General features: G+C 44.8%; 2 protein-coding genes across 2 annotated transcripts; one reads left to right on the forward strand and one right to left on the reverse strand.

The window, feature by feature from the left end:
* Nucleotides 1–43,950: 43,950 nt before the first annotated feature.
* On the reverse strand, nucleotides 43,951–79,040 carry POLR1B (RNA polymerase I subunit B). Its single transcript, XM_073672527.1, has 15 exons — nucleotides 78,765–79,040; nucleotides 75,306–75,473; nucleotides 72,059–72,205; nucleotides 69,692–69,824; nucleotides 67,487–67,623; nucleotides 66,482–66,705; nucleotides 65,091–65,262; nucleotides 61,512–61,683; nucleotides 61,138–61,419; nucleotides 59,081–59,214; nucleotides 56,456–56,623; nucleotides 55,142–55,298; nucleotides 54,848–55,044; nucleotides 49,004–49,257; nucleotides 43,951–46,374 (listed from the first exon to the last, which is right to left on the reverse strand). The coding sequence occupies exons 1-15, from the start codon at nucleotides 78,939–78,941 to the stop codon at nucleotides 45,492–45,494; spliced, it is 3,405 nt and encodes a 1,134-aa protein (XP_073528628.1). The 5' UTR covers nucleotides 78,942–79,040; the 3' UTR covers nucleotides 43,951–45,491.
* Nucleotides 79,041–79,108: 68 nt separating this feature from the next.
* On the forward strand, nucleotides 79,109–105,165 carry NANP (N-acetylneuraminic acid phosphatase). The gene is made up of 3 exons (XM_073672528.1): nucleotides 79,109–79,299; nucleotides 90,933–91,037; nucleotides 102,351–105,165. The coding sequence occupies exons 1-3, from the start codon at nucleotides 79,147–79,149 to the stop codon at nucleotides 102,984–102,986; spliced, it is 894 nt and encodes a 297-aa protein (XP_073528629.1). The 5' UTR covers nucleotides 79,109–79,146; the 3' UTR covers nucleotides 102,987–105,165.
* Nucleotides 105,166–121,896: the final 16,731 nt, after the last annotated feature.

The raw sequence follows: 121,896 nt of genomic DNA on the forward strand, positions 1-121,896 counted from the left end.
CCTGTGCTGCCAGTTCAACTCTACCAATTTTAATGGTTACCTCTTTAAATCCGATCTGTGGCACGGGCTGACCATTGCTGGCGATGATACTCAAATCGTCGTCAGGGTAGCGGGTAATATCCGAGTCATTCCAGTACTGCTTGAAGAGCACGTACGGGATGGTGGTGACCTGTGATCCGGTGTCCAGTAGGGCACTCATAGGAATGCCATCCAGTACCCCAGGCAAGACTGGACGTCCGCCCACATATTTGTCGCGCCAGTTCGATGGGCCTGATGATCTTTTTCCTAGGGGTTGGCCCTCTACCCTAGGTTGTGCCCGTTTAAAGGACAGTACCTTGCCATATGTCCGGGTTGATTGCAGCGGCGGCAGATGGGTTGTCCGTCCTCGTTGTATCGGTCGCTGGGTCTTCCTCTGGCCGGTGGGGTCCTCCTTGGTCGACGCCACGGGATGTCCTCTGGTCCGGATGCCAGCTGGATCTTCCCTGGAGTGGAAACCTGTAAAGACTGCACAGTTCGGGTTAGCGCAGCAACGCTTTTAGCTAGCTCTTGGACCTGATGGTGCAGGTCTGGAGCCGAGTCATTGTTCAAAGCCTGCGCATCAGCTCCCACAGGCCTTGCCGACAAGGGCGCCGCCTCCTGGTGGTAAGTGGTAGTGGGGCGTCTGTGGGTCACAACGCCACCTGGTGCCGGTTCTCGGAGCACCCGGATGGCTCTGTCCTTGAACTGTGCAAATCCCAGATGAGGGTCCTGTAAGGCCATTGCCCGCAACTGGGTTCGGTGGGCATTGCAATATAAACCCTCTATAAATTGTTCAGTTAACAGCCTGTCCTCGTCTCCCACGCCGTCAGGGTCGGTCTGCTTAATGGCCCTCAGGGCCTCTTGTAGGTTCAGGGCATAGTCCCTTATACTCTCATGTGCCCGCTGTTTGCACCCGTAGAATCTAAGCTTGATCTCGGCTGAGGTGCGGGTATCAAAGGTGTCCCTCAGCCGGGTTAGTATCCCTGCGACAGTCCTCCCCCCAGGTGGCCAGGACTTTACCTCCCTTTGGGCTGCCCCGGTTAATTGGGCCACCAGGATGCTCACTTTTTGCTCTTCTGTGAGGGGGTACACCTGGAAGAGGCTATCCAGTTTTTCTCTAAAGTCCTGCAGGGTATGTGACTCCCCTGAGTACTGGGGTAGCCAGGCTGCCCCCGGGATATAGGGCATGGTGAAAGGCATGACCGCCACAGCGGTGGCGCTGGCGGGGGTTGGAGCGGTGAAGCTCTCCTCCGTATCCGACATCCTTCTCCCCCCTAGTGGACCGTGGCCTACCTTGCGATGATCCTCTTCCGTAGGCCGCGGCTCCGCAGTGGATCGTCAGGGTTGAGGACCTTCCGTCGCGCTCCTGTGACGTCGGCGTCTGCTGGGCTCCTTCCAGGACCTTACGCAACGTCCGGACGTGAGGCGGGGCTTCAGTTCTCGCGCGCTTTCGGAGTCCACGCCCCTCTTCTTCCCGCGCGGCGTCTTCAAGATGGCGGCCAACGGCGGGAAAACTCCACGGATGGCGGGAAGAAGGCTGAAGATGGCGCCGGATGGCGGGAAAACCTCACGGATGGCGGGAAGAAGGCTGAAGATGGCGCCGGATGGCGGGAATCTTCACGGATGGCGGGAAGAAGGCTGAAGATGGCGCCGGATGGCGGGAAAACTTCACGGATGGTAAGTTTTAAAAGTCTCTTTTTCAGGCACGCAGTACCCGGTGGTTGCGGGCACGAGATCCTGCCGACTACGCCAAAAGTTGACGCGCCCCTGGGCATGCTGCTTCGCGCGGCATCGCGCGCACGGGGGAGCTTACCCGGATCCGGATCAGATGGGGGTAGTAGTCTCGTGGCGGTGACCCGGTCCGTGCCCAGGGAGTCAAACTGAGTGGCTGGCAGTCTTGGTAGTTGTTGTTTCTGTGTCGGCTACGCCACCCGTTGATTTGCGGTCACAAGGCCGCCGCTGCAGAACAGTCCGCTGAGGCCGGTAGTATGGGTGCAGCGATGGTGGTATAACCCCCAACGGGAGGGGTATGGCCTCAGGGCAGCTAACGTGGATGATGGGGGTAGCAGGAACCACTCGGAGACGGTACGGTGTAGTTCAGGGTCTTTACTGGTGACAAAGATAGACCCTCCCGGAGTACTGGCTAGCGATTGGGGCCTGGTCAGTCCTTGAGCAGATGGGATCTCCCCTGGCCAGGCGGAGTTGTCGGCCTCCCAAACTAACTGTACTCTTCTGGCTACCTTGCTAGAGGCGGGTATAAGTAGCCCACGTCCCTGAGTGTACCGTGTGATGCTCACCTGTATGGCCGGTGACTCGGGGCCTTCTAGTAGCTTCCGCTCCACGACGGCGGTGCTGGTCCCATGCGTGTGACCGTGCCTTCGGGTTTCTTGGCCAGAGGACCTGGAATCCCCTGCCTGACGGATTCTGCTGCTGGGTAGGAGTTAGTCCCCACAGCCTCGGACTCCGGGTCCGGTAAGAAATCTTCTCAGTCAGGGCGAGCTCTGCAGCTGCCAGCCCCTGACTCCTTGTAGCACTGCTCCCACAGAGCTCCTGTTGTTTCTTCCTATGCTGCTTCTCTTCTCTACTTCTTCTCTACTCACTAACCCTGCCTCAGCCCTAGGTTTATATAGGGGAAGTTCTTCCCCTCCCAGGACTGGGCAGGAGGTGTGGCATGCATAGGATCCCTGACCAAGAGACCTCCCACCTGCTCTCAGACGTAATATCTCTATCACTGTGGCAACCAGACCCCTGGGGTGTCACAATAACACCCCCCCCATCCTGGCCCCCAGTTGTCATCCATCCTGCCCCATGTGTCATCCATACTGTCCCTGCCTACTGGGCCCGGTGAGAAGAGGAGGGGCCCAGGCCAATCCAGGCCCCACCTTCTTGCCTCTGCTCACCCTGTCCCATACGCCAGTAAGGGCAGTAATGCCCTGATGGTGGCCCTTTTTTAAGGATATACCAATTACAATAAATTTTCACAAGCCCCTTTTGATCTATGATACAAAAAAAGACATTTTTTAAAAAATGAGATAAAAAAGGGGGTGATACACCAAGGTTACTTACCGGTAGCCGGTTTTTCCTGAACCCATGACAGCACACCTTGAGAGAGAGATCCGCCCCATCAAGGACAGGAAACCGACTGAAATAAAAGGGCGGTACCTCTCCCTCGCTTCAGTTGTTTACAGAGCATTGAGAGGACCTCCCAAAAAGTAGGAAGTAGTTTAGAAAAACTCCAGCACCTTCTCCGAATCCATCACAAGAGATGTAAAGTTAAAACGTCCATTTTATTAGTTCCATTAAAAAAGCGCCATATGTAAGGCAGACCTTACGCGTTTCGAACCAAACAAGAGTCCTTAATCATAGGTTACATTGCTATAGATAAAAGACATATATATATATATATATATATATATATATATATACATATGGACTGAAAACAAAAGAGAAAATAGGGTGGAGACAACAAAGAACAGGAAGTTCATTAGTGAATGAAAATCCTCCTGAGGATAATTGCTCAGTAATATGCATAAATTAAATTTATGTGCATGGTATGCTGGCAAATTAAGTACATCATTAGAGAAAAGTATCAAAAAATGTACATTAAATCATTGCGAAAATTGAGACCATTGGGGATGCGAGAGTTAAGTTTAAGAATCCATGAGGCTTCTCTGGCTAGGAGAAGCTTGCCTCTATCTCCTCCACATATTTGTCTTTGCACCTTGTCTATTCCAATAACCTTAAGTGTGGAAAGATCACCACAGTGAAAATCTGCAAAATGTTTGCTGAGCCCTGACATGGAGGACTCCCTGCAGTAGGATTCGGAGTCCTCCAGTAACATGCTCTGCGATGAGTCTTTTGAGCATGCGGCTAGTGCAACCCACATAAAAATTTTTGCAAGATGTGCACAGAGCTTGATAAATGATATATGTACTACAGCAATTAATAAAGTGCTTAATATTATATATTTTGCCTGCACTGTCAGTAAATGTCTGGGTCTTAAACATAAATTTGCAAATATTACACTTGGTGCCTCCACATTTATAGGATCCATTAATATGAAGCCATGTGTCAGACTTTGGGCTTTTGGTAGACAGAAAACTTGGAGATAATAAGTTTCCTATATTGGGGGATTTTTTAGCAACAAAATTAATTCCTTCCTTAAGGATGCTCTGAAGTGCGTTGTCCTGATGTAATATACAAGCATATTTCCGAATTAAATCTGTAATAGCCTGATAGTCTGTACTATAAACTGTGGAGAAAGTAACTGTTAGAACTCTCCTGTTTGCTGGTCACATGACCATTTTTGCCTATTTAATCCGGCTCCGCCCTCCTGGCCTTGCTGGACTTCATTGTATTTACTACTCTTGAGCTAGCTTGGTGCTCTGTTGCCGTTCTCTGTTAGTTTTGCTAGGTCTTCTGACCTCTATGCTTTTTGTTGTGTGTTTGTCTTTGACTGCTACTATTTCTGCTAGGAGGTGTCCAACTTATCCCAGTCCCTAGTTCTTGTAGGGATCCCTCCCTCACTTCTATAGGTCTTCGTACAGACTAGCCGAGGACTTAGCGGGTCTGATCGCAGGATCAGGTTCCCCGTTACATCGTAGGGATCTAGTTTAGTTCTATTGTAGGGACAGATCTCCTGTCTTTCCTTAGTCCCTGTAGCAGATCATAACAGTAAGTCCAGCCCTAAAAGAAAAAAAAAAAAAAAAATTTTCTCTAAGGAAAGACCTCCAGTTTTCCATCATGGTCTCGGTTCAAGATTTGGCTCAACGCTTGCAGGGACTCTCTCTGGAGGTGGCCAAGCTCCAACAACACGTGAGTAGCTGTTCTGGAGCACATTTTGTGGAACCAAAGGTACGTCTGCCTGATTTATTTTTTGGCGAACAACAAGATTTTTTTTCTTTTAAAAATGCTTGTTTATTGTATTTTTGTTTGAGACCCGGATCCTCTGGTGATGAATCACAGCGCATAGGGTTCATAATGTCACTTTTGCGCAAAGATCCTCAGGGATGGGCCTTCTCTCTCCAACCTAGTGATCCGTGCTCTAGATCAGTGGATAGTTTTTTTTCTGCTTTGGGTTTGTTGTACGATGATCCTGATCGTGTCTCATCTGCTGAGTCTGAATTGAGACGTTTGAGGCAGGGATCAGGTAATGTGGAAAAATATTGTTCTCACTTCCGTCAGTGGTCTGCCCAGGTGGGGTGGAACGATTCAGCTTTGAAAAGCTTGTTTCTTGCAGGGCTAGGTGAAAGGGTTAAGGATTTACTGATTGCTTATCCCACACCTGGAAACTTGCAGGAGGCAATGCAATTAGCTATACTGGTGGACAGGAGACTGCGTGCAAGGGTTAATGAGAGCAAATCCTCTGCTATGTCAGCTCCGAGTCCTGAGAGGGTCTGTGCTGACAATGGAGAGCCGATGGAGATTGGGGCGATGGCACCCCGCTCTCAGGAAAAAGACCACAGGCTTTCTGAAGGCTTGTGTTTCTATTGCGGAAATTCTGGTCATTTTATTAAGAACTGTGTGCTTCGTATGAACAAAGAAAAAAAAAAGGTCAGTCATGCACGTATTGCCTGTTTAAATTCTAAGGGAGTATTCCTATCTGCTACTACCGCTGCTCAGGATGAATTAATTGAATTTCGGGTATTTGTGGATTGTGGTTCTACTCTGAATGTGATTGATGGGGGATTCTTGGAAAAACTTAGATTAGAACCTAAAACTTTGTCATCCCCTATTGCTGTGGTTTCTGTTGATGGCTCTCCCTTGAAGAGTGTTACTCATAAGGTCTGTGAATTTCCCCTCACTATTAATGGTATTCATCAAGAGAATTTGGATTTGGTGGTATTGGATAATTTGCCTTCTCAAGTAATATTGGGGTTACCCTGGTTAAAATTGCACAATCCTGTACTGGATTGGTCTACCAATGAAATTAAGTCCTGGAGCCCTAAGTGTTATGACAAGTGTTGTAACGGACGTATTGCTGCGGTGGAAAAAGGGGAATTACCTGTACCTATTCAGGATTTTTGGAGAGTTTTTTCTGAGGAGGAGTCACAAATTTTGCCTCCCCATAGAGACTATGATTGTACCATTGAATTTGTCCCTGGAGCAACTCTTCCTAAAAGTCGTTTATTTAATCTTACTATTCCTGAGAGAAAGGCTTTGGAGGAATACATACAGACAAGCTTGGCCGCCGGTCACATTAGGCCTTCCAAGTCTCCTGTGGCTGTTGGATTTTTTTTTGTAAAAAAAAAAGATGGCGGTTTACGTCCTTGTCTGGACTTTCGTGAGATTAATAAAATTACTGTACGCAATCCTTACCCACTGCCATTGATTCCTGATTTATTTAACCAGTTAGTGGGGGCCAAGTGGTTCTCTAAAATTGATCTCCGGGGGGCATACAATTTGTTGCGCATGAAGGAGGGTGATGAATGGAAGACTGCTTTTAACACTCCTGTGGGTCATTTTGAGAATCTGGTGATGCCTTTTCGTCTTACCAATGCTCCAGCATTTTTTCAGAATCTTATTAATGACATCCTTAGACCTTTAATCGGCAAAAATGTGGTTGTGTATTTGGATGACATTCTGATTTATTCGCCTGATCTGGAGTCTCATTGGCGGAGCGTACGTGAGGTATTACAGTTATTAATGGACAATTCGCTTTTTGCTAAGCTGAAGAAATGTGAGTTCGCTGTACAGAGAATTAGTTTTTTGGGCTACATTATCTCCAGTGAAGGTTTTGAGATGGACCCGGTTAAAGTTCAAGCTGTGCAGGAATGTCCTAGGCCTATTGGTTTGAAATCGATACAGAGGTTTTTGGGTTTCGCCAATTATTACAGAAAATTCATAAAAAATGTTTCTATTATTGTCAAACCGCTGACCGATCTCACCAGGAAAGGTGCTAATGCGGTTCAGTGGACTTCTGAGGCCATTGAAGCTTTTGTGTTTCTAAAGGAGAGGTTCACCTCTGCTCCCATCCTTATGCAGCCTGATGTGACTAAGCCGTTTTTGGTTGAGGTTGATGCTTCTTCGGTGGGGGTCGGTGCGGTGTTGTCTCAGGAAAACAAGGATGGAGTACATCCCTGTGCCTTTTTTTAAAAATTTTTTTCTGAGACTGAACTTAATTACGATATTGGTAATCGGGAATTGCTGGCGATTAAACTCGCATTTGAACACTGGTGTCACCTCTTGGAAGGTGCTGAATTTCCCATTCAGGTTTTCACTGATCATAAAAATCTGATCTATCTTGATGCTGCCAAGCGCTTGAATGCCAGTCAGGCTAGGTGGGCACTTTTTTTCTCGCGGTTTAATTTTTCCGTTACTTACATCCCGGGTACCAAGAATGTTAAAGCGGATGCTTTGTCTCGCAGCTTTTCTCCCATGGTCGGTGTTGAGGAGGAAGAGGAGAGCATTTTACAAGAAGGTGTTGTGATTGCTGCTTTGGACTCCGTTTTGGAGGATGAGATTCTTAAAGCTCAGGAGAATGCCCCATCTAACACTCCCCATGGGAGGTTGTTTGTGCCTAGGACCTTTAGGAGAGATTTGTTTGTTGAGTGTCATGAGTCTCGGTTGGCAGGTCATCCAGGAATTTCTGAGACCAAGAGACTTGTGGGTCGCAGTTTTTGGTGGCCTGGATGGCAGAAGGAAGTCATTAAGTGGGTGCGCCAATGTACTGTGTGTGCTAGATCCAAGTCTTCGCATGCTCCTGCTGCGGGGTTGCTTTGCCCTCTGGAGGTTTCTAGTGCATCTTGGACACATCTGGCTATGGACTTTATTACTGATCTTCCCCCCTCTGAAGGTTTCACGGTCATCTGGGTGGTCGTGGACCGTTTTAGCAAGATGTGTCACTTGGTTCCCTTCATCAAACTGCCTTGCGCTAAGACACTCGCTAAGGCCTTTGTCAAGGAAATTGTCAGACTACATGGTGTTCCTACTGACATTGTTTCTGATAGGGGACCTCAGTTCGTGGCTCGTTTTTGGCGTGCCTTTTGTGACAGGTTGGGAGTTCATTTGTCGTTTTCATCCGGATATCATCCTGAGTCTAATGGCCAGACAGAAAGGAAGAACCAGGATGTTGAGCAGTTCTTGCGTTGTTTTGTGGCAGACAATCAAGAGGGGTGGTCTGAGTTTCTGCCACTTGCTGAATTTGCTCTTAACAACCATACATCCTCTTCTGCTGGGTGTTCGCCTTTTTTTTGTTGTTCTGGGAGACATCCGTCTTTTGGGTCATTCTCCAAATTGGTTTCGGCTGTGCCTGAGGAGGAGAGTTTTTCCGGTGATTTGGAGAGAGTTTGGACGGATGTGCGTGGTAATCTTCAGGAGGCTAACAAAAAATCTAAGAGGTACTTTGATAGGAAACGGCAAGAGGTTTTGTTTGCTGTTGGTGACATGGTTTGGTTGTCCTCTAAGAATCTGTGATTGAGGATTCCTTCTAAAAAATTGAGTCCCAAGTTCGTAGGGCCCTTTAAGGTGCTTCAGATAGTTAACCAATCTGCTGTTAGGTTGGAGGTTCCTACGTCCTGGAAGATTAACCTGGTGTTTCATGTTTCTCTGTTGAAAAAAGCTGATGTGTCGGATGGTGATGCCTCTGCCACTGTTCCCCCGGTGGTGGAGGACGGGGAATATGAAATTTCCCGCATCCTAAATTCTAGACGGTATAGAGGGAGTTTGCAGTTTCTCGTCGCTTGGAAGGGTTTCGGACCTGAGGATAACTCATGGGTGAGGGCGGATGATGTTTCTGCTTCCAGACTTGTCAGAGCTTTTCACAGGAGGTTTCCTGGTAAGCCTGGGCCTAGGGGATCCGGAGGATCCTCTTAGAAGAGGGGGTACTGTTAGAACTCTCCTGTTAGTTTTTTTTTAGTTTGCTGGTCACATGACCATTTTTGCCTATTTAATCCGGCTCCGCCCTCCTGGCCTTGCTGGACTTCATTGTATTTACTACTCTTGAGCTAGCTTGGTGCTCTGTTGCCGTTCTCTGTTAGTTTTGCTAGGTCTTCTGACCTCTATGCTTTTTGTTGTGTGTTTGTCTTTGACTGCTACTATTTCTGCTAGGAGGTGTCCAACTTATCCCAGTCCCTAGTTCTTGTAGGGATCCCTCCCTCACTTCTATAGGTCTTCGTACAGACTAGCCGAGGACTTTAGCGGGTCTGATCGCAGGATCAGGTTCCCCGTTACATCATAGGGATCTAGTTTAGTTCTATTGTAGGGACAGATCTCCTGTCTTTCCTTAGTCCCTGTAGCAGATCATAACAGTAAGTTGTTGTTTATTTCTCTTACATACTGTGTTATTCTCCAGTAAAGATGTCTGTGTTTTGTGAAAGGCTATATTACACGCTCTGCAAATATGTGCGTTTGAATAATGTCTATGTTTAAACCTGCGCTTCAGTATGTCACATTCATGAATATAGCTCTCATCCATAGAGCATAGACGTCTGGCTTTAATGTGTTCACCTAGTGGTAAGTTTTTAATAGTATGTGCTGGATGACAGCTGTTTGCCATCAACGTCGCATTGCCACTGGTTGGTTTTCTGTACAGACATGTGTGGATGCAGTTATTGCTGCTGTCTCCAGTTAAATATACATCCAAAAAGGCGGTCTCATTTTGACAGATGTTAATGGTAAATTGTAAATTAAATGTATTGTCATTTAAAAACTGTAGAAACGTGGATAGCATGTAAAGTGCCTCATCATCAGGGGTATGCCAGATCATGATGACATCATCTATGTATCTGGCATACCACCTGATGTAAGGCAAAAAAGGATTCTAGAAATTTCCTCCAGACTCAGTTATAAATTTTTGTCGTTATTGGTTTCCTACTACCCAGCAAGGTAGAGACTAACCCTGGTGAAAACCCCTTATTACTTAGTAGTGACCTCTCAAATTCCACGCCGAAAGATGGAAACCTCTGGCTTGGGCGTGGAATACTGGTCCCTGAATGAGAAGGTCCGGCCTCTCTGGTAGAACCCAGGAATCTGAAATCGACATTAGTCGAAGCAGGGAGAACCAAGGCCTCTTGGGCCAAAAAGGGGCTATAAGAATTATCCTTGCGCCATCCTCCCGAATCTTCCTCACCACTGCTGGAACCAATACTAACGGGGGAAAGGCATAGGCCTTCCTGAACTTCCAAGGAATCTGGAGGGCATCTACAGCATAGGGATTTTCTGCTAGGTTTAAGGAACAGAATCTGTCTACTTTCCTGTTTGCTCTTGTGGCGAACAGATCTATGTCTGGCTGTCCCCATAACTGGACAAGCTGTTGGAAGACCCCCGGGTTTAAGCTCCATTCCCCCTGTCTTAGGGTGTGGCGGCTGAGAAAATCTGCCCTTACGTTTTCCACCCCCCTTATGTGAAGGGCACTGAGGGATGGGAGGTGTCGCTCTGCCAGATGAAGGATTCTGTCTGCCACAGCCATCAGGGAGCGTGACCTTGTTCCTCCCTGGTGATTTACATAGGCTACTGCTGTCCGGTTGTCAGACCTGACCTGGACGTGGTGACCCTGCATGTGGGAAAAGAAGCCTATCAGGGATTTCTCCACTGCCCAAAGTTCTTTTAAGTTTGAAGATGCCCCCATCTCGTGGTATGTCCAGTGACCCTGTACTGAGAGCTCTGCTAGATGACCCCCCCATCCGGAGCTGCTCGCATCAGTCGTAATCACCCGATCTACTGGTTTGGACCACTGCACGCCTGAGGTCAGATTTCCCCTGTCTGTCCACCATGAAAGGGAATCTACAGCTTCTGGGGAGAGAGAAAACTGGCTTTCTAAACGCCCATTGAAGGACCTCTGCGCTGACAGGACCTCCCACTGAAGAAGTCTCATATGCCCCTGAGCCCATTTGACTGCTGGGAGACAGGCCGTCATAGAGCCCAGGAGGGACATTGCCTCTCTTAGGGATATCACTGGAGACCGCACAGCTTTCAAGACTAGATTGATAATTTTGCGGACCTTGTCTTCTGGGAGGAAGCAGGCTTGGAGACGAGAATCCAGGATTAGACCTAGGAAGATCTGAGTCCTTGAGGGGGTTGGTTTTGACTTTTGGAAATTTACCAACCACCCTAGCTGTTGTAACACCGCCGTGACTTCTAGAAGATGACTGGAGCATTGGACTTCTGATTTCCCTATTACCAAAAAGTCGTCTAAATAGGGAATGATCACTACGCTCTTGATTCATAGAAAGGCTGTTACTTCCGCTATTAATTTCGTGAATATTCTCGGGGCTATGGAGAGGCCGAAGGGTAGGGCAGTAAACTGAAAATGTCTCAGCTCTTTCTGAATGAACAGGGCTACTCTGAGATACTTCTGGTAGTCTGGATGAATTGGGACGTGATAATATGCATCCTTCAAGTCTATTACTGCCATAAAGCAATTGTGGTGCAAGAGCTTCACTGCCAAGTTCACTGACTCCATCTTGAAGGTCTGGTTTTCTATCAACTGGTTTAGACACCTGAGGTTGATAATGGTCCTTAAGGACCCGTTGTTTTTTTATATCATGAACAGAGGGGAATAGAATCCCTTCCCCCTTTGTGGTATCGGAACTTTGAGAAGGACCCGTTTCTCTACTAGCCCTAATATTTCTGACTCCAGGGCTATTTGTTCTTCCTGGACCTTCCTTTTGGGGGTAATCATAAAGGTCCTTCGAGGAATCTGGCTGAACCGTATTTTCAGGCCACCACTCACAATATTCAGAATCCAGGGGTTTGATGTAATGGCTTTCCAAGCAGGAAGAAAGTGGGAAAGCCTCCCCCCTACCTCCGGCCTGGCGTCATTGGGAAGACTTTTTTGTATTTGAGGATGGTCCTCCAAACATATAGCCTGACTCCCTCTTGAATTTGGACTCCCATCTTCTCCTGTCTCCCGAAGGTCGACCCTGATTAAATTTTCTCCTCCAAAAACTAAACCTTTTTGAGTCCCCTGAAAATCCTGGGAACCTTTTGTTCCTATCGCCAGCTTTTTCTCAGGCGATAGGAACAAAGAGGTACCTTCTTTTAGAGAAGGAGGGTAAGGCCCCTGATCTCTCTGTTTTCTTCCACTCTCGGTCAATGAGGCCCTGAATTTTAGTGTTTACTGGGAAGGAGCGTCTCTTTTTTTCTCCAAGGTCTGCAAACATAACGTCTTCCCAGGATTTGGATGCTTTCTCCTCCCCCAGACCCATGGTTGATCTGACTGCTCTAACCAGTCTGTCTGTACTCTCAATGGGGAAGCAGGGTCTACCGTTATCCGATGAGGAAGAGGATGATGAATCACTCAGCCATAGATCCTCGGACTGGGAGGAATCAGAGTTGGAGGAGACATCTCTATGGGATTTTTTCTTCCCTCTAAACAACTCTTTCAAGGATCCCTGAACCTCTGCATGGACTATGGATTTCAAATTAGTTGAGAAATCCAGAGAATTTTCTGCTATAGTTTTAGCAATGCAGTTCGGGCAAAGCGGCTTTTGCCAGTCTATGGGAAGGGAAGTTGAGCATAGGGCACAAATCCTGTGCTTTTGCTTGGCGCTACTCTTCCTAGGCTCCTACAAAAGGAAGCACATAAGAGACTTCCCATTACTAAAAGGTGACATTCACGAAGATCACTCACCCCTAAAGTCACAAACAGGTACCGGATTCGGAGGCTGTAGCGGAACCGATGATTCCTTTCTGGATGGTCCAGAGGTGTTTGACACCTTGCTCCTGCGGCTGCCACTGCGATTGCTCGGGTGGCTGTCCTTGTAAGAGGCGTCCGTCTGTAGCTGAGGGGGGGGGGGTTAGCTGCTGATCTTGGCTATCCTGGTCAGCCATGTTTCAGAAGCGTTCCACGCTCCCAGGATAACCCCCCCTAATATAGGGCCATCCAGAACCTCCTCCGATTCAAGGGCCCTCCCCCCCTTCCCAGGCCGGGGCTCCAAACAGAAAAAAAACGGCCTGGAGCGCTTCACAGTGCGCCACCATCCTGGATCGGGCGCCGCCCCCTGACGTCACCCGGCACGCCTTTTCCCAGGCGTGTCATACCCGGAAGTTGCCGCTCCGGAGCGCGGTCGACAGGAGCGGCAGGGGGAGGGCGGCGCGGCTCTCTATGGGAGGCCAGAGCCTGCCTCACCGCGTGCACCCGCTCGGACGCAGGACCCCAGGGGAGCTGCGGACGGCGCTTCTGGAGGCTGGAACCCGGTGCACAGGCCAGTGCCCGCTCTTACACACCGGAACAGACCCAGGTAAGTGACGCGCCCCCTGGGCCTGTGCTGCTGCTGCTGTGCAGGGGGAATACCCGGAGCCGGATCGCTGGGGGTTGTAGTTCTCCGTGGCGGTGACCCGGTCCGTGCCCAGGGTGGTCAAACCAGTGGCAGTCTAAATGTTGTAATAAGTGTCCGACTACCGTGGATTGCGGTCAGTGGGGACCGCCGCTGCGCTGCCGACCGCTGAGGCTGATGTTGGTTGCGCAGCCGAGTATCGGATAACTCCCCACGGGAGAAGTATTGCCTCAGGGCAGCTAATGTGGAAGATGATGGGAGTGATGGTGTGAGGGTCCCAGTGCTAATGGTGCTGGAGCGGCAAGGAATCACAGAGACGTGAGGTGCAGTTCAGGGTCTTTACTGATGGTACAAGGCGGACCCTCCCGGGAGTACTGGCTAGTAAAGGGGGCCTGGTCAGTCTGCGAGCAAGCAGGAGTTCCCCTGGCCAGGTGGAGTTGTAGGCCTCCCCGTTAATCTGCACTCTTCCTGGCTACCTTGCTGTCAGCGTTTACAAGTAGCCCACGTCCCTGAGTATACCGTGTGGTGCTCACCCGTATGGCTGGTGACTTGGGGCCTTCTGTTAGCCTCCGCTCCTGGATGGCGGCGCTGGTCCCTTCTCTGTGACTGAGCCTCCGGGCTTCTATGGCCAGAGGACCTGGAATCCCCTGCCGGCTGGTTTCTGCTGCACAATCCCCACAGCCTCGGACTCCTGTGTCCAGTTTTAGTGTACTCAGCCAGGGCGAGCTATATCTCTGCTCAAAGCCCCTGGCCTTCTGCCTCTGCTCCTCCAGAGCTCCTGTTCTTGCTTTCCCTCTCCAGGCTCTGACTCTGTCTGCAGCTTCACTCTCTAATCCCGCCCCAGACCCAGTTTATAAGGGCAGATTCCTCCCCTCCCAGGTCTGGGTGGGCCGTGTTGCATGTTTAGGGCTCCTGACCAGAGAAACCTCCCACTTGCTCTCAGACATAATATCTCTATTACTGTGGCAACCAGACCCCTGGGGTGTCACATTCCCCCCTAGTAAATTTTAGTACTCCGGGACTAAACACATTTTTTAAAGAAACATAAATACAGGGTATAACAATAATACAAAAACATATTCACAAGAAACTTTAGTCTGTAGAGGTCACGGCGTTTTCGTGACCGGGTGTCCATATCACCCAAGGTGAAGTTTATGAAACAAAGGGGGTGTCCATGTCACCCAACAAGGCGAAGTCTTGGCACAGAATAGGGGACCTGTCCAAAGCAAACCCCTTGCGTTGTCCTTGGGCGTGGCTGCAAGGGTAGACTAACTACTTTGGGCCGCAAGGAGGCCACGCCAGACAGGTTTTCTCTTCCGCGGCCGTCTTCACAAGAGGCACCAAGGTGCAACTATCTACAAAACTGTTCCGGTTATCCAGTGTCCATAACCTGTTAGTCCAAATAAATCTGCCGGGTAACTGAGAAACATAATTAGTATCAGGCAACAAACATAAACCATAAACAATTTTCAATAAACAGTCAACTTTACAGTGCATTGGTTTAGATTCTCCAGCGAGCGGGCATCTGACCTCTAGTGACTCTAGTGGACCTACGGAGCTCACTAACTGGTTCTGCACTACAGGGTGTAGGAGGTGTTATGGGCAAGCTGGGCAGCTTTCTGCGCACTCTTTGGCTCACTAGGGGCACAGCAGGCTCACTACTAGCAGAGGGTTGATCTTCCTGTACTGCTGGTGTGGACTCTTCTGCCTCTTGGGCCGGCTGCTCTTCCAGCTCTACCGGTTCCTCTGTAGGCACTTGCGGGGCTGGCTGGAGAAAGGTGAGGACGGGTACCACGACAGCGCCGTTTACTTGTGTCCAAGACCGGGGGAAGTCTCCGAGTACGGTACTGATCATTTCTTCCCTTTCCTCTGCGGGTTGAGGGTTTTCTTGATCTTCTTCAGAGCTTTGCAGCTGCTCGGGACACTTCTTCAGGTGGTCTCTGGAGACAATGGCTGTGGTTTCTCCTCCATCCTTACTGATTACGCAGATTTTTGGGTTCTCATGGCTTGATGGCAGTACGGTGTACGGGTCCTTCTCCCACTGGTCGTCCAACTTGTGGAGCCGTCTCTTCCTCTTCAAGACCTGCTCTCCAGGTACCAGGGGAACAGCCGGAGCATACTGGTTATAAGCCTTCTCTTGCCTTTCTCTAGCTTGAGACAGACTTCGCTCGACGCTCTCCTGTACTTTCCGATACTGCTGCTTCCGTTCTGTATCCCAGTCTGCCTCTGGCGAGGTGTCCTCAGGCGTCAGGACTCCCATATCCAGGTCAATAGGCAGCTTACCAGGTCTTGCTCTCATTAGGTAAGCCGGGGTACAGTTGGTGGAACCTACAGGGATGTGGTTATACAGGTCCACCAGATCGGGCAGTTTCTCAGGCCACAGACTGCGTTCTTCCAGGGGCAATGTTTTTAGCAGATCTATCACCACCTGGTTCATCTTCTCGCAGAGTCCATTGGTTTGAGGGTGATAGGGCGTTGTTCTTATCTTCTTGCAGCCATACAGGTTGCAGAACTCCTGGAAGACCTCCGCTTCAAAGGCTGGTCCTTGGTCTGTCAGCACTTGGTCCGGGTACCCGTGTGGACGGCAGAAGTGCTGCTGGAAGGCTCTAGCTGCTGTTTGAGCCGTTAAGTCCTTGACTGGGACCACCACCAGGAACCGGGAGTAATGATCTACGATTGTGAGGGCGTAGACATACCCAGATCTGCTCGGAGCCAGTTTCACATGGTCCAGGGCTACCAGTTCCATTGGCTGTCTGGTGATGATGGGCTGCAGGGGAGTCTTCTGGCTGGCACGGTCTTTTCTTCTCAGGAGGCACGGGCCACAGTCTCTGCACCACCTCTCGATGGCTCCTCTCATGCCTACCCAGTAGAACCGTTCACGCAACAAGAACTCCAGCTTCTTCCATCCGAAGTGTCCTGCTCCGTTGTGGTATGCCTCCAGAACCATAGCCGCGTCTCGTCTTGGGACCACTACCTGCCAGGTCAACTCATGTGTTCGAGAGTTAACCATTCTCCGGCACAGCTTCTCCCTGTAGAGGAACAGCTTACTTTTCTCCTTCCACAGTTGCTTGGTCTCCTCCGGAGCATCTGGGTCAAGACGGGCATCGGCCTGGGTCAGCATTTCCTTCACCAAATGGACTGCGGGATCACTGTCTTGCGTCTCCGCCCAGTTGTAGTGGGGCAAGGGATTGAACGTCACGGAGCGCCTGTCCTTCACACGGTGGGAATACAGGGTAATCCCATGACGGTGGAACGCAGGGAGCTCAACTTCTTCCAGATCTTCTGGATCTTCCCCTACGTCCGGTAAGTTCGGCATTCTAGACAGGGCATCCGCGTTGGCATTTGAGCGTCCTGCCCGGTATTTGATGGTGAATTCAAAGTTGGACAGGCGGGCCATCCATCTCTGTTCCAGGGCACCGAGCCTTGCAGTGTCCAGGTGTGTCAACGGGTTGTTATCCGTGTACACGGTGAATTTGGAGGAGGCAATGTAATGCTTGAAACGTTCGGTCACTGCCCACACTACTGCCAGGAACTCCAGCTTGAATGAGCTATAATTCTCAGGGTTCCTCTCCGTGGGCCGTAGCTTTCGGCTGGCGTAGCGATTACCCGTTCTTTCCCTTGCTGGATCTGGGACAGTACGGCTCCTAGCCCGATGTTGCTTGCGTCCGTGTGGAGGATAAAGGGCTGGCTGTAGTCTGGATATGCCAGGATTTCATCCCCCGTGAGGGCCATCTTCAGCTGGCAAAAGGACTCCTCTTCCAGCTTTTCCCACCTGAAGGGCGGCTTCTGGTTTTTGGCTTTCCGAGATTGACCTATCAGGAGGTCCTGCATAGGGGCTGCCATTTTGGTGAAACCGGGAATGAATCTTCGGTAGTAGCCTACCAACCCGAGGAACTGCCGCACTTCCTTTATGCTGGAGGGTCTTGGCCAGTCCTTAATTACGGTGATCTTATCAGGGTCGGGAGCCACTCCGTCAGCACTCACCACGTGTCCCAGGTACTGCACCTTTGGTTTCAGGAGGTGACACTTGGAGGGTTTCACCTTTAGGCCGTAGTTTGTCAGAGCTTCGAACACTTCTGCCAGGTGTTTCAGGTGGTCCTCGTAGGTCTTGGAATAGACGATGATTTCGTCCAGGTATAACAGGACCGTCTCGAAGTTCCGGTGTCCCAGACAGCATTCCATCAAACGTTGGAAGGTTCCTGGTGCGTTGCAGAGCCCGAACGGCATGCAGTTAAATTCACTGAGACCCATCGGGGTGGTGAATGCGGTCTTCTCCCGGTCCACCTCTGCTACAGAAACCTGCCAGTACCCGCTAGTGAGATCCAAAGTAGAGAAGAAGTTAGCAGATTTTAATGCAGCTAAGGACTCTTCTATCCTTGGTAACAGGTACGCATCTTTGTGTGTGATACGGTTGACCTTCCTGTAGTCTACACACATTCTCATGGTGTTGTCTTTCTTTTTCACTAAGACTAGTAGAGCTGCCCAGGGGCTACAGCTGTCCCTGATTACCCCAGCCTCCTTCATGTCTCTAAGCATCCCCTTGGCGTGTTGATAGTGTGCAGGGGGTACGGGTCGGTATCTCTCCTTTATGGGAGGATGGTCTCCCGTGGGGATGTGGTGTTCTACCCCCTTTACTCGCCCGAAGTCTAACGGGTGTTTACTAAACACTCTCTCGTACTCTCGAACCACCCGATAGACTCCCTGTTTCTGGTGTGAGGGAGTAGAGTCAGTACCCAAGTGCAGTTGCTGACACCAGTCCTCCATTGGTTTCTTAGAGCCGTTACCTTCCTCTGGTTGAGATGGAGGCAAGGGTTCCACGGCCTGTACAGAATTCTGGTTTATGGTGAACAATTTGGCTAGCGTGGCATACAGGGGCAGGTATACTTCTCTCTCCCCGATATTTATGATGCGAACGGGCACCCTCCCATGGCATACATCGACCACCCCCCGTGCTGTCAAAATGGTGGGCCTACTGTCTGAGTAGACGGGTTCTACCATTGCTTGGTAGTCTCTACCTCTTAGACCAATAGCTGCCCGGCCCCAAATCATCATCTCACTTTTTGGGGGCATGGCAATAGGGAACGGGTCACACATTCTCACGCTACCTATCTCACCACCAGATAGTTCCACCTGTTGCCGCTTCATCAGTGCCCGGATCTCTTTTTGGAGCACACGCTGCTGGCCGGAACTGGCGTTCTTGGCAACCTGCTGTAAAATGAGAATCACTTCTGCAAGACAATTTTCAATCACATTAGTTCCCAAGGTTATTCTAGGGTGACTCTCATGATGGTCTATGTCCACTATTATCAGTCCTTGTGCCGCCAGTTCGACTTTACCGATCTTAATGGTCACCTCTTTGAATCCCACCTGCGGCACGGGCTGACCATTGCTGGCGATGATACTCAGGTCGTCATCTGGGTAGCGGGTTATGTCCGAGTCATTCCAGTACTGCTTGAAGAGCATGTACGGGATGGTGGTGACCTGTGACCCGGTGTCTAGTAGGGCCCTCATAGGAATGCCATCCAGTACCACAGGCAAGATTGGACGTCCCCCTACGTATTTATCACGCCAGTTTGATGGGCCTGATGGTCTTATGCCTGGGTGTTGGCCCTCTACCCCAGGTTGTGCCCGTTTAAATGACAGTCCCTTGCCACATGTCCGGGTTGATTGCGGCGGCGGCAGATGGGTCGTCCGTCCTCGTTGTATCTGTCACTGGGTCTTCCTCTGGCCGGTGGGGTCCTCCTCAGTCGGCGCCACGGGACGTCCTCCGGTCCGGATGCCAGCTGGATCTTTCCTGGAGAAGAGACCTGTAAAGACTGCACAGTTCTGGTTAGCGCGGCAACGCTCTTAGTCAGCTCTTGGACCTGATGGTGCAGGTCTGTAGCCGGGTCACTGTTTAAAGCCTGCGCATCAGCTCCCACAGGCCCTGCAGACAAGGGCGCCGTCTCCTGGTGGTAAGTGATAGCAGGGCGCCTGTGGGTCACAGCGCCACCTGGTGCCGGTTCTCGGAGCACCCGGATGGCTCTGTCCTTGAACTGTGCAAAGTCCAGGTCAGGGTCCTGTAAGGCCATTGCCCGCAACTGGGTTCGATGGGCATTGCACAGTAGACCCTCAATAAATTGTTCAGTCAACAGTTTATCTTCATTTCCCACGCTGTCAGGGTCTGCCTGCTTAATGGCTCTCAGGGCCTCTTGTAGGTTTAGAGCATAGTCTCTTATACTCTCATGTGCCCGTTGTTTGCACCCATAAAATCTTAGTTTTATTTCGGCTGAGGTGCGGGTGTCAAATGTGTCTTTCAGCCGGGTTAGTATGTCTCTGACAGTCCTCTTCCTCCCAGGTGGCCAGGACTTTACCTCCCTTTGCGCTGCCCCGATTAATTGGGCCACCAGGAAGCTCACTTTTTGCTCTTCTGTGAGGGGGTACACCTGGAAGAGGCTATCCAGTCTTTCTCTAAAGTCATTTAGGGTATGTGACTCCCCTGAGTACTGGGGTAGCCAGGCTGCCCCCGGGATATAGGGCATGGTGAAGGGCATGACCGCAGCAGCGGTTGCGCTGGCGGTGGCTGTGGCAGTGGAGCTCCCCTCGGTATCCGGCATCCTCCTCCCCCCTAGTGGACCGTGGCCTACCTTGCGATGCTCTTCTTCCGTAGGCCGCGGCTCCGCAGTTGATCGTCGGGGTTGAGGACCTGGCGTCGCGCTCCGATGACGTCAGCGTCGCTCTTCCTCCCTTCCAGGACCTTGCGCAGCGTCACTGTGTGGGGCCGAGCTTCGGATCCCACGCGCTTTCGGCGTCCACGCCCCTCTTCTTCCTGCTTGGCGTCCCGAAGATGGCGTCCGATGGCGGGAAGCAGCTGCGGATGGCGGGAAGAAGGCTGAAGACGGCGGGAAACAGTCCAAGATGGCGTTTAATGGCGGGAAACGGCTCCGGACGGCGGGAAACTTCACCACAGGTAAGTTCAAAAGTCTTTTTCAGGCACGCAGTACCCGATGGTTGCGGGCACGAAATCCTGCCGACTACGCCAAAGTTGACGCGCCCCCTGGGCCTGTGCTGCTGCTGCTGTGCAGGGGGAATACCCGGAGCCGGATCGCTGGGGGTTGTAGTTCTCCGTGGCGGTGACCCGGTCCGTGCCCAGGGTGGTCAAACCAGTGGCAGTCTAAATGTTGTAATAAGTGTCCGACTACGCCACCCGTGGATTGCGGTCAGTGGGGACCGCCGCTGCGCTGCCGACCGCTGAGGCTGATGTTGGTTGCGCAGCCGAGTATGGGATAACTCCCCACGGGAGAAGTATTGCCTCAGGGCAGCTAATGTGGAAGATGATGGGAGTGATGGTGTGAGGGTCCCAGTGCTAATGGTGCTGGAGCGGCAAGGAATCACAGAGACGTGAGGTGCAGTTCAGGGTCTTTACTGATGGTACAAGGCGGACCCTCCCGGGAGTACTGGCTAGTAAAGGGGGCCTGGTCAGTCTGCGAGCAAGCAGGAGTTCCCCTGGCCAGGTGGAGTTGTAGGCCTCCCCGTTAATCTGCACTCTTCCTGGCTACCTTGCTGTCAGCGTTTACAAGTAGCCCACGTCCCTGAGTATACCGTGTGGTGCTCACCCGTATGGCTGGTGACTTGGGGCCTTCTGTTAGCCTCCGCTCCTGGATGGCGGCGCTGGTCCCTTCTCTGTGACTGAGCCTCCGGGCTTCTATGGCCAGAGGACCTGGAATCCCCTGCCGGCTGGTTTCTGCTGCGGGGTGTAGATCAATCCCCACAGCCTCGGACTCCTGTGTCCGGTTTTAGTGTACTCAGCCAGGGCGAGCTATATCTCTGCTCAAAGCCCCTGGCCTTCTGCCTCTGCTCCTCCAGAGCTCCTGTTCTTGCTTTCCCTCTCCAGGCTCTGACTCTGTCTGCAGCTTCACTCTCTAATCCCGCCCCAGACCCAGTTTATAAGGGCAGATTCCTCCCCTCCCAGGTCTGCGTGGGCCGTGTTGCATGTTTAGGGCTCCTGACCAGAGAAACCTCCCACTTGCTCTCAGACATAATATCTCTATTACTGTGGCAACCAGACCCCTGGGGTGTCAAATAAGTCTTCTTTTTCCAGACAGGTTCCCATCAAGGACAGGAAACCAGCTGAAGCGAGGGAGAGTTACCGCCCTTTTATTTCAGACGGTTTCCTGTTCTTGATGGGGCGGATCCCTCTCTCAAGGTTTGCTGTCATAGGTGAGGGGTAAAAAGTGCTGCTGAGTGAGACAGACAGGCAGTCAGAAGAATAAGGGCTATGCGTTTCAGCATCAGACAGACGTCTTCCTCAAGCCAGGCATGACATGGGGTAAAGCCACACATAAATCTCAGCATACCCACAAGAGAAACTGACATGTTGAGGATTTCAAAAATGCAACCCAGGTCAGTTTACGCAGCATTAATAAAAGAAAACACAGTGGTCATGAGTTTTCTAAAAAATCTCATCCACTTTGCTGGAACTGTAAAACACTGCTTTTTGTACAGTGATAAATACGCAGTGTCAAAAACTCATCATGGGAACTTAACCTAAAGGTTATCCATTTTTAATAGGACTCACGGATCAAACTCACCTAGTCAAGTTTATGGATCCTTCAAAAACTGAGACAACACTCTGATACCATCCATGTGCTGTCCATTTTTCACTCACTTTTTTATAGGAGAAGCCTGAGAAAACTCAGTTGTTGTTTTTTTTGCACACAAGAAAAAAAATTATGAAACTGATGGTAAAAAAACCTGATGATAAACAGTCAGGTTTTCACATATGCAAAAAAAATAAAAAATAAAACATGGAGGTCTGAATGAGGTTTAACACTTTGAGGTGCAAATAACCTGCAAAAGTAAGAGACACTGGGTATAAATCGGCTAAACGTATAACTATACATCATAATTTGGTTCGATTTATTGCCGGTCAGCTCATTCTCATGAGTAGCAAGCTTATTGTGGAGGATTTGACAGGTGTACATAGTCAAAAATGAACAATTTGTGTAAGTACATTATAAATACATGTTATTAAGCGTATGTACTGGTACTTAAGAAACTTCGGACTAATAATGCGGTCATACACCACAATAGGTACAAGGATCATATAAGGAAAAAGGTGCAACAAGACCAAGTAGCAGGATATTAATAAAATAATTATAATATGATCTAATAAAGATTTATTCTTTTATTAATATCCTGCTACTTGGTCTTATTGCACCTTTTTCCTTATATGATCCAGGTGTATATTGAGTAGACTACAAACATCACGTGCCGGTTCTCAGGGATCACAATTTGATTGTGTAATGGAAATACTGCACTAATCTAACACAGATGAGAGGTGACATAAGCTAGGACACCTAATGCCGAGCTAATATCAGGGGATAAGTTAGCAGCAGGGTAAATAACACAATAAAAGCAACCGAGCAACATTTATAATGTAAATGATATGGACGGACACTAGATTTGCATCAAAATGGCAAGATTTCTTTCCTACATCTGATCTTAAAGGGTTATTGCTCAAGATTATAAACTGTTTGGCTGTGTGCCCACGATGCAGAAATGTTCTGGATTTTTTCCTGAGCGTTTCTGCATCTCCCCTGGCAGAAAAAAACGCATGTGGATTGTACATGTGGATTGTACATGCGGATTGTACATGCGTTTTTCCTGCCAGGGACATGCGGATGTGAAGCGTTCTTCACATGTATTTCCGCATGCGGGTTGACAAGAGCTTTCCAGGCGATTTTAGCATCACTTGGAAAGTGCTTGACAACTTGGTCACACTATATAAATCCATGCAACCGGCATGGATTTATATAGTGTGACCCCAAAGAATGTTAAAAAATAAAAAAATAAAATCTATACTTGCCTTCCGATGGCCCCCGCAGTCTTGCTTCGCTCCGTCCTGGCTTGCCGGCAACTTGCGGTACACTGAAGGACCTGCTGTCACATGACTATGACATCAGCGCAGGTCCTTCAGTCCACCGCGATCTGCCGGCAAGTGAAGACAAGGAGACCGGGGTCCATCAGAAGGTAAATATAATATTTATTTTTATTTTATTCTTTTTTTTACAGGTACTATGGTATGCTGCGTTTTTTCCCGCAATGATAATCCGCAGCGGAAGTTTCCACAGCATGTGCACAGCACATGCGGATTATCATTGGGGAACATGGCAGGCCTTCTACCATGCGTTTTTTAAGCGTTTCTGCAGCGTTTTTGCCACTGCGGAAACGCTTAAAAAATGCATTGTGGGCACACAGCCTTAAACTCCTTGTAAAATCCTTTTTAGGGAGCAGACAGACGGCCGTAGTACTCCTGCAAGGATCACATTACAATCCTCAGACTGGCCGTGTGCTCTCCTGACCTGAGCGTGACAGCATGTGTTTTTATGCAGCTGTCATGCTCAGGTCAGGAGAGCCGACATCCAGTCCGAGGATTGCGATGCGATCCTTGTGCGAGTATTATGGCCCTCTGTTTGCGCTCCTAAAGGGGTTGTCCACTACTCAGACAACCCCGTTTGAATCCCTAGGTTTCCCACCCAGTAAAAAAAATAACACTTATACTCCCCTCCAGTGTCAGCACTGGCTCTCCCGGGGATTGCGTGAAATTATGTCATGCGATCCCTGTGGCTAATCATGGCTGGCTTCATTCGCACTTCCTTTGGACAAATGAAGACATCCGAAGGAAGTGAGAGAGCGGCCGCAGCTCTCATTTCCTCCAGATGTCAATTATATTTGTAGAAGAGAGTGAAGAAAGCTGATTGGGCCGCAAGGAGAGCCGGAGGTGAGTATAAGGGCTCTAGCTCACTCGAGATGAGATTCTCTCATGCAAGAGAATTGGATCAATTATGTTAATGAAACTCCGATCAAACTCTGATCAGAGTTTGATCAGAATGTCAACTTAGTGTGATCTGATTCTCTCAGATGAGCGAATCATAGCACAGGTGATTTCTCCATCTTCTCAATTGTGAGAGTATGCAGAAATCGGACTGCACTCAGATGTCATCCGAGTGTAGTCTGATGATTTCCATGTACCCATAGATTTGAATAGGTGAGGGGCATCTGATTTGCACTGCAAATGCAGATTCGGCATGAGAAAAAAAAACGCTGATCTGAACTGCCCCATTGTGTAACCTTGATCTGAGTGCTATCCCATAAAACATCAGATAGCGCTAGTCCGATGTATACACTTGCATGTGTGAACCCTGAGTGTTATTATTTTACTGGAGGGAAACGTAGAGATTCCGAAGACGATGTCCGAATAGTGGACAACCCCTTTAAAAAGGTATGTGGACACAGAGTTTATTTCGGGCGGATTCCAAACACAAACGCAAAGTAGAAAAATGTAATGAATAGATATACTAATAAATATTCCCAAGGACGAACCTTCACAACCTAAAAATCGCACGGTAAATTAAAGACGCCAAATCTAAGACAGAGGTATCAATGTCATGCAAGGACAAACAGGCAAATACTGTCCCAAAGAAACAAGATACAAAACCATGAAAATGAATAAATATCAGGAGTATTTTAAATATTTTTATACTGCATAGGGTAAGGGCAAAAAGTGACAGACTGAACCTACCCTCTGCTGCCCCAGGTGTTAGAGTATAGGCTATAGCAGTGACATCATGACTGTAGTGCACATAACCACTTGATATCACTAGGCTAAGCAGTGTGATATCAAGGATAGCTGGTTCAAGACCGTTGAGCCCAGTGATTGATTGCAGTGGTCAGGTAAAAGAATGTGCCAGCTATTTTGGAATCGCTGCTGTGCTTAGTGATTGGCTGCAGTGGTCACGTGCAATGTAGTCCCGATATCACACAGTAGGTAAGTAATGTACGGTTTATTTTTGCCCCTGACAAGACTATGCAATATAAAAATTAATTATTGTCAATGCCTTTTACATGGTTATTTCCATCTTGGGAAGTGATCAGCTATCACTGAACAGGTGATAATTTGCGGAATACTTGGAGCCTGATTCAGAGAATGGGGATCTGGAACGCCCTTTTGGAATGAACTGGTGGCACTCTCTTTATTGCCTTCGAGAATACTCGTGATAACCCAGAGCTGTGGACTGGTGATAATTTAGAATTGGGAATAATCATTTAATACAATACAATGTAAAAAAAAAAAAAAAAGTCCAAAATTGGGTTTAAACAGTGAAACACGAACACAGCTGCATCATAGTGAAACCCAAATCACAGGACCACCACCTCAGAGAATGAACTCATCGCCATCAGAATCAGGTAAATTACTGACAGTGCGACGTACTCCGTGACTGAGATCACACAATCAAGGTTCCTCATGCGGGTGACGTCGCCAGGATGGGAACAGGTTGCGGTGGCACGGTTCTCAGACATGTGCGCCAGTGACAGGACGTCGCAGAAGCTCCGGAGGTGTCAGATCGGATATTCACGGTCGGGTTGGCGACCAGGAAGGACGTGCGATACGGGCTGTTACCTCTGACAGGGACATAAGGTACCGGGCACGGATAGAGGGAAACACAGTAGTCAGACGGGAACCAGCAGACGCCAGAGCAGCATCGCAAAAGTGGATAGAGAGTGATGGGGAAACGGGCAGCGAGTTGTGATAGGAACAGAGTATTGCCAAAGCTTTGAAAGACTGCCCCTCGCACAGTATAATGACAATCTAGTTCCCCTTCCCTCCAGCAGATAATTTTAAACTACCAGCCCCTGAATTCTAGTGTATTCTGATAATTTATTTTGTTATGTGACTTCCTGCTTATTTTACTGTCAAACAATGTAAATAAATTGTTACCATATAACACGTTTTACAATTAATAATAGTTGTTAAAGAAAAGAAATATACTGTTGTTCCACCTGTGCCTCCACTGTTGCATTCTGGTACCTGCTTATACTCCTAAATTCCTAATTCATGAAAAGGTGCACATCTCTTCATGAATCTGGAGCATCTGATGAGTGGTGTGCGCCACACCAGAAATTTCACTCTAGTGTGGTACTGGAGGGAGATTTCTGGCATAGGGAACGTCACAGCTCATCTTAAATTAGACAGGCTGTGGTGTTGAGGCCCCCTCCTGCTCGAGCTTTGCCCATTTCGTGAGAAACTGGCAAGAAGACGTCAAAAGCAGCAAAACGCAGCTCCAAGTTGTACCTAGTTTTAGCAACTTTTCAAAGCTTTTATGCCAGAATTCCATTGTGAAAGCTTTGTTGAATTGGGCCCTACAGTGGTGGCCAAAAGTATTGGCACCCCTGCAATTCTGTCAGATAATACTCAGTTTCTTCCTGAAAATGATTGCAATCACAAATTCTTTGGTATTATTATCTTCATTTAATTTGCTTGCAAGGAAAAAACACAAAAGAGAATGAAGCCAAAATCAAATCATTGATCATTTCACACAAAACTCCAAAAATGGGCCAGACAAAAGTATTGGCACCCTCAGCCTAATACTTGGTTGCACAACCTTTAGCCAAAATAACTGCGAACAACCGCTTCCGGTAACCATCAATGAGTTTCTTACAATGCTCTGCTGGAATTGTAGACCATTCTTCTTTGGCAAACTGCTCCAGGTCCCTGATATTTGAAGGGTGCCTTCTCCAAACTGCCATTTTGAGATCTCTCCACAGGTGTTCTATGGGATTCAGGTCTGGACTCATTGCTGGCCACCTTAGAAGTCTCCAGTGCTTTCTCTCAAACCATTTTATAGTGCTTTTGGAAGTGTGTTTTGGGTCATTGTCCTGCTGGAAGACCCATGACCTCTGAGGGAGACCCAGCTTTCTCACACTGGGCCCTACATTATGCTGCAAAATTTGTTGGTAGTCTTCAGACTTCATAATGCCATGCACACGGCCAAGCAGTCCAGTGCCAGAGGCAGCAAAGCAACCCCAAAACATCAGGGAACCTCCACCATGTTTGACTGTAGGGACCATGTTCTTTTCTTTGAATGCCTCTTTTTTTTCCTGTACACTATGTTGATGCTTTTTGCCAAAAAGCTCTACTTTTGTCTCATCTGACCAGAGAACATTCTTCCAAAATGTTTTAGGCTTTCTCAGGTAAGTTTTGGCAAACTCCAGCCTGGCTTTTTTATGTCTCGGGGTAAGAAGTGGGGTCTTCCTGGGTATCCTACCATACAGTCCCTTTTCATTCAGACGCCGACGGATAGTACGGGTTGACACTGTTGTACCCTCGGACTACAGGGCAGCTTGAACTTGTTTGGATGTTAGTCGAGGTTCTTTATCCACCATCCGCACAATCTTGCCTTGAAATCTCTCGTCAATTTTTCTTTTCCGTCCACATCGAGGGAGGTTAGCCACAGTGCCATGGGCTTTAAACTTCTTGATGACACTGCGCACGGAAGACACAGGAACATTCAGGGCTTTGGAGATGGACTTGTAGCCTTGAGATTGCTCATGCTTCCTCACAATTTGGTTTCTCAAGTCCTCAGACAGTTCTTTGGTCTTCTTTCTTTTCTCCATGCTCAATGTGGTACACTCAAGGACACAGGACAGAGGTTGAGTCAACTTTAATCCATGTTAACTGGCTGCAAGTGTGATTTAGTTATTGTCAACACCTGTTAGGTGCCACAGGTAAGTTACAGGTGCTGTTAATTACATCAATTAGAGAAGCATCACATGATTTTTCAAACAGTGCCAATACTTTTGTCTATCCCTTTTTTAGGTTTGGTGTGGAATTGTATCCAATTTGGCTTTAGGACAATTCTTTTTGTGTTTTTTCATTGAAGACAAATTAAATGAAGAGAATAATACCAAAGAATTTGTGATTGCAATCATTTTCAGGAAGAAACTGAGTATTATCTGACAGAATTGCAGGGGTGCCAATACTTTTGGCCACCACTGTATGTGTTTTTAGCCTTAGATGGGATGAAACAAGGACATGATGTACTAACATTTTGTACTGTATTTCCTACAGCAGCTCTCTCATCAAGATGGACACTGTGGATATCTGGATGGCAGTATTTTATTTTTCTGAATAATTCAGTGCACCCATGAATAAGAGAAGGCAAATTTTCATTTTATTGTAGATCAACGCACAGACAGAGAAGGGGCTTGGCTTTGCTATTGAATTGAGCGAGTTAGGCAACCATCTAGCCAGCCCCCTTCACACAGTGCTGGCCACAGAATGCCTGGGTTAAAATAAAGTGAAAGTGTAGCTGCATCACATATACTGCGTAGGCCTTCATATGGAGCAAAACTGAGATCTACTTTGCTGCATTGCATACGTGGAAAGCCCTTACCCTATAGATCATCATGGCCTTTACAACAAGCATAAAGCAATGTTTATTTTACTGTATCATTAATGCTAACTACTCTGTATAATCTTATCTTCACTGCAACCACCTTATATAAATACTACAGCTTACAGACAGGAAGCCTTTATTGTTGCTGGAGGTTGGGAACATGTCCAGCACTTGTGTTCTTTATCAGTACTGCTGTGCCCTTTAGGAAAATTATTGGTCAGATGTAAAACAGCTTTTCGGAACTGTACAGAAATGGTCGTGTTAATAGACGACTTGGAACAATTCCAGAAGCTATTCCTGTCAAGATAAAGATTATTATGAAACCTCTGAAGGACATTGATGCCGTAAGGACGAAGGTGCTCTGAAGTAAAATGAGTTACTGCATAGTACTCTAAAAGGCAAATCACCTATTTACGTCGGGTCGTTATCAGTCTGATAGAAGGTGAATACAACACAAAACCTTAGGTCGGTTTTAAACATCCGTTATTTTTGTGGGTAGATCAAGAACACATTGAAATGAATGTTCATTTTCACGTGTCCTTTTTTTGCAAATGGTTTGTCCACAAAAAAACCCTCAAAATTGATACATGTCCTGGTTTGATCCGTGATGTAGATGAAACTCGTCAATGCAAGTCAATGGTCCCTTGGAGAAAGGAGAAGAAAAAATGCTTGAGTGCTTAGTACTCAAATTGAGCAGGTAGGACACTGGAACGGGCTCGACTTGAGTAATGAGTATAATGGAAGTCAATGGGAAACTTGAGCATTTTCCCGGAAGACCCTAACAGGCGGGCTGGAGGGGCAGGAAAATCACTGAAGTGGATGGAAACAGCCCTCAAATGGAATGGGAACAGCATGGGGAAGACGCCTGGACACATCTCTGACTCCCAGGTTGCTGCTGGGAACAATATTGTCAGAGTATTTTACGGACTGACAATACAACATACAAAACCGAAGATTATATTGATTTTACAGGAAAAATGTTGTTAGGAAACATTCTTTCCTGTATAATAACTTGTATATAAGGCAAAATTAAAAAGAGAAAAAAATCCTGCCTCCTCCTCTCCTTATTAACCGGGCCATCTCTCACCATATTTCCCTGTCGCCTATGACTACAGTAGATGACATAGTAGAAGGGGAAATAAAACTACACCCACCAGTAAATGTAATTTTAGCATTTCACTACCTTATCTGGGGATGCGGGGCAGCAGTGGTATACAAGTACTACAATAACAATTAAACACTGCCTATATGCCTGCTCTAATTTAGCTCTCCCTCCTAATTCAACTCTCCTGAACTGCTTCCAGAGGAGAGTGTGCCGAGCATAGCATCTTATCTAAGACCCGATGACGCAATGCGGCCGGCCAATCACAATAATCTCAGTAGTCAACATGGCTACGGCATTATCGTGTACTGCTGGCAATCCTCGCATGTTTATTGGCTGTCTAACACCCGCAAAACATGTCGGGCTTGGACTTCAGCATGGGGCTCGAGCACCCACTTCCAGATCTTCTTTCCCTTTTAAGTAAGTTGCTGATAGGGACCAAAGATTTCCTTTGGCTACGGCGATTATCGCCTATGCTTCTGTCATGAGGCTTTTGGACCTTGTGCCGTTTTGTCTGTTCATGTATGCTACAGCTGTTCTATTATCTGACAGTATTTTTACGTGGTGACCCCTTATTCTGGGCAGAACTTCCAATAGAACTAGCCTGATGAGTGCTAGCTCCATCATGTTTGATGATGTTTTTATATCTGGAGGCTATCGACCTTGGAGAATTTTGCCTTCTGTATGAGCCCCCCAACGAAAAGAGCTGGCATCAGTGGTGAGAATGATGGGGTTCAGAATTTCCAATGAGACCCCCCCCCACACTACCCCGAGAGAGGTTTTCCCTGGAGAGCCACCACTTTAGGGATTCCAGAGTTCTTTTTGAAATAGTCATTTTTCTGCCCAGGTTTCCCTTCATTTTTTTTCGATCTCTTCCAGGATTTCCCACTGAAGATTCCGGCAGTGGGTTCGTGCCCAAGTTACTACTGGAATACAAGAAGTTAAGGTTCCTAGTATTGACATGGCCTTCCCTAGGGAGATGACCGCGTTGCTAAATTATTTTGGATACAGATCTGCCTACTTTCCTTATTTTTCTGTCTGAGAGAAAGGAGGTTTGTCTCTTGGAGTCTAACAATATCCCCAGGAATGTTTGCTCTTGTTCTGGGGCTGCTTTTAACTTTTTTGAGCTTATCAAAGATACCAGGGAATCTAGAGTCTTTTTGACTTGGTCTACTGTCCTTCTGTAATTTGTTTTTGCTACTATTAAAAAATCATCCAATTATGGGATGAATAGAATGTTTTTTTTCCTGACTTGAGCTGACATTTCTGCCACCACTTTTGTGAATACTCTTGGGGCCATTGAGAGGCCAAAGGTGAGGGCCTGGAATTGTAGGTGGAAAGTTTACTGCCACTCAGACATTTTTCGTGGCTTCGGAATGTTGGTACATGATAATACATGTCCTGTAGGTCCAGAATAGCCATAACTCGTAAAAAGAAGTTTTACCGCCGACCCTATTGTGTTCATTTTGAAGTGTTTTGTTTTTAAAGGTTGATTTAGATTTTTTAGATTCTCTTTAGGAAAAGGGGGTTGTAAGTCCCTTTCATCTGCTCCCCTCTGGAACTAGGGCTAACAGTCCCTTTTTTATTAGTGAGATGATTTCTCGTTCTAGGGCTCATTGACCTAACTTCGTGGACTGATCCTTTATGAGAACAAACCTTTCTTGGGGTGGTGGTGGGGCAGCAAAATTCTAGCTTTAACCACTCGCTTATGCTACATACATAGTAACATAGTTTTTAAGGTTGAAGTAAGACTATGTCTATCTAGTTCAACCCATAGCCTAACATGTTGATCCAGAGGAAGGCAAAAAAAAACCCATGTGGCAAACACTAAGCTCCACATTGCGGAAAAAAATTCCTTCCTGACTCCATACGACAATCAGACTAGTTCCCTGGATCAACGTCCTATCAAGGAATCTAGTATATATAACCTGTAATATTATACTTTTCAAGAAAGGCATCCATGCCCTTAAATTTTAGTAGTGAATCACTCATTACAACATCATGCGGCAGAGAGTTCCATAGTCTCACTGCTCTTACAGTAAAGAATCCCCGTCTGTGATTATGATTAAACCTTCTTTCCTCCAGACGTAGAAGATGCCCCCTTGTCCCCGTCTCAGGCCTCAGAGTAAAAAGATCAGTAGACAGGTCTTTGTACTGTCCCCTCATATACTTGTACATAGTAATAAGATCACCCCTAAGCCTTCATTTTTCCAAAGTAAATAACCCCAAGTGTAATAACCTGTCTTGGTAATGCAGACCCCCCAGTCTTCTAATAACCTTGGTCGCTCTTCTCTGCACCCTCTCTAGTTCAGCTATGTCTTTCTTATTCACTGAAGACCAGAACTGTACACAGTATTCTAAGTGTGGTCGCACCAGTGACTTGTATAGAGGTAAAATTATGTTCTCCTCATGAGCATCTATGCCTCTTTTAATGGATCCCATTATTTTATTTGCCTTTGCAGCAGCTGCCTGACACTAGCCACCAAACGTAAGCTTGTCGGCCGCCAATACACCCAGGTCTTTTTCAGTCACAGTTTTGGCCAGTGTTTTAGAATTAAGCATATAATTATACAATTTATTTCCTCTACCCAAGTGCATTACCTTACATTTATCCCCATTAAAGCTCATTTGCCATTTATTAGCCCAAGCTTCTAGTTTACATAGATCCTCCTGTAATATAAAATTGTCCTCCTCTGTATTGATGACCCTGCAGAGTTCAGTGTCATTTACAAATATTGAAATACTACTCTGTATGCACCCTACAAGGTCATTAATCCTTTCGCAACCTTGGGTTTTACTTTTCAACGCCATTACTAGTTTTACAATATCATGTATGGGAAAACGGGAAAAAAATTCCAAGTGCAATACCACAGTTTTTTTTTTTTTTTTTACCACGTTCACTGAATGCTAAAACTGACCTGCTATTCTTATTCTACAGGTCATTACAAGTTCATAGACACCAAACATGTATAGGTTCTTTTATATTTAAGCGGTGAAAAAAAATTCCAAAATTTGGTAAAAAAAATAAATTAATAGCGCCATTTTCCGAGACCTGTAGCGTCTCCATTTTTCGTGATCTGGGGCTGGATGAGGGCTTATTTTTTGCGCGCCGGGCTGACGTTTTTATTGATAACATTTTGGTGTAGATACGATGTTTTGATCGCCCGTTATTGCATTTTATTGCAATTTTGTGGCGACCAAAAACTTAATTCTGGCATTTAGAATTTTTTTCTTGTTACGCCGTTTACCGATCGGATTAATTCTTTTTTTATATTGATAGATCGGGCGATTCTGAACGCGGCGATACCAAATATGTGTATGTGGGGTTTATTTTTTATTTTGAATGGGGCAAAAGGGGGGTGATTTAAACTTTTATATTTTTTTAATTTTTTTTATTTTTTTAAAAACTTTTTTTTTTCACTTACTGCATGCTTCAATAGTCTCCATAGGAGACTAAAAGCTGCAGTTGTCTGATCGGCTCTGCTACATACAGGGGACCAGCAGATCCCCTGCATATAGCAGAATTGGTCCTGTGCTATGAGCGCCGACCACTAGGTGGCGCTCACAGCAACCAGATCATGACAACCACAGGCGTCTGCTGCAGACCCTGGGTTGTCATGCACGCCCATCGGCGACCCGCGATCACGTGACGGGGTCGCCGGTGGGCGGGGCTTAGGACGCGCTTCCAGGAAGCGCGCGTTAAATGCCGCTGTCGGAGATTGACAGCGGCATTTAACAGGTTAACAGCCGTGGGTGGATCACGATTCCACCCGCGGCTGTTGTGGGCACATGTCAGCTGTAAGAATCAGCTGACATGTGCTCCGTTCAGTGAGGGCTCAGCGCAGCAGCCCTCACTGAACGGGCAGTACGCAAATGTGCGTACTAATACGCCATGGGCTCTAAAGGGGTTAATAAATATGTTAAAAAGAAGGGGGCCCAATACTGACCCCTGTGGTACCCCACTGTTAACTGAGACCCAGTCTGAGTGTTTTCCATTAATAACCACCCTTTGATTCCTATCACTGAGCCAGTTCTTAACCCACATACATATATTTTCACCTATCCCCATTGTTCTCATTTTATGTATCAACCTTTTGTGTGGAACCGTATCAAAAGCTTTTGAAAAGTCCATATACACAACATCCACTGCATTTCCTTGGTCCAGTCCGGAACTTGCCTCCTCATAAAAGCTGATCAGATTAGTTTGACAGGAACGGTCCCTCGTAAACCCATGTTGATATTGGGTCATGGGGTTATTCTTCTTCAGATACTCTATCATAGCATCTCTTAGGAAACCCTCCAGGATTTTACCCACAGTAGAGGTTAAGATTACCGGCCTATAATTTCCAAGTTCGGTTTTTGTCCCCTTTTTGAATATTGGCACCACATTTGCTATACGCCAGTCGTGTGGTACAGACCCTGTTATTATGGAATCTTTAAAGATTAAAAATAATGGTCTATGACGTTACTTAATTCCTGCAGTACTCGCGGGTGTATCCCATCCGGGCCCGGGGTTTTCTCAACTTTAATGATTTTTAAATGCCGCCGTACTTCCTGCTGGGTTAAGCAAGTGACATTTAATGGAGAATTTTTGTTATCACTAATCATGTTTTCTGTCATGCGATTTCTTGTGTAAATACGGTTGAAAAAAAATCATTTAGCATATTAGCTTTTTCCTCATCCTCATCCACCATTTCACCCAGACTATTTTTAAGGGGGCCAACACTGTAATTTTTTTTTTTTTTTTTTTACTATTTATGTAGTTAATTAATATTTTGGGATTATTTTTACTTTCTCTGGCAATGATTCTCTCTGTCTCAATCTTTGCTGACTTGATTTGGTTTTTACAGAATTTATTTAATTTTCTGCATTCATTTAATGCCTCATCACTACCTACTTGCTTTAGTTCTCTAAATGCTTTCTTTTTGTCATTTATTGCGCCCCTCACAGCTTTATTTAGCCATAGTGGTTTCCTCCCATTTCTAGCATGTTTATTCCCATAGGGTATATATTGTGCACAGGTCCTATTCAGGATGCTAATAAATGTCTCCCATTTGCTTTGTGTAGTTTTATGTCTCAGGATATCGTTCCAGTTTATTGCACTAAGATCATCTCTCAACCGTTGGAAATTTGCCTTCCTGAAGTTTAGTGTCCTTGTAACCCCTCTACTACACATCTTATTAAAGGATAAATGAAAACTTATTATTTCGTGAACACTATTACCCAAGTGACCCCCAACTTGTATATTTGATATGCGGCCTGGCCTATTGGTTAATATTAGGTCTAGCAGTGCCCCCCTTCTTGCTGGGTCCTAAACCAGTTGTGAAAGGTAATTGTCTCTCAAAGTTGTCAAAAACCTATTACCTTTACTGGAACTAAAGGTTTCTGCTCCCCACTGTATTTCAGGGAAGTTGAAGTCCCCCATAATAATGACTTCTCCTTGAGTCACTGCTTCATCTATTTTCTTTATGAGGATATTCTCCGCTGCTTCCATTATTTTTGGAGACTTATATCAAACCCCTATCAGTAATTTATTATTTTTTCCTCCTCCCCTTATCTCCACCCAGCGGGACTCTACATTTTCATTAGATTCACATATATTCTCACGCAAGATGGGTTTTAAGGATGATTTTACATATAAAACACCCCCCTCTCACTTGTTTGTACGGTCATTTCTGAACAGACTATAGCCCTGTAAATTAACTGCCCGGTCATGGCTCTCGACCAGCCATGTCTCAGATATCCCCACCATGTCATAATTATTTTCCAACAAAATAAATTCTAATTCCTCCATCTTGTTGGTGAGGCTTCTGGCATTAGTGTACATGCATTTTATGTATCTCTCTGTACCTCTATTCCTTCTTACTATATTGACTCTTCTAACCCCACCCCCAATTTCTTTATTTGTGCCCAGGTCACTATCTTCTCCATCTTCCCCACCTATAAAATGAATACCCTCACCCCCCCAATCCCTAGTTTAAACACTCCTCCAACCATCTAGCCATTTTCTCCCCCAGCACAGCTGCACCCTCCCCATTGAGTTGCAGCCCGTCCCTAATGTAGAATCTGTAGCCAACGGAGGAGTCGGCCAGTTCTCCAGGAACCCAAACCCCTCCTTCCTACACCAGTTCCTGAGCCACTTATTTATCTCCCTAATCTCCCGTTGCCTCTCTGGCATGGCACGTGGTACAGGTAGTATTTCAGAGAATATCACCTTGGATGTCCTTGCTTTAAGCTTTCAGCCTAATTCCCTGAAATTATCTTTAAGAACCTTCCACCTACCTCTAACTTTGTCATTTGTGCCAATGTGCACCATGACCGCTGGGTCCTCACCAGCCCCTCCCAGTAATCTGTCAACCCGATCATCGATGTGCCGAACTCGAGCACCAGGTAGGCAGCACACTGTGCGACGATCCCTGTCTTTGTGACAGATTGCCCTATCTGGTCCCCTAATAATTGAGTCTCCCACTACCAGCACCTGCCTGGCCTGCCCTGCTCTCCTATTTCCCCCCTTATTGGAGCTGACACTCCTCCGGCTTGCAGAGGACATGCCTTGCTGCAGCAGTGCTAGCCCTGTACCGACACCCCCTCATCTGCCAACTTTGCAAACTTATTGGGGCGTGCCAGATCAGGACTAGCCTCCCTTGCACTCTTCCCTTTACCCCCCCTTCTAACTATCACCCAGCTAGCTGCCTCACTGCCCTGCAGCTCCCTACTACCACCCTCCCCCACATATACCCCAGTGAGCAGCAGCTCAGTGAGCAGCAGCCTCCTTTCCATATTGTCAATGGATCTCAGTGCTGCCAGCTGCTCATTTAGATCCAGTACCTGGGCTTCCAAACGCACAACGTGCACACATCTCGCACAGCAGTAAGCAACCTTGACCGGCTGTTCAAGGAATGCATACATGTGGCAAGATGTACACTGGATAGCATTGTCAATAATGGAGCTCATTTCCTAATGGGGATTGCCCTAGACAGAAATGTTAAGTAAAAAGAAATGTAAAGAATTAATAAAATACAGACAGCAATTCAGTCCAAATTCCTCCCTTCCAAACTCCCTGAATCCAAGTCACTGAAAAACAAGTCACACACTTACTTCCGTTTGCACTTACACCCTGGTCACACTCGCTAAGGAAGAAGATTTAAAGAGGTTTTTTTTTCCCTTTTAGCAGCAATCCACCCTACAGCTCAATGCATTACCAAAGGACTGGACATGACCGGTTCCCTTTGCTGTCTAAGATCCACTGACTCAAAGATATTTTTTTCTCAAGCAGGAAGAAATTCTTTTAGTTTTCCACTTCTTTGGGTCCTGGCATTATTGCCTCCTGGATCTTTTGGGGAACCCTGACAAAAAAAAACCAATCCCCTGAAAAGTTCTTTCCTCTATTCCTGAACCCCGTCCACTTTTGATCCTGGAGATGTGACTTGTCTGTTCTTCCTAAATGGATGAAAGGGTGTTTTGAACTTCAGCATGTTTGCTAGTGGAAGCCCCATTTTTGAGTCCGATGCCGAATCCACATGTTTGCTAGTGGAAGCCCCATTTTTGAGTCCGATGCCGAATCCAAAATCTTGTCTGAGGTTGAGCAAAAGAGAAATTCACCTTTGCAAGGGATGCCACAAAGTCTGGATTTAGAATGAAAGTCCCCTGTCCAGTTTTCACCAAAGAGCCCTTTACGTTGAATTTGAGAAAAAGCACTTGAGTGCAGTGTCTAACCACATGAGCAGATGCATCTGCCAACAAATTGGCTGCATTCAGAATAGTTGGGAGCCTTCTAGTAGTCGATCTCTTGGACACGTGTTCCTAATCTGAGTCATGTTGGTTAACCTACACGCTAAAAGACCTTGCTGTGCATGTGGCCGCTATATTGGGCTTGAAGGCTGCTGCCCCCAGTTCTCAAGCTTTTTTCAGAAAGCTTTCCGCTTTCTTGTCCAACAAGTCTTACGGGACACTTTAGAAACCACGTCTATTTTTTTACACATAGTCAAGGACTTTTGCCTCAAAAGGATATTTCCTTTTAATTTCCCTTGGGAAATTTTTGTGGACGGGAAACCATGTGTTTGCGAATTTCTAATCCACCAAACATTACGTCCTACATAGACTTTGGTTATTTTATGTCTTCTGTTCTCATTGTTGCCCTGACTGCCTTCACCTGCTTATCTGTATCTTCGTTGGGAAAACATGGCTGAACGCTGCAATCATCAGAGGAGGATGAGGATTCATCCTAATAGAACCCTCCTAGTTCTCCATCTTCTACCTCATCTTCTGAGCTAGAGTTTAATGTGACATCTTTCCTCCCTGATGAGGTGTTGGGGTCTTCTTTCCCTCTGAACTCCTTTAATGATTTTTTATTTTCAGTTTTGATTATAGACTTTATTCTTTCCATCAAGGAGCTTCTTAAGCTAGGGTTTTCTCAATACATGACTGACAATGTTTTGCTGTATGTAGACAATAGTTTACATAATCTTTATACTTCGTTTTGACCTGTGCTTTCCTAGGTCTGTCCTATAATACAGATATTAGGTTAGACATACCAAGGTTTTCTGGACTCAACCAACCAGAAGCAGGAAACTACAAAAGCTGGTGGGGCCGTGTCCTCAGTAGGTTCTCCAGGCTGGAGAATCCATCCTACAATGTTCCTCCGGTTAGAATGACCCTGCTGTGAGGAGTCATTTTTATACAGACTCAGGGGAAGCTCATTTCTGGGCTGGCTCAACACCTCCCAGGAAATGTCAGAGACACCCAGAAGTGATCTCTGCATTTTCTGTCTGAGTCAATCATGACATGCGGGAAGCACAGCCCCAAGCCAGGCCATGCTTCTGTGTCACCCTGGCCTGGATGCCACAAATATAATAAAGCTGTGTCTGAAAGCAAGGGGAGGTTTTCTGGTCAGGGGAACATTAGCATGCAATACCTCCTGTCTCAGGCCAGTAGGGGGAGCAGGCTGCCCCTATAAAAGCTGGAACTGGGGGCAGGGTTAGAGAGAACTGGACGACCTGTCTCTGGATTGAGAGGTGTCCCAGAGCAGTGAGGGACAGTTGTATTGCACCCTAAGAGGACGTGTGGCAGTAGGAGAGCCACCAGCCAGGGACGAGAGGTGAAGTACGCCTGTCCTGGCAGATAAAGAACCAAATTTACCAGACTTTGGCATCTGAGGCTGTGAGGATTCCACGTCCTACAGCAGATAACCAGTCCGCAGGGGACTGTATGTTCCTTGGCCTAAGAAGCCCAGAGGTTCCGCCACACCAGAAGGGACCAGCAGAGCTGTACCAGGCCGGGAGTAGAAAGAAACCCACGTTGCAAACCATACGGGCGAGAGGACACGGTGAGCTCGGGACCGTGGGCTGTTACCCTACCAGGAGGAGATAGCCAGAAGGAACGCAGAGAGCACGGTAGGCCTACACCCTCACCCTGACCAGGGCCAATTTCCCAATTGCTCTCAGACATCCAGGTCCCCTACTAGCCAGGACTGTTTGTGGGTCAGTTCACCTGTTCTAGTAAAAACCCTGGACTGCAACCTGTTGTCTGTGTGCTCCTTGCTCCTCCAGCACTAACGGTACTGGGACACCCTACACCATCACCCCCATCTTCCATTATACTGCCCTGGGGCCGTACTCTTCCCGTTGGGAGTCACACCATCCCAGCTGCATACATCATCAGCCCCAGCGGTCTACCTGGCAGCGGCGGTCCAGACTGACCGCAATCCACGGGTGGCGTAGTCGGACACACCAACAGCGCGTCGCAGACTACCACTGGTCTGACCACCCTGAGCCACGGAACCGGGTAGCCACTACTACCCCCATCCTTCCCCTATTGCCCGGATCAGAGTGCCCCACGGCCCAGGGGGCGAGTCACTTCCCCTTCCTGAACTGCACCATACCAGCCTATGCTCCCCCTGCTAGAAGTGACGTACGCCGCCATGTGGTGGAGCTACTGTGCCCTGTCCGGCCGTGCCTCCAAATCCTTCTGCAGTCCGGTGTCTCAGGCAGCCGCCCCCAGGTAAGACTTCTCTCCGGCAGCGCTGGGGAACTGTAGGTCTCCCTCAAGGACAGAAAACCACTGACAAGGAACCCCTTTTAAAGCTGTAGGTTTTCTATCCTTGGGAGTAGATCCTCTCTAGAGTGCTGTTGTGGGGGGAAAGAGAAAAAAAATGTAATGGAAACCGCTTCTGGAAATGCCCTTTTTTGGAGGGAAATTAAAGGTGGTTTTTATTTCCTGTAATGTATTTTTGTAGACTTCTAACAGAACAGTGCTTAGAAGCATTTTCCAGCAGATGTTTCAAATAAGCGATACACACTTTTTCTCTAAACCTAAAGCAGAAGAAAAACAATCAAAAGACTGAACACATGACCAGCAAGCCGTTGTAAAATAGAAATTAATCAGAGACATCTTTCAAGTGTTTATTGTGGCAACTTCTCACTCCAAAAGACTCACCAGAAAACTCCGTGTGCGCACACACTTACTGTGATAGGTGATTTTTCTGGCCAATGAACGACCGACCGCCTGTGAATAAAGGCCAACAAAACAAATATCCATTCATTCAACTCCCTTTTATACAAATCTTAAAAGGCAGTCTTCATGTTGGAGGTTTTTATGGCCATCTCTTTTTCTGTGTCCGACGCTCCTTGGCACACTGTCTCTTGCCCTTGGAATAGAAATACTTAATCGCTCCTAAGCAGAGTCCTGTCAAAAATGTTCTATGCTAGCAGCATGCTCATCCTTTATACTGCAAGCCACGCAGCTTCACATACATAGCCACTCTCAACAAATTCTATATTTACTAATGAATGCCTGGCATCTGCTGCTTCAGAATCTGCCGGGGACGTGACACCCGTCTTCAGGAGATTCCGATCACCATATTACACAATGGCACCCTCACAAAAACCTCTGAACTATGCATGTGCACATTCTATGACTTGTACTATAATACGGGCATTCCTTTTCAAGTTATTTATTAGAACGGTGCGTAATTAGGCTGCAATTGTATGGCTTCACTATTCAATCGTTTTATGACCTGTGCCATTCTTGCCAAAAACTATAGTGGATCCCATCAGACGAGAGGAATTAATATTTTTCAATGTGACACTCAAGACTAAGAATTCTTCATGTGCCCGAAATCATATAGAGTTTAGATGTAGTGGAATGTTATGGAGTTTTGTAACTAAAAGCTTTTTCAACATTTTTTTTGACAGGTGTCATTCGTAGAAACAAGGCAAGTGTTAAGGGAGTACTCCGTGAACATTCTTGATTACACTTGCCCCTGTGACTAGTTTTTAGTGTTTTTTCATTTGTGCTTAATTCTTTTGATTTGCACCTTTTCTAAAGTCTATTTTATGTGTGTTCACCTGTTTGTTTGTTTTTTTAAGTCAGTCATTGTATGCGGCGATTGGGTTTTTTGGCTGATTCATCAATTGTGACTTTATAAAAAGTTTCTAATTTTTTTTTTTGTACAAATTTACTTCATTCTGCCCTCGGAGTGACGTTATATATGCCTGGAAATGTTTGCATACATTTTGCGATATTTTAACATGTGACTTTTTGAGCTAAAAAGTTGCAAAAAAAAGATAAAAAGGCAAAATTTAAGAGCAGTTCTGATTTTGTGCAAAAGTCATGCAGCACGTGCTCCATTTTGAAGAATTTGATGTTAAACCACTAACAAGCATCACAAGGCAAAAATAAAAAAAAAGACTGGGGAAACAAAAAAACCCACAAATGAAAAATTGGGGACTGCCTAAATAGCTGCCATGTTTCCTACAAACGCCTGCTCTTATAATGCCATATGTATGGAGATATTTTCCACCACAAACATAGCATTTAGAGGAGATTAGTTCTGTACACGCAGAAATGACAGAGCACGATATGGCAGCACAAAGAATATGTACAACCTCTGTGGGCTACTATACAAGCTATGGACAAGACCTTACACAAATATCTGGAAAATTCTAATTTCTTTAATTTACACAATTCAGCTTTGATAATGACATTGAAAACTTTATATAAATGACCCTTTAAAAGTACTAAAAACGTGTCCATTTTCAACAAGCCCTTTGCCCCTGACAATATGCAGATCACAAGGTGTTCTGCTGCTGGCATCCACAATCAGCTACAATCTGCTGGGCAACCTGGCAGCGCCAGCATGGGAGAAATAAAGAATTACACAGCGTTTACATGAAATCAATGGCCAGAGTCATTCACAACAGCCAATAACTTACAGTTATATGAAAAAGTTTGGGCACCCCTATTAAACTTAAGCTTAATGTTTTTATAAAAAAAATTGGTGTTTTTGCAACAGCTATTTCAGTTTGATATATGTAATAACTGTTGGACACAGTAATGTTTCTGCCTTGAAATGAGGTTTATTGTACTAACAGAAAATGTGCAATCTGCATTCAAACAAAATTTGACAGGTGCAAAAGTATGGGCACCCTTATTTTCTTGTTTTAAATACTCCTACCTACTTTTTACTGACTTACTAAAGCACTTTTTTGGGTTTTGCAACCTCATTGAGCTTTGAACTTCATAGCCAGGTGTATGCAATCATGAGAAAAGCTACTTAAAGTGGCCACTTGCAAGTTGTTCTCCTGTTTGAATCTCCTCTGAAGAGTGGCATCATGGGCTCCTCAAAACAACTGTCAAATGATCTGAAAACAAAGATTATTCAACATAGTTGTTCAGGGGAAGGATACAAAAAGCTGTCTCAGAGATTTAACCTGTCAGTTTCCACTGTGAGGAACATAGTAAGGAAATGGAAGAACACAGGGACAGTTCTTGTTAAGGCCAGAAGTAGCAGGCCAAGAAAAACATCAGAAAGGCAGAGAAGAAGAATGGTGAGGTCAGTCAAGGACAATCCTCAGACCACCTCCATAGAGCTGCAGCATCAACTTGCTGCAGATGGTGTCACTGTGCATCGGTCAACTATACAACGCACTTTGCACAAGGAGAAGCTGTATGGGAGAGTGATGCGAAAGAAGCCGTTTCTGCAAGCACGCCACAAATAGAGTCGGCTGAGGTATGCAAAAGCACATTTGGAGAAGCCAATTTCTTTTTGGAAGAAGGTCCTGTGGACTGATGAAACCAAGATTGAGTTGTTTGGTCATACAAAAAGGCGTTATGCATGGCGGCAAAAAAACACAGCATTCCAAGAAAAACACTTGCTACCCACAGTAAAATTTGGTGGAGGTTCCATCATGCTTTGGGGCTGTGTGGCCAATGCCGGCACCGGGAATCTTGTTAAAGTTGAGGGACGCATGGATTCCACTCAGTATCAGCAGATTCTTGACAATAATATTCAAGAATCAGTGACAAAGTTGAAGTTACACAGGGGATGGATCTTTCAGCAAGACAATGATCCAAAACCCCGCTCTAAATCTACTCAGGCATTCATGCAGAGGAACAATTACAATGTTCTGGAATGGCCATCCCAGTCCCCAGACCTGAATATCATTGAACATCTGTGGGATCATTTGAAGATGGCTGTCCATGCTCGGCGACCATCAAACTTAACTGAACTGGAATTGTTTTGTAAAGAGGAATGGTCAAAAATACCTTTATCCAGGATCCAGGAACTCATTAAAAGCTACAGGAAGTGACTAGAGGCTGTTATTTTTTGCAAAAGGAGGATCTACTAAATATTAATGTCACTTTTCTGGTGAGGTGCCCATACTTATGCACCTGACAAATTTTGTTTGAATGCAGATTGCACATTTTCTGTTAGTACAATAAACCTCATTTCAAGGCGGAAACATTACTGTGACCAACAGTTATTACATATATCAAACTGAAATAGCTGTTGCAAAAACACCAATTTTTATAAAACATTAAGCTTAAGATTAATAGGGGTGCCCAAACTTTTTCATATAACTATGTTAAACAATATGTCACTATTCTATGGTCAGTATTACTTACACCTATGTGCAAGATCTTTAGAGAAATCCTCTGTGGCCACACTCCAGAATATAGGAACATCCTCCGATAACTCTGAAAGCCCCTCCAAGGCAACTGAAAATGGATTCTTTAAATCAGACCTCACTAGTACAGATTCTATGAGGTTGGGGTTAAGTTTGGGTACCTGAACCGAACTTTGGACGAACCAGAACATCCACGGGTCCGCTCATCCCGACTCACTAGGTCTATATAAAGTATATATTTGCCTAGTCCGTGTGAACAAAATGTGACCTCTGTAAAATAACCATAATAATCATATGGCAGTTCAGTTATTGGCACAGCTTCGTTTGTTTTTGGTCTAATTCTTGCTGATATTTGCATTGGCTGTATGTAAACCTTTCGTCTTTAGAGATAAAGCACCATTTAGGGCACTGTACATACAATGTCTTATAGACCCCGACGTACCCAATTTGTTTTGAAGCAGAAGTAGTTCAGAAAGACGCTAGTAGTATTTTTCTCCTGAAGCATCCTTTTGGCATCTTGTCGACTCTGCCGCCAGGATCTTTTTATTTGAATTTTAGATATAAAATATCTACAATTTCCAAGCAGAAGACGCCTAAAGAATGGAGGGGTAACGTGTTTTAGATGCTTTTCAGCTTTCAAAGCCTTAAATGCTAAAAAAAAAGTTAAAACAGGTGGAACATATACACAGCGCTTTCCAGGCAGAATCCACCAGTAAAGAGGTCGTGTGCACATATCCTTAGGCGCCAACCGATTCATCAAGACAGGCAATGTTCTCGCCTGTGTTAAGGAGGTGGCGTGTTGCATACAGAATCTCCCGATTCATTAAGAGATCAGATGGCATTTGGGATATAGCATAACAAATTGCCAAGGTAAGTGATGATACACAATAGGTAAAAGGTTGGGAGACAGGTTTTGGAAGGATTGTGCATGTTTGTCCTTCAGCTCTGATGCAGAATCTATGATGGCTGCTTTGCATTACAGTCTGCCAAAAGTGCAAGAATGAAGAGGAAACCAGTTTTAGAGAGAGGGAGCTGTAAAACAGGCAAAAGTCCCCCCGATTTTCTGATGTTCTCCATAACAGATTATATGCCTGGAAGCAATAAACTAACAGTATAGCAACGTCACCTGGGATTGCACAATGCATTAATATCCAGTAACACCAGTATGCAGTGTTAAGGAATTGTTCATGATTGAGTTTTATGCTGGGAAACTATAGTACATCAGTGCGTCCCCCTGATCCTTATTAAATTTCCCTGTGCTGCTTATGTAAAAATTGTACGAGGAGCACCCTGCATCCATAGAAATGAAGATGGTGGAGGTCTCTTCCCTGACTCTAAGCAAGTGCAGATATAGATTTTGATGCCTAGAACAAGTGGAGAAGAGGTCAGAGTCAAGGCACAGTCGTTAAGTCATCATATGGAGTAAATCATGTAACACCATCATCATTTTTAAGGCCTGAGTGCGACGCGTCCAATTTTTACACAGGTAGCAGTGTGTCTAGAAGTAAAGGGATTGGGAATTAACAGTTTTATAGCATAAAACACAATCATCTATAGCATATTAAAAGTTTTACTAGAAAGTGGACGAATCCTTTAAAAAAAAAAAAAATTGAGAACAGATAAAAGTACTGATGAAGGAGCCGAGATACAAGAAAATAAAAATTAATGTTTATCCAGACACTGCTTGGTTTCTCATGGTGTCACTTACAGAAATGCTCATACTATAGAAAGCAGGTGGTCTCTACACCACTGGTAGGTACAATCTGCAGATATGTATACATGTCATTTTCCATACTTCTGTTCTACTCATGAAGGGTGGTGTCAGATTATTCAGCCACTTTCTGACAATCAGATGATCCAGGAGATTTCCCATGCCAGGCATATTTGGCTGGACGGGACAGCGACGATGCATTCATGGAGAATAAGGAAGCAAACGTTTCCATGTAGAAGTTATTCACAGGATTTTCCTGCCCCAGAGGAGCTCAGGTACCAGCTATGGTATAAGGCACTTGCAGAAACCATCTTTCCATCAGCGCACAGACAGTTTAACATTGATGTTCATTGCTGCCAACTCCGCCACAAAGTACCGAAATACATATGGCACAGAAATGACGTCAATTGTATCCGTCCGGTCACAGACCAAGCAATAGTGTTTCCTGTTTCGCATTGTGGACCAGGATGGAGGAGGCTTCTCCAGGATAGGCGACAGGAGGCTGCCGCAGGTCACACACACATGGGCCTCTGATCTATCAGAACAGTTAAAAAGCCTGTCGTGAAGAAGGAAGGAGGTTCCATGTGCCAGCAGGGCATCACGTTCCATCTCTCCAAAACGAATACCTCCTTGTACGTTCCTGCCGCCCACAGGCTGGTTGGTCACTCGGTCACGAGAGCCTGTTGTCCTAACTTGGAACTTGTCAGAAACCATGTGACGCAGACGCTGGTAGTAGACCACACCGATAAAAATGTCCGCCTCAAGCTCAAGCCCGCTAATGCCGCTGAACAATTTCTCTGTGCCATAGTAGTTATAGCCAGCAGCCTTCAACATTTCACCGAAATATTCCAAAGCAGAGTTCTCCTCAGAGAATGTGAATGGAGTGGCATCGTGGCACAAACCGTGCAGTGCTGCCGATTTACCGGCCATGCTCTCAATCAGCATCCCAATTGTCATTCTGGAAGGGAAACCATGCGGGTTAAATAAAATGTCCGGAACCATCCCGCTTTCTGTGAATGGCATATCCTCTGCTGGCCACAGTCTGCTGAGGATGCCTTTCTGGCCATGTCGACTAGCAAATTTATCACCTATGGTGGGGTTACGTGGGATCCTCATAGTGATGCACACGGATTGGAACTTTCCAATACCCAGGTCATTGCTGCAGGCCTTAATGTTGTCAATAATACAGCTCTCCTTACTCCTGAAAAAGACAAGACATGCAAGTGAAGAAAAGTCCCTGAAAACAGTCACACAGTTCACTCTTGTGCCATCAGTAAAGATATGTTTATGCATGGCGTACAATCAGGCTATGTCCACACGTTGCTTTTTTTCTGCAGTCAGAACCTGATCTCTTGGCAGTAAAAAAGCTGCAGACAGAAAGCAGGTTTTGCGGCGTTTTTCTAGATCCCAATGTTCAGCTTTACTTCTACCATACATGAACAATGCAAGGTGTTGGGCCACAAATGCAAGACATATGAAAACATTAAACATTTTTGGTAAAAAAGGGCAATTTGATCAAATTATTTAGTAGAAAAAGTTTTTTCATGTGAAAAAATAGTGACTATTCTGAACAAAAAAGTTCATGGGGGGAAGGGGTGGGGGCACATTGGCAGTACACATTGGTAGACACTGTTTACTATCACACATTGGTCGGCCCTTGGGTTGGTCAAGCACTGTTCAATTTCACACATCGCTTACTTTAACACATCACTAATTTAATTACAGTATTTTTCGGACTATAAAGACCCACTTTTTTTTCCTCCAAAATTTTGAAGGAAAGTGGGGGTGCGTCTTATAGTTCAAATGCATATAGTCCAAATACTGTTGCTGTGGATAGTGGGTGATGTGGGGGGGAGCAGGGCACAGGAGGCAGGAGCCGCCTGTGGCAGCCAACACTGTGCCCACTGTTAAAGAAAATGAATATTCACTGTTCTACGCCCATGGGCATGTGGAGCACTGAATATTCATGCTCATTAATAGCACGCACAATGCCAGCCCAGCCGCCGGCTCCTGCAGCTGCTCGGCGGTCCTGTGTGCCCGCTACTAAAGAGCATGAATATTCACTACTCCCCACTCCTATGGGTTGTAGTGAATATTTATGCTCTTTAATATCGGGCACACGCGATTGTGGAGCCGCTGCAGGAGCCGGCGGCTGCGGCTAGTGTGCACCCGCTATTAAGGAGAGTGAACAGTCACTACTTCCCAACGCTCAAAGTCCTGGCGTGGAGAGCAGTTACTATTCCGGCAGCTCATCTCCACGTGTGAGGGCGCATGGCATTGACGTCATGCCATGGCTCACACTGTGAGATCAGGGCTGTCAGCAGAACAGGAAGCAGCGCTGGAGCAGAGGGAAGGAAGGTGAGTAGAATGCTTTATTTTTTCGTGTGCTGCGTGATGGGGGTGGCATGCATACCAGGACGAGGGGTGCCATGCATACCAGGACGAGGGATGAAGGGTGCCATGCATACCAGGACGAAGGATGAAGGGTGTCATGCATACCAGGACGAAGGATGAAGGGTGTCATGCATACCAGGACGAGGGATGAAGGGTGTCATGCATACCAGGACGAGGGATGAAGGGTGCCATGCATACCAGGACGAGGGATGAATGGTGCCATGCATACCAGGATGGGGGGGAATGGGGTGCCATGCATACCAGGATGGGGATGATGGGTGCCATGCATACAACAGGAAGGGGGATATTAGTACAGAATTGAGGGACATTAGCCCTATAAATGGTGTCAGCAGCAGACTCCCTCCCCAACAACAGTGCATTATGACCACATTTTTTGCTTCAGGTTTTTTTTCTATTTTCCTCCTCTAAAACCTAAGTGCATCTTATGGTCCAGTGCGTCTTATAGTTCGAAAAATATGGTAAACCAGACTAATACTAACATCCATGCTCAAGTGAGGACACCAAGAGATTTTGATTTAAACTTGGGAAAAATCACAAAAATAAATAGGTTTCACATCCTTCTGTACCTGTTTTCTTGCATTAAAAACGCTGCAAAAACCGATGCCAAAGTTTTTTGCACTTAATCGTTGCTTTATATAGGTGAAAGAAGTGACATGCTGCAGTTTTCAATAAAGAAGCAGTTTTCCAAATCAGTCAGGAGAAAAAAAAATAAGCATGTGCATGAGATTTCTGAGATTGCAGCAATAACGCAACATGTGAACATAGCCTTAGGGTCTGTTTACACAATGCAGTTTTGTTGCGTTTTTTCTGCGCAGATTTGTCACAAAACCTGAAGGATTTCCTACTTCCAGAAAAGTGAATGAGAATCCTGAAGTCTCATGCACAAGAAGCAATATTTTCTCCTTGCACATTTGCAGCAGGTTAAATCTGCAGCATCTCAATTCTTTCAGCGTTTTTGCTGCAGATTTCACCCAAACTAATGAATGGGGAAAAATGCATCAAAAATACATTCAAAAACGTTCCAAAAACGCACCTTTTTATGCTGCGTTTTCCTTGCCAATATATCAGTATTTGTAGCAAATTTTTCTGCTGCAATACTGAACAAGTTCACATACCCAAAGCGCATTGATTGTGTATGATTTTTTTTTTGCACCTTTTGCATTCATTCTAATAGGTGAAAAATAACTGCAAAAAAAGCTGGAAGAGTAGACATTCTGCGTCTTGGCCAAAACACACCAGGCTCAAAATACCCACAGAAAAAAAACAGTGTGCGCACGAAAATTGAGAAATCTCTTGATTACACTGGTATTTTACGCACCAAATACGCTATGCAAAAAACATAGCAAAAATCCAGGTGTGAAGATAGCCTAATTCAAAGAAACATGTCCGTGTGATGTAAAGCTTGCACGACTCACTTGTAAAACACCACAAAGTTCTCTCCAGTGTTTTGGTTCAGATAACCATAGTATGGGTCTCCATGCTGCAGGACAGCGCCTACCGGTGGCAGACCATCATCATCAAGTTTCCCCTTTATTCGTTCATCGTCAGGTTTGATTCCAAACACAAAACTGTCTTCTTGATCTTTTATTTTTTTAGCCAGGTCGATGATATCAGTTTTGTAAACGCTTCCGTGAGCGAATCCTCTCTCCCACGATGACTTGTTCAAAATCTGCAAAAGCAAGTCGTTTATATGAGATGGAGAATAAGAAGCCAATCAGGTACCCATCTAGCTACTTATTGGTTGCCATATAGTATTGCACTACGGGTGCTGTTTGTCTTTAAATGCAATCTGTCAGCAGCTTTTTTGTAATGTAATCTGAGAGCAGCTTGATGTAGGGGCAGAGGGCCTGATTTAAGGGATGTGTCTCTTATTGGGCTGTGTTTTGCTGTTTCAATACAATCACTGCTTTATCAGCAAGAGATTATCATTACAGAACAACTTGGCACATGCAGGGTAGTCTAACCATTGCAATGATTAGCAGCTCTCCGTCACTATATTACTGCTTCATCCATTAAACGAAGTCAGACTTGGGCAAAGTGTGGCCAGCGGGCAACAGGCGGCCTTTTGGCTGTTCCTGTGCGGCTTGCAGAGAGGACAACCAAAGACCTAAAAACAGTGGCATCAACTGTGTGGGGGGGCTTTGTGGGGGACATCATACTGTGTGGAGGGCTTTGTAGAGGACATCATACTGTGTGGAGGGACATCATACTGTGTGGAGGGCTTTGTAGAGGACATCATACTGTGTGGAGGGACATCATACTGTGTGGAGTGCTTTGTGGGGGACATCATACTGTGTGGAGGGCTTTGTAGAGGACATCATACTTTGTGGAGGGACATCATACTGTGTGGAGGGCTTTTTGGAGGGACATCATACTGTGTGGAGGGCTTTGTGGAGGGACATCATACTGTGTGGAGTGCTTTGTGGGGGACATCATACTGTGTGGAGGGCTTTGTAGAGGACATCATACTTTGTGGAGGGACATCATACTGTGTGGAGGGCTTTTTGGAGGGACATCATACAGTGTGGAGGGCTTTGTGGAGGACATCATACTTTGTGGAGGGACATCATACTGTGTGGAGGGCTTTGTGGAGGGACATCATACTGTGTGGAGGGCTTTGTGGAGGACATCATACTGTGTGGAGGGACATCATACTGTGTGGAGGGACATCATACTGTGTGGAGGGACATCATACTGTGTGGAGGGCTTTGTGGAGGGACATCATACTGTGTGGAGGGCTTTGTGGGGGACATCATACTGTGTGGAGGGCTTTGTGGAGGACATCATACTTTGTGGAGGGACATCATACTGTGTGGAGGGCTTTGTGGAGGGACATCATACTGTGTGGAGGGCTTTGTGGAGGGACATCATACTGTGTGGAGGGCTTTGTGGAGGACATCATACTGTGTGGAGGGACATCATACTGTGTGGAGGGACATCATACTGTGTGGAGGGCTTTGTGGAGGACATCATACTGTGTGGAGGGCTTTGTGGGGGACATCGTACTGTGTATGTGACTATGGAGTCATCACATTGTGTTGGGAGCTGTTAATCAGGGTATAACAGGAACAGTATGATTAACTGTTTTTTTTTTGTAACTTTATAAAAAGCAGTAAATCACATGGTTTTGATTAGCTGCTACTGATAAGAATACAGTTTATAATAAGTCCCATCGTAACATGTACTAGAAATGGCAGGAAGTCAACATACTAAATTCTGGTCAACATGACGAGTTAAAAAGAAGCATAAAATAATAACAATGAGCTGAATTAAGTACAGCCCATTGGTTTAACCGTCCACAACTGCCACAATGTTTCATGGCAAAATTAATTTCCCAAACCTGTACTAAGTGATACATTGCTGGAATCAAAGTCTCAGTCCCTACATCATGTTGATTTTTAAAATTCGCTTTAATATTAGGAAAAATATAGGGTGCAATATTTGTACAAACATAGGAAGGGTGTAGAAATAAAAAGAAGCTTCATCCAAATCTATTAACACTACAAGTAGAGTATACAGTGGGTATGGAGAGTATGCAGACCGCTTTAAATTTTTCACTGTTTCATTGCAGCCATTTGGTAAATTCTAAAAAGTTCATTTTTTTCTCATTAAAGTACACTCTGCACCTCATCTTGACTGAAAAAAACAGAAATGTAGAAATTTTTGCAAATGTATTAAAAAGGAAAAACGGAAATATCACATGGTCATAAGTATTCAGACCCTTTGCTCAGATACTCATATTTAAGTCAGATGCAGTCCATTTCCTTGTGATCCTCCTTGAGATGGTTCTACTCCTTCATTGGAGTCCAGCTGTGTTTAATTAAACTTATAGGACTTGATTTGGAAAGGCACACACCTGTCTATATGAGACCTCACAGCTCACAGTGCATGTCAGACCAAATGAGAATCATGAACTCAAAGGAACTGCCCAAGGAGCTCAGAGACAGAAGTGTGGCAAGGCACAGATCTGGCCAATGTTACAAAAGAATTTCTCCATTACTCAAGGTTCCTAAGAGCACAGTGGCCTCCATAATCCTTAAATAGAAGAAGTTTGGGACCACCAGAAGTCTTCCTAGACCTGGCCGTCAAGCCAAACTGAGCAATCATGGGAGAAGAGCCTTGGTGAGACCGGTAAAGAAGAACCCCAAGATCAGTGTGGCTGAGCTCCAGAGATGCAGTAGGGAGATAGTTGACTTGTGGAACTTTCTCCTATCACTGCAGCCCTCCTCCAGTCTTGCCTTAATGGCAGAGTGGCCTGACGGAAGCCTCTCCTCAGTGCAAGCCATATGAAAGCCCGCATAGCGTTTGCTCAAAAACACATGAAGGACTCCCAGACTATGAGAAATAAGATTCTCTGGTCTGATGAGACAAAGATAGAACTTTTTGGTGATAATTCTGCCCAGTACAATACCAACAGTGAAACATGGTGGCAGCATCATGCTATGGGGTTGTTTTTCAGCTGCAGGGACAGGACGACTGGTTGAAATTGAAGGAAACATGAATGCGGCCAAGTACAGAGATATCCTGGATGAAAACCTCTTCCAGAGTGCTCTGGACCTCAGACTTGGCCGAATGTTCACCTACCAACAAGACAATGACCCCAAGCACACAGCTAAAATAACAAAGGAGTGGCTTCAGAACAACTCAGTGACTATTATTGACTGGGCCAGCCAGAGCCCTGACCTAAACCCAATTGAGCATCTCTGGAGAGACCTGAAAATGGCTGTCCACCAACGTTCACCATCCAACCTGACGGAACTGGAGAGGATCTGCAAGGAAGAATGGCAGAGGATCCCCAAATCCAGGTGTGAAAAACTAGTTGCATCATTCCCAAGAAGACTCATAGCTGTACTAGCTCAAAAGGGTGCTGCTACTCAATACTGAGCAAAGGGTCTGAATACCTATGACCATGTGATATTTCCGTTTTTCCTTTTTTAATAAATTTGCAAAAATTTCTACATTTCTGTTTTTTCAGTCCAGATGGGGTGCAGAGTGTACTTTAATGAGAAAAAAAAATGAACTTTTTAGAATTTACCAAATGGCTGCAATGAAACAGTGAAAAATTTAAAGGGGTCTGAATACTTTCCGTACCCACTGTATCTTCAACTCTATGTTCAGTGCAATATCAATACACTACATGCTAATGCATGTTTTTTTTTTTTTTAACTACTACATATTATACTAAAAAAACAAGTATTAGCATGTAATGTATCGATACTGCACTCAACCGGAGGGTTATAATTCTGCAGAGCTGGTAGCAGGGGTACATTATTTCATCATTATTTCTTAATCATTAAAAGACACTTCGCTGCTGAAGAATTTTTTTTTTTTAAAGAGGAAGATCCAATTCTAACATTATTTTATATCAATCACCTTCTTTTTCAGGGGCTGTAACATTGGAGATGATGTTTTGTAGCAGGAATTGTACAATACACACTGCAGCTCAAACACCATAAAGAAAACTAGATGAACTACAGTACAGACCAAAAGTTTGGACACACCTTCTCATTTAAAGAAATTTCTGTATTTTCATGACTATGAAAATTGTACATTCACACTAAAGGCATCAAAACTATGAATTAACACATGTGGAATTATATACTTAACAAAAAAGTGTGAAACAACTGAAAATATGTCTTATATTCTAGGTTCTTCAAAGTAGCCACCTTTTGCTTTGATGACTGCTTTGCACACTCTTGGCATTTTCTTGATGAGCTTCAAGAGGTAGTCACCGGAAATGGTCTTCCAACAATCTTGAAGGAGTTCCCAGAGATGCTTAGCACTTGTTGGCCCCTTTGCCTTCACTCTGCGGTCCAGCTCACCCCAAACCATCTCGATTGGGTTCAGGTCTGGTGACTGTGGAGGCCAGGTCATCTGGCGTAGCACCCCATCACTCACCCTCTTGGTCAAATAGCCCTTACACAGCCTGGAGGTGTGTTTGGGGTCATTGTCCTGTTGAAAAATAAATGATGGTTCAACTAAACGCAAACCGGATGGAATAGCATGCCGCTGCAAGATGCTGTGGTAGCCATGCTGGTTCAGTATGCCTTCAATTCTGAATAAATCCCCAACAGTGTCACCAGCAAAGCACCACCACACCATCACACCTCCTCCTCCATGCTTCACGGTGGGAACCAGGCATGTAGAGTCCATCCGTTCACCTTTTCTGCGTCGCACAAAGACACGGTGGTTGGAACCAAAGATCTCAAATTTGGACTCATCAGACCAAAGCACAGATTTCCACTGGTCTAATGTCCATTCCTTGTGTTCTTTAGCCCAAACAAGTCTCTTCTGCTTGTTGCCTGTCCTTAGCAGTGGTTTCCTAGCAGCTATTTTACCATGAAGGCCTGCTGCACAAAGTCTCCTCTTAACAGTTGTTGAAGAGATGTGTCTGCTGCTAGAACTCTGTGTGGCATTGACCTGGTCTCTAATCTGAGCTGCTGTTAACCTGCGATTTCTGAGGCTGGTGACTCAGATAAACTTATCCTCAGAAGCAGAGGTGACTCTTTGTCTTCCTTTCCTGGGGCGGTCCTCATGTGAGCCAGTTTCTTTGTAGTTCTTGATGGTTTTTGCAACTGCACTTGGGGACACTTTCAAAGTTTTCCCAATTTTTCACACTGACTGACCTTCATTTCTTAAAGTAATGATGGCCACTCGTTTTTCTTTACTTAGCTGCTTTTTTCTTGCCATAATACAAATTCTAACAGTCTATTCAGTAGGACTATCAGCTGTGTATCCACCTGACTTCTGCACAACACAACTGATGGTCCCAACCCCATTTATAAGGCAAGAAATCCCACTTATTAAACCTGACAGGGCACACTTGTGAAGTGAAAACCATTTCCGGTGACTACCTCTTGAAGCTCATCAAGAGAATGCCAAGAGTGTGCAAAGCAGTCATCAAAGTAAAAGGTGGCTACTTTGAAGAACCTAGAATATAAGACATATTTTCAGTTGTTTCATACTTTTGTTAAGTATATAATTCCACATGTGTTAATTCATAGTTTTGATGCCTTCAGTGTGAATGTACAATTTTCATAGTCATGAAAATACAGAAAAATCTTTAAATGAGAAGGTGTGTCCAAACTTTGGGTCTGTACTGAACCATTAAGGTTAATGGGGTCCTTTGGGTGGCTTCTGCACATTTCATATAAAGGATCTGACCATCCTTTGCACTTACCCAGTTTATTTGTTAGGAAATAGAACAGAGAAATGGAATTCAACAACACAGGTGTGAACAGAGCCTACAAATCACTTACCATCGCATCCTCCATATCATACCCAGTGTATGAAATCACAGCTACAATAGCATTTGTTCCAATTGGATAGTTATCCATGTCAAAATAATCGTACATGGTGGGACGCACGAGAGGACTCTGGGGGGTTTGCAGACGATACAATTTGTTATCAGAGCGATCCTGATAGGTTAAAAGCGGGAACCCCATTGTCTGTTTACCTGGAAATAAGAACAGGACAGTACAGATATTATGTGGTGTTAACAGTGCGATATGGATCCTGTCTGCACACAGTGGGAATATCGTGCATGTACCTACCCATCTGACACTGGTACATGTTCCTAGGACTCTGGTTGTGATCGGAGAAGGGGATGAAGTTGGCCACAACACTCATCAGGCTGTGAGGAAAGAGCTCCTGATGGGTGGTGACTCCGGGCACAATCTCACCCTCATATATCGCCACATTCAAGAAAACCTGGAAGAGGCAAAGATGGGAATCTAGATACATCAGTAAGCCTGAAGATTAGTGCTTTAGAGTTACGTGAAGGAAAAAGGTTTATTATATTATGCAGTATCACAAAACAGAAAACTCACACAGATAGCTAAATTATACTTAATTATTAAATAACCCCCTTATTACCAGTCCTAGATGCTTTAACCCTAAACGCTGTACATAGACAGGATTCCCCATTTCAAGTGTGCTCTACTCCAAAAACTATAAATTCAGCACACCCTGCAATAACAACAAGGAAGAAGCTCAGTTTAATCTCATTTCATTGGAAATGAAGAAATCAAGTTATAACCAGGCAGATTGGGAACAAAGGGCTTTTCACTATTGTATCCTGAGCTGTGTGCACACACAGGAGCAGTTAGTAAGAATGAGGGATAAGTCCATCCGGATCAGCCGAAAATCCCGCAGTGCTGATCCACAGAACTGCAAAAAAATAATAGCCATGAGGCAAAAGCCGTCATCTTCGAGGAATAAAGAATGCATTTCTGACCCCAAGTGTTGCAATCAGTAGACCCTGCATCAGAGAGTCACCTTCAGAAATCTAGAACACAAAACCTACAGTATTATTAACCCCCCAAGAGACACGTCCAGACCCCTTTAACTCTTTCAGCGAATTTGTCATATCAACTTCAACCTCCTACGCCATGAAGAAACCTCATTTCCTCTACAGCAGAGATTAGCAAACAGGAGCACGCTGACTGTTGTGGAACTATACCTCCCAGCATGCCTTAAACAGCCTGCAGATGCCCCATTGTTAGGTTTACAGCTCAGCGTAGCAAAGCATTAATTTAGATAACTTGATTTCATTAGTTGCTAACCCTACACACCCCATAGCATAAACTTTACAGGCAGATTACTCCAGCGCTATTTTTTGGGAGACATTACTTTGCACGCGGATTTGATCGCGACATTGCCTGGGCCGTACCCACGTGGTCCCTCGGTCACTGCCCGGGTCTTACTACCTGGGCCGTACCCACGCGGCCCCTCGGTCACTGCCCGGGCCGTACCCACGCGGCCCCTCGGTCACTGCCCGGGTCTTACTACCCGGGCCGCACCCATGCGGTCCCTTGGTCACTGCCACTCTTAGACGAGTTCGTAGATCACAGTGTGTAATACCGCACCTGCTCCAATGTCCCGATCAGCTCTTCTTTCCCTACTGCCAAGTTCCTAACAGGACGGACCATCCTGCAGGGGGTGGTGAAAATATACAGCCCAGGGTAAAGACTTGCTTTTCCAGTCATGGGAATGAGCACCACCTCCGTCCAGGGTGGGATCTTTTCCTGCGTTACCTGTGAAATAATATAGGTCATATATGATTTACTAGAGATAATTTGTGGTCCACACACCACAGAGAAGACAAGGGCTTCTGCACATATTGTCTCATGCAACCGATGCCATATACTGGACTGTATCCATTCTGGGAGGTCATCAAACCCTCTCACAATGGCAGACATACCTTTGAATGCATTCAGTTAATGCTGATTTAACCCCTTACTGCTCCACGACTTAAAGGAGTTGTCTACTACTCGGACAATCCCTTCTCAATTACTGTATTTCCCCATGTTATAATAAAAACAGCCTGTTCTCACCTCTGGTGTTGGCACTGTTCCAGCAATGTCGGTGCTGGGTCTCCCTGCAGCTAATCAGCGGCCACTAATAGACCACTTCACTGCCACATCCTTTGGATGTAACTGACGTCCGGAGGGGGCGAGCAGTTCTGACTTCATCCGGATATCAGTTACGTCCAAAGAAAGTGACATGAAGAGGTTCATCAGCAGCCGCCGATTGGCTGCAGGGTTCACGTGACAAAAGCATGTCACGGGAGATCCAGCACAGACATCGCTGTAATGGTGCAGTCACCAGAGGGGAGAACACGCGGTTTTAATTTTAACATGGAGGTATATAGTAATTGAGAAGCGATTGTCCGAGTAGTGAACAACCCTGTTAATAGTATGTAATAAAAAGGGTGTGGGCACGGAGGCCGGTCCTTACATGGCCGATGCGGGCAGCGTTACACAGCCAGAACCTGCCTTTAACAGCAATAGTTGGAGCGAATTCTAATTGCTCCTGTTTAACCACTTAATTGCTGCTGTCAATCTAACAATGGCATGATCTTGGAGGTGCAACCCTTGTGGCAATGTCCTTAAAAAGTCCAATCTGTCAATAGAATCACTTAACTCGTAACAGAGTGTAAACAGAAAAGAAAAGTCCAGACCTGACAAAAAAATGCAATATGAAGCAATAAATAAATAAAAAATATATAAAAAAAAAACAAACAAAAACAAGCCCCCATACTATATATAAGTTCATATTTTTTTAAGTTCCTAATATAATAATAAAAAAAAAAGGACCTGGAGAAATGAAATCCAAAAAACAACTGCAGAATTGAGCTTTTCCTCAGGATTTCACCTCAATTGGATTTTTCTCCCTTTTTTCATTACCCTTTACATTACATGGTAAAGTGAATGATGTTATTCAAAACTACAACTTATCCCACAAAAAAGAGAAGTACTATATGATCATGTTGATGAAAAGTTTATAAAAATTCATGCGTCTTAGAGCAAAAAAAACAAACAAACAAAAACCAGCCACACCTCCCACTCTAAAAAATGTTTTCATTAAAGGGAATCTGTCCGCAGGTTTTTGCTATGTAATCTGAGAGCAGCCTGTTGTGAGGCAGAGACCTGATACTAGAGATATGTCAAAAGCTGAGCTGCCTGATGTGGTTTTGATAAAAACCCATTTTCTTTGCCGCAGATCTGGCAATTCTGAATGCTGAGCTCTGTATAACCCCGCCCACACCGCTGATTGGCAGATTGTTTGATACATAGGCAGAAAGCAGCCAATCAGCAGTGTGGGCGGGGTTATACAGAGCTCAGCATTCAGAGAATCGTTTAAAGGATACTTCAGACATTGGCAAAGAGTAGGATACGTTCCAAAAATTAAATAAGAGTCCACATCCGCACAACAGCTAACAGTATGGTGCCCCCCAGTGGTGCTAGAAAGAATGGCATCCAACCTATCATATGACCTTTCAGCCAATCACTGGCTTTATGTTTTTTTGTGGCAAACACCCCTTGAATCCCACAACCATAGGACCATCGGGGCATTCATGTGGTAAATGCCCACCTTAATAATCTTAGAAATCCTCTTTAAATGTGAAGCTCTTTTTCTAAATTAAAAAGGTGTTGTCCCCTTTCAGAAATCTTTTCCCTTTTTTGCAAAGTTCATTGTAAAAAAAACAAAAAACAAATTAAAACGTGTTTCTTCCTCTCCCCGGGTCTTGCTCTGTGTCTCCGCTGCTGCCCCGATCTCCGTTGTTTCGTTGCAGCAGTGACGTCTCAACACCAAACACTGAGCTCAAGGCCTCTGAGCAGCTTTGACATTTGCAGTGATTGACTGCAGCAACGTCGGCATGAAATCACCAGTGCAGCCAAACAGAGACCTGGGCAGCAGCAGTGACAACAGTGGACCTTGGAAGTAAAGCATAATTTTTAACCGTGAACTGTACACTCAAAACTGAATACTCAGGAAAGCAGCAGGAATAAAACGGAGCAAAGACTGGACACCTGACCTGGTGACAGGTCCTCTTTAGGCAAAATACCTTTTAGATCATGTTGAGCAAAAGTTATCAAAATTGACAGCAGGAAAATGAGGGCAAGTAACCCTGGAGAGTTTAGATGATTACAACCTGCAGTCACTTTCTCAGAGGTTAGATGTCTCCCCCCTCCCACCTCAAGAATTACCTTAAAGTTTCGAAGTGTATTGACAAGATTTGGAGCCAAATCTTTGTCTACCCAGCCCACCATGGCTCCATCCAACATGACCTGGTAACAATCCGGAAAAGGTTTTCCAGGAATTCCATCAACTGGAGAGATTCCTGGAAGAAAAAACACCCAGGAAGGTTAATGAGACGCCATCCAAACATCTAAACCATTACGGACCACTCCGCACCCACTCTGCCCCTTTCTTAGATTTGCATTGCACTGGCTGAGATATCTATCTATATACTGTATATATAAAATACATACACAATTTTTTTTTTTCATTAGAAAAATGACTGAAAGTTAGGGTATGTGCACACGATGCAGAAATGAAGCAGAAAATTTCTGCATCTCCCTGGCAGAAAAAAGGCATGCAGATTGTGCATGCGTTTTACCTGCGGAATACATGCGGATTCACATGCATTTCCGCATGTGGATTGACAAGCGCTTTCCAGGCGATTTTAGCATCACTTGGAAAAGTACTTGACAACTAGGTCACACTATATAAATCCATGCAACCGGCATGGATTTATATAGTGTGACCCGAGAGAGTGGTAAAAATAAAAAAATAAACGTATACTTTACCCTCTGATGGCCCGCGCTGCCCTGCTCAATCCGTTCTCCCTTGCCGGCAACTTTGAATTGAAAGACCTGCCGACGTCAGCGTCACGTGACCCGTCACATGACTCTGACCTCAGCGCAGGTCCTTCAACTCACTGCAAAGTGCCGGGAACCAAGCAGGAGCGGTGCGTGGGCCGACAGAAGGTAAATGTACATTTATTTTTTATTTTATTCTTTTTTTACAGCTTTTTTAATGGTACCTGGGTGTGGAGGAGACTCTCCTCTCCTCTACACCCGGGTACCATCCGCACATTAGAAAGCGCCAATAGCGCAAGTACAGATGCAGTCTTGCGGAATTGGCGCATTCAAATGCAAGTCAATGGCGGCGAAAACGCCGCGTTTACGCAAAATTAATTGACATGCTGCAGATTTTTGAGCGCAGCGTTTACGCTGCGGAAAAATCCGCATCATGGGCACAACACATGCGGATTTCAATTGGGGAACATTGCTGCCCTTCTACCACGCGTTTTTAATGCGTTTCCGCAACTGCAAAAACGGCGCGGAAACGCATTAAAAACGCATCGTGTGAACTCAGCCTTATAAGAAAAAAAAATAGTAGAGAATCGGTCTGATTTTCCGATGTGTCTATTTTGGAAATTAATAAACATCTTTGACAAGGCGAACGGTAAGATCCACTTGTCAATTTATTCATACATTTTTTGCAGGAATAACAGGACAAAGTTACGAGTTCAAGGAGCCAGAATTGTTGTATGGCAATACCAAATTTATATAGTTTTTTATCTGTTACTTTTTTTGCATAATAAATAGAAATTAAAAAAATATTTACTTTTGTGGCACCACGATAATTGTATTGGTGTCTGTAGAGTTGGGTATGTTTTGACAGGACGAGCTGTGAGTTTTATTTCTATTATTTTGGCACACGTGCGTCTTTTTCATCACTTTGCAATCTTTAATTTGGTGGTTGGGGATGAGGAGGGAATAAAAATGAAAAAAAAAAAAAAAAATACTCAAAGAAATTCTGGAATTTTTTCTCTACAGTATTTAAGATATAGGATAATTTTATAACTATGGACACGGCAGACATATTATAGGTTTATGGTAAAAAATGCATTTACCTTTTATTTTCAGAAAGTCCTTTGACTTTTTTAAACTTTTTTTTAGTCCTACTATGGGACTTTAACATGTTATCCACTATACACTGCCATATCTCTATATTCTACCTAGGGTCGCCGCTGTTACATGTCAATTGCGTTGTTATCCAGCCAGCATTTACATCTACCAGGTGTGTAGTGAGGGCCGCCGCTCCGGAGCCTGTTCATTTCTTGCACCTGGTATGTAACGTACACGTACATCCCGTCAGGAGAGGGTTAAATTACAGTTATCAAAGAAGATCCTGAGGGTAATGAACACTTATTCTGATTATGCATTAGCACATGGAGCAGACGCATGTACAGTACCTAGCGTGCACAGTAGGACCATCAGATGAGAAGTGTTAGAAGTCTGTGTCACGATCTCACACACCACAGTCATGTGATTCATAAGACCACAGGGTTCTCCGTCTGGAGTGTGGACCGGGCACAGAAAACCCCACGACTCTGGCAGAAGACGACGGACACTTGTAGTCCTCATCTTGGCAAAGGAAGCCCCTCTGTGCACACAGCGAAAGTGAGACAGATAACGGACGAAATTCAGCTTGTCGGCCACTACAGTCAGTCCACTAGTTTGAAGCATGCCAAAACCTAAAACAGGAAAAAAATACCAATAAAATGTGCAGTGTAGATGACTGACAGCCGCAGTTAAATAACTCCCAATGGCCCCATCATGTACTCACCACTTTTGCTGCGCACATTTCCAGTCGCCAGCAGGTATTCACACGATTTGGTGAGGTCGGTGGTGGAACTGAATGTTCTCATGAGGTTTTCTGTATTCATAACAAAGTTACTCTTCTGTCCTCTCTTCTCTAAGTTCAGTTTGGCTCCCAACAGCCAGCCCTCCATCTTTTCCTTTAATAGAAAAAAAGCAAAATATAAAGTTTCACTTCCAGAAGATTCTGATTTTCCACCTGTAAGACAATTGTGTTTGCTTTTCTAGAGAAATTAAAATTTTTAAAGGGAAGCCAGAGGTCAGCGGTGTCATGCAGACATCCCCCAACAGGGTCTAGATATGCAGCTCTTGCATAAGAGGAGGCCAAGGAGGAGGCTGAACCCCCTGAGACAGTCTGTACTCAACCGGTGTCCCCTGCGGCCAGAAGGTCCCCCAAGGGAAATGAAAGTGCTCCAGTAGAAATATCCTTGGGAGAGAATCAAGAGATTAAACATGGCAGGCAGAAGGTCTCATTCTTTGTGGTTTTCTCAATGGAGGTTCAACGCAAAAGATCCATATTTTTGGATATTAAATGAACAATGAGAGCATTGGGCCTACAATATTCCATGATTTAGTCTGCCAAATTGAGAGCGATTGCCTTGGGCTCTACTACCTTTTTTGAGACTCCCAAAGACGCTCTTAGATGGCTGGACACTCATGAGTGGCAGATCCAACAGGACAGGAGAGCCGGAAGGGTCTAAATTTGATAGGTCTTTTGAAGAAGTAACAAAGTACTTTATATCTGGATAAACTGATTGAATGTGCTACGATGCTCAGGCTCTCTCTGCCATTTAGACATTTCAGTACTAGACATGCAAGTTGAGTTTTGTGCAGATTTTGTATTTTTCTTTGCAGTAGCTATGTTCCGGAGGCACCGGTACTTGGGAAATTTGCACTTCATCACAGTAAGGTAAATCCTAGTAAAACTAGTGGACTGGCCAGATATCCCACTCATAATTATGGGCGATTATAACAATGTCTGGAACCCTTTCAAGGATAAGTACCCGGAGGGAGAGGATAATTTGTCTCCTTTTGGAGGTCTTATCAATGAGCTTGGCTGAATAGATATCTGGAGGAAAAGAGCTCCTGACCTAAAGGTTCGCTCGTGTCTCCTCGAAATATCAATGTCATAAACTGACTTGATTCTTTGTAATTCCCCTATTCTTAATGAATATTGAATAAGCCCCTAGATACTTATCAGATCACTCTCCCCTTTTGTTTCGGGTTCAAGTCGGATCAATGAGGTCTAGATAACCTTTAGGCTGGAAACGTAACAATATCACAATTAATTGGTTTGACCCAGAATGGGGTAAGGGGAAAATGTTGAAATTTTTGGCACATAACTTAGGCTCAGCTCCCATTAACGTAGTTTCAGATGCCATGAAGGCCTTCCTGAGGGGGGGTAATAAGCAAAATAAAAATGGTTAAAGATAATTCAAGGGAAAAGGCGGAGGACTTAGAAAATAGGGTGTGGGAGACTGAACGAATATACACTGCTCAAAAAAATAAAGGGAAGACTCAAATAACATCCTAGATCTGAATGAATGAAATATTCTCATTGAATACTTTGTTCTGTACAAAGTTGAATGTGCTGACAACAAAATCACACAAAAATCATCAATGGAAATCAAATTTATTAACCAATGGAGGCCTGGATCTGGAGTCACCCCCAAAATTAAAGTGGAAAAACACACTACAGGCTGATCCAACTTTGATGTAATGTCCTTAAAACAAGTCAAAATGAGGCTCAGTGCTGTGTGTGTGTGTGTGTGTGTGTGTGTGTGTGTGTGTGTGTGTGTGTGTGTGTTGCTTCCACGTGCCTGTATGACCTCCCTACAATGCCTGGGCATGCTCCTGATGAGGTTGCGGATGGTCTCCTGTGGGATCTCCTCTCAGACCTGGACTAAAGCATAAGCCAACTCCTGGACAGTCTGTGGTGCAACGGGATGTTGGTGGATGAAGCGAGACATGATGTTCCAGATGTGCTCAATCTGATTCAGGTCTGGGGAACGGGCGTGCCAGTCCATAGCTTCAATGTCTTCATCTTGCAGGAACTGCTGACACACTCCAGCCACATGAGGTCTGGCATTGTCCTGCATTAGGAGGAACCCAGGGCCAACTGCACCAGCATATGGTCTCACAAGGTGTCTGAGGATCTCATCTCGGTACCTAATGGCAGTCAGGCTACCTCTGGTGAGCACATGGATGGCTGTGCGGCCCTCCAAAGAAATGCCACCCCACACCATTACTGACCCACTGCCAAACCGGTCATGCTGAAGGATGTTGCAGGCAGCAGATCGCTCTCCACAGCGTCTCCAGACTCTGTCACGTCTGTCACATGTGCTCAGTGTGAACCTGCTTTCATCTGTGAAGAGCATAGGGCGCCAGTGGCGACTTTGCCAATCCTGGTGTTCTGTGGCAAATGCCAAGCGTCCTGCACGGTGTTGTGCTGTGAGCACAACCCCTATCTGTGGACGTCGGGCCCCCATACCACCCTCATGGAGTTGGTTTCTAACCTTTTGTGCAGACACATGCACATTTGTGGCCTGCTGGAGGTCATTTTGCAGGGCTCTGGCAGTGCTCCTCCTGTTCCTCCTTGCACAAAGGTGGAGGTAGCGGTCCTGCTGCTGGGTTGTTGCCCTCCTACGGCCCCCTCCATGTCTTCTGGTGTATTGGCCAGTCTCCTGGTAGCGCCTCCAGCCTCTGGACACTACACTGACAAGACACAGCAAACCTTCTTGCCACATCTCGCATTGATGTGCCATCCTGGATGAGCTGCACTACCTGAGCAACTTCTGTGGGTTGTAGAGTCCATCTCATGCTACCACGAGTGTGAAAGCACAACCAACATTCAAAAGTGACCAAAACATCAGCCAGGAAGCATTGGTACTGAGATGTGGTCTGTGGTCCCCACCTGCAGAACCACTCCTTTATTGAGGGTGTCTTGATAACTGCCAACAATGTCCATCTATTGTCTATTCCATTTGCACAACAGCATGTGAAATTGATTGTCAATCAGTGTTGCTTCCTAAGTGGACAGTTTGATTTGACAGAAGTTTGATTTACTTGGAGTTATATTCTGTTGTTTAAGTGTTCCCTTTATTTTTTTGAGCAGTGTATATATGCAGAATAATTACTCTGAAAATATGGCGCAGTGGAAGGATGTCCAACGCTACAGTACACACATTTAAAAAGGTTTAGCCAAAAAAGATTGGGAGTGTGTCTTAATTGACACCTGAGCTCCTGCAGTGACATCCAATGCCGCTGACAGTACCGGCCCTGGCTGGGTAATTCTCTAGATGCCACAGTCAATAGCAACTGCGGGATCCAGAAACTGATTTTATCAAAATTAAAGCAGGAAAGCTAGCAAGTGACACTGCTAGAATCAGGGTCTCCTTGAATTATTGCTGGGGAGGAGAGGGGGGGGGGTGTTTAGAGACAGCTCTGCTCATATAAACCAGTTTTACAATTAGCACATAGTGGGTGAAGGGACCAGAACCTTTGCGCTATTTCTTTGTAGATTGATAATTCGATTTGATCTATGTACCTTTAAAAACATAAGGAACAGTTGTCCTGGCGTTAGCACCTCCTGACTCATTAAACTGTCTGTACTGTCCTCCATGCACTCGCCTTTTGCAAAAGTAAAAAGTTTCCTGGTCATGTGGCAAAGCAAATAGAATTTCTCAATGTTGGCTTTAAGATGTATGCAAATGCACTGTCTGTGAATACACGAAAATATGGTAATTAGTGGGAACAATGGTGTATTCTGTACAAAAACCTACTAAATATTCAACACAAGCAGTTTTCATACATATTGGTGGATGTCAGCTTTCACTGGGGTTACTGCTCACAGTAGGTGCAAGGCTGGATTCACACAGGAACGTTTTGATGCAGTTTCTTCAAGACAAAGTTGGATGTGAATCCAGTGGGAAGGAGAACAACAAGTCCTTCCTTTATACTTCCCACCTAATCTGAATCCACTTCTGATTGGTATGTATGATTCCAGCCTTAAAGGGGTTTTCCCGCGAACAAAGTTAATTTTAATCAACATTTTAATCAATACATCTTGGAATGTGCCCCTGCTGTGTACTGTGTAATGACTGTGTCTGACCGTACAGGAACATGGTCTGATAATACCACATCTCCTGGGCAGGGAAGGAAGCAAAAGAGTATACAGACAGGACAGCAGAGGATCGCAAATGATTCTTTATTTAAAGTAAAACATTGCTTAAAAACAAGCAGGAAAATGTTTTGCGTCACAAAAAGAATCAGCTGTGATCCCATCTGTAATGTCTGTATACTCTTTTGTGTCCTGCCCTGCCCAGGAGATGTGGTATCATCAGACCATGTCCCTGTACGGTCAGACACAGCCATTACATAGTACATAGCAGGGGCACATATATAAGATTATATCAGCACAGGGACATATTTTTTTTTAACATCCAATTGTGAAACATATTTTCATTCCAAAATATATTAATTAAAATAAAATTTATTCGTGGGAATTATTGTTTAAGCAAACAAATGGATAATGAATACTTATGTTTGTTTGGCTGAAGTCCCCATGGTTGGACCCAGAAGAATCGACAAAATCCGGGTCCTGTGTTTCCACCTGCAAGTCCGCAGCCAAGTTGGGTGGGCTGGTGGAGGTGCCAAAGGTCAGACCTCCACTGATAATTTAAGTGACGGCATATTCTAGCAAGAGGTCAACACTACATAATGAATAATTCCAAACTACAAAGACTAACCTAATACATACTTCCACCATGCAAACCTCTTAGGCTGGAAAGATCATTCTGCTACTGGATAATGCAGGAATAATGGCACAGATGCATCTATTGGTGGCATTGGCCAAATAACTGCTGCTTTCATGGCAAATATAGAAACTACTCATTCCTCATGCTACAAAAAAAAAAAAAAAAAAGCATGGCATCTTACTCTAGAAGAAACTCTGCCACCTGTTCATCACTATGCCACTCGGGGACGTAAAACTTGACTCGGAAACGCTCTCCCAGATATTTGAGGGCTTGTTTTTGGGTCTGACACCCCTCATCCATTACCAATCGTAGCATCTGTGTGACGCAGTCTCTGTAGAAGGAATCGTCCTCTTTTCCCTTGATCAGCTCTGTGAAAATCTGATAGTCGGAAAAACCAACTAATGCCTGCAAGAGTGAAATAAACCAGATGAGACGTAGACATAAAATATCTACGAATAATACAAATACATTATTATTGTCCTACAAGGGATGCAGAACCTTTTGTGGTCCGAGGGCCATATTGTCATCATGAATCACTCAATGGCTCCAATAGACTATGTGCCATTACCATCTGAGCAGGGAACCCATTCTCCTAATATTTATGGGGGGGCACAGAGATAGCCATATACCACTCTTTTTTCTGATGTGGAAACTACTTTTAAGCAGCCACATACAGGCATGAATGTCTGTGAGCAGATGGTTGGGGGCCACACAGAATTGCATCATGGACTATATATGGCCCCTGGTTGTACACAACTGGTCTAGATGGTTAGTGAGAGCCCAGACCATGGGGCAGGTGTACAATCACAACTTTCCACAGGTCAGGTGATAAATGTTGGCATGCAGTGGTAGTTGCACATGAGCACTGCTGCGCCATTCATTGTCTATGGCACTGGCAGAGATAGAAAAGTATAGCGCTTTCTGCTCTTCAGAAGTCCATAAACAATATAGTAGATAGAGCCATCTATAGGTTGGATGAAGGCACACTGCTTCTACACCAATACTATAGTTCACATTGCTAAGTATATGTGTGAACAAAGCCTGATAAAGGAGGTAGAGGAACCACAAAATGCAGAAGGGAGCCAAAATCTTTCTGATCACTACGTTTCCGAGAAAACTACTGCGTTCTAGTGTTGGCAATGTATAGGAAAGTTAATTCATGACCTCAATTACGATCTACACTGACCTTCAGTGCAAAGCCGATGGGGAGGAAGAAGAGCTCTTTGTTATAGATGAAATTAACCATTACAGAGCCATTCTCCAGGTAATGCAGATTCATGTTTGCAGCGGTGTGCTCACCTCGGACACAACGGACTGTGATACCTGGAAAGACAAGCGATGTCGCCATGAATGGGTTAAATAATTTTTCATTGCGAGTAAGAATTATGGTATCACAATTACTACCATCTGCTAAAGCCAAATTGCATCTACTACGTGACGCTGCACAGCCGGTTTCATACAGTCGACATTCACAGTGCGTGCTCGCACCACAATTTCTGGACTGGCACAAGAATGTTCGATCTCGGACGCATCAGGACCATGAAGCCCATGACCAGACGTATCAGTCCAAATACAGACTGTAAATGTTGGATGTATGAACCCAGCCTAAAATGTTGTTCCCTCATACAATCCATCATCCGTGAAGGTTTCTGATGGTCCATTATTTCATTTTAACCCCTTCCCATAGGACCCACGTTTTCATCGCTCCTTTCTTTCAAGAGCCATAACGTTTTTTTAATTCTGTCACATATGAGGGCTTGTTATTTGTGGGACGAGTTGTAGACTTGAATGACACCAATCACTTTCCTATAAAATGTACTGACAAACAGGAGGAAATTTCCAAGTGCTGTAAAAAAAGGATTCCACCGTAGTAATTTGGGCTTCATTTTTACAGTGTTAAATGTTGTATGATTCTGCAGATAAACACCAAACCTCAATTTTTTTAAACTAGTAAAATATTTTACAAAAGGTTAAAAAAAAAAAAAAAAAACTACTGGTTTGTGTAGCCATTTTCTTAGACCATTAACTTTTATTTTTCTGTCAACTGAGCTATATGAGGACTTGTTTCCTGCGCAGCGAGCTGTAGTTTTTAACTTTCCATCTATTTTGGGATACATACGTTCTGATCGCTTTTTATTGGGAGGTGCGGTAAGTAAAAAAAACAGCAATTCTGACATTATTTTTCTTTACTCTATGGGTTAAGATTACATTATATTTTGACAGATCAAACTTTTACAGACGTGGCTATAACAAATATTAAAGTTTTGTATCTTTATATTGCTACTTTTAACAGTCTTTTTTAGCCCCTCTACATAATTTGTACCTGTGACCTTTGATAACTAACTACTATATACTAGAACACTGTAGTATTGCAATATATTGTGATATAATTATCTCCTATGAATCTCAGCTCCATCGGACCCACGCTGGTTAGAAATACTGAAATCCCGAATGGTGCAGGTGTGGCTCCTCCGTCCACAAAATCCCTGTGCCACTGATTTACTATACTTGTCATTAACCACTATTGACTGGAGTAGAGCAAAAAGAACAGCAGGACACTGATCCCAAACCATGTCAGTAGCCTGATTAAAGCCCTGCAAGCCTCCTCCGATCTGCTGGCATCTACGGCGCCTCTTCTGGTGGCTCGGTATAAATCATGATGGCGTCACTACACAAAAATGATGCCAACATGCAGGAGAAGGTCCGCAGGGCTCTTCCAGCCAATGTCGCCGCTGGACCCAGATGTTAATCTTATGCTCAACTTCACTACTGATTTGTATTTTGGCAAATTGACTTTATGCCAAGTAGTTTCCCAGAATATGCTGCAATCCAGAAGTGCAAATTCATAATCTTCCCCTTTTAGACAGACATTTACAACATGCCCCAGGATCCCAGCTCAGCAATTTTGGTAACAATGGAAAAAATATGTGCAGACGTCTGTCCATTAAATGCGGAAATTATAACAACAAGGATTGAATTGTCACTTTTTAGGGTCAGTCTACAGACAGACTGGCATCACGATATGACCGCCAACTGGTAAGCCTTAGACAAAATCAGCGGTAATTTTATTGCCTGTTCACACACTGTTCTCGGCCGGGCGAGTTCGGCTCACACGGGACGATGATCAGCTAAGAACGATGATCTTTTATTCTGCATAAGATATCATTACTTCCAATGAATAAACATTTGGCTTGTTCATCGGATGATAGGCAGCCTTTACATGGCAAGAAAATTAGGGCGTTTTAAACAAATGCACGTTCATAATTACCTGGCAGTGCAAATGCCCTTTTAGGATAAATTCACATCACAAGACCAAGATTTATCTTACAGAGGTGAAAAAACAAAGTGCTGAATTTTGTGGTCATAGAAATATCAGCAGAAAAGTACTCACCGTAATGAGTATAGCCTCGGCCTCGGTTCTTCCACTTGGGGCGAATCAAAGCAATAGGAAAATTCCTCCTTGGCATAATGAGCATCCTGATGACCTTCTCATTTCCATTTACTATGAAGTAGCCACCCATTTCCTTCAGATAAAGAACAATAAAACATTGTAAAGCCCATTATCTAAAAAACACACACATCTTAGACCTTATCAAAGGGAAAAATAATCCCCTGGGTGATGTGAAGTGAAGCCCATTTTTGCCAATACCCTATTTATATCGGTTTAGTCCAGTTGATCTAGAGCAGTCATCTGGAAAAATTTGATCGCCTATAGAAAATGATCAGCAAGTGCTATAGCAATAATCACGCCTGATACACACATGTACTAAGGTCAGTATATAGGATCAGTGTCTGCACCAAACTCAGAAGTCATCCATAAACAGAGAAAAGGAGTAAGTCCCAGCTCTTGCTAATTTTGGCTTCTTGCTACAAGACGGTGGTTTTCTACAGCTACGTTCACATGTCCAGTAATCATCCATTAAAATGGATCCAGCAGCAATCCATTGACGAAAGTTGTGCAGACAAAAAAAAAAAAATCAAAAAATCCTGATTTCAACTGGATCCTTTTTTTTCCTAACTTTGAATTCTACGGGAAACGGATCCATTAAATAGCCATCCATTTTTCTTCCATTTCAGTTTCCAATGGAAGAAATCAGATAACAATTTAATGGATCAGTTTTCCATAGGCTTCAATGTTATAAAAAAGGATCCAGTTAAAATTTGTTTTATTTTTTTTTTTAAGCTGGACAAAAAAGTTGTGTCTGCATAAGTTTTATCAACGGATTTCTGCTGGATCAGTTTCAACGGAGGGTGAAATGTGAGCGAGCCTAACAATTTTCTGTATGCCGTCATGGTCGGCGGTGAGAGAGACATCTCCTATAGGTAGACAATGCCAATCTACAACATCCGGGTGACTTTTTGCTGACATAAGAAATTATGGATAGTGAATGTATTGAGTTACGATCTGCAAGCTGTTGTGACATGACAGTCGTCCAAAATCCAAAAGTGCGACAGCATTAACATTACTTGCAATTGTAGGAGTGGAACAAAGATCTTTTGTCACAGTGTAGCCGAACCTTACTAGGATCTACCAAGAGCTACATGTGTGATGGATTATCTTCTGCTTTTCAACGTCTTTATCTAGTTATGGAAAGCTTCACTTCACAGAGATACAGTATGTCTGACATCCCCACCGGTAGGGTTTGGGTCCCGTGGCAATAGATTACCATCTATGGCTTGTGTTTAGGCTGAGAACAGCCATACATCTCAGTATATGGACAGACACAGATGACAGCACCTGACATATCTGTGACTTGTCAGATTTTTTGAGACACACTTTTACAAAATAGATGGCAATAGGATACAAAATGTTATCTTTGTGGTTAAAGGGGCCTCATCAGCTCTCCTGACATGTCTGTTTTAGTAGATGTTTTGTAGACTGTGAGCCCTCGCTCCTCCTGTACCAGTCGCTGACTCGTTTTGTTAAGATTATGTAAATGTTTTTGCTATGTATATCACTATCACATGTAAAGCGCCATGGAATAAATGGCGCTATAATAATAATAAATAATAATACCTGCATTCCTCATCAGAAAACCCTAGTACAAGGTTTCTCATAACTCTGCATTGTGCTATTCCTCTATTATTCCTCCTGGAACTGGATGAAACCCTCAACAGTTGGGCGATACGATCCCCTTGTCAAAGTGATTTGTCCTTACAGAGTCAGCACTGAGTGGACAATGTCACACTATGAAGGCATATCATCCCATCAGGTAACACACAATTGTCCATTTATTCTTAATTTCTAGGAGGAATAACAGAGAAAATGCACAGTGTAGTTTTATAAGGAAATATGATAAAACAAGTTATCTCCCATCTGCAGAATAAGTGATAAATTGATGAACGAGGGCCATCCGACTGCTGGGACCCACGCTGATCGGCAGAACAGGGAACCTCTGTGTATGACCTGTGCTCCCATCATTCCCTATGGGGCTGCCACGAGCCTTTCCAGCAGCCACAGAGAATAAATGCAGCCGCAGCTTGTGTCCAATCTGCTGCACGATCTTATATCGGGGATAAGAGTCCTCCATCAGGGATATAAATTCCTCAATCTGCCAATTGGTGCAGGACACAGCGGTCGGCCATCCACCCATCGGCAGGTTATCATGTACCATTCGCATAGGTAATAGCGTGTTTTAACTGGACAACCACTTTATTGGTGAATATAATTATTAACCAACATGATATGAGACAAATTCTCTATAAAAACACATTGAAGATGGATCAAGTGATTGAATAATCCTCGATCTGCCCTTACCTGCTCCTCTTCATGATGCTTAATGAGTTCCTCTGGTGACAGGCCATACAAGTTACAGAGTTTGGATTTCACCATGATGGGCACATACCCAAAGGACTGTTTGATGACATCTTTCTGAATGCCATTGAGAGACCAGCTAACATCCACCTACAGAAAATAAGAGAAAAAAGACATACAAACTTTCATAAAGGAAGACACCGATCAAGCCGGTGACTACATTCACTCAGGCTACCTCACCACAGCTCATCAGTACCCACCCAAAGAGGACCTGCTGGCTCTTCAGAAATAATGTCATGCTTCATTAAATAACAATGTTTGAGCACGATTTAAGCTCTGAGTTGCCCTGTTACTCCTCCTGGAAATGTAAAAATAACTAACTTCTTACCATTTCCCTAGTCGTTGCAGGTGAGTCCCTACATAATCTGTGTCTGACGCAGCACTGATTGGACACTAATATATTCCTCCCTGCCCTGCCCCTGAAAACTCATCTCTCTGTGGGTCATATATCCATATGCTGCGATTCTGGCTCTGCTACTTCCAGTCTGGATCTGGAATTGGACGAACCGAGCAGGGCACGTCATTGGTGGGGGCGGGCTACCTCTGTGAGCGACACAGTCAGATCAGACGTCACTTTCATCCTCTGCTTGGATCCTGACGATGTTTTGGAGTGACAAGCCCTGTGATATGCTTTCTAATGATCAACAGCACATCACAGGGCTTGTCAGCTGAAGGGACGGCACTTCAAAGCATCGGCAAGATCCAAGCGGAGAGTGAACCCTGATCCGAGCTCGATCATGCGTGGTGCAGACTGACCCTGCCGAAGCTTTGAAATCTTGTCCTTTCAGCTGACAAGCCCTGTGATATGCTTTCTAGTGATCAGCAGCACATTGCAGAGCTTGTCAGCTGAAGAGATGGCACTCGAAAGCATCGGCAGGATCCAGGCAGAAGTGGAGAGTGAAGTCTGATCTGAGCATGCATGCTCAGACTGTGGTCACTCACAGAGGTAGCCCTACTCCCACCAATAACGAGTGCTGCTTAGTTCGCCCGATTCAGGTTTCCAGCTCAGAGACAGCAAAGCCAGTATCACAATAGAAGACTATATCATACACACACAGATGAACTTACAGGTAATAGGAGTATATTAGAAAACTGATTATTAGGAAGAGTTAGGACATATGAAAGGGGATTAAATTAGTAGTGGAAAACCTCTTTAAAGAAGCACTCCTCCTCCTCCTATCAAAGTTTTTATCCTCTTAAGATAATTGCAGCCATTATATTTTATAGAACTGTGTACTTACAATTGATCATTTTTCCCTTCTACCCAGCTAATTCTTCTCTTTTCCATTAGGTCTATGACATCATGTGATTAAAAACTGACTAGATTAATCCTTCTAAGCTATGTGTAGAGACAGGAGGTCAATTTTCCCTGTATGTCTAATAAGTGCCTGGCAGGAGGAGGAAGAAGCAGCTGGGTCAGGAGTTGAAGAGGGGAATGATTTCTGCAGGAACAAGAGACTTCCTGTTTCTATATAGAGCAGAGTAAAGAAAAGAATTAGCTGGTAGAAAGGCAAAATTAGCAATTTTAAGTACACAGTGCTATATGATGACTGCAATATATTAAGAGGATAAAAACTTTGATGGAAGGAGGAGTGCTTCTTTAATTTATTCAAACATTTTCAGGAGGAATGGAGGAACAGTGCAATGTAGATAAAAAGTGTCCCAGAATTCTTATTTTATATGAAATACAGTGGGGACAATAAGTATTTGATACACTGCCAATTTTGCAAGTTTTTCCACCTACAAATAATGGAAAGGCCTGTGATTTTTTTTTTTTTTTATCATAGATACACTTCAACTGTGAGAGACAGAATCTAAAAATATAAACCAGAAAATTACATTGTATGATTTTTAAATAATTAATTTGCATTTTTTTGCATGAAATAAGTATTTGATCACCTACCGACCAGCAAGAATTCTGGCTCTCACAGACCTGTTAGTTTTTCTTTAAGAAGTCCTCCTACTCTGCACTCATTACCTGTATTAATTGCACCTGTTTGAACTCGTTACCTGTATAAAAGACAACTGTCTACACCCTCAATCACACTCCAACCTCTCCACCATAGCCAAGACCAAAGAGCTGTCTAAGGACACCAGGGACAAAATTGTAGACCTGCACAAGGATGAGAAGGGCTACAGGACAATAGGCAAGCAGCTTGGTGAGGAGGCAACAACTGTTGGCGCAATAATTTGAAAATGGAAGAAACACAAGATGACTGTCAATCTTCCTTGGTCTGGGACTCTATGGAAGATATCACCTTGTGCGGTAAGGCTGATTCTGAGAAAGGTCAGGAATCAGCCCAGAACTACATGGGAGAACCTGGTCAATGACCTGAAGAGAGCTGGGACCACAGTCTCAGAAATTACTGTTAGTAACACACTACGCCGTCATGGATTAAAATCCTGAAAGGTGGGAATACATGCAAAATTGGCAGTGTATCAAGTACTTATTTTCCTTACTGTACATGTTTTTATGAAAAAACCATGACCGCTGTACTGGGTCCTGCAAACTGATTTGCACCAGCTATGCTCTAGATAGGTGATACATTGTTAGCAGAACACTCCCTCAATCCTCTTCTGAAATGTGACATACATCACAATTTCCTGACGTCAGATATAAAGACCATCCATCACCACAATCCTCATTATTCAGCCACTAGGGAAAGCTAGGTAGGTGGAGATATTAAAGGGGTATTCTCAAGTTTGAAAGTTATCTCCCATTTTTAGGACAGGAGATAACTTCCGTATTGCTGGGGGTCTGACTACTAGGAATCCCACTGATAACGAGAACTGAAACTCTAAAAAGCCCTGTATGAATGGAGTGGTGATCTATCATTCGCACTGCAGCTCCATTCATTCTTATCTGAGTGCCCAAGACAAGCAGAGCGCTGAGCTATCTCTGGCCGACCCATTAATAATGAATGGAGTGGTAGTGCGCACGACTACTATGCACCATACCAGTATAGCAATGGGGGTGTGCTGCACCTGACCATCTGCGGCAGTCCCATAGAGAATGGGTGGAGCGAGGCATTTCACAGCTCTGTACTTAGAATCAGTGGGGTCCCAGCAGTCGGACCCCCTACAAATTATCCTTTGGGTATGTGATAACTTTAAACGTTCGTTATAAACCATTAAAGGTTTCTCAAAATTTTGATTCCAGGTGAATCCCAGAGGTAGAGTCAAACCTCACCATCAACTTTCCCCGGTATGTACATCTTCGGCCCCGGCATTCTGCTGGGTAAATCTTGGGGTTTTTGCAGAGACTTCCTTTAGGAACCATGGGATGACTGAGGGCTGCGTCCACAATGGCAAATGACACACGGTCACCTTTGTAGGAGAATTCTAGTGGCTTTATAGCCTGAGGAAAGAAACAGAACATTAGAAGGACACTCTGCTCAGCACCTGCCAAATGGTGCTCCAATGGGACACACTGGTTGTGTATGGGCCAATTAATACATATAGAGTGCGTTCTGGGAGCTAAGGGAATACTCAAAACCTAATATAAAACATATTGTCAACAGACCCTTACTGTGATACCAACATGTTTCCTGATTTTTTACATTACAGGAGTAAGAATTCCAAGGTGGCAGCAATAAAATTGGATCTGCCGTTCCTACAGTATATGACATCACTTAAATGGAGCTACAATAAGTCGTGCTGGGTGTGAAGGAGACGGCTGACTTAAATTATTATTATTATTTATTATTATAGCGCCATTTATTCCATGGCACTTTACATGTGAAGAAGGGGTATACATACAAGAACAATTACAATAATCTTGAACACAATGTGACGGCGACTGGTACAGGAGGAGCAAGGACCCTGCCCGCGAGGGCTCACAGTCTACAAGGGAAGAGTGAGGATACAGTAGGTGAGGGAAGAGCTGGTCGTGCAGCATTATTTGTGGAGTGGTGGTTACTGCAGGTTGTAGGCTTGTCTTAAGAGGTGGGTCTTCAGGCTCTTTTTGAAGGTTTCCACGGTCGAAGAGAGTCTGATGTGTTGGGGTAGAGAGTTCCAGAGTAGAGGGGAAGCACGGGAGAAATCTTGTATGCGATTGTGGGAGGAGGAGATTAGAGGGGAGTAGAGAAGGAGATCTTGTGAGGATCGGAGGTTGCGTGCAGGTATGTAGCGGGAGACTAGGTCAGAGATATATGGAGGAGACAGGTTGTGAATGGCTTTGTATGTCATGGTTAGGGTTTTGAACTGGAGTCTCTGGGCAATGGGGAGCCAGTGAAGAGATTGACAGAGAGGAGAGGCTGGGGAATAGCGGGGGTATAGGTGGATTAGTCGGGCAGCAGAGTTTAGGATAGATTGGAGGGGTGCAAGAGTGGTAGAAGGGAGGCCACAGAGCAGGAGGTTGCAGTAGTCGAGGCGGGAGATGATGAGGGCGTGCACTAGTGTTTTTGCAGATTCATGGTTGAGGAATGTGAGGATCCGGGAGATATTTTTGAGTTGGAGTCATCAGGAAGTGGAAAGGGCTTGGATATGTGGTTTGAAGGAGAGTTCAGAGTCTAGGGTTACCCCAAGGCAGCGAGCCTGAGGGACTGGGGACAGTGGGCAGCCATTGACTATGATGGATAGGTCAGTTGGGGGGGTTGAATGAGATGGCAGAAAGATGATGAATTCTGTTTTGTCCATGTTAAGTTTTAGAAATCTGGCAGGGAAGAAGGATGAAATAGCAGACAGACATTGTGGGATTTTGGTTACTAAGGAGGTGATATCAGGTCCAGAGAGGTAGATCTGTGTGTCGTCAGCATAGAGGTGATAATGAAAGCCATGAGACTCTATGAGCTGTCCCAGGCCTAAGGTGTAGATGGAGAAGAGCAGGGGTCCTAGAACTGAACCTTGGGGGACACCGACAGATAGGGGGCAAGATGAGGAGGTGGTCTGTGAGTGAGAGACACTGAATGTCCTGTCCGTTAGATATGAGGAGATCCAGGATAGGGCCAAGTTTGTGACGCCGAGAGATGAGAGAGGTTTTAGTAAGAGGGAATGGTCCAACATGTCGAAGGCAGATGACAGGTCTAGGAGGAGGAGGACAGAATAGTGTCGCTTAGATTTGGCGGTTAGTAGGTCGTTGGTAACTTTGGTCAGTGCAGTTTCAGTAGAATGGTGCGGTCAGAAACCAGATTGTAGGCGGTCGAAGAGGGAGCAGGAGGACAGCTCAGAATGGACGTGTTGTTCCAGTAGTTTTGAGGCATAGGGGAGAAGTGATATGGGGCGATAGCTAGACAGAAAGGATGGGTCAAGGGAGGGTTTTTTGAGGATGGGTGTGATTGAGGCATGTATGATTACAAGACTTAAGTGAAAAACATTTAAAAAATAAAATCAGTTTTTAGCGCCCCCCGCTTTTCCTCATACTGCAGCATCTGTAAAAGTCGGATCAAAATAAGACACCAGAATTGCCGTCTTTCAGTCACCGCACCTTCCCAAAAAAAAAAAAAAACAATAAGGCAAGCTCTTTTCCAAGCGATCTTAGCATCACTTGGAAAAGTGCTTGAAAGTTGGTCACACAATATAAATCCATGCACATTTATATTGTGTGACCAACATAATGTTAAAAAAAAAATTATTAGAATGTAAAAAATAACCTTATAGTTACCTTCTGATGGCCTCGGTCTGCTCCCGGCATAGCTGCTGGTAATGTAAAAGGACCTTCCATGACGTCAGCGGTCCTTTTACATTACCGGTACCCGCCACAGAGCCAGCAGCGACGCCAGGAGCAGAGCGGGGGCCATCAGAAGGTAAGCATAATGTATATTTTTTTTTTTACAGGTACTATGATACCCAGGTCTGGAGGAGAGTCTCCTTCTCCAGATCTGGGTACCATCAGCGCATTAATCGCATAAGATACGCATGACTACATGCGGATCTTATGCGGTCCAATGCAAGTCAATGGTGGCAATTTCTCATCGAAATCGCACTAGAATTGGTCTGGTTCCGGGTTTTACTGCAATGCGAATTTGCAGCGGAAGTTTCCGCATGATGTGCACAGCACATGCGGATTTGCACTGCAGTAAATGGCTGACCTATTACAAGCGATTTTAATGCGTTTTGCGGCATTTTCGCAGCTTAAATGCATTAAAAAATAAATAAATCGCTTCATGTGCACATAGCCTAAAAAGTGATCAAACTGCACCAATAAAAACTTCCCCTCGGCAGATAAAAATCAAACCCACACCGCTCCATCCACAGGGCTTGGGAAATGGTGACAAACCACAGTTTCTAGCAGAGCCACAGACATAATCCTCACAACTTTGGTATCACCGTCATCGAACTGACCGGGAGAACCGGGTTTTCGGCTTATCTTTACAGCACAATGAAGAACGTACAAAAATAAAAACTACAAAAAAAAAAAAAGGGATGAACCAATTTTTTTTTTTTTAACCAACTCATTGCACTTGGGACTTTTTTCTCCTGATTCTCAGCACAGTATAAGGTAAAGAGCACGGTGCAAAACTACACATCATCCCGCAATAAATAAATGTCTGCATGGTACTGGACGAAAAGGAGGAAAAAACAATCACAAAAGCAAAAATAGTCTCTGCCCTTAAAAATCCTAGTCAACCCCTAGTGCAATACCTCCACAGTCCAGGGCCTGCCCCTCGCTGCCCGCAAAAGCCCCTCTCTCCCCTCTGCAGCTCCTCACCTGGATCGCCTGGTACAGCCCGTCAGTCATGGCCTCATTGAAGCTCTCGGTGTGAGCCCTGGTCAGGTCCTGCAGCGGCGGGTGCTGCTTGCTTCCAGGCTTTCCATAGCTGGGGTCTGTCAGCTTCCTCAGACTGGGCTGGCTCGGCAGTGTGAGCCACTTCTGGGCTCCCTCCATAGTGTGCAGTGATGGCGCTCTGCCGCCTGGACTACAGGCAGCACATGTGCAGGAAGATGGGGGACAGTATTCACACGTGCACTCTCTGCTTCCGCTACAGGCGGCAGCTGTCAATGTCACCACTTCCGCCTACTGGAGCTGCGGCCATTTTGGCGTAGACCTTAGATGACGTTACTGAGACGCGGCCATTTTGTTGGAGACCCGGATGACTAGTGGAGTACTGCAATTACACCCGGCTTCCTGCTGCCCTGCAGTGTTGTCGCTTTCTAAACTGCTGTCGTGGAGGTGCAGTAGGAGGGAAGCTGTGCTGTACCGTCTGGAGTTTATCTGCTGCCCAGAAGTAGAGACATTGCACGGTGTGAGTACACAGAGCTGGTGCAATATAATATCACTCTGGAACTCTGATTATTATTTGTACTGGAATTCCTCTGTCATTTTTGAAGATCTCTGTTTGCTGTCAGTGAGTTGTTGCCTTCCCAGTGTAACAGTTATCGCAGCTGAGAGATTAGTAGTTATATCTAGAGTTTATACCGTCCATTGTGTGCGGAATACAGGTGAGCTGGCGGTTTGTTACAATGTGTCTGTCCATAAATGTTACCTCAGTCGATGTTCACACATTCAGGATTTTCCATGGGCCGATACTTTTATAAGAATGTGTGAGGAAGTTTTAGTGCGTTTCTGCATCAGAAACGTGTCTGTGTTTTTTACCTGCAGGTTTTCTCCACCAAATGCAGATCTGTAGAGAAAATCCACACAGAACTCCGTGCACTGGCAAGGGAAATTAACTAAAAGCACCGCAGGCCTGTTTACACTGCTTAATCCCTTCATGACCTTGGACGTGTAGGTACGTCATATGTCGTGTATCCCCCTTTGATGCGGGCTCTGGCGCTAAGCCTGCTTCTTTCCCCGCACATGACAGCTGATCTGATCTGATCAGCTTCCTTGTGCCTCTAATAGCCACAGGGGAATCCAAGATCCAACCGCGGCTGTTAAGTTAAATGCCACTGTCAATCTCTGACAGCTGCATGTAATACGCACCGGGCGGAAGCTCGTCACAAGTCCCACCCATTTGCGCCTCTGTCACGTGATCGCAGGGCGCAGATGGGTTGTCATGACAGCCAGGGGTCTACAGAAGACCCCGTGCCTGTCATTATAAATCTGCTCTGAATGCTTGAAGCTGGCATTCATAGGAGATAATGGTTTTTGATACCTAAGGCCCTGCTATGTGTAGCACAGGCAATCGGATGATTGCAACTTCAAGTCTCCTAAGGGGACTAATGAAGCCCGTAAAAAAAAAAAACTAAAAAGTTTAAAAAATAAATAAATAAAAACAAAAGTTCAAATCACCCTCCCTTTTGCCTCATTCAAAATAAAACAAATAATACATGTTGAGCATCGCTGGGTTCAGAAATGTCAGATCTATCAAAATATAAGGTAAACTAATAGATTAATTAATTGAAACGCCAAAATTACGTTTTTTGGTCGCCGCAACACTGTAATAAAATGCAATAACAGGCGATCAAAACATTGTATCTACCTCAAAATGGTTTCGATAAAAACATCAGCTCGGCTCACAAAAATGTAAGCCCTCACCTGGCCCCAGATCCTGAAAAATGGAAACGCTACGGGTCTTGGAAAATGGCGCCATTTTTTTTCTTGCAAAGTTTGGGATTTTTTTCACCACTTAAATAAAAAAGAACGTATACATGCTTGGCATCTGCAAACTCATAATGACCTGGAGAATATTAATGGCAGGTCAGTTTTACCTTTTTTTTTTACCATGTTCAGTAAATGCTAAGGTAATGAAATGGCTTGGATGACTATGCTATGTCATACTACAGTATCCAATAAAAATTATATACTTTTTTATTTGACATTGTATCCTGGGTGTCAGGGCCGGAATGGCCATCTGGCAATTCTGGCAAATGCCAGATAGGCCAGTGCCAGCTGTTAGCAGCTCCTTCACTCCAGGGACACACACATGTAAACCTTCCCCCTGGCACTCTATTTGTTCTATTTAGATTCCTGCTCTGCTCAGGGAGTAACTCCAGTGGTGACCTGACTTCCACTTCTTCCTATCCGCATTCAGTACATGAAGGTTGAAGGAGAGGATGATGCCGATGCAGCCAGTCAGCTTAATCATGTTTAGTGACTCAGCCAGCCCAGCATGAGCAGCTAACACATGGACAATAGAGCAGTATGGGGACAGTCCTACTCAGATGGGTTCTGCAGATTACATGCCCCCCACATTCAGGCCCTGATTAGAGCTTCTCTGAGTGTGAAATAGTTGTCCTCTGCAGGCTCCTGTCTCTTTGATCTGCTGCTCCCCTCTCACTCCTCTTATCACTGTTCTGTGTTTTTAGAAGCTGTCTGCAGGAGACAGTGGATTTTTGGTTGCCTCCCTGCAGCCAACTTAAGAGAACTGTGTTTTTAGCTAGGCAGTGAAAGGGTTAAATCTTGTGCCTTGTGTAAATGGCTTTTACAAACTGAAGATAGTGATAAGATGTTAAGAGGTCAGTGCTGTGCCACAGAGTCCTGCTCACAAAAGCCCCCAATGCACACTAAAGGGAACTTGACTGCTACCCTTGCCCCCTAAACTAGCGTCACCATTGACTGTTTGCAAATTTTGCACATGCGGACATTTTTCGACTTCTCTGGGAACATGCAATAAAGTCAAGTGTATGTACCACAACTTCATTGGCATAATGCCATGGAGGCAGCAGTGACGCCAGACTCCGCCAGCCGCAAAGTTTGCAAAGAGCTGGCGATAATGTCGCTTTTGAAAATCATGTCACCCACATCAACAGGGTTGTGCTTACACAACAAGAGGGAGGATTAGTCCAGGGAAATAAATACCCCCTGATTTAGTCATCCACTGATTTACATAGAGTGATAATATGTTTAAGAGTGGTGCATGTCTTTCTATTATACTTTTCCTCTGATTGTTCCACTCCTGGTTTTGGCTTACAAATATTGATGTAAAATACTGACCAAATACTGAATGTGGCCTAAATGTGATATATACCTCGAGCGATCCACAAAAGTTGAAGAACATATATCACATTCACTTCATAGCAAGTGGGCCTGTGGGCTTTCAAATGCCAGGGCTGAATTTCAGTCCCAGTCCAACCCTGGCCCCTTTATGTGAATGCAAGGAAGATTGTGAACTTGTGCTAATGGTGCAGTAACGCTTGTCTTCTCTGCTCCGTCCTGTTTTCCAGCACAAGGTTAGAAATGCTCCAACTCCATATCTGGCTTCATGGCTTGACCATCGATGCTGGATCGTGATTCCCAAGAAAATCCCATTAACCCAAGATTGTGAAAGAAACGCACAGAACACTTTTATTGGATGTTAAATTGACAGAATTTTATTATAAATCACATTATTATTATTTCATTCAGTATCTGAAATTTAGAAACAGCCAATTACTATGAAAAAGACACTGAAAATTGCAAACCTCCGACTCACAAAGAATCATCCTTCAGCACTCAGGAGAGGAAAACCCCCTGTGGAGGAAACCTCTAGGGAACCATGGCTGGAGGACTGCCCTTCCCTTGGGCTTAGAAGGTTAATGCCAACATGTAACAGCAAGTTGTATCAGAATTTGTACACTGTATCATATTTACAGTGAGACATAATATACATCTAATATAGATATGATATCAGTAACATCACATCACATTACACATTACATCAGCTGAAAACAGTAATGGAGAAGGTTAAAGCAAGTGCCCTGTGTGAGCGCTGTATAGAGAAGCCTAATGCGACCTCTCCAGGTCGAAGGCGGTTACTACCGGACGTGAGGGAGATCTGGCTGCAACATCTGTCACCCCATTGATCGCTAGGCGGTATGGCTGATCTGGCTGGCTAGGCGGTATCCCCTTCCTCCCTTATAGATTGTGGAGTGATGAAGCTCCAGGTCTCCAGACACATCAAGTATGGCACCTCAGACAGCTGAATGACCTGTGGTTCCAGAATCTTCTTTTAAATCTATGCTATATATGTATATGACATCAGTACAGTTGCCATAGTTACCACAGGTGTTTATTACTGATGCTTCATTGGCTAGAAAGTCCCTCTCAGTGTTCCAAAGAATTAACCATTGAATGACTGGCATTGTGCCTTTCTCCAGAAGCCTGTAAAATAAACTTAGTGAGCGCATCTACAGATTTGATGTGTACAAGCACAATAATTTCCTTAAGCCATGGGTGGGCAGTTTTCCCGAGGGGTCACATGAAGGACCGTGACTGTTGTGGAGGGCTGAACCAGTAGGCTGAAATTAATTCTGCTCAATATTAATATAAACATATTATTTATAATTATTTTATAATAAATTGTATTTCTTAATATTGAGCAGAATTAAGTGTGCGGACATCCCCTATATACCTTATGAGTGCCCACGCAGCCTCCCTATATACAGTGTCAGCCCCCACACAGCCTCCCTATATACAGCGTCAGCCCCCACACAGCCTCCCTGCATACAGCGTGAGCCCTACATAGCCATCAGTGTACATACAATCATCCCATACACATGAAAAAAAAAAACACCACATACCTTGCTTCCGTTCCCCTGGCGCACAGAGCGGTGACAGGGGGCGGCGGATAGCAGAGAGCATTGTGCTGCCCGTGCGCCTGACTGGAACAGCCAGAGGGCCAGATGTGGCCCACGGGCCGCACTTTGCCCAGGTCTGCCTTGAGCCAAATTAAATGCATAAATGCACAATATGAGTATAGCGCAGTCCCATAGAGAATGAATGATACTGAGGTCAATGTAGTTAGATAGAGAAGAAGAAAGCCACATTGGGGAGAGTGTTTCCCATGACACTGCAGAGGAATGGCATGCATGGGTGTCGTCCACAAAAAACAGATGAATAACAATCAGAGAAATGGTAGAATAGAAACAAGTCACCAATTCTGCATTTATCACCCACTCCTAAGAAAAAATACTGACCAAATACTGATAGTGGGGCCGTGGCCTAACATTTATACTCACCTGTGATCATGGCTTCACTCTCCCCTCCGTTGGACGTAATTGACATTCGAAGGAAATGAGAGAGCTGCAGCTCTCGCTTCCTCCAGGTGTCTGATTTATCTGCAGGAGGGAAAAGTGAAGCCAGTACTGACTGGCTGCAGGGATCTGGCAACATAATGTCACATGAACCCCGGGAGAGCCAGTGCTGACATCGTTGGAATGGTGCCGGCACCAAAGGTAAGTACAGTGCTGGCCAAAAGTATTGGCACCCCTGCAATTCTGTCAGATAATACTCAGTTTCTTCCTGAAAATGATTGCAATCACAAATTCTTTGGTATTATTCTCTTCATTTAATTTGTCTTCAATGAAAAAAAACACAAAAAGAATTGTCCTAAAGCCAAATTGGATATAATTCCACACCAAACCTAAAAAAGGGGGTGGACAAAAGTATTGGCACCGTTTGAAAAATCATGTGATGCTTCTCTAATTCGTGTAATTAACAGCACCTGTAACTTACCTGAGGCACCTAACAGGTGTTGGCAATAACTAAATCACACTTGCAGCCAGTTAACATGGATTAAAGTTCACTCAACCTCTGTCCTGTGTCCTTGTGTGTACCACATTGAGCATGGAGAAAAGAAAGAAGACCAAAGAACTGTCTGAGGACTTGAGAAACCAAATTGTGAGGAAGCATGAGTAATCTCAAGGCTACAAGTCCATCTCCAAAGACCTGAATGTTCCTGTGTCTTCCGTGCGCAGTGTCATCAAGAAGTTTAAAGCCCATGGCACTGTGGCTAACCTCCCTAGATGTGGACAGAAAAGAAAAATTGACGAGAGATTTCAACGCAAGATTGTGCAGATGGTGGATAAAGAACCTCGACTAACATCCAAACAAGTTCAAGCTGCCCTGCAGTCCGAGGGTACAACAGTGTCAACCCGTACTATCCGTCGGCGTCTGAATGAAAAGGGACTGTATGGTAGGATACCCAGGAAGACCCCACTTCTTACCCCGAGACATAAAAAAGCCAGGCTGGAGTTTGCCAAAACTTACCTGAGAAAGCCTAAAACGTTTTGGAAGAATGTTCTCTGGTTAGATGAGACAAAAGTAGAGCTTTTTGGGAAAAAGCGTCAACATAGAGTGTACAGGAAAAAAAAAAGAGGCATTCAAAGAAAAGAACACGGTCCCTACAGTCAAACATGGCGGAGGTTCCCTGATGTTTTGGGGTTGCTTTGCTGCCTCTGGCACTGGACTGCTTGACCGTGTGCCTGGCATTATGAAGTCTGAAGACTGCCAACAAATTTTGCAGCATAATGTAGGGCCCAGTGTGAGAAAGCTGGGTCTGCCTCAGAGGTCATGAGGCCAGCAGGACAATGACCCAAAACACACTTCCAAAAGCACTATAAAATGGTTTGAGAGAAAGCACTGGAGACTTCTAAGGTGGCCAGCAATGAGTCTAGACCTAAATCCCATAGAACACCTGTGGAGAGATCTCAAAATGGTAGTTTGGAGAAGGAACCCTTCAAATATCAGGGACCTGGAGCAGTTTGCCAAAGAAGAATGGTCTACAATTCCAGCAGAGCATTGTAAGAAACTCATTGATGGTTACCGGAAGTGGTTGTTCGCAGTTATTTTGGCTAAAGGTTGTGCAACCAAGTATTAGGCTGAGGGTGCCAATACTTTTGTCCGGCCCTTTTTTGGAGTTTTGTGTGAAATGATCAATGATTTGATTTTTGCTTCATTCTCTTTTGTGTTTTTTCCTTGCAAGCAAATTAAATTAAGATTATAAGACCAATTTGTGATTGCAATCATTTTCAGGAAGAAACTGAGTATTATCTGACAGAATTGCAGGGGTGCCAATACTTTTGGCCAGCACTGTATAAGGCTATGTGCCCACGATGCAGAAATGAAGCAGAAAATTTCTGCAGCATTTCTGCATCTCCCTGGCAGAAAAAACGCATGCAGATTGTACATGCGTTTTTCCTGCCAGGGACATGCGGATTTGAAGTGTTATTCACATGCGTTTCCGCATGCAGATTGACAAGCGCTTTCCAGGCGATTTTAGCATCACTTGGAAAGTGCTTGACAACTAGGTCACACTATATAAATCCATGCAAACAGCATGGATTTATATAGTGTGACCGAAAGAATGTTTAAAAATAAAAAAATAAACCCATACTTACCTTCCGATGGCCCAGGGTGTGCTGCTGCGCTCTTTCCTGTCTGCCAGCTGATCGCGGGACACTGCACTGAAAGACCTGCTGTCACATGACTGTGACGTCACCGCAGGTCCTTCAGTCCTGCCCGCAAGCTCAGAGGAGGAGACCAGGGGCCGTCGGAAGGTGAATATAATCTTTATTTATTATTTTATTCTTTTTTTTACAGGTACAATGGTATCCTGGTCTGGATGAGAGTCTCCTCTCCTTCAGACTTGGGTACCATCCGCACATTGAAACGCATATAATCTGTGAGTACAAATGTACTGACACGGATTATATGCGTCTCAATGCAAGTCAATGGCGGCGATTACGCCGCGCTTCCGCAAAATTAATGGACATGCTGCGGATTTTTGAGCGCAGCATAAACGCTGCGGAAAAATGCGCAGCATGGGCATTGACAGTGTGGCTTGTCATTGAGGACCATGGGGGGCGGATTACCATGCGTTTTTGAAGCGTTTACTCTGCGGAAATTCCGCAGCATAAACGCTTGAAAAACGCATCGTGGGCACACAGCCTAAGTGTTATTATTTTAGTATGTGGAAAACATAAGGATTGAGAAGGGTTGTACAAATAGTGGTCAGTCCCAGTTAAAGGGAGCCTGTCATGTCAAAATATGTTATTTACCTTCAGATATGGTGTTAATCTTCAGGATAATAGCATTCTAAAGCTGCCCGGCCACCACACTGACAGTCCAGCTACCAGGAGGAAATGAACGTTATTCCTCCTGGCGGTCTCAGGCTTTTAGTAATAGCGTTGCGGCAGCAGCTTCATTCATAGCTCAGTACAGAGTGAGCGGCTGCTGTAACCATGCTCTGGCACTGACAGCCGTCTCTGTACTGATGCACTGCTGAGCCAGCTGTCCGTCAGTACTGGAGCATGGTTACAGCAGCTGCTCACTATGTTCTGAGCGGTCAATGAAGCCGTGCTCCTATGGTTGAAAACCAGAGGTGGCCAGAAGGAGTAAGGTTAATTTCCACCTGGTAGCCGGTGTCATGCACAGTTTAGGAAAGACTAAGTGCAACACGGTTGGCACGGTGGCTCAGTGGTTAGCACTGCAGCCTTGCAGCACTGAGGTCCTGGGTTCAAATCCCACCAAGGACTACATCTGCAAGGAGTTTGTATGTTCTCCCCGTGTTTGCGTGGGTTTCCTCCAGGTTCTCCAGTTTCCTCCCACACTCCAAAGACATACTGATAGGGAATTTAGATTGTGAGCCCCAATGGGGACAGTGCCGATAATGTCTGGAAATTTTCTGAATTGTAAAGCGCTGCGGAATATGTTGGCGCTATATAAATAAAAAGATTATTATTATTACACGAAGGAATGAGGGGAAGGGAGCCCAGACACTAAGGACAGAAGGGTTGGAGACCTCCTAGGCTGATCTGATATCACCCTGTCTCCCCTATTGTCCCTATATTGGTTGCTCACCAATCGGGAGCAGGAACCTAAAACCCTGTCTCTCCCTAGAGCTAGGGTCTGGCTAGGGAACGGGGAAGATGAGCGCTAGTCAGTCCCTTCTAACACTAAAAACAGCAAGGGGAGACAGACACGGGGAAGTAGCTTAGCTTGAGTCGACTTCAGAGAGATTACAACATGGCCTCCTAGCACCAGAGATGAAGTAAGAACTGCACTTGCTCCAAGCCTTCACAAGGGGTCATGTGAATATCACTGGCGCCTCCCTATTGCAAAGTGAAGGTATTTATACACTCAGGCCAGGGTGTTTAATTAGCAAGAGGAAGGTAGCTGCTGGGTCCTAGAGTGAGACAGATCTAAGGTGGTGTCTGTAATACCAAACGAAGAGATCCAACCAACTGCAGGGCGACTGTCTGTCACATCTGGCACACTCATGACATCCGGACTGTCAGCTGCACAGCTTTACAACGCTATTAACCTGCAGATTAACCCCATATCTGCAGGTTAATAGAGTGAAAAACTTCAACTGCTGCTCAATGGTCAAAATCATTATGCAGCACTTCAAAAGGTGTAGCCTAGAAATAACGGACTACTGGGCGTCGCTATTCCCCTTCTCAAAGGGATGTGTTCTTACACAGTCTGATATTGGGAGGGATAATGGTCCAGTGTCAGACTGTTGATAGAAGAATAGTGACAATTTGTTCAATTAAGGCCACATTCACACATCTGTGTGTCTCGGTCTGAGTACAGACCATCATTCACGGTCTGGCCACAGGTCTTTTGACCGAAAATTGACAACCTCATAAGCATATACAGTATGAGGCTGTAAAGTTCAGGTTAGGAGACCTGCGGCCAGTTGGTGAATACCTGTCTGTACTCTTCCTGTGACACATACATGTGCCCTGCGGTCTTTCAAATCTGCAGCATGTCAGTTTATCTTGCGGCTCCGTATGTGGATTTTCCCCATAGACTTGCATCAATGAGGAAAGTCCATATGTGGAAAAAAAAATTGCGGCCGCTCATTTGCATAATGAGGGCGGAAGTGGTACAAATGTTCTGCAGCGTTGGGGCCGCAGCGGCTCCTCATCGTGGGAACTTTCCCTTAGAGGTGGGGTCCACATCCGAGGTACTGCTAAGGCAGCTTCATCGTGGATGATATGCCATGAATTCTCCAGCTGTAACATTGTGGTCTGTATTATTTTCCTTGGCAGTTGATGAGGAGCTGGGTAGAGATTGGCACAGGTTGACCACTCGCAACTTAAAAATTTGGATCAACACCAGTAACTGTAAGCCACATCCCAGAGTTATATCAGAGATAATTTGTCGGTGTGTGATAAAATAATTCTGAGACTCTAAGATGTTGAGAGCGCTTGACCATAGGTGCTCCTCATATGGCCGTTGTAGAAGATGGGAACAGTATTTGTCTACATGGTCCTGGGTGCGCAATATGAGTGTGGCGTAAGGGGTTTTGAGTAACTATAGAGGCATACAATGGGATACTTGCAGCGTTTCAACAAGGGCTGTGGAGTCAGTAAGCCAAACCTCCGACTCCTCAATTTCCATGACTCCGACTCCACGACGCCGACTCCCTCATACATGGCTCATGTTTAAGTGATAAATTTACTGTAGTACAGATTCATCTCAGTTAAAAGTCTAGACCCTTAGATCAGGAATAGGACAGACATTTATAGGACATTTCATAACTTTCCCGAATTCTGATGAAAAAATATTCCCCACAAACTACATTAAACTACTGTACCCAATTTATTATATATTTTAGGAGTTGGAGTCGGTCCATTTTATATCGACTCCAACTCCACCAAAATGGGCACCGACTCAGACTCCACAGCCCTAGTTTCAACTAATATAATCACAGAATCTAATGCCCAATTGATTGGATTATGGTATTTATATTCTGCTCTAAAGTCAGAAGAAGAATCCTGACTCCTTTATTTTTCAATGAGAACCTAATACAAATCATTTAGGTATTTATCGCGTATCTGGCCTATTAGAGCATTACATTCTGTGTGCTGTGATTATACATTGTTTTTTGGCTTTGAATTTTATATCTGGGTATCCAACTTGTTTGGTGATCTTATTGCTGAGATTAGGTCTGTGAGTTATACATTTGGAGTTGTCCTACCATCTCTCTCCGATGTAGGCTGCATGGTGTGATGTGAACAGCGCCTTGACTAAACCTCAATGTATTATTATTATTTAAGATTTTACAATATACTACCGTGCTGCAGAATCTTATATAATGCATAAAGTAGAGACTTGGATCTATAGGAATCAGCATAAATAGCCCTTATTAGTGTCAGAGAAACACAGATCCTGTGTAAGACCTACACAGAATAACGCTGTGCTTCTTAACATGGTGCCCAATATGTCTGGAGTATCTTCAATTGCACAATCCCACTGTGCCGGATAAGCCCTAGAGCTGGTATCACACAGAATATATACACATTGCAGGTCTCTATGCATTATATAGGATTTGGTAGCACTGTAGTATATTGTAAATTCTTTTGTATTTTCCTTGACGGGTCAGCACACAGAACCTGTCCCTCTTCCAGCATCTACACTTCATACTTAGTTGATTAAGGAATAGCGCCTTTTTTTACATTTATATTTTTATTATTATTATTATTATTATTATTTTATTTTAATTTTATTTTTTGCACATAAAAGGGGGTTACATACAAAATACAAATATAGATTACAGAGAACAAATTAACAATGACAGACAGGTAAAAAGGGGAGAGCACCCTGCCCATGCGGGCTGACAGTCTATCGGATAATGGGGAAGGAGACAGTAGGTTGTGGGGTTTGCAGCAAGTCTATGTTTTTACTACATAACAGGGGTGGGGAGCCTCATGCCCTTGATGACCTTTTATCTGTCCCCCGGGCAGATTCCCGGGGACCACAGTGCTTGTGGCGTCAGCTGTATTTTAAAAGCCACCAGCCCATTAATATCCTCTTGTTCTATGAGCACACACTGTTCACTACTGAGCGCCGAGGCACGTACAATGAAAGATTATGTCCTTACACCAGCGCCAGCGTCAGGATGTACTTTGTGGGCAGAGTTAGGGCGCAATTTGTGCGGCCCCCGAAGGATGGTAAAAATATCCAAATGGCCCTTGGCAGGAAAAAAATTCCCCACCCCTGATGTACAGCATCTGACTTTCCAGAATGCAAGTTACCAAACACAGAACACTAAGAAATGTTGGCAGATTTAATCTCTGAAGTTTGAAAAATATTGTATTCCGGACAATAGTATACGCTGTAAGTTGCCTTGCCTTGTCTTTGCTCTGCATATGGATGAAACTTGTGCAGGCTGCATTGTATCCTCATTATTTAGTATACACTGTCCATATTTATCTGATCCTGCAGACTCCGGGCGCAGACATGGTGCTGAACGGTATTAAAGCCGTGTTTTTTGACATGGATAACACATTGATTGACACATCTGGAGCCAGCAAAAAAGCAATAGAGGAGGTAAGTAACATGGAAATCTGTTTGTTACACCACAATGCAAGTGTTGTCGAGCCACATCATTGCAGGTGACTATTCAGAATAAGTCATTGTGTGTACACGAGTAATAAGTATCTCGAAGCACGGTGTCACCTGTATGATGGATGTTTTGCACTCCATCTTGAGGGAAAATAGGAGCTTACTCCATACTGTTATACATTGCACTCAATATTAGAAAAGTATGTCCAAGAAACTAAAGCAAAACCAAAATCAAGGACCAGCACACCTGTTAGTGTAAGTGCTATGTGTAGGTGCACATTCACACTATGGCCATTAACAGACAAAGCCTAGAATAAAAACAAATAGATACCTTGCAGTAAATGAATAATAGTAATAGTGTAAAAGCCATCCCACCACGACAAGGTGACCCCAATCAGGATGGTCCCTACCTCTAGTACCTCACTTCTCTATGTGCCAGCAGGCCTCAAGATAGACAGGGGAGGGGGTAGGGCAGGACTGGGACCATCCTGATTGGGTGCATCTTGTCGCGGTGCTATGATTTTTATCTATTTATTTACTGCAGGGTATCTATTTGTTTTTATTTTAGGCTTTGTCTGTTAATGGCCACAGTGTGAATGTGCACCTACACATTGCACTTATACTAATGGGTATGCTGGCCTTGATTTTGGTCTTGCTTTAGTTCTTGTACTTGGTACATGTGGAGCAGGGACCACTCCCCTTTGGGCTCCGCACCTTGTCTATTTAGCTTTCCACAGGCAGGTGTAAAAAAAAAAAAAAACAGTCAGGTCCAGCTCCTGCTCTGTCCCCATTTATTGAGGCCTGCTGGCACATGACGAGGGGAGATACTAGAGGTAGGGACCATCCTGATTGGGTACACTTTGTCGCGGTGGTATGGCTTTTACGCTCTTATGATCAAAATGGTGACAACGAAGTATCCTATGTTTTTTACATGTACCACTATTAATTAGGATTATTTTATGACCCTGCAGTTTACTGAAAATGTAGCAATTGCACTGTGTAATATTTGGTTTAGTGAATTAGATTCTCTTGTGTTTAATACCATTATCTTACATGACACCTTATTCAAAGGGTTAATTGATCCAAATGTGATACTCTGACTTGTCATAAGATCACATGGATAGAGCCTGAGTAGCAGGATAACATCTTTGGTACCACAAAATAAAAGACAATAACTACACGTAAATTATAGTATATATAAAAAAAAATAAAACATGGTCCTAAAAATAGTACAGTATAACTTATTACACAAATGAATCCTTCAATAAAGTGCAGTACAAAGAATAAAACCTTATCATAGTCTATCCATAAAACCCAGTGGTTAAGTACACGAGATATGGTTTGTGCAAATACCTGCAGTTATACTGTACTGGTACATATACACATAGATATTATCCATATATAGGCCACATAAGTAAAGTGAATGCAGTATAAGAATGAATGGAAGGTGTTGGAGGGTGAGTGCCTAATCTACTATATAATCGGCTTATCCCGTCTGTCTGTCCGTCCAGGAAATCCCGCGTTGCTGATTGGTCCGGCCACGGCCAATCAGCGACGCGGGATTTCAGAACAAGTCGGGAGATAGCAGGCTGACTCCGCCCATGTGGTCATGTGACTCACCAACTGCCCATGACGTACTGAACACGTTCTGTCAGTCACAGTGTGACACACTTCTGTCACGTTTACTAAACATGGTCAGTCAGAGTGTGACGCACTTCTGTCACGTTCAGTGAACACGGTCAGTCACAGTGTGATGGACTTCTGTCACGTTTCATTCACCATGGTACGCGGAACAGGAGACCCCTGGCTGCAGCCGCAAATAGTCGTGATGTAAGCGGAGGCAAGAGCCGGCTGCAGCCGGGGGAATTACGTGCTGGCTGTGCGTGGTCAGCGATGTTGTCACAAGCAGTATTGACAACATGACGTAATTACAAAATTCATTAGGGACCCCGGGGGGATACATTGGGGGGTTAATTTAAAGTAGTGCACAACCCATTTAAACACTGCTTCGCTGATTAGTCGCGCCCAGTCGGCTGCATACATATTCTAGAATACCCGATGCGTTAGAATCGGGCCACCATCTAGTAGATTAATAATTGATCGCATAAATAAAGTGCAATGCAAAAAAGAGGCTCCTCAATCATGGTCACCAGGTAAAGTTATACAATCCCCCCAGGAAGAAGCTAGACGCGAAACGCGCATTGGAGCCTTATTGCTATTTACTCATGGTTGTATGTCTTGATCTTCCCTCTATTTGTGCCTACTTTGGTTCATCACTCTAATGCTATGTAAATAAGTTTGACTACTGTGGTCCCATATACTTTGCTATTCTGCTGCTGCACTGCACTTTATTCATGGGCTCTACTTGTGGTGGAGTGTTTGCTATGGCATCCATTACGGTATAACTTTACCTGGTGACCATGATTGGGGAGCCTCTTTTTTGCACTACACTATATTTATGTGATCAATTATTAATCTATTAGGCATTCTCACCCTACAACACTTTCCATTCATTCTTATACTGCATTCACTTTACCTACAGTGGTGGCCAAAAGTATTGGCACCCCTGCAATTCTGTCAGATAATACTCAGTTTCTTCCTGAAAATGATTGCAATCACAAATTCTTTGGTATAATTTGTCTTCAATGAAAAAACACAAAAAGAATTGTCCTAAAGCCAAATTGGATACAATTCCACAGCAAACCTAAAAAAGGGGGTGGACAAAAGTATTGGCACTGTTTGAAAAATCATGTGATGCTTCTCTAATTGGTGTAATTAACAGCACCTGTAACTTACCTGTGGCACCTAACAGGTGTTGGCAATAACTAAATCACACTTGCAGCCAGTTAACATGGATTAAAGTTGACTCAGCCTCTGTCCTGTGTCCTTGTGTGAACCACATTGAGCATGGAGAAAAGAAAGAAGACCAAAGAACTGTCTGAGGACTTGAGAAACCAAATTGTGAGGAAGCATGAGCAGTCTCAAGGCTACAAGTCCATCTCCAAAGACCTGAATGTTCCTGTGTCTTCCGTGCGCAGTGTCATCAAGAAGTTTAAAGCCCATGGCACTGTGGCTAACCTCCCTAGATGTGGACGGAAAAGAAAAATTGACGAGAGATTTCAACGCAAGATTGTGGGGATGGTGGATAAAGAACGTCGACTAACATCCAAACAAGTTCAAGCTGCCCTGCAGTCCGAGGGTACAACAGTGTCAAACCGTACTATCCATCGGCGTCTGAATGAAAAGGGACTGTATGGTAGGATACCCAGGAAGACCCCACTTCTTACCCCGAGACATAAAAAGCCAGGCTGGAGTTTGCCAAAACTTACCTGAGAAAGCCTAAAACGTTTTGGAAGAATGTTCTCTGCGGTTGTCTTTATTGCCTGTGAGCGGCGCTATTGTTGGCCGCTCACAGGCATCACGTGACCCCCAGCTGCAGCCGGCTCTGGCATCCGCTGATGTCACGTTAAGTGAGGCGTGACCCAGAGACTCTCTCCCCGGGGTGAATGCTGGGCTGTGGGCGGGGTTTCCCCGCGCTTCACAGCTCAGCATCCACAGTGCGCTTTCCTAATGAGCACAGGAGAGTGAAAGCGCGCAGTGGATGCTGAGTGTGACGCACGGGGAAACCCTGCCCACAGCCCAGCATCCACTCCAGGGTGCGCGTCAGTGGGTCACGCCTCACTTGACGTGACATCAGCGGATGCCAGAGCCGGCTGCTGCCGGAGGTCACGTGATACCTGTGAGTGGCTACCAATAGCGCCGCTCACAGGCAATAAAGAACAAGCAAGGTATTTACAAAAACACTTAGGCTGTGTGCCCACTATGCGTTTTCCAAGCGTTTATGCTGCGGAATTTCCGCAGCGGAAACACTTGGTAATCCGTCCCCCATGGTCCCCAATGACAAGTCGCAATGTCAATGCTGCGCTCAAAAATCCGCAGCATGTCCATTAATTTTGCGGACACGCCGCTTAATCACCGCCATTGACTTGCATTGGAACGCTTGGTTTCCGCATCACTGCATCTGTACATGCGGAATCCAAACGTTTCAATGTCGGATGGTACCCGGGTGTGGAGGACAGGGGACTCTCCTCCTGACCCAGGTACCATAGAACCTGTAAAAAAAAGAATAAAATAAAAAATAAATTTTATACTTACCTTCCGACTCCTTCTCTGTGCTTGCCGGCAGATCGCGGTAGACTGTAGGACCTGCGCTGACGTCACAGTCATGTGACGGCAGGTCCTAGTGCAGTGTACCGCGATCTGCCGGCAGCCGGAACGCAGCGAAGCAAGACACCAGGGGCCATCGAAAGGTAAGTATATATTTATTTTTTTATTTTTAACCATTCTTTACGGTCAAACTATATAAATCCATGCCTGTTGTCAAGCACTTTCCAAGTGATGCTAAATGCTTGGAAAGCGCTTGACACCCGCATGCAGAAATGCAAGTGAAGAACGCTTCACATCCGCATGTCCCTGGCAGGAAAAACGCATGTACAATCTGCATGCATTTTTTTCTGCCAGGGAGATGCAGAAACGCTCAGGAAAAAATCCTTACAGTGGGGAAAAAAAGTATTTAGTCAGCCACCAATTGTGCAAGTTCTCCCACTTAAAAAGATGAGAGAGGCCTGTAATTGACATCATAGGTAGACCTCAGCTATGAGAGACAAAATGAGAAAACAAATCCTGAAAATCACACTGTCTGATTTGGAAAGAAATTTTTTTCAATTTTGGTGGAAAATAAGTATTTGGTCAATTACAAGCAAGATTTCTGGCTCTCACAGACCTGTAACTTCTTCTTTAACAGGCTCCTCTGTCCTCTACTCATTACCTGTAGTACTGGAACCTGTTTGAAATTGTTATCAGTATAAAAGACACCTGTCCGCACCCTCAAACAGTCACACTCCAATCTCCACTATTGTGAAGACCAAAGAGCTGTCGAAGGACACCAGAAACAAAATTATAGCCCTGCACCAGGCTGGGAAGACTGAATCTGCAATAGGCAAGCAGCTTGGTGTGAAGAAAGCAACTGTGGGAGCAATAATTAGAAAATGGAAGACATACAAGACCACTGATAATCTCCCTCGATCTGGGGCTCCACAAGGGATCTCACCCCGTGGGGTCAAAATGATCTCAAGAACGGTGAGCAAAAATGCCAGAACCTAGTGAATGACCTGCAGAGAGTTTCGACCAACATTACACAGGCTACCATCAGTAACACACTACGCCGCCAGGGACTCAGATCCTGCAATGCCAGATGTGTCCCCTTGCTTAAGCCATTACATGTCCGGGCCCGTCTGAAGTTTTTTAGAGCGCATTTGGATGATCCAGGAGAGTATTGGGAGAATGTCATATGGTCAGATGAAACCAAAGTAGAACTGTTTGGTAGAAACACAACTCATTGTGTTTGGAGAAGAAAGAATGCTGAGTTGCATCCAAAGAACACCATACCTACTGTGAAGCATGGGGGTGGCAACATCATGCTTTGGGGCTGTTTCTCTGCCAATGGACCAAGACGACTAATCTGTGTACATGAAAGAATGAATGGGGCCATGTATCGTGAGATTTTGAGTGCAGACCTCTGTTAGAACCCTCCTGTTTGTTTTTTCCATCTTGTGTTTTGCGGTCACGTGACCATCTGCCTTTATATTCCAGCTGCACCCTTTTGGCTGTGCTGGACTTCAGTGTTTGACTGTTTCTCTAGCCAGGAGCTTCTGTGCCTTTCTCTGTCAGTTCGCTTGGTCCTTCTGGGCCCTCTAGTACCTTTTTGTCAGTTTGTCTTTTTTGTGTTCTGCAACTACTTCTCTGTTTAGGAGGTGTCCCATTTTTTGTCCCAGTCCTTAGTTCTTTTAGGGACCCCTCCCCTTTATGCTATAGGTCTTCGTTCAGACTAGCCGAGGACTAAGACGGGTCTGTTTGCTAGGAACTGGCAGCCCGCTGTTTATTTCTTTGATATAATCATGCCTTACTAATTTCACATTTATTTATTTGTATATTTTAAGATTGTTCACTTTTAAACACCACTTCATCCACATTCACCATTTACATGCACGCATCCAACATTCACACTATATACGTACACTCACTTATACACTTACAATACAGACTAAAGATACATAAGACTATTGTGTATCACATTACCCATGACCTCTGTCTACACTATATATGCACCATCTGCTGGTGCGCATGCGACCTTTGTCAGCGCTCCGGACTTCGGGGAATCTGGCCAAAAATGGCAAATGGGGTTCAATGCCGATAAATGTAAGGTCATGCACATGGGAAAGAAAAACAGCAGTCACCCATACATATTAAATGGGAAACCGTTGGGGAAATCTGACATGGAGAAGGACCTGGGCGTCTTGGTTAATAGCAAATTAAATTGGAGTGCCCAGTGTCAGGCAGCAGCTGCGAAGGCAAATAGAGTCATGGCATGCATCAGAAGAGGAATAGGGGCATATGATGAGAACATTGTTCTTCCTCTGTATAAAGCGCTGGTAAGGCCGCACTTAGAATATTGTGCACAGTTCTGGGCTCCGGTGCTCAGGAAAGACATATTGGAGCTAGAGAGGGTACAAAGGAGGGCGACTAAGGTAATAAAGGGAATGGAGGGACTAGAATACCCAGAGAGGTTGTCAAAATTAGGCCTATTTACGTTGGAAAAGAGAAGGCTTAGGGGAGACCTCATAAACATGTATAAATACATCAGCGGGCAGTACAGAGATCTCTCCCATGACCTGTTTATACCAAGGATGGTGACAAAGACGAGGGGGCACACTATGCGTCTGGAGGAAAGGAGGTTCCTGCACCAGCATAGAAGGGGATTCTTTACGGTCAGAGCCGTGAGACTCTGGAACTCTCTGGGAGAGGAAGTGGTGATGTCCAACTCACTTAATGAGTTCAAGAGAGGCCTGGACGCCTTTCTTGAGAACAATAAAATTACATCTTATGCTTAGTTAATTAATCCAGGGATTTAATCTGACTGCCAGATTGGTGTCGGGAAGTGAATTTTTCCTCAATGATGTAAATTGGCCTATACTGCATGGTTTTTTTTGCCTTCCCCTGGATCAACGCTGCGGAATAGCTGCAGTGCACAAGAAATAGGCTGAACTGGATGGACGCTTGTCTTTTTTCGGCCTTATAAACTATGTAACTATGTAACACAGTGGGAGCGCACGCGCAGCAAACCTCATGTAACCATGGGGATGCTTACAGCGTGCGTTCCACGGGCCGGAAACCGGAAGTCACGTTACCAGGAAGCGCGACGGGGTCAGCACGCGCCAATTACAGCCGACGGTGTCTCGGTCCCATGATGTTTCTCCACCACTCTGATTGGGTGATACCACACATAAGAAGACAATCACTTCCCTTGCATTTCCATGCCACCTGAGGAAGTCAACAGACGAAACGTGCTTAGGGGATGAGGGACCTCGCATAATTCTGGTGCCTGCACAATAGTGGTTCTGCGGTATGTTACCATCTCTTTTACTTTGATCACTGTATCTATACTGTTATGGTTTAACATACAATTCATTGGCTAAATTACAGCACTATTGTGTAGTAGTAGTATACTATTAATAGGTACACTTACACTCTTACACTCATATGCAATCTTTTGGTCCCTCAAAGGACGGAGGTGCTTTTTAACTATTATGTGTTTGTATATTTTATCCTAATAAAGTTTTGTGCTTGCTGAATTAATTCGGTCTTCTGTGCATATATAAGATTTGGACCGAATTATATGATATCTATGGTTATGTTCTGTCAGCAACTCCATTTATATTTGTAGGACAAATATGCTTTTTTGATTATAATTCTACAGTGGATGTAGAAAGTTTAAAGGAGTTGTCCACTACTTTTTTAATTGCCCCAATATAGTTAGCATGTGGCCATACTTTTTTTTGTAAATACCTTTAGTTGTATATACAGTGGGTGCGGAAAGTATTTAGACCCCTTTAAATTTTTCACTCTTTGTTTCATTGCGGCCATTTGGTAAATTCTAAAAAGTTCATTGTTTTTCTCATTAAAGTACACTCTGCATGCCATCTTGACTGAAAAAACCCAGAAATTTAGACATTTTTGCAAATTTATTAAAAAAGAAAAACTGAAATATCACATGGTCATAAGTATTCAGACCTTTTGCTCAGACACTCATATTTAAGTCACATGCTGTCCATTTCCTTGTGGTCCTCCTTGAGATGGTTCTACTCCTTCATTGGAGTCCAGCTGTGTTTAATTAAACTGATAGGGCTTGATTTGGAAAGGCACACACCTGTCTATATAAGACCTCACAGCGCATGTCAGACCAAATGAGAATCATGAGCTCAAAGGAACTGCCCAAGGAGCTCAGAGACAAAAGAATTTCTGCAGTACTCAAGGTTCCTAAGAGCACAGTGGCCTCCATAATCCTTAAATGGAAAAAGTTGAGCTCCAGAGATGCAGTAGGGAGATAGGAGAAAGTTCACAAAGTTAACTATCACTGCTGCCCTCTGCCAGTCGGGCCTTTATGGCAGAGTGGCCTGACGGAAGCCTCTCCTCAGTGCAAGCCATATGAAAGCCCGCATACAGTTTGCTCAAAAACACATGAAGGACTCCCAGGCTATGAGAAATAAAATTCTCTGGTCTGATGAGACGATAATTCTAAGCGGTATGTGTGGAGAAAACCAGGCACTGCTCATCACCTGCCCAATACAATCCCAACAGTGAAACATGGTGGTGGCAGCATCATGCTATGGGGGTATTTTTCAGCTGCAGGGACAGGACGACTGGTTGCAATTGAAGGAAACATGAATGCAGGCACGTACAGAGATATCCTGGATAAAAACCTCTTCCAGAGTGCTCTGGACCACAGACTTGGCCAAAGGTTCACCTTCCAACAAGACATTGACCCTAAGCACACAGCCAAATAACAAAGAAGTGGCTTCAACACAACTCTGACCATTCTTGACTGGCCCAGCCAGAGCCCTGACCTAAACCCAATTGAGCATCTCTGGAGAGACCTGAAAATGGCTGTCCACCAACGTTCACCATCCAACCTGACGGAACTGGAGAGGATCTGCAAAGAAGAATGGCAGAGGATTCCCAAATCCAGGTGTGATAAACTTGTTGCATCATTCCCAAGAAGACTCATGGCTGTACTAGCTTAAAAGGGTGCTTCTACTCAATACTGAGCAAAGGGTTTGAATACTTATGACCATGTGATATTTCAGTTTTTCTTTTTTAATAAATTTGCAAAAATGTCTACATTTCTGTTTTTTTTCAATCAAGATGGGGTGCAAAGTGTACTTTAATGAGAAAAAAATGAACTTTTTAGAATTTACCAAATGGCTGCAATGAAACAAAGAGTGAAAAATTTAAAGGGGTCTGAATACTTTCCGTACGCACTTTATTGCCTGTGAGCGGCGCTATCACTGGCCGCTCACAGGCAATCACTGGTCGCTCACAGGCATCACGTGACCGCCGGCTCTGACATCCGCTGATGTCACGTCAAGTTCCGGGTGCAGCCGGGCATAACTCAGTGCTGCGTTCCACGGTGAGTGATGGACTGTTGGCAGGGTTACCCTGCGTGTCACACCCAGCATCCACCGCGCGCTTTCCATCTCCCCATTCATTGGGAAAGTGCGTGGTGGATGCTGAGTGTGACGCGTGGGGTAACCCCGCCCACAGCCCAGCATCCACTGCGGGGACCGCGTCACTGATGTCACACCTCACTTGACGTGACCTCAGCGGAAGAAAAAGCCGGGGGTCACATGATGCCTGTGAGCAGCCAGTTTTAGCGCCGTTCACAGGCAATACATACAACTAAAGGTATTTACAAAAAAACTTATGGCCACATGCTAAATACATTGGAGCAATTCAAAAAAGTACTGGACAACTTCTTTAAACACTACTATTAAAATCACAGGTTTTTGTCATGTAAAAAAGCCTCATACCAACAAGAATCACTTCAACTTTTTCCACATTTAGTGTCACCCATCTGTACAATTCAATTGAAAAATAAACTGAACTCTTTAGAGTGGAAAAAGAAAAATATAAAACATAAATATGTGGTTGCATAAATATGCACACCCTTAAACTAATACATTTGAATTTATGACAGCATTCAGTCTTTTTGGCTAGGAATCTATCAGCATGGCATATATAGAAGTGGAAGTCTTGCCCACTCTTCTTTGCAGTAGTCTCCACATCAGTCAGATTGTCAGGGCATCTCTGGTATACAGCACCCTTTTCAGGTTATTCACGGATTTTCAATTGGAATCAGGTTTGGGCTCTGGCTGGGTCATTCCAACATTTGATCCTCCTTGACTAAAGCTCCAGTTCCAGCTGCCGAAAAACAGCCCCAAAACATAATGCAGACTCCACCATGCTTTTGTGTGGGTATGGTGTTCTTTTTGTGACGCACAGTGTTAGCTATGCACCAAACATAATATTAAAAGGTATGATCAAAAAGTTTAACATTGGTCTCATCAGATCATAACACGTTTTCCCACATGATTTTGGCTTACTTGATGTAGGTTTTGGTAAAAGGTAGATTGGTTTGGCCAGTGATATTGTTGTCACATGCTCTGTAGTAACACTACTTTCTAGAAATTCCTGCATAATGTTGCTGTAGGCCTCTTGGCAGCCTCACTGACCAATTTTCTCTGCCTTTTCATCAGTTTTGAGGGATGTCCAGTTCTAGGTAATGTCACTATTGTGCCAAATTAAAGTCACTTCTTGATGACCGTCTTCACAGTGTTCCTTGGGATAGCTAATGGTTTGGAAATTTTATTGTACCCTTCTCCTGACTGATAACTTTCCACAATGAGATCCTGAGATCCCTTTGCTGTGTTGTAAGCTGTTTATGGACCATCGCTTTTGCTGTAAAATGCAACTAAGAAAATGTCAGTAAAATCCTACTTGAACAGATAAACTTTTATATGGTGTTAATCAGTATTACTTTACATGATAGCAGTTGTGTACTGACTACTATTTGACGTTTAAATGTAATTGGCTAATTCTGAACACAACTGCATTCCCATATATTAGCAGCTGTTCACACTTATGCAACATTTTAGTTCCCACATCAAAATGATTTGTTTGTTTCTCAATGGATTTGTACAGATTATAGGTGGAAAAAGTTCTGAAATTATTATCTTTTGACCTAAAAGAAGCCTGCCATTTTAACAGGAGTGTGTAGACTTTTTATATCCACTGGTAGGGATCAAGCGCCTTTTTTTTAATCCTTCTTACTGTATACATTATCTTTTGTCTTCGTCACTTCCCTTCAGTTTACTATGTAATGTATTTGCTATATTTTCACAGGTACTAAAATTACTGGTAGACAAGAGCCAGTTCAGCGAAGGAGAAGCCCAAATTATATGTAACCATTTCCAAACAAAACTTTTCCATGAAAATTTTGATTCCTACAAAATGACTATGGATGACCTTAGGGTTTCACATTTTGAAACCTCCATGGAGGAGATAAGATCTGGAGATTATAAAGATTTAGCCAAAGAATGTTATAATATTTGGAAAACATGTCGCCTCCAACTCCTGACCATGTCAGAAAGTACCAAAAATATGCTGAGTGAGCTTCGAAAATCTACCATCTTGGTACTGCTCACCAATGGACAAAGGCAAGTTCAGAGAGAGAAAATCGAGGCTTGTGGCATCAGTCCATACTTTGATGCTGTGGTGGTGGGAGGAGAACATGCGGAAGAGAAGCCGGCACCATCGATATTTCTTCATTGCTGTGACCTTGTGCTGGTGAAACCGGAGGACTGTGTGATGGTCGGTGACAATCTGGATACTGATATTCTCGGAGGACTGAATGCTGGACTCAAGGCAACTATTTGGTTAAATAGAAATCCACATGAAAACAGCAACCCCAAGCCCACACCTCACTACATCATTGATTGTGTGACCCACCTCCCTGACGTACTAAGGAATTTACAGTAGCTGAAGACCTTCATTGGGCGCAAAAAGACTACTTACATCCTTACGTCATAATAAAGGGAGAAAAGGTGTGAAAGAGTAACAGATCATCACTATACTGCAATAAAAGTCTATTGCGCACTCAGCCATCTATAGACTATTGACTCCAGACTAATCTGCCACATTTTCAATAATTATATACCTGGTACGCTGGGTTTACACTACACAATAGCAGCAATTAAACCACCACCAATCAGCTACATGTTTGCCCATAGGCGTTAATTTAACAACCCTTTTAGACACACCGACCACACTTCCAATGTTCACAGAACGATCGGTAAAAGATCCTTCTGTGCACATAAACTGTTATTGTCCTTGGCAGCACATCTCCTGTTTATACATTAAGATCTGATACTGAGAGTGATGATTTTTTTTAAAACTTGATTTTCACTGTACCCATCGAGTGCGCGTTTTGATCTTCTTTTAAGTGATTGGCAGCCTGTTTACAATGGCCAATCATCAGGAGACAAGCGTTCCTAGTTACGCTCATTCACTATAATCAGCCACTGTAAATGCATTTTTAAGAAGGAATTTATATTTTTAACGGTACAATGTCTATTAAAAGGGTGCTTTTAGTAATTAGGCCAGGGAGGTTAAAATAAAATGAAACTACCCTCTCAGACTGGTGACATTCTTCCATACCCAGCTCTGCATCCCCCTACCTGGTCTGCCAGGGTCTACAACCGGCAGGGGCGTCACGTGAGCGCTGCAGCCATTAAGTGTCCACTGAGCAGATGTAGAGTGCATATGTTTTCCAAGCGGAAGAATACTGCAGCATATCAGCGGTTACTGATCAGACAGTGCTATGGCCACAAATTTGTATTAATTGATACATTGAATAAATGCTCATGTATAGTGTATTATGGCCCCACGCAAATTAAGTTGTATGAGGATGTAATATAGTCAGTGTTGGCAAAACTGTACCCATCTATGCCTCTTAAGTTCATGTACATGGGGGAAAAAAAGCCAAGCTTGAGAAAGGCTCAAACACAGAACCGAATTTCTGTTGAATTTTATTGCATGGTCCATTTGATGCCACATAAGAGAAGCATTGCTTCTAGTGGCCAATATCTCTATAATCAGTTGCTGCTGTGTATACTGACAATACACACCCCGTGCCACCCACCAGTGTTCTGCATGCATTATGTCTTAAACCTTGGTTGTTTCATCATTAGGGTCTGTTCACAGCATGATCTCGGCATTATTTTTCCTATTATAAGACGCACTTTTCCCCAAAAAATTTTTGGAGAAAATGGGGGTGCGTCTTAGAATCTGAATTTAGCTTACCGGCTGCGGTGAAGTGGAGTCCCAGGGTCGCTGAAACAGGAAGCGGGGGCTCAGCACTGCCCAACACCCCCTCCTACCAACCTGGGGCCCGCAGCATCGCCCCACTCCTACCTCCGCCAAATACCACCTCCTACCATCCTGGGGTTCACAGCATCATGCCACTCCTACCTCCACCGAGCACCACCTCCTACCAGCCTGGGGCCCGTAGCATCACCCCACTCCTACATCCGCTGAACACAACTTCCTACCAGCCTGGGGCTCGTATCATCTCGTGCCGCTGCCACCAGCTTCCTGCAGCAGCGACCCCGGGATACCGCTCCACCGCCGCCGCTCCCAAAGTAAGCTACCATAAAAGAGGATTATAAGACACACCACCATTTTATTAAAGTTTTTTTTCCTATTTTCCTCCCCCAAATTTGGGGTGTGTCTTATAATCCACAAAATACGGTAAATACGTTTAAAAAAAACATACAAAAAAAGATATTGAAATATACCGCTTGATGGAGCCACAGACTCCAGTGGTCAAAAGTAGTTCAGCTAACAAACTTTACAACAGTTTTTTTTTTTTTTTTTTAAAGATGGTAGGCTGCACTTCTCTATTAAAGAAAAATAGTATGAAAACGATATATGGCATTTACATAAATACTTGACATTTACATGTATATTTTTTGTTGATTTAAAGTTTTCTGGCATTTATATTGAATGAATATTGAGATTATTTTTAATTATTTATATGAAAACAGACTGATTGTGACATCCACCAACACTAGTGAATATAGTAGAGGTTGAGTTGATTATTGGGTCATTTAACCAATGTAAAGACTTGTTACGATGAAAAGTTATGCAGTAATATAACTTATTAAAATGAAATACAGAAATAAAAATATTTGAAAATTACAACCAAGACGTGTACCATATTTATGAAAGATTTGCATCTTTTTAGACAAATATTTAAGCTGCAATGGCGAGAAACTAAAGCTGTGAAGCTTCGATGCACCTGATCTAAGGCTTCTATATAAGAGGCAGCGCTCCAATTCTTCTTCATACACCCATTACCCTGGATTTGAAAATTTGGCGTTCTGCTTCTCTCTTCACTTTTGCATCATCTTCAGCCTTGTTCTGCTAAACTGAGAGATTGTGCCAAAATTGCTGTTGACCAGTGCAACTTTTTCTGCATAATATCTGGCTGCATACACTTATACCACCTTATGGTTATCATTTTGGATCTGGTTGTAGAATTGTACAAGATATATTTTTGTGCAAGCCCCTTTTCTGATAAATTGGCCAGAATTTGTGCCACCCCCCCTTTTTGTTTTTTAAGTTTGAGATTTGTGCCTCTATATGTTTTAGTGCATCACCATTTTCAGGATAGAAGCAGCTGGCTGTAAATTAGATCAGCTTATCCTGGCTTGGCCATCTTTGCACACCTGCCATGCACGGTAATGCCATAGCCATGTTGACTACTGGCATTACTGTAATTGGTTGGCCGCATCGCATCATGGGGTGTTATAGAAGACCTGGTGACGTGTTGCTCGGCACACTGTGTCCAGGGAGAGTTATAGGAGGGAGAGCATAGTTTAGAGCAGGGATATGGTCAGAGTTTAATAATATTGCTATAGGTGTACTTGTATACTGGTCCTGCAGCATTAAAACAACAGACCTTTCCAGGGCTAAATATTTTCCTTTCTGTAGTAAAAACGCTGTTGCCTGCATTGAGTGGAGGGATGGTTTAGGATTAGAGGCATCTAGGCTTGGTTTAATATTGCTATTGTAGCACTTGTATACTACCGCTGCTGCACCATTAAAACAGTCCTTGTCTGGGTTAAATATTTTTTTTCTCTATTCATACTGTAAAGTCTGCAGGCATATATACCCAATTTAAAATGGGCAAGACGTTCGGCAAGGGATGGGGAAGTGGACGTGCTGCTGATAATGCACACCGAGGCCGTGGGCCAGGTGAAACTGTGCCTGCTGTGGGAGCATAAGTATCCACGAGACCTACCTTCCTGACCCACTTTGCAAGGGGGGTGAGGGACACCAGAACAGTGCGAACAGGTGATTGGAAGATGGAAGATAATGCTTCCAGTATGTTTCCCGGCACCAACCTGCCTTCCACACGGTCTAGTCGCACGAGCCAAGAGTCTGGACCACCCAATTCTCACCCTGATCCTCCTTCCTCCCACGATGACGAGTCACAGCAGGCAAGTGATCCCACACTTGGACACTCCGAGGAGCTCTTTACATTTACACTTATTGATTCTAGCATCTTGCCCTGCACATTTCAAGTGGAATATGAGAAGCTCATGTATAGTGTATATATATTTTAGCAGCCACGGTCAGTAGAAGATGACTGTGGGAAACAGAAATTAGTGTCTCAAGAGGTAGATGATGATGAGACACAGTTGCCAACTGTTGTTAAGTCAACAGGTCAGGAGAACCAGAGTGCCGAAGTGGAAGACGAGGTGATGGACGATGAAGTCACTGACCCAACCTGGGAAGATGCCATGCTGAGCAAGGATTCGCAGCAATTCAACAGGAAGAAAGAGGCACTGGGGTGGCCAGCAGTAGAAGCAACTTCCCCAGAACACCCACACTCGTCAAGTTCCCAGGCCGAGGGTTAGGCGTTCCCCAGTCTGGCACTTTTTAAACGAAAGTGCGGACGATAAATGCAACCTGTGCCTGACCACCACCAGCATGCTAAGGCACATGTCATCAAAGCACGCGACTAGGTGGGCCGAAGGCCTTGGTTTACAATCAGTGTGACACCACTGCCTTTTTCCCTGTCCATGACGCAGGCGCGGATGCCCCCCGCCCTGCACCTGTCGTTGCACATTTGAAAACACTATTAGCAACCAAGTCCAATTCCTTGTCCCATCTCAGCGTTCAGTTGCCCCTACCCCAGGCCTTCAGGCCTTGGAATGCACGCGTAAATACCCAGTCGCCCAAACACTAAACGGGCACGTTTCCAGACCTCTTGCCCTGGAAATGTTGCCATTTAGGCTTGTGGACACTGAGGCTTTCCGCAACCTCATGGCGGCAGCTGTCCCTTGATACTTGATCCCCATCCGCCACTATTTTTCCCAGTGTGCCATTCCCGCCTTATACCAGCACGTGTCCCATAACATCACCTGTACCCTGACCAACGCAGTTAGTGGGAAGGTGCACTTAACAACTAGCACATGGACAAGTTCTTGTGGCCAGGGACGCTACATTTCATTGATGGCACACTGGGTGAACCTAGTGGAGGCCAGGACCTAGTCGGACCCTGAGATGGCACATACAGTTAGGTCCATATATATTTGGACAGAGACAACATTTTTCTAATTTTGGTTCTAGACATTACCACAATGAATTTTAAACAAAACAATTCAGATGCAGTTGAAGTTCAGACTTTCAGCTTTCATTTGAGGGTATCCACATTAAAATTGGATGAAGGGTTTAGGAGTTTCAGCTCCTTAACATGTGCCACCCTGTTTTAAAAGGGACCAAAAGTAATTGGACAGATTAAATAATTGTAAATAAAATGTTTATTTCTAGTACTTGGTTGAAAACCCTTTTTTGGCAATGACTGCCTGAAGTCTTGAACTCATGGACATCACCAGACGCTGTTTCCTCCTTTTTGATGCTCTGCCAGGCCTTCACTGTGGTGGTTTTCAGTCGCTGTATGTTTGTGGGCCTTTTTGTCTGAAGTTTAGTCTTTAACAAGTGAAATGCATGCTCAATTGGGTTGAGATCAGGTGACTGACTTGGCCATTCAAGAATATTCCACTTCTTTGCTTTAATAAACTCCTGCGTTGCTTTGGCTTTATGTTTTGGGTCATTGTCCAGCTGTAGTATGAAACGACGACCAATCAGTTTGGCTGCATTTGGCTGGATCTGAGCACACAGTATGGCTCTGAATACATCAGAATTCATTCAGCTGCTTCTGTCCTGTGTCACATCAATAAACACTAGTGACCCAGTGCCACTGGCAGCCATGCATGCCCAAGCCATCACACTGCCTCTGCCGTGTTTTACAGATGATGTGGTATGCTTTGGATCATGAGCTGTACCACTCCTTCGTCATACTTTTCTCTTTCCATCATTCTGGAAGAGGTTGATCTTGGTTTCATCTGTCCAAAGAATGTTCTTCCAGAACTGTGCTGGCTTTTTTAGATGTTTTTTTAGCAAAATCCAGTCTAGCCTTTTTATTCTTGATGCTTATGAGTGGCTTGCACCGTGCAATGAACCCTCTGTATTTACTTTCATGCAGTCTTCTCTTTATGGTAGATTTGGATATTAATACGCCTACCTCCTGGAGAGTGTTGTTCACTTGGTTGGCTGTTGTGAAGGGGTTTCTCTTCACCATGGAGATTATTCTGCGATCATCCACCACTGTTGTCTTCCGTGGGCGCCCAGGTCTTTTTGCATTGATGAGTTCACCAGTGCTTTCTTTCTTTCTCAGGATGTACCAAACTGTAGATTTTGCCACTCCTAATATTGTAGCAATTTCTCGGATGGTTTTTTTCTGTTTTTGCAGCTAAAGGATGGCTTATTTCACCTGCATGGAGAGCTCCTTTGACCCCATGTTTACTTCACAGCAAACCCTTCCAAGTGCAAGCACCACACCTCAAATCAACTCCAGGCCTTTTATCTGCTTAATTGAGAATGACATAACGAAGGGATTGCCCACACCTGTCCATGAAATAGCCTTGGAGTCAATTGTACAATTACTTCTGGTCCCTTTAAAAACAGGGTGGCACATGTTAAGAAGCTGAAACTCCTAAACCCTTCATCCAATTTTAATCTGGATACCATCAAATGAAAGCTGAAAGTCTGAACTTCAACTGCATCTGAATTGTTTTAAAATTCATTGTGGTAATGTCTAGAACCAAAATTAGAAAAATGTTGTCTCTGTCCAAATATATATGGACCTAACTGTATGCTACCCACACCAAGGATTGCGGGCCCTAGTTCCATCAGGGTTCCTTACACCACCCAGTTCCTGCACCCACTCTTCCTCCATCTCCGAATTGTCATGCATATCAGTCGCAAGCTGGAAGCAGTGCAGCACTGCCTCAGTGAAACAGCAACAGGCTCAGCTAAAATTAATTTGTTTTAGGTGACAAACAGCACATCGCCTCAAAGTTGTTGAAAGGTCTAACAGACCAAACAGATCGCTGGCTCTTGCCGCTGGACCTACACATGGACCCGCAGAAGCGCTAGTTAGAGCGTGAAACAGCTGTCGTCCACCTCCTCCCTGCTTTCCATTCATTTTATCCGAATATGAAATAAAGGACTCTTATTTTTACATAAACGGTGAGTGCAGCTTTTCATCATCTCCTCTCTATTAGACCAAACAGATCGCTGGCTCTTTCCTCTGGACCTACAAGCAGGCATGGTCATGTGTGATAATGGCCGTAACCTGGTGGCGGCTCTGAAGCTTGGCAAGCTCACATACGTACCATGCAGCCATCACTCAAAATCTTTATAGGGTCATCAGGCGGCCCTCACTCAAAATTGGCCTGGATTGGCCCAGACTTCTTAACCCCACCGGATGACAACAGTGAAACATACAGCCAATTCAAATGTAGGGTCATCATGCGGCTCTCACTCCCAATTTTTAGAGAGCCATTATGCGTTACCCTCTCCAAATTTTTAGAGGGTCATTATGGGTCACTCTCTCCACATTTTTAGAGAGTCATTATAGTCACTCCAAATTTTAGAGGGCCATTATGCATCGCTCTCTCCATATTTTTATAAGGTCATTATGCGTCACTATCCACATTTTTAGAGGGTCATTATAGTCACTCTTCTAATTTTTATAAGGTCATTATGCGTCACTCTCTCCAAATTGTTAGAGGGTATCATGCGGCAAAGTTCAAAATTTATGTCTTCCAGGGTGTATTGCAGTCCCTCCTTTTAATTTTTGGCAGCCCTTGCACTTAGTGCATATTCTTTATGAGTCTAAGAGTCCCACTACCTAACAATTTTAACAGAATGTATATGAGGACGTATTTATGTCTAATACATGGTGTATCGGAGTCCCTCTTTCTTCTAATTTTTGGTAGTTCTTGCATTGTCTGCAAAGGCTTTTCGAATTTGAGTCCCTCATTCATAAATTAAATAGGATGAGCCTGACCATGTTACACACACACCAGATGCCCAGATAAGGTAGTAAAATGTTAAAATTAAATTTACCGGTGGGTGTAGTTTTATTTTCTCCTCTACTATGTCATCTACTGTAGTCCTAGGCAACGGGGAAATACAGTGAGAGATGACCCAGCTTAAGGGGTGGAGGTGGTAGGTTATTTTTCTCTTTTCTAATTTTGCCTTATATACAAGTTATTATACAGGAAAGAATGTTTCCTAACATTTTTTCCTGTAAAATCAATTTCATCTTCGGTTTTATATGTTTTCTTGTCACTCTGTAAAAGTGAAGTAATACTCTGACAACATTGATCCCAGCAGCGACATAGGAGTCAGTGATGCGTCCAGGCATCTTCCCCATGCTGTTCCCATTCCATTTGAGCACTGTTTCTATCGATTTCAGCAATTTTCCTGCTTACCCAGTCCTCCTGCTAGTCTTCCGGAAATATGATCAAGTTTCCCATTTACTTCCATTATACTCATTACTCAAGTCGAGCCTGTCCAAGCGTCCAATCTGCTCGATTTGTGTACTGCGCACTCGAGCATTTTAGTGGTCGATCATCACTAGTGAAATACAGTTATATGAAAAAGTTTGGGCACCCCTATTAATCTTAACCTTAATGTTTTATAAAAATTGGTGTTTTTGCAACAGCTATTTCAGTTTGATATATGTAATAACTGTTGGACACAGTAATGTTTCTGCCTTGAAATGAGGTTTATTGTACTAACAGAAAATGTGCAATCTGCATTCAAACAAAATTTGACAGGTGCATAAGTATGGGCACCCTTATCATTTTCTTGTTTTAAATACTCCTACCTACTTTTTACTGACTTACTAAAGCACTTTTTTTGGTTTTGTAACCTCATTGAGCTTTGAACTTCATAGCCAGGTGTATGCAATCATGAGAAAAGCTACTTAAAGTGGCCACTTGCAAGTTGTTCTCCTGTTTGAATCTCCTCTGAAGAGTGGCATCATGGGCTCCTCAAAACAACTGTCAAATGATCTGAAAACAAAGATTATTCAACATAGTTGTTCAGGGGAAGGATACAAAAAGCTGTCTCAGAGATTTAACCTGTCAGTTTCCACTGTGAGGAACATAGTAAGGAAATGGAAGAACACAGGGACAGTTCTTGTTAAGGCCAGAAGGGGCAGGCCGAGAAAAACATCAGAAAGGCAGAGAAGAAGAATGGTGAGATCAGTCAAGGACAATCCTCAGACCACCTCCAGAGAGCTGCAGCATCAACTTGCTGCAGATGGTGTCACTGTGCATCGGTCAACTATACAACGCACTTTGCACAAGGAGAAGCTGTATGGGAGAGTGATGCGAAAGAAGCCGTTTCTGCAAGCACGCCACAAACAGAGTCAGCTGAGGTATGCAAAAGCACATTTGGAGAAGCCAATTTCTTTTTGGAAGAAGGTCCTGTGGACTGATGAAACCAAGATTGAGTTGTTTGGTCATACAAAAAGGCGTTATGCATGGCGGCAAAAAAACATAGCATTCCAAGAAAAACACTTGCTACCGACAGTAAAATTTGGTGGAGGTTCCATCATGCTTTGGGGCTGTGTGGCCAATGCCGGCACCGGGAATCTTGTTAAAGTTGAGGGACGCATGGATTCCACTCAGTATCAGCAGATTCTTGACAATAATGTTCAAGAATCAGTGACAAAGTTGAAGTTACGCAGGGGATGGATCTTTCAGCAAGACAATGATCCAAAACACCGCTCCAAATCTACTCAGGCATTCATGCAGAGGAACAATTACAATGTTCTGGAATGGCCATCCCAGTCCCCAGACCTGAATATCATTGAACATCTGTGGGATCATTTGAAGAGGGCTGTCCATGCTCGGCGACCATCAAACTTAACTGAACTGGAATTGTTTTGTAAAGAGGAATGGTCAAAAATACCTTCATCAAGGATCCAGGAAATCATTAAAAGCTACAGGAAGCGACTAGAGGCTGTTATTTTTGCAAAAGGAGGATCTACTAAATATTAATGTCACTTTTCTGGTGAGGTGCCCATACTTATGCACCTGTCAAATTTTGTTTGAATGCAGATTGCACATTTTCTGTTAGTACAATAAACCTCATTTCAAGGCAGAAACATTACTGTGTCCAACAGTTATTACATATATCAAACTGAAATAGCTGTTGCAAAAACACCAATTTTTATAAAACATTAAGCTTAAGATTAATAGGGGTGCCCAAACTTTTTCATATAACTGTACCATCCAACAGCAGTGTAAATGAGCTTTGAGCTAAACCTGTGAATAAAAACTAGATAATGTGTCACGAACAACACAATAGTTAGTCTTGTGAAACCCTGGTGGGCTTTCCTGGATTTCTTAGCTCGGGATTATGGGAAAATGGCGTTCCTTACCAACAAACTGATACTGTCACCCTAAAAGTCCCCAGTAGAAGCTAGCCTATAACCAGTTAAACCTTTGTGAGGCTATACAGGTTCATCAGATGAAATGTAAGTTCTCTATTAATGTAATCTTTATACTGTATGTCAGGGAAATATTCTTCCATATTTGCCTGACAGATGTTCAGCCCCTTCCTTATTCCCCTTCTGCTCAGCACAAAAGCCCCAATTAGCACAGTCATGAGGTAGGCCTTACACAACCAAATGCCAGCCAAGAACTGGTACAAGCTAACGAAGATGCAAATGTATTTCAACACAGACCTGAGGTAGATTGACTCCTTCTCCCAGGCCAGAATTTGGGGGAAAGAGGAAATGGTTTGTTAAGTTCAAAGGCACTCACAAACAATTCCCGGCCACCAGCCATAGCCAGGTCGACTCAGATATGAGTTCCATACGTCCGGCAATAATGGGACCCATATTTCTAGTGACAGAAACAGACAAGGAATGCATACATAGTTTTTCATCGTTGCAAGCCAAATCAGAGAGCTGTAGCACAAAAACACCAGTATAGCAGACTGCAGCTATGTGATGTGCGATCTCTAACTGAAGATAAAATCATAAGGGAAAAAATTGCATCGTTTGCACGCTTCTGCGATCAACGAGCAATGAGTTATCGCAGAAGTTAGCGTTTTTTAATAAGAATGTACAGGCTGGAGACCGGCCCGCATGATGTCACAACAAGGGGCGTGTGGCCAGATCTCCCCTTAGGTATAAGAGAACCCATGGACAGTACAGAAGCACTCATTGCCAGGGGGAAATAAAAATTATACGCAACAAGTCTTGTTCGATATCAGCATAATCCAACTGGGGAGCCCCTCCTCCACCTATATTGAATCGTCTCAGCGATCGTATAGTGTAAGTTATCTTCTTTTATCCTGTTTATTTTATGTAACTGCCTATGTATTTTAATGTCTTCTTTGTAACATACTTGTATATGTTTTTTTCGTGAACACTGCCTCCCTTTTGGATTAAATATAACATTTAATAGTCCTATTTCTTTTGCTCTCTAATCGTTCCCTTCCCAGAAGCCATATACGCTACCAAAACGCAGGCGTCCGGCCAGGCCTGTATTATATTTCAAACTCGGCCGGTGGTGGCAGAGAATAATAATTGGGCTACCGTGAAGCTGACAGTGACTGTATGGAGGGCATTAAACACGGATTCCAGGCTTTGGAACCCAGAGGTGTGACGCCATACGCTCACTGGTCGCTTACCGATATCTACACAGCGAGTAGTCTGGATCGCGTACTTGCGACTCCGGACGAAATACTGACAGCATGACGGCTCGGTGAGATATCGCATGATCTCCCCGTTGTCGTCCCTGTTTGGAATCCCTGACACTGTACAATAAAGATTCAGTTACATATGTGATATATAGCACCAGGCAAAAATTTGGACACACCCATTCATGCAATGGTTTGCCTTGCTTTTATTAGAAAATGAACATTATAGATTCAGACTGAAGGCAGCAAAAGTACAAAGGAAGACATATGGAAACAATGGGTAAAGAATCATGTTTGAAACAAACCAGAATATGTGTTAAAATGTAGCACTATTAATCTTTAGATTCCTCAAAGTACACCCCTTCTTACTCAGATACTAGCATTCTACAGCCCTGGCATTCTCTCAAGCAGCTTCATCACGTAGGCACTTTAAATGGCTTTCCAACAGTCTGGAAGGAGTTCCCAGAGGTGCTGAGTTGTGATGAGCGAGAATGTTTTGTTAACCCTTTCGCCGAGTATACTCGGCCGAGCACCGAGTATTTATAGCGTGCTCGGACTTCAAGTTTTCGTCACTCCGTGAACATGATTTGCAACTGTTTGACAGATTTAATACATGTGAGGAATGCCTGTTTTTTCAGCATTCCTCACATCTATTAAATCTGTCAAACAGTTGCAAATCATGTTCACGGAGCAACGAAAACTTGAAGTCAGAGCACGCTATAAATACTCGGTGCTCGGCCGAGTATACTCGGTGAAAGGGTTAACAAAACATACTCGCTCATCACTAGTGCTGAGCACTTGTTGGCTGCTTTGCCTTAACTCTGTGTCCAACTCATCCCAAACCATCTCAGCTGGGAAGTCCAGTGATTTGGAGGCCATGTCATAGCTTTGAGTCATTTTCACTCATGGTCTTGAGCAGCACAAATAATGGTCTCACTATGTGAAAACCAGATAAGATGGCATGTCATTGCAGAATGCCTGTGGCAGCCATGCAGGTTAAGTGTGCCTAGCATTAGGAATAAATCAGCAGTGTCACCACAAAGCACACCTCAACTATTACACCTCCCCTCCATGCTTCACAGTGGGCAATACACATGTAAAAAAAAACATCTGCTCACCTTTTCTGCAAAAAAAGAAAAAAAAAATCAAAAAAATTGACTCTTTACACCACAGTACAGATTCCTAGTGATCCAAGGTCCAGTTCTTGCATTGCTTATCCCAAGCAAGTCTTTTCTTGTTTGCAGTCCTCAGTCGTGGCTTCTTTGTAGCAATTTGTCCATAAAAACATGTTTCTCAGAATCTCCTCCTGACACTTGATGTTGAGATGCATCTGCTACTTGAGCATTTGCATTTTCTAATGAACTTATCCTCTGCAGAAAAGGTTCTTGGTCTTCCCTTCCTGAGCTGGTTCTCTTCAAGGACAATTTCATCATAACAATTGATAGTTTTCATGAATCCACCTGAAGATACTTTGATGTTTATGTCTTACAGTTATGACGGACAATAATTTCTCTTTACTTGGTTGAATGGTTCTGGCCATATTCTGGTGCAGAATAGTTGTGGAATAGGGCTCAGCTCTGTATAGAACTGTATACCAAACCTGCCTCTGAAAAATACACTCGATGGTTGCATTAAAAATGTCATTGTAATTGTTTTTCATTAATTTTAAAGGAAGAAAAAAAATCAGTAACTTATTTTACCTCTAGGAGTAAAGATACAGTGTATAGAAATGCACTTGTACAGTACAGACCAAAAGTTTGGACACACCTCATTTAAAGATTTTTCTGTATTTTCATGACTATGAAAATTGTACATTCACACTGAAGGCATCAAAATTATGAATTAACACATGTGGAATTATATACTTAACAAAAAAAGTGTGAAACAACTGAAAATATGTCTTATATTCTAGGTTCTTCAAAGTAGCCACCTTTTGCTTTGATGACTGCTTTGCTCACTCTTGGCATTCTCTTGATGAGCTTCAAGAGAACCTTGAACTTTGAAGAACCTAGAATATAAGACATATTTTCAGTTGTTTCACATGAAAAGACGATAGTAATTGGCAAAGCCCAGGAATCGCTGTATCGCCTGCAAACCTTCTGGACGGGGCCATTTTAGAACAGAAGAGAGCTTCCCTGGATCCATTTGTAGACCTGTCTGGGAAATAACATAGCCCAAGAATGGAAGGGAGGTCTGGTCGAAGAGGCACTTCTTGTATTTGGCATAGAGGTGGTTCTGCCGAAGCCTAAGCAGGACCTGACGAACATCCCTCCGGTGTGTGGGGAGATCCGGAGAGAAGACCAAGATATCGTCCAGGTAAACCACTACGCAGGAGTACAGGAGGTCACGGAAGAGGTCGTTGACCAGCTCTTGAAAGACAGCGGGGGCGTTACAGAGACCAAATTGCATCACAAGGTACTCATAGTGACCGTCCCGGGTATTGAATGCTGTCTTCCACTCGTCTCCTTGACGGATACGGACCAGATTATATGCTCCTCGTAGATCCAGCTTGGAGAAGATCCTGGCGCCCTTGAGACGGTCAAACAATTCGGAGATGAGCTGCAGGGGGTATTTGTTTTTTACAGTGATTAGATTGAGTCCTCTGTAGTCAATACAGGGACGTAGCGAGCCGTCTTTCTTTTTGACAAAGAAGAATCCGGCTCCAGCCGGGGAGGTAGATTTTTGGATAAATCCCCTAGCCAGATTCTCTTCAATGTATTCAGACATGGCCCGGGTTTCGGCCGCAGACAGCGGGTAGATACGCCCACGGGGAGGAGTGGCGCCAGGTACCAGGTCGATCGGGCAGTCATATGGCCTATGGGGTGGCAACGTCTCTGCTTCCTTTTTACCGAAGACGTCCGCATAGGGCCAGTATGGAGCCGGGAGACCGGGTAGATTAGCTGGAGTAGGCGGAGGGCGAGCTGGGCGGACTGGAACCAGGCAGGTCTTATGGCAGTCTGGACCCCACCGGAGTACTTCGCCGGATCGCCAGTTCAGTACGGGTTCAAGTGTCTGGAGCCAAGGTAGACCTAGCAACAGGGAGTGAGAGAGTCCGGATAGCACATGAAAGATCTTCTCAGAGTGCAGCATTCCCACCTGCAGAGTTAAGGGTTCAGTGACGAGCAGGATGGGTACTGGAAGGAGTTTACCATCCACGGAGGCATCTGACAAAGGTTCAGTGAGAGGCTTGGTGGGAATACGGTATCTCTCTACAAAGGACTGGGAGATGAAGTTCCCAGCTGCTCCAGAGTCCAGGTGAGCGTTTTCAAAGTGCCGATCCTCTCCCCAGGAGAGAGAGACAGACAAAGTCAGGGAGGGAGAGGACTTACTTTTGTCTAGGACGACCTCTCCGAGCGATCCTAGACACCGGTGTTTCCCGGCCTCTCCGGGCAGGAACGGATCAGGTGCTCCTTGCTGCCACAATAGAAACAGCTCCCATCGGCCTGGCGTGACTCCTGGCGGGATTTGACCAACTTGGTCTGGTCAACCTGCATGGGCTCGGGTGAGTGCGCCCGGGGAGTGACTGAAGAAGAGACAGGTCTCTGGAAGTTAGGAGCAAGGCGGGGAAACTTTCTCTCACGGGTGGTTTCCTTGGTACATTCCTGGAACCGGATGTCAATCTGGGTAGCAAGTGACACCAGGTCGTCCAGGGTGGTAGGGATGTCCCGACCGGCAAGTTCATCTTTAATCCGACCGGAAAGACCCTCCCAAAAGACGGACAGCAGGGCCTCGTTATCCCAGGCAAGTTCAGAAGCGAGGGTACGGAACCGTATGGCATATTGGCCTACGGTGAGACTCCCTTGGCGGAGACGTAGCAGAGAGGAGGCTGACGAGGTCTTTCGTCCCGGTTCATCGAAGACTTTCCGGAAAGCAGTGAGGAAAGCTGACAAGTTGGATACTAGGGGATCCCCTCTCTCCCACAGGGGATTTAGCCAAGCCAGTGCTTCCCCAGTGAGATGGGACATGATGAAAGCCACTTTGGCCCGGTCGGTGGTAAAGTGATGTGCCAAGAGCTCAAAGTGCAGAGTGCACTGGTTTATAAAGCCCTGAGCTTGAGCGGGGTCGCCTCCGAAACGAGGAGGTGCAGAAAGCCGGGGTCCGGAGCAGGATGCCATGGTATTGATGGGCAGCGGCGCTGCCGGGGTGCGAATCGTGCAACTAGCGGTGGTTGCTGGTGGAGCAGTCAGTGTGTCCAGGCGGGAATGGACATTCCGCAGGTGGTTCAGGATGGACTCCTGCTGGGATCTCTGACGGGAGACTTCCTGGTAGAGGTCAGAGAGCGAGGGAGCTTGGGTGCCACCGGGTTCCATGGCCCGAGCAAACTGTTACGGGTCCGGGTGGTGGAACCTCTGTGCCGAGGTGCAAGGAGGGACCCAGAGGGGCGTGACTAAGTATCCACCCGAACCGACCCTGGTCATACGGCAGCTAACGACACCGTGACCAGGGAGGATCCTGGCTGGAGGACCAGGTGCTACTCTGGGGACGACCTTGTAAGAGAGCAGGTGGCTCCCACGGGTCAGATGGCTGGGACTGACCGGTATGGCGGATGGACACGGCAAGCAGGCGAAAGTCTCTGGTAGCTGACAGGTGGTCACAGTTCGAGAAAGCAGGGCAAGTAGCAGTCTTTAGGTTTATCAGGAAGGTGGTCACAGCAAGTGACGGCAGGGTCTCCAGGCAGGCTGGCAGGAAACAGGCAGGTGCTCCCAGGTGAGCGGGCAGACAGACGAGGCGGGTAACTGGCAGGTAACTGGTGGGCGCTCACAGGTGAGCGGGCTGACGGACACAGCAGGTAACAGACGGGTGCTCCCAGGTGAGCGGGCAGACAGACGAGGCAGGTAACAGGCAGGTAACTGGTGGACACTCCCAGGTGAGCGGTCTGACAGACAGGGCAGGCGGATGCTCCCCGGTGAGCGGACAGATAGCCAAGGCAGGTAACAGACAGGTAACTGGTGAGCGCTCCAGGTGAACAGGCTGGCAGGCTCGGCAGGTAACGGGCAGATAACAGGCTGGCAGGCAGGACGAGAAGTCAGGCTAGCAGTGGGACCTGAGGGCTGAAGCACAGCTCAGACAACTTTGCTCGGGCACCTCCATTTTGGAGGAGGTGCCTTATATATGGGAAGTCCTCCGGCAATTGGCCGGGAACTCCTTAGGACGACGCGCGCGGCCCCTTTAAGAGAGGGGGAGCACGCGCGCCCTAAGCACAGTGCCCGGGAAGGAGCGCGCGCCGGCAGCAGCGAGGGAAGGAGCGCTGGAGGACGCCACACGCTGAACAGGAAGGTGAGAGGGACGGCGTCTCTGCCTAGCAGGAGGCAGAGATGCCGATGCAAGAAACTGTAAGGGGAGTCACCATATCTAAAAGACCTCAAAACAACTTGTACTTAAAACCACTTAGAAGGAGGCCATGGCTATGTGCTAATTTGTGAAGCAGCTGCCATCCAGAGCTCCATCAGTTAAGGTTGAGTATACTGGCAATCCATTGGCCATCCTACCTTATTTTGAGCTGATTTCCACCTAAGGCTGTCGAGAAGATTCTTGAAAAATAATTTGTGGGGTCTCTTGACCCCAATAGGAGGACATTTAAAGTTGTGGCTTAGTGCCAAGTCTGAAGCCTGGTGCTCAATTTTCAGCCGGCTCAAGAGCATCACAATGCACACAGAGTTGAATGTAAGCTGAATAGCGTGGGGCCACTTGGCAAGCATTTGTAAGGAGATAGAGAAGCCTCTACCTCAGTATAAGATCTCCATTCTGATTGCTACACAGTGGACAGGCTGTAATATTTCATTGCACAGATTAATCTTATGTGGATCTTGACTGCCATCTAGTGGACATAACTGGTAATTACTTAAATATGCTGCCCTTTACAATATAACATTTACCTTTGAGACTTATTCTTGCTCCACAATTTGCTGTCAAATATAATTAGAGGCATTGCCTCATTTTTTTTTTTCAGGATTTTCTATGTCAGCACTCTTTTCTTCCCACAAAACTCTCCTATACTTGAGACAACATTTCTATACAATACCAATTCAGAGGCACAGCCTTAATTTTTCAGGACTTACTTAACAAAAGCAGCTATTTTGTGAATTTTTCCTGGGTCTTCTCAGAAATTACCCCTATAACTATAGGGATCAGAGGTGTGTGGCTTGAGATACTGGATATGTAAGTGAGTCGATGGCTGCTGTGTGCTCTCTATCCTGCAGCTCACAAACACAATTATTCACTGATTGCATTCCTTTCAACATTTAGTTTAACAGAAGGGTACCAACAATTTTGTCCAGGAGTGTACTTGGCATAACACTAACACATGCGCTCTTGATTTTGCCTTTATTCGGCCACCCACAACCCATGTTCTATGATAAATCATATATGGATCTCTTCTTCCCCTCTTACCAAATGTGAATATCCTAGTTAAGCCGTAATCTGATCACTCTCCACTATTTATTGACCTTCAGGATTGTGAAGGTCAATTTGCGCAGTTCTAGCTTTCATTGGAGGCTGAATGAGTACCTGTTGAGTGATCTCGAGGTTGTTTAGAAATAGGTGTGATGAAACAGCTTCTTCTCTTAATCAGCCAGAGGTCTAGATTTGTTAAGCCAAGAGAAATACACTTTTGTGTTTGTATTGACTTGTGAATGTGTTTTTTCTGTGGCTGGTCAAGAAGGACATACTATTATGTGTATAAACCTGAATGTTGATTTCTCTTGGTTTGCAAACAATACATGTTTGTTAATATGCTAATTACACATTGTACTAAAGCCAGCTAATTGTTGATTTAAAGAGACCCCTACTATACCAACTATGTAAATTGATTAAATGCACAATGAGACCTGAGCCCTGTGGAATAATCCCTAATCCTTGACCTGTGGATGTGTACTTGAAAGGACAAAAGTAACTATTTAAGGGACATATGCCTCTCTCTGTAGCAGGCAGAATTGAAATAGAGAATCAAAGATCAGACAGTCTCTTCCAGACATCAGCTTAGTAGCATGGCTTCATCCAGAGAGACAGATTTGGATTCTGCATCATTCTGGCCTAAGGGTACATGGCCCTGACTGGAAGGATACAGATCTGCTCCATTGACCATCAGAGAACCCATGGATACATTTGGGGAGACCAGGTTGGAACGATGAAGTCACCTGGCCCCAATGATAGGTTGTTTGGGGTTGCTAGGTGGGACCCTCCGGTCACTTGGAACCTATGGAGACAATCAGAGAAACCAGATTGGGACAAGCCGGTCATCTGGCCCCATGGAAACTCTCAGAGAGGCCAGGGTGGGACCCTCGGATCTCTTGGCCTTGTACCTAGATAGACTTCCAGCTTCCTAAGCTTGCCGCTACCTCCTCTCTGTGGGGGCCCGCCAAAAGTAGGGGGGGCACTGGTTGAGGTAGTTGGCCCTGGAAGTCCCACATTTGCAGTTGTTCTATTCCCAGGCAGGCCAGCAGAAGGGTGAGACTGTGTAATTTTGCACCATCTTGGGTATTTGCTGGGACTGTTCTGTTTGTTCGTTTGGTGGTTCAATAAAATATTGCCTCAATGTTTTACCCTCACCGTATGTTGTCTGAGTAGTATTATGCCCACCGAAGACCCCAGGTCTTCACAATAAGGTTCGCCCATTCTACATTTTTTCAATAGAATCTTCCTTTTCATGCTTCTCCAACTATCTTCTGAGGCTCATAAAGCCACAATCAGGGGCCTGTTTATTAAAATTGGCACAGGTAAGGAGAAAACCCATCATTCTTTAATCTCAAAAAATAAAGGTTGTCTTAAGGATTTCATGGAACTGCCTAAAACAAACCATTTCTTAGATTTA

This window comes from Phyllobates terribilis, unplaced genomic scaffold (genome assembly GCF_046119375.1).
Source record: "Phyllobates terribilis strain yellow unplaced genomic scaffold, ASM4611937v1 Scaffold_3__8_contigs__length_932513732, whole genome shotgun sequence".
Lineage (NCBI taxonomy): Eukaryota > Metazoa > Chordata > Amphibia > Anura > Dendrobatidae > Phyllobates > Phyllobates terribilis.

Coding starts and splice junctions, on each gene's coding strand:
- POLR1B (XM_073672527.1), bottom strand. CDS start 78,941: ATGGAGGGAGCCCAGAAGTGGCTCACACTGCCGAGCCAGCCCAGTCTG. Junction 72,206..75,305: donor CATACCGGGGAAAGTTGATG/GTGAGGTTTGAC, acceptor TATTTTCTGTAG/GTGGATGTTAGCTGGTCTCT. Junction 66,706..67,486: donor CCATCGGCTTTGCACTGAAG/GTCAGTGTAGAT, acceptor TCACTCTTGCAG/GCATTAGTTGGTTTTTCCGA.
- NANP (XM_073672528.1), top strand. CDS start 79,147: ATGACTAGTGGAGTACTGCAATTACACCCGGCTTCCTGCTGCCCTGCA. Junction 79,300..90,932: donor AAGTAGAGACATTGCACGGT/GTGAGTACACAG, acceptor CTGATCCTGCAG/ACTCCGGGCGCAGACATGGT. Junction 91,038..102,350: donor GCAAAAAAGCAATAGAGGAG/GTAAGTAACATG, acceptor ATATTTTCACAG/GTACTAAAATTACTGGTAGA.